Source organism: Triturus cristatus, chromosome 4_1 (assembly GCF_964204655.1).
Source record: "Triturus cristatus chromosome 4_1, aTriCri1.1, whole genome shotgun sequence".
In the NCBI taxonomy this organism is placed as follows: Eukaryota; Metazoa; Chordata; class Amphibia; order Caudata; family Salamandridae; genus Triturus; species Triturus cristatus.
In genome coordinates, this window is record NC_140585.1 from 129,470,485 (window position 1) to 129,611,759 (window position 141,275).

The following is a 141,275-nucleotide window of genomic DNA, read 5'->3' on the forward strand; positions in this document are numbered from 1 at the left end:
CTATAACTGGGGCAACTCCGGAGCAGGAAGGCAGTTGTATCCTGGAGTCGAGAGACACCGAGAGAACTCAGCCTTGACGGACTACTGGCGCTGCCGTAGCCCGCTCTTGTGAACCATCGTCCTGCCTGCTGGCGCTGCCGCGGCCTTCTACAACATCCATCCTCGTCGGGACCTGCTGGCGCTGCCGCGGCCCGTTGTAACGACCATCCTCACCGGGACCTGCTGGCGCTGCCGCGGACCGTACATCGACCATCTTTCCGGGACCTGCTGGCGCTGCCGCGGCCCGTTGTAACGGCCAACCTCACCGGGACCTGCTGGCGCTGCCGCGGACCGTACATCGACCATCGTTCCGGGACCTGCTGGCGCTGCCGCGGCCCGCACCAACTAAGCTCGAGGATTGTGAGCTAATCATCATCGCATCCAAACTACCTGACTGGTAGACAGACTGTCCCGCTACCCCTTACCCTGCTTTGAGAGACTTGAATCGAGGGGACCCCTGAGTCCAGACCTCCTTGTACCATTCAACCGTACCTTAAGAAGTGCTTATAAAGAACACTGAACCTTATCCGTGTGTGGTATCTGTCTGTGGGGGGGAAGTTACTTATCTGTACGATCGCTGGAGACGGCTCTCCCCGGAGACCTCTCCTCCTGACCCCGGCCGACCCTCCCGGTCCGTCTACCCTTTCTAACACTAAGGTTATCCTGATGTTGTCTGTGACCTCCAACAGGGCCGACTCCGTGCTGTATTTGGGCCTGATGCCAGATTGTGAGGGATCCAAACTGCCTGTGTTTTCGACATGGTTGGTCAGCTGATTTTTTTTCTTTTTTTTTTTTTTTCAGGATTGTTTTTTTTTTTTTTTAAAGATTTTATTGTGCACAAAAAGGGTTACAAACACGGGCCTACAACCACCAGGGCCGGCCGCTAGTAGTCGAAGTGTTCCAGCATATCAGAAAACAATGACTGGCCCACAGGGGCTCCGCACTATCACAGTAGATCAGACTGCACATAAGGGAAATCAGAATACACACTTTTAGTATAAATAACAACAAAAAAGAAAAATACAAAAATACAACAAACAAGGCGAAACGACTTATGAAGGGCGGCGAACACCAGCCGGGGGAGTCAACACCCAACCACCCGAGGGCGGTCAATAAAAGAAGACCTGAGAGGGAGGGGGGGGGCACGAGAGAACCAAATCTGTACTCTAAAGTACGAGATACACAAGGAACCCTCAAGGATCAGGGGGACGAGGCAACCCCGGACGTATCCACCAAAGGGGGAGCACAGATAAACCCACGATACGCGTTCCACTGCCCCCAAATTCTACCCCAAGCCCCCCGGTTTACCACGAGCCACATACACCGTTTTCTCCCTGAACATGCACCAGTCCATGTTCTCCTTCCAGACGGATACGGTGGGAGGCCGCTGGGAACCCCAAAGCTGTGCAATATCTCTCTTTGCAATCATGTTCCCCAAGGCCGCCCACCGAGCCTGAGCCGCATTGCAGTCATTGGGCTCCCATACATTCAGCACACAACGACGCACCTCCGGCAGCAGAGCGACCCCGGTGACTCGTCTCATAATATCATGCACCCGGCGCCAGTATTCCGCCACCTCGCGGCATTCCCATAGGATATGGAGAAAGGTAGCACTGAGCCCGCAGCCACGCTTACAGAGTCCGTCGTCTGAAAACCCCATCGAGACCAGGCGGGGGCCCGTCACATATACACGATGGAGAATCTTAAGCTGGACCAGGCGGAGACGGGCCGGGATGGCCACCTCCTTAGGGGATGACAGTGCAGTCTGCCAGTCCTCATCGTACAGCTCCACCCCATCTCCCGTCCATGCCTCCCGAAGACGCACCAAGAGGTCAGCCCGATTGTTTATCAGTTTTTTGTAAATCAGGGAGATAGTACTGTCGGGGACGTGACCATCGAGTATGTGGTCCTCGAGAGGCGAAGAAGAAGGGACCGTGGTCCCCTCCCCAAAGACCGAAAGCAGGGCGTGCCGAACCTGTGCATAACGGAAGAACTCTCTGTCACTAAGCTCATACTCGCGCTGAAGCGCCGCAAAGGATTTAACCGCACCTTTAACCCACAGGTCCCCCACTCTGCTGATGCCGATCGTATCCCAGCGCTCGAAGCCTTTCGTTGTCCAGAGGCTTCCCAAGCGGTCTGAGTCGAATAGAGGAGTGGCGCACGTTAAACGCTCACTCCAGCCCATCGCTACGTTAGCCGCCTTCCATACACGGACCGCATTCCTGGTAGGGCCCATAAGGGCCCTACCAGCAGACCGCGAGTAAAGTGCTCTGTTATAGTTACCGCCGGGGAGCAGGAACTTATCCATCTCATATGCCGGGTTCGAACCAGGAGCGTACGTAGCATGATTAATGGCAGACAGCTGGGAGGCCCAATAGTACCGTCTAATATCAGGAAGCGCGATGCCCCCATCATACCAGGAAAGAGTCAGCTTGGCCAAAGCGATACACGATCGCCCGTCCCAAACCAGTCTCCTCTGCAAACTCTCCACCTCCCTAAAGTAGGCCGCAGGAATGACATCGAAGGAGTTCTGGAGTGCATAAAGGAATCTGGGAAGGGACATCATTTTAAACAGCGCCGCGCGACCAAGCGGAGACAAGGGCAGCTTACACCACCGAGCCGTATCTGCCCTCAAACGCCGGAGTGGAGACAGGAGATTCTGCTCATAGCGGACCGCCGGATCCAACTAAACGTACACCCCCAGGTATTTAAAGCCGGACTGAGATATTTGGAGCGGAAGCCGAGGTGGCAAGAGAGGAAGACCACCAGAGATAGGATACACACAAGATTTGGACCAGTTAATTATCAGACCCGAGTTTTTCCCGAAGGAAGTAAGGACATCAAAGAGAACATTGAGCGACTTCCGCGGTGAGGTGAGATACAAGAGAATATCATCCGCGTACAATGAAACCCGATCCTCGAAGCCCGGGGCCCACCGGAGCCCTCTAATCGAGGGCTCCCAACGGAGCCAGGCAGCGAGCGGTTCCAGGGCGAGAGCAAAGAGCAGCGGGGACAACGGGCACCCCTGCCTAGTTCCCCTCCCGAGAGCGAAAGGCCGAGAAACCCGCCCATTGACAACCACCTGAGCCATTGGTCCAGCATAAAGGAGCTTCACCCAGCCAAGGAACCCCTCCCCAAAACCAAACTTCGCCAAGACGGCCCAAAGAAATGGCCATTTAATGGTATCAAAGGCCATCGTGGCGTCTAGGGAAACCAATATGGCCGGTTCAGCGAAGTACTCAGCCCTAGCGAGGACGCCGTGCAGACGCCGTAAATTGAGAGCGGTATTACGATGTGGGATAAAGCCACATTGATCCGGATGTATCAAGTCACATATAACGCTCAGCAGGCGATTGGCGAGGACCTTAGCAAGGATTTTGGGTTCGGCATTTAGCAGGGAAATAGGCCTATAGGAGGCACAGCGGTCACGTGGCTTACCCTCCTTGGGAATCACCACTATAGTAGCCAGACGCTGGTCGTCAGGAAGGGAACCCCTCTCGAGCGATTCCTGAAACATATGACGGAGGAAAGGCGCGATTTTATCCGGGCGCAACTTATATAGTTCAATCGGCAGACCGTTGGGGCCCATAGCCTTGCCCGAGCGGAGGGAGCGAATCGCAGTAGCTATCTCTTCGACAGACAAAGGGGCATCCATCAGCTCGCGGTCCTCGACGGATAAGCCGGGCAGGGCAATATCCCGAAGCAGAAGACGAGAGTCCTCCTCATCTCTATCAGACACCGGGGAGTACACTGCACGGAGGTGGTCAGCAAAACACTCAACAATCTCACCAGGCTCAGTCACACACACTCCATCCGACACCCGAAGCTCCGGGACCACACGATTCACTCTCTCCTTCTTGTCCAACCAGGCAATCAGCTTACCCGCCTTGTCTCCGGCGTCATACAACCTACCCTGCTGCTCCCTATACATAGTCTTGGCAGCATCAGTGACGAGAGACTTATATTCAAACTGCTTCAGGCTGAGGGCATGCAGCCCATCCGGGGTGACGCCCGCCTCCAAGGCTGCCTCCAGCCCCGATATTTCAGTCTCCAGCGTCACAACCGCCTCTCTCTTAACCCTCTTGGCCTCCACTATCTGGGACAGGGCATGCCCACGGAGCACTGCTTTGAAAGCTTCCCACAGGGACACCGAGGACAACACCGACCCCTCATTCTCAGAAAAATATTGATCAATCGACTTAATCAGGCTATCACGGATCTTGGGGTCTCGCAGGTACCAAGGGTTAATAGGAGCGATCCGCCCAGCGGACCGCGACCCGGTGTCAAAAAGCAACCACAGTGGGGAATGATCAGAAATACCCCTGGCCAGGTGTTTGACCTCTCGAATCCGAGTAGCCTGGGCCGCGGGCATAAGGAAATAATCCAGTCTGGAGAGACTCCCATGGGCCCCAGAGTGAAAGGTGTACTGACACTGTGTCGGATGCATTAACCTCCAACAGTCCACCAGACCGAAGGTCTCCAGGAGCCCGCCCAGCCACGCCTGGGCAGCAGGGAGGGCCCTGGGCGGATGACGGTCCAGGTCACCCGAGACAACCGAATTAAAGTCCCCACCCATAAGCAAAAGACTGTCAGGAAGCCCAAGCAACATACGACCCAAGTCTGAGAAGGTGGCGTTCTGGAGGCCCGGGGGAACATAGACCGAGATCAAGGAAAGGGACTGCCCCTCCCACCTCCCAGTCAGAGCCACATAGCGCCCTCTATCGTCTGGGACCACCCTGGTGATCTCCAACGGAAGTGAAGCTCGCAAGAGAATGCCCACCCCTCTCGAACCAGTGGTGAAACCAGAGTGGGCCACAAGTCGATATCCCCCCCTGTTCATAGCCCGACAAACATTGCCAACCAGATGCGTCTCCTGTAAGAACACCACATCAGGAGTCAGACGACGCAGATATTGCAGCACAACACCCCGTTTGATACGGTCCCCCAATCCATTGACGTTCCAAGACATCAATCTCAACCCGTCCCCCCCCATCCCCTCCAGTAGATCAAGGGCCCCCTAGCAAAGAGCTCAACACCCAAGGATGAACCATAGCCAATACTTCGCCTTGAAAACAAAAAACACAAATCCAAACAACCCCACCCACCCACCAACCCCCCCCCAACTCCAACACCCCCCACCCTGCACCCCTGCGGTCCAAAAAACCACCCCAACTTGCAGTGTGCCTGTCGCCCTACAAACCCCATTCTACGAAAAGACCCCGGAGGAGGGAAGGGACCCGTCCCCGCCCGCTCCCCACTCACAACATAGTGAAACAAAATGCACAAAAGAAGTAGAACCCAGCCGAACAGTACAACATGGCAGAGTCCGGGACCATAAGTCACTCCAAAGGAGACCCGCCACCCTCGGTACCGGCAGAGGGCCCAGTCCGGTCACCCCGGTCCGGCAGCGAATCCAGCCAGTCACTCACAGTCGCAGGAGAGTCAAAAAAGGTAGTCCGATCTTCATGTTCCACTCGGAGCCTTGCAGGATAAAGCATAGAGTACTTGAGACCGAGGTCCCGGAGACGCCGCTTCACCCCCAGGAAGCCCATCCGCTGTTTCTGGACAAGTTGGGTGAAGTCCGGGAAAAAGTTAATGGACGAGTTCTCATGTCGGACCGGGCCATGGACCCGTGAGGCCTGCAGAATCGCGTCTCGGTCTCTGTAATGGAAAAGTCTCGCAACGATAGGCCTCGGGGGGGCACCCGGTCGCGGCCGGCCACCTGGGACTCGATGGGCCCGCTCCACAGCGAAAAACTTACTCAGGCCAGCGGGAGCAAGATGTTCGAGGATGAGCTCCTCGACCAGGAGATCAACCGGGCGGTTATCGGAGGTCTCCGGAACGCCTATGACGCGGATGTTATTGCGGCGGGCCCGTCCCTCGAAGTCTTCCAGCCGCCGGGCCATCAGATCATTAGCCGACTTGAGATCGCCGAGAGTGGCCTGCAGGTCCGACACGTCCGTACCAAGGGAGGACGTCCGCACATCCAGCGATTGAACCCTCTCGTTAGTCTTAGAGAGATCCGCCCGGATTAGCGTAATGTCAATGGCCACCGTGTCGATTTTACGGGCCAAGGCCTCGTACTGCGTAGCGATGGTCTCTCTGATGCCCTTAATGGCGCCCATGATGTCCTGCAGGGACAGATCTGGAGAAACGGACGGGCCACCACTGGTGTCCTCCGGGGGGACATTGGCCTTCCCGGGGGATCCTTTACCCTGAGTGTAGCGGTCCATGTTGTTCGTCTGGACCGGTCCCCCACGTAGGGATGTTTTGGTCTTACGCCTCTCGGGGTCTCCCTTGCCTCCCATGAGAACCTCGATCGCCGAAGGAGACCACCGAGGAAGCGTCGAGGTGGCACAGGCCAGGCAGACGCGTGTCGCACCACAGGCCGCAATATGGCGGAGCGAAGGGACCCCCGTCAATGAGCACACTGGCAGCAGACGAAGCCACCGGCATCAAGCGAAGGCAAAATGAAAGCCCAGTCGCACCAAGCAAGTCCACAGTCCAGCCCCTCAAAGACCAAAAGTGAAACCGAAAGTGATGTGACGGCCACTGGCACAGCCCCGCTGCCGTTGTTGTTCAACTACGCCCCGGCTCCACAGATCACCCTCGCATCGGGCACAGCCGTCGGGTGGGCCTCAAAAGTTCAAACCACCATAACTCCGGATTGCCAGGTGCGATTTGATTTCCGAAAGGAGTTTAGTGTTCAGCCAGCATTCGTCTCCCAGATTCCATCAACCAAGTCAGGATAGAGTCAGGATAAATTCCGAGGAGCAGCGAGGGTCCGGGGAGCCCTGTGCTCACGCGACCATCTTGGATGCGCGCTAGGCTCCTCCTCCGGTCAGCTGATTATTGATGTATTTTTCCAATACTTTGCTCAAGTGAGGAAGAAGGGGGATGGGACGGAGATTGGAGAGCTCTTCCATAGTGGAGAGGTGTGGCTCACTGGTTAGAGGCGGCAGACCCGTAAGCAGAGAATTGGCCAGGGACCAGGGTTCAATTCCCGACGCGGCAGGGTTGTGGACCAGGGTCAAAATGGACTCGATAATTCTCGCCTCGGTACCTACTCTAACCAGGAACACACTCGGCAACTCTGGGCATTAAGCTTGCCTTATCTCTACAATGGCCCCCCACAGACCACCATAACTCCGGATTGCCAGGTCCGATTTGATTTCCGAAAGGAGTTTAGTGTTCAGCCAGCATTCGTCTCCCAGATTCCATCAACCAAGTCAGGATAGAGTCAGGATAAATTCCGAGGAGCAGCGAGGGTCCGGGGAGCCCTGTGCTCACGCGACCATCTTGGATGCGCGCTAGGCTCCCGCTCCGGTCAGCTGATTATTGATGTATTTTTCCAATACTTTGCTCAAGTGAGGAAGAAGGGGGATGGGACGGAGATTGGAGAGCTCTTCCATAGTGGAGAGGTGTGGCTCACTGGTTAGAGGCGGCAGACCCGTAAGCAGAGAATTGGCCAGGGACCAGGGTTCAATTCCCGACGCGGCAGGGTTGTGGACCAGGGTCAAAATGGACTCGATAATTCTCGCCTCGGTGCCTACTCTAACCAGGAACACACTCGGCAACTCTGGGCATTAAGCTTGCCTTATCTCTACAACGGCCCCCCACAGACGCTGGGGATGCCTGGTTTCACCTTGGAGATACCCAGAAAGGGACCATCTCACAGGGATAACCAGGACGGGTTCCCCAGCGGTCTATAGCGCCGGGACACCTCCTCGTGAGGTAGCTGTTCGCGCTCTACAAATATCAGTATTATTATTATTATTATTATAGGGACCTTGGAGGTTTTCCGAATGGGGATGATCTGTGCCGCTTTCCATTCTCGGGGAAGGTAGCCCTCTGTCATAGAGAGGTTGAAAATAGTGCTTAAGTGCGGGGCTAGATGTTTGGAGAAAGAGGTGACTACTTTAGCTGGGATGACGTCTAGGGGAGAGCCTGATTTTACTGAGTGTAATAAGGCTTCCACCTCATTGACAGATATTGGGAGAAAGTGCTCGAGTAGTTGCGCATTAGCAGATGCTGACCGATCAGGAGGTGTAACAACTGATTGCTGGCTCCCTGAGAGGGAGATTTTATGGTAGATGAGATCTATTTTCTGCGTGAAATACTGGGCAATATCGTCGCAGAGAGCTTGAGGAGGGGTGTCAGGATTATCGCATGCCGCGGGGTTTGTAAAAGATTTTAGTATCTGGAATAGAGTTTTGGGGGCGTTCTCTCCCTTTGCTAACTGTGAGGTGATAAAAACTTTCCGTGCTCCCTTAATGTTTTTATGATAGGCAAATAGGGCTCTCTTGAAAAAGTCTTTGTCCCTCGCCTCCTTGGACCTGCGCCAGCGCCTCTCCAGATGTTTGAACTGCCGTTTTTCTACGCGAAGCTCGGTGGAAAACCAGGCTGTTTGAGTGCTTCTGGCTGGGTTAGGTAATGATTTAAAGGGCGCAAGCAGATCAATGGCACATTCAACTGCCGAGTTGAACTGGGCTAGGCCCTTCACTGTATTAGAGGGTTCACTTACCGAGGGCGCCGGGAGGGCAGCCTGGAAAGAGTCTGGGAAGATCTTATGCCCTTGTCTACGGACCATGTGGGAGGTTAGGGGCCGAGCAGCAACCACCTCGGGCCTTGAATATTGAATTTGTGTGGTATGTTCTAAATCCATTTAATGTGGGTTGCTTCCGTGACTCACGTTTCCTGAAAACATGATATCTCGAATTTTGCTACAATTTTGCTACAAAAATTGTTTAATTTTGAGCATAAGCCAGAGATGTTCCAGGACATAATATTACAAAGGGCTGCGTCGTTATTAGTTACGGAGTAAGATATTAGTGCCTTACTATTCAATAAATCTTCGCTATTGGTACATGCCCGAACCAAACATATGTTCAGGGGAGTCGGGTAGGGCATCCAAAAACCGTTTAGTTATGCTTGGGCCCACTACCCCCTGCTCACTAAGAGTTGAGGGGACCGGTAATTTTCTCCCACTGAATGGGCTGTTCCGGGGTTAAATTCCTGTTCGTAGGTATACTCCCCCCGACCTCCATAACAGCTGGGCTTGTTGGTTGATGAAGCGAGTACCCCAGGTGTCAGTCAGTCTATTTCCTCTAATGATTTCAAAATATCAAAGCGGTTACTCACTGGGACCTTAAATCTAGACGGCCTACTCCCTGAAAATCTCTCCTCCTCAGGGGTGTACCATTGGGGTCTAGGAGGTTGGTAAAAGTAGCCAAGTGGTAGTATATTTATATCCTGTGCCATGACAGTCCAATTGCCCGCCCTGTCGAGTATTGACTGTACCAGACATGGGGATCTAAAAGTTAGAACTACACAATTCCCCCCTAAGGATTTTGCTTATTTGCCCACCCAGCCAATTCTTCGAGCCATTTTGAATTCGGAGAAAAGAGCATTAGTTATACCAGTCCTTGCAGTCAAAAATTGCAACAACTTGTTCCTTAATGTTGACCAGTGTTCAAAGCAGTACAAAAGGGGGTGGTGATGGACGGAGCATCAGAACCAATCAAACACTCACACCCAGTCAACAGATCTGGGTTTGATCCATCACCGTTCTTTAGCCCACTCTGCCACCCCAGTTCAGACATGGCCATATGCAAATCAGTCTGACCCTGTGCCTCATGGGAACAGTCCAGCCCGAACTGCCAAGCCATGCCTTCCCTGGACCGGAAACAAGCTTCCACCCCCTTTTGTACCGACCAGTGTTCAAAGGCATTTGATGGTAAGGATGGGACATTTGCCAGCACAACCGTATAAGGTGTAACTTCCGGTGGTAAGTGCAAATTCATAGTCAAGTTGGAAGTAGCTCCCTGATTGAGCCTCTGATGGCCGTGTGTATTTATGGATCGCCCTTCTTTACCTTGAGTGTTGGTCCCCATAACACTAGGTGCCCCATTTGGTAAATTAACAAGCTGTCCAAAATTAGTGTTCCTGTCATCTATGTGTTGTGGATGACCTTGGGTGTCTGGTGGGGGGCGTAATACTCTTGAAGACGAAATGCCAGGATGGGCCACAGGTCTAGCTGTGCTATTATTATTGGCTTTGGCAGAGGAGCTAGCAGTGCTAGAGTGACACACTTGTCCATTTGCGAAGTTGCTTCCAGACTGACTAGTCCCTATGCCCAACTTCCTATTTGACAGCGTATCAGGACCTCTACATGGACAAACGTCCGGATGAACCGAGGGGACACTGGTGACAAACTCATCCAGCTTGGTTAATCTATCTTCCACGTGAGATAATTTTTGTGACAATGGATCCAATAATGTTGATACCAGTGTTTCTAGTCTTCTCCAGAATTCAGTCTCTGTAACGTTCCCAGGAACTCCTCAGAATCCGGGCGATGCACAAAGGGGTCCACCTCTTGAGATCCCCAACTCTGATCTAGTAACACAGAGTATTGAGGCGATCAAGTGAGGGATGGGAATAGGGTAGGAACAGCGGGGAACGGGATACCTGCAGACAGAAAATACAAATTACTACAGGTTATATAAACACAGTCTCCTCTCAGTTAGTCTCACTTATATGACCAGTACCTGATAACAATATCCACCAAAGATACTGCTCTTATCACAACAACAAAACACAGGCCATTAGTATGTTCTCCCATCCTTCATACCAGTGACACTCATTTATCATACGTACCCTTCGTACATTCCCATCCCACAATAGAAAAGAAAGCAAGAAACAAGTAGAAAGACTCGTCTACTTAATAGATGAACTGAATGTCAATAATCCTTGGTTCAATGAAGTTCAGGATTGTATAACTCTTTTCAGGTATAAAACAGGCTTGTAACCTCGCTGAATCAATATGTAGGCTTGATTCCCGTTACTGTTGCAAGAACAAAGACTATCCCATAAGAATAGAAATAAGCAAAATAAAAGAAGTATTCACACAGAAAATTGTCAAATGGAGTCTTCAGATCTGAACCCAAAATTATACCTCATGTACTGTGTTTTCCGGAAAGGCAGAATCTCAAACTGTGCTCCTGAATATCTGTAACTGGAGCCCGAACCACAACAGGAAGCAAAGACACTGCGGGAAATCCCTTGCCATACAGAATACTGAACACGCTAACCCAGCGTGCACAGACAGCCACCTTCCGCTGCCTTGATATCCAGAATGGCTCTTACCACAGTGTCAGAATGACGCAGTGTGCCGAAACTCGCAATCCCCCACACCCAGTGCTTTAAATGGGCCGGTACTCACCAGTACTGAGTACAGGCACTTCCGAATTTTTTTGCCGGCAGCACCGGCACTTCTCTGTAGCCAGGGAGAGTACCGGTACCCTGATCCACGGCACGGCAGTCTCGGTTTCTCTGCTCCAGTGCAGGGCAGAGGCCGCTCTGACTCCGAGGAGCTTGTACTTAAGTTGGCTGAAGTATCCTTTTACAGAGTTGCTGGTGAAGATTCCAGCAGCGCCCATTTCATTGTCCACAAACTGCAGGGGGGTGAGAGTGTTTGTGTCCCGCTGTGATTAACAGGGCAGGGTCTCTAGACAGACCCTGCACTGTCAATCAGGTGCGCAGCGACCATTCGGGAGAAAGTGCCATCATGACTTTCCTTTTGTTATGAGTTAATCTGTGTTTTTTGACATAAACACATTTCTCATGTGTTTTAATATGTGCTACAACTGGTACAGAAGTCTCTATGTATGATGTTATTTTGGCCTTAGCGCCGCCCACTTGCCACACCTCTATTTTAAAGAGTACCTGCACTTATTTTTCCCCATTTAAAGCACTGCTCACACCAGCAAGACATCTCCGATAGATACGGACAGGAGGGATTCCACAGCAAACAAACAGAACGAAAATGTCCAAAGTTGCCGAACCATGCAGCCGCACAGTTCCCGGACTAGATCAGATCCTAGGATTACGCTCGCCGCTAACGTGCATCAACGGCCATAAATACTCCTCAGCCCCTCCCCTGTGAAGGACTTCTGGGAGTTGTAGTATGAACCCAGGAATACCCGTTTTGGCTCGTGATGCAGGCGCAGAAGATCAGTGCCTGACATCCTCATGTGCCCCTGCGTGTGCTACGTTTGTTACAGTAGGCAGTACTGTTGTGATGGGCCCCTGATTAACAGCTCTATCATTTGTTATAGTTTTAGTCTACCGCCCCAAAACCTTTAACCCAATTTGAGTTTGTTTCTGGTGGGCCCGGCCTTTCCTCTTCTTCAGTGGCGGTTCATCGCTAATGTCTTGGGTTATTTTGGCCTTCTGGCCTCTAGTGATTACCTTAAACTTCTCAGGTCTACATTCTAGTTCGGAGGATGTAATAGAGATAAGCTCTGTCTCTGCCCTTGGCCCGCGCTCAGTTTTAAAGCGCCTCCAGTCGCTAAACAATGACCCAAGCGGCTCCGGCCACAAAGACAGCTGGACTCTGTGGTGCCCCCAAACACACGGGCTGCAGAAGGCTGTAAGCGCGTCCCACGCTGCAGGAGCCCGCGCTCAGTTTTAAAGCGCCTCCGGGCGCTAAACGATGACCCAAGCGGCTCCGCCCACAAAGACAGCTGGACTCTGTGGTGCCCCCAAACACACGGGCTGCAGAAGGCTGTAAGCGCGTCCCGCGCCGCGGGAGCCCGCGCTCAGTTTTAAAGCGCCTCCGGGCGCTAAACGATGACCCAAGCGGCTCCGGCTGCAAAGACAGCTGGACTCTGTGGTGCCCCCAAACACATGGGCTGCAGAAGGCTGTAAGCGAGTGTTGAGCCTCCGTGTGGGAACTGTATTATCTGAGGGGCGAAAGCAAGACACCTGGACTCAGGTTCCGTTCTTTTGTGATGACACGTCTGCCCCACAAATGAGCTCCTAAGCTGCCTGCCAAGACCCTCTGCCTTTATAGTCTCAAAACACACTAGAAGGTTCAAGAGTCTTTCATTCCGCGCCAAGGAAACTTACTGGAATTGGCCACCTTCCATGCAACATTCCAAGGCAAAAGGAGTTCCCACATTCCCTCTACATTCTCACATATTCCAGCCTTTATCTTAACGAAGCTTATGAAAGCCTTCGAGGGTACATTCAACAATCTCTTCCAAAAACAAAGCAATCTTGAATGTGGATAAACAACTTGAGCAATCTGGGGACCTGCCTGTGCACGCAGAGCAAGACAGAGTCAAAATTCAAGATGACATGAGGCCTTGACAAAGCCAATAGTAAGAACTTCATAATACTTCCCAATGTACATCACAATGCACATTTGTGCACCACTGCCTATAGCATCACATACTTCATCTCTCAATGTATAACACAATGCACATTTGAGCCCCACTGCTCATAACACTTCACTTTGAAACCAAAAAGTACATTTCACACCTCTCTCTCTCTTTCATGCTTTCAAATACGCATCCCAAACGTTCTGTTTTTGGCAAGCTGTTCTACTGTTTGACAGCTACCACTTTAAGACTGCAAAAGTAAATCTTCAAGGGAAAAAGGCATATGCAGGATATACATTCAGGCTAGGGTAAAGTAAAACACCAAAGTCAATTAAAATTATGGTAGTCAAAGGTCATTAGGTGATGTCAAACGATAAGAGTGTTTCTAGCACTACACAGTCCAGGATAGCCTAGATCTTGGATTGTAAGGGTTGCACTTGGCTTCCACCAGCAAGGTAGCCCAAGTATACAACTGCGCCCTGCCCTATCTTGCATTTGGAAACTTTGATAGTCAGGCCTGCAGTTTGCAGGGCCGGCAAAACATTCCCCAGGTTGATCAGGTGATCCTGCCAAGTGAAGCTAAAGACAGCAATATCATCAAGATATGCTGCACTAAAGGTCTCCAATCCAGCAAGGACTTGATTCACCAACCTTTGGAATGTGGCAGGGTCATTCTTTAAACCAAGCTGAAAATACCCATCTGGTGTTGAGAATGCTGTTTTTTCTTTGGCTCCTAGGGCCATGCCAATCTGCTAGTATCATGTAGTTAAGTCAAAGGTACTAAGGAATTTGGCGGCACCCAATTTATTTATCAACTCATCCGCCCTGGTATGGCGTGAACATCTGTCTTGGTGACAGAGTTGAGACCTCTGTAGTCCACATAAAACCTAATTTATCTCTTTCCACCCTGTGGATAAGGTTTGGGGACTAGGACCACTGGGCTGGCCCAGGAACTCTCTGAGGGTTCAATAACCCCAAACTCCAGCATCTTTCTGACCTCAGCTTTGATGCTCTCCTTGACTTGATCAGACTGTCCATAGATTTAGTTTTTTACAGGTACACTGTGCCCAGTGTCCACATCATGGGTACACCAGTGTGTCTGACCAGGAGTCAAGTACAAGAGCTTAGTATACAGTCAGCCTGCTGTTGGGCAGAGAGGATGTCCTAATAGATAACTCCATCCACTGACCCATCTTTGGGGCTGTAATAGAGGAGGTCAGGGAGAGGTTCACTCTCTGTCTCCTGATCTTCATCAGAAACCATCAACATGGTTATGTCAGCCCTGTCATGGAAAAGCTTTAGGCGGTTTACATGGATTTCCCTTTTGTGAGAACTGCTTGTGCCCAGGTCCACCAAGTAGGTGACCTCATTTTTCTTTTCTAGGATGGGGTAAGGGACACTCCATTTGTCCTGGAGGGCCCTTGGTGCCACAGGCTCCAAAACCCACACATTTTGCCCTGGTTGGAATTCCACCAGTGCAGCCTTTTGGCCATGCCAGTGCTTCTGGAGCTCCTGGCAGACCTCCAGGTTCTTGGAAGCTTTTTCCATGTACTCTGTCATTCTGGACCTTGAGCCTAGTACATAGTCCACAATATCCTGTTTGTGTTATTGGAGAGGCTTCTCTCAACCCTCTTTAACAAGACAGACTGGTCCACTAACAGGATGGCCAAACAGAAGTTCAAAGGGGGAAAACCCTACTCCCTTCTGAGGCACCTCCCTGTAGAAGAAAAGCAAGCATTGCAACAGGACATCCCATCTCCTTTTGAGTTTTTCAGGAAGCCCCATGATCATGCCTTTCAATATCTCATTAAACCTTTCAACAAGACCATTGGTTTGTGGATTATAGGATGTAGTAAATTTGTACTATACTCCACACTCATTCCACATGTGTTTGAGATATGCAGACATGAAGTTTGAATCCCTGTCTGGCACCAACTCGTTAGGAAACCCTACCCTGGTGAATACACCAATGAGGGCCTTGGCTACTGCAGGAGCTCTGCTAGTCCTAAGCAGCAACAGCTGGCATGGCCCCTTGGGTTGGGGTGGGCAAGGAGGTGAGGGGGGCCACAAGGTTGGGGAGGGGGTTTGCGCAGGGTGTCATCATTGTGGGAGGGAGGGAGGGGACAAAATTTAATTTTAAAAAAATCACTTACCTTGCCGCCGCCCCGTCCCGCGTCGCTGCTCCTGCTCTCCTGCTTCCGATTTCAGGATAAGGAAGGAGCAGCCAGGCTCCTTCTCCTTCACCTAAGCCAATCACAATGCTGCAATTGCAGTGTTGTGCTTGGTCTGAAATCCGGGACACAGCACTCAGTCAGGGCCTGTAGGGGTGGCCCTGTTCTCCATTCAGGCTGTAATGCAGCCTGCATGGAGAAGTGGGAAAGTGCACAAGACTGGTTTGGGCGGCCTGAGAGGGCCGACCGAACAGTCACTGTGCACTTTTAGGAGTGGGCAAACCTCTCCTCCACTGCCATGCTCACAGAGCAGAGCAGCACTGCCCACCGCCCGTACGCCCGCGAAGCAGCCAAATATAAAATGATAATAACTGAGAGTTATAATCATTTTGTGTTTTGCTTCTGCACTGCTTGAAAGCAGTGGGAAACACTCCTCTGCCATAGCGGAGGAGCCGCCGCTGGTCCTAAGGGGAATAGCTTCAGGGTACCTGGTGGCATGTTTCACTGTCACCAGAATAAACTTGTTTCCTGAGTCTGTGGGAGGTTCAAGTGGACCCGCTATGTCCCCACCTACCCTTTCAAAGGGTACCCCAACCACTGGTAGTGGAATTAAGGGGGCCTTTGAGGGTCCACCTTTTTGCCCTGGCTTGGCAGGTGACACAGGAGATGACAAATTCCTATACTTTCTGGGACATCTGGGGCCAGGAGAAATGGCTGACAAGCTGTTCCCAAGTTTTGGTCTGGTCAAGATGCCCAGCTAGGGGGATATCAGGAGCCAATGCGAGTAAAATCTCTCTGTAAATCTGAGGCACTACCACTCTCCTTGTGGCACCAGGGTTGTGGTATCTGGCCTCAGTATACAGGCGTCCATCATCCCAATAGACTCTGTGGGTTCCGCACACATCTTCCTTTTCCTGTGCAGCAGCTTGCTGCCTCAGGCTTTCAAGAGTTGGATAGTCCTGCTGCCCAAGGCACAGCTGTTCCCTAGTGGGTCCCCCTGGGCCTAAGAGCTCAACCTGTTAAGGGTGAATTTCCATTGGCTCAGTTCCCTCTGGGGCTGACAAGTCCCCTCCACGAGGAGAGGGGTCCTGAATCATTTGCTGTCCAGAAGCTTGTTCCCCACTCTTCTTGCCTTTTCTCTTGGAAGGTTGGGCCTTCTTCCAGGCTCAAGCACTTCTTTTTTCTGTGCTCTAGTCTTGACACACACAATCTCAGGGATGTCCAGCATGGCTGCATGGGTTATTAATTCTACCTCAGCCCATGCTTAGATCTCCAGGTTGTTTGCAAGCAGGCAGGCAGCTGGACATTTTGGAGAGACCACTACCTGTTTCAGGCCAGTAACCACCCTCCAGTCTAATGTTAGCATAGCCATGGCATGGTTAGTAGTAACACTGTCAGCGTTGGTGACTGGATATGACTTTCCAATCAGGTATTGCTCAGGGGAAACCAGTGTGCCTCTCGCCATGGTGACACTGGCACCTGTATCCCTCAGGCCTTCTATCCTAGTCCCATTTATCCAGGGGTATTGCAAATACTTCTTTAAGTTGGGAGGCCACACAGCTAAAATGACAAACTCGAATTCACCCTCAGTGACTAGAACTGCTTCAGTGTGAACCCTGATTTGCTCTGGGCACCCTGTTGATCCCATCTGGAGAGTGGCTACACCAGTACTAACTGGAGGAGGACTAGGGGGCTTCTTGTCAGGACAAGTAGCATCTCCAGTTAAGTGTCTCAACTTCTTACAGTTGAAACACGAGGCCTTCTGGGGATCAGTTTTTCCCTTTGTACCTACCATTGGACTGGGAGGTGATTTAGGATCCATCCCTCTGAGCAGGTCTTTTGGGCCCTTTTGAAGACTCTAGTTTTTTCGTCTTTGGGATTCTCATCCCCTTACCCTTGGGAAGGTTTGATAACCCCTTTCATTTGGTCACACCCAGTGGCTGTTTTGGTTACCCTTGTCTTGACCCACTGGTCTGCCTTCTTTCCCAATTCATGGGAAGAAATTAGACCTGGGTCTACCAGATGTTAATGCAACCTTTCATTAGTGCAATTACTTAAAATATGTTCTTTCATAAAAAAATTGTAAAGCCAATTGAAATCATGTGCAGTATTTCCAGTTAACCATCCATCTAGTGTCTTAACTGAGTAGTCTACGAAGTCAATCCAAGACTGGTTTTGGGATTTGTGAGCCCCCTGAATCTAATTTTATATTCCTCAGTTGTGAGTCCAAATCCCTCAATCAGAGTGCTCTTCATGAGGTCATAAGACCCAGCATCTGCCCCTGTAAGGGCAGGAGTCTGTCCCTGCAGTTACCAGTGAACAGTTCCCAAAGGAGAGGCCCCAGTGTGGCTTCTTCACTTTTCTCATTTCACAGGCCCTCTCAAAGGCTGTGAACCATTTGGTGATGTCATCACCTTCCTCAAATGTGGGTCTATCCCTTTGGGTATTTCAGTATCATAAGATTGCTCTCTGTCCTTATTATTTAAGTTGCTCCCACCATTGATGGGTGCTAGACCCATCCCTGCTCTTTCTTTTTCAGGAGCCAGGAGTCTGGTCTCTAGATCCAATCTTTTGGCCAACCTTACTAAAAGGTTGTTATCCTCATTGAGGCTGTCCTCAATGGGCTCAGAAGTACCGGGACCATCTGTGTGGGATCTAGGTGCTGTGAGAAGTATTCTTGGATTCAGGGGCACAGGGACCCTGATTTCCCTAGGATGTGAGGGGGTTAGAAGTTATCCTCATCCCCTCCATCCTCTTCCCCATCTGAGAGGTCTTCACCTTGTTCAGAGGGGTAGTCCTTAGCATACCCTGCCAACAGCTCTTGGAGCTTTTGTTCGGAGGGCTGGGACCCCATAGCAATGTTCTTGAGTTTACATAGAGACCTTAGCTCCCTAAATTCTAGATGGAGGTAAGGGGTGATATTGGGCTCTTCAACCATGTTCTCTATGTCATTTGTTATGGTTTCACTAACAGCTGGGTTCTTGTTAAGAGACATTCTAGAAAAAAGAATCTAAACCCTCTTACCCCTAACTATGGTAAGGTTTTAAAAAATCTAAAGGGACTTAATCAAGGCCCTAACAAGACCTTTAGGAATTTGAAAAGAATTGCCAATTCAAAAAATTCTGAATTGTAAAGGCAATTTAGGAGTACTGTTGTGTGATCAGGTGTTGACCAAAGCAGAAACAACAGTTGATGGACAGAATGCAGAACAATGTCATACATTCATCCCAGTACAGAGATCTGGGCCTAAATCCGTCGTTTTTTTGCTCACCATGCCACCCCAGTTTAGACCTGTCCATATGCAAAACAGTCTTGACCCTGTGCCTCATGGGAACAGTCCAGCCCGAATTGCCAAGCCAGGTCCTCCCTGTACCGGAAACAAGCATCCTAGGACCGGGTTCGGGGTTTCACCCCTCTTCAGCCAGTATAGTTTGATTCCAGTTGCATGGAGAGCACGGGACTCACGTCTGAGCATACCCGTCCCGTTGACCAAAGCAGTCCAACAAATGCAGGGTTGTAGACCCCACAGCTGATCCACGAATGTAGGAAGCTGGTTCTGTGCACACTTTACCTTACTTTGGTATAGTATATACAGAGTCCAGTGGATCCCCAAAGGCTTATAGAGTTTAAAGTACATAATACCTTACTCTCTATTTGTGGTAGGGTGGGCAAACAGAAAGGCGTTATCAGAGGGTAGTGTTAAGCATTTATTGTACACACTCAGGCAAGAAATGATTTCACACACTTAAAGACTGAACTCTGACCATTTTGTTTTGTATAAACAATTTATTTAGTTGTATTTTATTTCTAGAGCCAAGCAGGACCTGATACAGGTAAGTGTAATAGTACTTTGCAAGAATAATGCAGTTGAATGCAGTTGAATGCAGTTGATTGCAATTGGTTTGTTTCAATTGTTCAGAAACAGTTGGAATTACTTTTCAGTTACTTTGCAATTAGTTTGTGATTACTTTTTAGATTATTTTTCAGATTACTTTTTCTACTCAGTGTAATATGCCCAGATATCACACTGGGACAATTCCTAGATAAAGGGTAAGTAAGTCAGTTTTTGTAAACACTAAGGGCCTGATTCACAGAACTAACTTAAGACAAAATCCTAAACTTACTACCATTTTGGTATTCACAGAAGGCACTTACTCATTTCGGTATTCACAGAAGGCACTTACTCATTTCGGTATTCACAGAAGTTAGGAGTCCTAACTTTAGGACTCCTAAATGCCTTCTGTGAATACCCAAAGTCTTAAAGTTAGGATTTTTCTCAGTTTAGGAGTAGTAAAGTTAGGATTCCTAACTTTAGGACTCCTTAACTGAGAAAAGTCCTAACTTTAAGACTTTCGGTATTCACAGAAGGCATTTAGGAGTCCTAAAGTTAGGACTCCTAACTTCTGTGAATACCGAAATGAGTAAGTGCCTTCTGTGAATACCAAAATGGTAGTAAGTTTAGGATTTTGTCTTAAGTTAGTTCTGTGAATCGGGCCCACAGTTTCTTAGGGTCTCATACACTTTTCCAACTAAACATTTAGAACTTTTTTCACAGAAAAGCAGTCAATGCAATCCTATGGAAGGAAATGAAGTTATCGGTTTAAAGGTAAGTACTTGGTTGTAGGAGTTTTGGTTTCAGGGGTTAGAATAAGGGTTCCCCAGGGGGGTTAAGGATGCACTCAAAAAGCACCCTCAGCAGCACTAGGGCGGCCGGGTGCAGAGTGCTGAGGCCCAAAGTTATCCAATGGGATATAGGGGACCTCTGGTTGGTGGCTCACAGGCACGCCACTTGGATATGGTAGCAAAGCTCCTAGGGTTTAGGTCAGGGCAGGGGGATCCAAGATAGCATACAAGGTGCACCCACAGCGGCACAGGGGCGGCCGGGTGCAGGGTGCTGGATCAATGTTGGGAGCCCTCTTAGTTTCAATAGGGAAGATCCCGTCAGAACAAACACTGCAGGCTCAGGTACGAAGATCTTCTGGAGGCGACAACCATTTGGAGAGGTAAGTTGGGGTGTTGTGGGATGCCAGGACACCGTTGGTTGGGCAACCCAAGGCTGTCGGGTGTCGGGTACAGGGGTTTCTTTTGGCGTCTGGTTTTCCTTACCGGCTCTGGTCACGGTCAGGGGATCCTCCAGATAGGGGCTGCAGGCTTCATCGGAAGACTTGAGGTAGGTCAGGGATTACCAGATTCCAGGTCAGGATCGCCTGGGAGACCTACGGGCCTTGGGGGTTGTGTGCAGAGTGGTGCAGAGTCACAGATTTGGCTGGAGCCAGAGTCTGTTGGTGAGCAAATCCGGTGCTCAGAGGAGACAAAGTCTTGTTAGGGAAGGCAGGGCAGGTCCTCCAGGTTCTGGAGGGCTGCTGGCTGCAGGACACACTGGGATTCCACTGAGGCAGGTCGAGGTTGGGACAGGCTGGTAGGGTTGGGGCTAAGTCAGTTGGTGTCCTCTGTTTCTTCCTTCAGCACGGCTCTTCGGTCCTTCTAATTTCTGCTTGTCTGAGGAGGCAAGGTTCGGGGTTGTCCCTTAATACAAGATTTAGGGGTGTTTCAGGTGGGTACAGATTGGGACCAATGGGTCCCTTCCTTGGGGGGGCACACTCCCTATTATGGTACCTTCCAGTGGGAGGGAGGCATAAGCCTCACTCTGGTGGGCTGGGTCCCTCCATCTTCAAGATGGAGGGGACTGAGAGTTGTGCTTCGCCTCGCCTCCAATGCCTGAGGGGTAGGGTTGGCAAAGCTCCCATCCTATCTTGGTTTTCCCGCCGATTCTCCTGCCCAAAGTGGGGGTCAGAACCGGTGGGGGCCAGTTGCTAGGAGCAGCAACTGGCTGGCTCAGCTTACAAATGTGGCAAGACTTTGAAGCTTCCCCTTCGTGGATCATGCCCATCTTGGGGGAGAGGCTTGGCACCTCTACCCAGGATGTGCTTTGTTTCAGGACCCTGAGAGCAGGAGGCTCTCGGCCCAGTGGCCCAGAAACATGTCTGGGGATGGCAGCTGGCGAGTAGCCAGTCAGCCAAGACACTAGTGTTAGGTCGTTTTTCAGGGGGCATCTCTAAGATGCCCTCTGAGTGCATTTTGCATTAAATCCCATACTGGCATCAGTGTGGGTTTAATGTGCTGAGAATTTTGATATCAAACTTCCCAGATTTCAGTAAAGCCATTATGGTGCTGGGGAGTTCGAATTGACAAACTCCCAGACCATATACTCTTTATGGCTGTTACTGCACTTACAATGTCTAAGAATGGACTTAGACACTGTAGGGGTAAAGGGTTCATGCACCTGTACCCTCACCAGTGGTATAGTGCACTTGCTAGAGGGGTGGCTTACCTATACCAGAGGCAGTGGCTGTAGGTATGGCACACAGGGATGTGTGGCATGTCGACTCTTCACTTTTCTCTGTACCAAAACACGTATCCTGCAATGGCAGTGTGTGTGTGTGTATTAGGGTACAGGGCCTCTGGGGGTGGCACAATAGATGCTGCAACCCTTAGAGGCCTTCTCTGGTCACAGGGCCCTTGGTACCCATGGTACCTGTTACAAGGGACTTACATGTGGCCAGAGAGTTGCCAATTTGAGTTTGTATAAGTACAGTTTTAGGGAAAGAACACTGGGCACACTTAGTCAAAGAGCATCAACATCAGGTGAATCGTGGGACCAACCATGCATTAAGAGGCACTTTCCTACATCAGGCTAAATAAAATGGAAACTGTACTTAAAATGGAGCTTGTCCTGCATCTCTTTATCCACCACAAATCTTCTAAAGCAAGGGATTAAAATAGAATCATGAAGGGAAACGGTCAGAGTATTTATGACAAACCTGTAATACCTTCTAAACTAAGCGATCACTGAATTTTTTTTCCATAAGCGTCATCACCATAGCTTCGTGACACATTTAGTGAACAGAAGAATATGCTAGAAATGGGCATTTGATGGAATCAGAGTTCATTACGTGTTTCATTTTCAATGACACATACCTCATACTGAAATAAAAGAGGTCTATGCAATTGAAGACAGAGGATAATGACAGGTACAATAAGGGGATTGTCATTTTATGGGGTGTGCATACTATGTCTAGTCTGAACCGCACCTTGTACAGGAGTAGGGGGCACAAGGAGGTGGTGTTGCCTCCTTAAGGGGAGTGCATGGTTTGATCCTCACCTTTTACAGGCGTGAATGGCACAATAAGAATATTGCCACCTTCGGTGGGCCAACGGTTTGATCCTCACCCTGTACCGGAGTCAAGGGCACAACAAATAGAACTGCCGCCTTTGGATGCGGGGGTGGATGCAATATGTATCAAGTCTGGTCCTCACCCTGTACTGGAGTCAAAAGCACAATGTCAATATTGTCACCTTTGGACAGGGAACGATGTATCTAATCTGAGCCTCACCCCATAAAGGGCACAATAAACCATATTCTAGCTTAGCGTGGGTGTACGGTGTGAGCCGCACGCCATACAGGAGCCAAGGGCACAAGATATTGTCACCTTTTGGAGCGGGTGGATGCACAATGTATCTAATATGGTCCTCACCCCATAGAGGAGTAAAGACACAATAAGGATATTGCCACCTTCGGTGGGCTCACAGTTCGATCCTCTCACCGTAAAGGAGCGAAGGCCACAATAAATAGTATTCCACATTAACGGGGGAGGGGGTTGGTGCAATTGTCATTCTGTACAGAGAGCACATTAAAGATAATGTATGATGTGTCTAGTCTGATCCTCATCCCATGGGGCTGTAAATGGCACAATACAGATATTGCCACCTTGGTGGTGCACCGTCTGTCTAGTTCTTTAAATCCTCATGAGGGCAATCTTACAATATGATGGGACGCTGCAAGATGGTGGAAGTGAAAGAACAACAAAGGCCAACCCTTGGTTGTGTCTGATTGGATCTGGTACCCAGAAGGACCAGTCTGCATGCTGTAAACTGAACGTTCTGTGTTGTGCATGTTATTTAGCACACCCAATCACGTACATCAATGTTCTATTGTTCTACGGTATCTGTCAGGGACCAGAGAAGTCTGCCATTGCTAACTGAGAAGACACTATGCCTTCCCCTTTGTTAAATAAAAATACAAAATATATATACATGAAAACTCTTCAATGAGTCGTTGTTGTGCTTGAACCAATCGGCCAATTCATCTCATGTGAGACTGCAGAGATACTGGAGAAGTATCCATGGGTGGCGCTGATGACACAGGCACAGATATAGTCTGTGGACTGTCAGGACTCCTAGGTGAAGTCTCACTTCTGGACATCTGGAGATGGTGAACGTCAAGGCAAATGCTTAACATGCAAAGAATCTCGCTAAATGGATTTTCCAGGACGGTGAGAAGTCACCATGTGTTCTTTAGCAGTCATGACTTGCATTGGGTCAGCATCAAATGGAGCATCCGACTTGTGTTTACATCTTTGCCTTACGATTACTAGATCTCCATTCTTGAAAGTAATGTCCTGAGCACTTTGGCGTCTCTCTCCATTATGTTTGTAACAGGAATCATCTTGTCAAAGGTTATTTTGTTTAATTTCTCTCTTGATGGTCCATTGTGGCAATATGGTTTGTACGGCTCTCCCCAAACATCAGGGTAGCAGGACTTTCACCTGTAGTTGAAAGGGGAGTCGACCTGTCTCTAGTCCAGCACACTGAACGGTCTTCTTGACAGTGCTCATAAAATGATCGACAACACCGTTTGCTTGTGGCCAGAGAGGGGTGCTTATCTGTTGCTTTATGCTTAGATGAGTAAGAAAATCTTTGAATTCGCCACTGTTGAATGGTGGACCATTGTTAGACTTCAGAATTTAAGGAACATGCCACGTAACAAAAAAGCAATTGACAAGAAGTCTCCCACTAAAGGAAAACAGGAACACTCATCAATGACAACCATTAGGAGGTGTCCATTGTTAAGAGGTCAAAAGAAGTCCACAGCTATACTCACCCACATCTGCTTTGGAAGATCAGATATATTTAATGGATTTTGAGTTGTTTTGGGAGATAAGGAATTACACAAATGACAGGCGTTCATTCTCACTAAACGCTTTCATCAAGATGAGGAAACCAAACTCGGTCCCGAAGAGTTTGTTCGGTGGCAACGATTCCATGATGTTCTTTGTGTGTCGCTTCAATGACTTGCAGTCTCCGACATTTCGGTATAACAGTTCTCGAACCTCGACAGACAATTCCTTCTTTAGTAACGGAAAGTTCATCTCTAACATTCTTAAACTTCTGATATTGACCGTCATTAGTAAGAGGTCCATCTCTCTCTCAACGCTTCTGTAGGAACCACTCAGGGGCTGTAGGTAGTTTCCATCTTGTAGTTTATTTCCTCTGGCTACACAGTTTAGGTGCACGGCTGCCCCCACAGTAAGGCTTCAACAGCTTCCGCCTATTCAATCACATTCCAACATCCTACATCAAAAGCATAACTAAGCATTCCAAAACTGAATGGAATTACCTAGAACAGTCATAGTAACACAAGTAGTAAATACCAAAATACCACAGCTTCTCCCCCCATCTCTCTATGCTTCCTCTCTCTCTCTGCTTCCACCATCCTCTCTCCCTTTCTCTCCTCCCTCTCTTCCTCCCTCCCTTAAAGCCCCCTCCCACCTCCCACCCCTGCTGCAGTTACCCTCTGGAAGCTGGGAAATGCCCAGTGGAATAAAAGGCAAGTCCAGGCCCTGCTTGCTACGCCATCCCCTCCCCCCCACAAGGAGAAGAAGAGGGGCCCCTCCTAAGTAATACAAGTGTTCACCAGGGAGGGGCAGCAGCAGCCTCACCAGGGAAGGATTGTGTTTTAGGATCTGTACAAAGAGTGAAGGAGGCCTGAGGGAGTCAGGGCGCCTCATATTAAACATGTATTATAATACAAGAAGAGCTGTACACAGTATAATACCCCCTGGAGGTACAGACATTAGTAGCGGGGTACAATCTCAGCTGCCAAAGACGCGATCACCACAGAAGTCGGAAATACCCCCGGAGATCTGCTTCCTCCAAGAGACGTCACTTCCTGGGTTAAAGGTCACTTTTTTTGGAGTGGGATAATTGAGGGGACTGCATCAAGGGAACCAGGTACCAGGCCTGAAAGATGCAAAATGGAGCAGGATATTTCTGTAATTTCCTTATTATGAGTGATTAAGACGTCTCTCGTGTAGTATCTGGTACTAAAGCGCTTTAGGGTCCGAGCCACTGTCCTGCTTCCGGCGCAGGTCCTGGAGAGCAGTGTCTCTCTTCCAGGCCTGTGCGTAGCGCCCCGAGGCTCAGTGCGGAGTCAGAAGCGCTGTATGGAGTGCAATGAACTCCTCTGTCCGTGAAACTCCTTCACCGAACGCTCCTGTGAGACGTCGCTGCAGCACACTGGAGAGCCCTGTCCAGGGGGTGCAGAGGAGGTGAGGCCTGTCCAGGTGGGTGCAAGAGAGGTGAGGCCTGTCCAGGTGGTTGCAGAGTAGGTGAGGCCTGTCGACGTGGGTGCAAGGGAGGTTAGTCCCCTCCAGCGGGGTGCAGAGGAAGAGAGGCCTGTCCAGGGGGTGTAGAGAAGGTGAGGCCTGTCCAGGTGGGTGTAGAGGAGGTGAGGCCTGTCCAGGGGGTACAGAGGACGTGAGGCCTGTCCAGGTGGGTACATAGGACTTGAGGCCTGTCCTGTGCTTGGTTGTTGCAGAGCAGGTGAGGTCTGCCCTGTGCTTGAGGGTGCAGAGGAGGCGAGGTCTGCCCAGGGGGTGGCGAGGAGGCAAGGCCTGTCCAAGGGGTGGTGGAGAGGAGGAGAGGCCAGTCCGGGGGTGCCGAGGAGGTGAGACCTGTCCAGACCAGTGCAGAGCAGGTGAGGCTGTCCAGAGCAGTGCAGAGGAGGTGAGTCCTGTCCAGAAGTGTGCAGAAGAGGTGAGGTCTGTCAAGAGGTGTGCAGAGGAAGTGACGCATGTCCAGGGGAGTGCAGAGGAGGTAAGGCCAGTCCATGGGGTCCAGAGGAGATTAGGCCTGTCCTAACCAGAGGAGGTGCAGAATAGTTGAGGCCTGTCCAGGTTGTTCAGAGGAGGTAGCCCTGTCCAGGGGGGTGTCGAGGAGGTGAGACATGTCCATGGGGGTGCAGAGGATGAGATTCCTCTCCAGATGCAGAGGAGGTGACGCCTGTCCTGTGCTGGTGGGTGGGTACAAGATGAGGCTTGTCCAGGGGGTGCAGAAGAGGTGATGCATGTCCCAGCCGGTGCAAAGGAGGTGAGGCCTGTCCAGGGGGTACAGAGGAGGCATGGAACCTGTCCAGGGGGTGCAGAAGAGGCATAGGACCAGGCCGAGGGGTGCAGAGGAGGCGAGGCCTCCCCAGAGTGCTACAGAGGAGGCGAGGCCTTTACAGAGGGGTTGCAGAGGAGGTGAGGCCTGGCTAGGGGGTGGAGAGGAGGTGAGGCCTGTCCAGGTGGTGTACAGAGGAGGTGGGGCCTGTCCAGGGAGTACAAAGGAGGTGAGGCCTTTCCAGGTGGGGTACAGAGGAGGTGAGGCCTGTCCCGGGGGTGCAGAGGAGGTGAGGCCTGTCCAGGGAGGTGTAGAGGAAGTGAGGCCTGTCCATATGCAGTGGAGAGAAGGTGAGGCTTGTAGGGGGGTGCAGAGGAGGTGAGGCCTGTCCAGGGGAGCAGAGGAGGCATGCAGCCATTCCATGCGGTGCAGCGGAGGTGAGGCCTGTCCATGCGGTGCAGCGGAGGTGAGGCCTGTCCAGAGTGTGCAGAGGAGGTAAGGCCTGTCCAGTGGGTGCAGAGGAGGCATGAAGCCTGTCCAGGGGTGAGGAGGAAGTGAGACATCCTCAGAGTGGTGCAGAGGAGGTGAGGCTTGTCTCGGGGAGTACTGAGGAGGTGAGGCCTGTCCATGGGGGGTGCAGAGGAGGTGAAGCCTGTTCAGTGCTGAGGGGTGCTGAAGGGGTGAAGCCTGTTCTGGAGGTGCAGAGGAGGTAAGGCCTGTCAGGGGGAAAGCTGAGGAGGTGAGGCCTGCCCAGGGGAGTGCAGAGAATGTAAAGCCTGTCCGGGGGGCTCAGAGGAGGTGAGGCCTGTCCAGGGGGGGTGGAGAGGAGGTGAGGCCTGTCCAGTTGGTGCAGAGGAGGTGAGACCTGTCACGTGCTGGGGGGGAGTCAGAGGAAGTGAGGCCCGTGAATGGAGGTGTATAGGAGGTCAAGCCTGTCTAGGGGAGTGGAGAGGAGGTGAGGCGGTCTAGAGCAGTGCAGACGATGTAAGGACTGTCCAGAATGTGCAGAGGAGGCAAGGCCTGTCCGGGGCTGCTGGGGCGGTGCAGAGGAAATGAGGCCTGTCCAGGGGGTGTGTGTAGGAGTGTGGTAAATAATTTAATTACCGGGACTTAATTTGATACGGAAACATAATAAAAATAGCTCAGTAAATAAGAGGCAGGATCCGTGGTATTAGAGGTTCTAAATGGGCTTTATTCCAATGGTCGATTATAATCGGTTGCTCCAGGTTCCATCACCACGAAGGTTCAGGAAGTGAAGTACATACGTTATTGACAATCAATTACTTTTATACAATAGGCATTACAGTGAGGCCAATACAAGAGGCGTAACAATTGATAGTGGTGATAATATATTCATACGTAGCAAAAATAGGCGTAACTGGGAGTGATGAAAGAACGTCATCAGATGTGATGTCATAAGAGGGTGGTTACATGAAAGAATTTCGTAATGTCAGCAGAAATATTTGGCAGATATGCGCGCGCAGCAGTATGACGTGTGATTGACGTGCAACTAGGGGGTGAAGGGGACTTGATATTTAGCTCTACATGTGGCGACAGAAGTCTGGAGGGTCAAGTCAACCTAATCCCAAATCATATCTAACATCCTATGTTTAAAGAACTATGTTATCCAAAAGAGAGGTCTCTTAGAGTAGAATCTTATTCTATACTGACTATACTGACGGTTAGTGCGTGTACAAGCGTCTAAGTGTCTACACTAGATGCGAGGGCGGAATCTTCCATAGTAACAGGGCTATGAATTACTTGTATGAAGACAGAGAAGTCGGGCCTTTGCTTGGTAGCTGGAAGAATGTTTACTTAAGCTACTAGACAGGAATGCATTGGGCAGGGAGCGGAGCAGATAATTTTCGAAGGTGAAATACAGTTCTTGGCAGGCAGCAAGCTGATGTCAGGCTTCGTGAGCCGCGCAGAGAATGAGACAAAGTTCATGGTCACAGATGCAGGCTCGGACTGGAGCTTCAAAGACAGAAAGCAAGAAGAGTTCGATGACAGAATCAGGGCCTACTTGCCTGGACTGTAAAAATGGCATAAGTGAACCATATAAAGGCAGTGGCCTTTCGTACTTAGGAATGGAATATCCGGCCCATTCATGGCGGATCAACAGAGGACATGTTAACGGTGGACGCACATGTATTTGCGTCTTCATAACTGGAACTGGAGGGAACATACATGTACTTGTAACATGCACATAGAACCGTTGGGGTCCAAGATAGGGGACATAACTGACCAGAAAAATCCATATTTCCACATTCACTCCTTGTCCCCTACTTGCCCGTCAAGAGATATCAATCTTCATTAATCCATTGATCTGTTCATATAGCATCATTTGTTCTTCTTTCTTCTTCCGGGATCTTGAATGAAAATCTTGATGTGGAATGCACGATGTGGCACACAGACCACAAATCGCTGGTCCACATTGCAGGCATAAGCAGCAACTGAATAATATGAGAAGGCCAATACCTAGGAAGGATAGAACTCTCCATCCCCAGGCTGATATCACGCTCCAAAACCAACCGGACCAAGTCCAGGTGCCTGGATTCTGGTGTATCTGGCTTACAATCTTATGAAGGCGGGTTATGGCCTTATATACAGATGGCGAATTTTCTGGTATGAATATGCAACAGCTTGATCCGATGACCCTACAAGCTCCGCCCCTATCGGCCAGGATGACGTCAAGGACAAGACGATTTTGAAGCACAACAATCCGCATAGCAGACTGCTCTTCTGTTAAATTGCCTAAGGCGGAAATAGTTTCGTTCACTACTGCTTCAAGGGTTCTAGTCAATCTACGTATCAGCTTACTATTAGTAACGGTACCTATATAGGGAAAGAGACCTTTATTGAAATCTGTGTATTTTTCCCATGCCGTTTCAGTGTAATCGACTATTGGGAGATCTCTCCTTTCTCTATTGTGTACTAAATGAGTATTTCTGTGATAATCAGGAGGAGCTAGGAAAACAGGTGGCAAAAGGAATCCAATGTAGCAGGTACCATCCCAATCTAGAGGCAAACGTACATATGCCGTCTGACCACATATAAAATAGGAATGGCGGGAAGCTCTAAATGTAGACTTGCCTTGATCACTAAATTCTACTACAGTGGTGCATCTACTATGGCCCATATGTATGGAACCATTCTTTCTTACACATAATTCACCTTTTACTGGAAATATTGACATAGCGGGCAAAATTGGAGTAGCTTCGGATTCGACATTTAGGATCATAAGATTAAGCGTAAAATTACCTAATCCATATACTTCATTTTCTAGATCAGTTCCTGTTCTTTTGGGAAGTCCCTCCTTGTTAGGATAGCAGACCTTAAGTAAAACTAAATTCAAATGTCCCCATACCCAGTTATCTTGATAAACTGCAGAATTCGAATCCAGAGAATTAATTAGGCTAAACCATGCTCCACAGGAGCCGTTGTGTGTGAACGGGTATGGAAAAAGAGGTAGAATTCCTTTATAGTTCTGATGGGGAGGGAGTCGGCCACATATCCAACAATTTGTAGCATTGCTAACCTGATGGGAATGATGTAACATACTAATAAAAGTGTTATTGCGCAGCGCATATCTGTATGACAATTCAAGCGGAGGTAATTCACTAAAAGAATGTTCAGCAGTAACATTGTAAACATGTCTAGAAATAGGATAATATATGTGCAACAATATACTTGCAGTAATTATTAAAAGACTTGAGAAAAACAAAATTAATAACGTCACTATGCAATGACTACGCAGTGATTTACAGTACGCCTGTCGTTTCAACATTTTTCGGGTGCTTTCTCTATTCAGGTCCAAGGGATACATGTCAGAGACAATTCAACCGCTTCACCTTGGAGAGGACTTAAACAATCAAATTGCTCGACTGATTGGGCCTGAGCTTTAATTTATAAAGTTCGGAGTCACTTTTTTCCACAAAAGGAAGTTTTGAGTCAATGGGTGAAGACACACAAGGTGTGCTATTCACATCTGATTTCAGTCCATGAAATTTCTTGATATGACTTGAATGAATCCATCCTTTTCTGCCTTCGATCTTCACGGCTGTTCTTGTTGTGAGCAACACCAGCTGAGGTGACCTCCACCTAGGTTCCAGCTGCGTCTTTCGATCAAAGTTCCTCACGAGGACTAAGTCTCCCGGAACCACGTCATGGGGTTTCACCTCAGTGTTGTCAGGAAAAGCTGCAGCTACCTGTGAACGACAAGATTGTAGTGCAGACATCAAGGAAGCCAAGTAATCTGTCAGCATGTTACAGTCAATATCAGTTATTTTGCGTGGTATAGGCGTCCCCCACATATTTGGTGGTCTGCCGAAGATCACTTCATACGGGGATAGCCCTGTTCGAGAGTGTGCTACCATTCTTGTGTAAAAGAGTGCAACTGGTAATGCTACTACCCAGTCGACACCTTTCTCTCTGCATATTTTGGATAATCTTATTTTCAGAGTCTGATTATGTCTTTCTACGAGACCTGCTGCTTCGGGGTGTCGGACACAGTGGAATTTCCACTGATAGCCTAACAAAAGTGAAACGTGTTTCATTAATTCGGATGAGAACGGCTGGCCGTTATCTGAGTGAACAACACGTGGTAAACCGTATCGTGGGAAGAATTCTCGAACCAACTGTTTGGCAGTAGTCGGGGCAGTGTAATCTGAAACCGGGTATGCCTCCGTCCAACGGGAAAGAGCACACACAACTACGAGAACATATTTGAATCCTCTGCATCGTTCCATCTGGATATAATCCATCTGGAGGACTTCAAAAGGGTGATCAGGAGGCTGAAATCCACCCTGTTCTACGGGAACGCTTTTTCCTGGGTTGAACTGGCAACAGATCAGACAGGTACGAACCTTTTGTTTGGCTGCAGCTCGTAAATGCTTGTTGAACCAAATATGTTGAATGCTGTCTAGCATAGCTTTCTCTCCTAGATGCGCTGGACTATGGATAGTGTTAATAATGACTTGGACCATTGAATCAGGAAGGAACCACACAGACTTTTCCTTCATCAACCATCCTTGATCCGTTTGGATCCCTCCTAATTCCGTCCATTTCTTTATTTCTTCTGGTGTAGCATGTGTCTGTATATCAATTACGTCAAGAGTAGGATCTTTAACCGTCATACAATGTGTTGGCGTCGGGACTATTGTCTTTGTCATATCGGATGTTTGAGTTTGAGCAGTCTGTTTAGCTGTTCTATCAGCTAGATCATTGCCTTGAGAAATGATATCAGTAACTTTCGTATGTGCTTTGCATTTCATAATCGATATTGCAATGGGTAAATGTATTGCATCTAATAAGGCATGAATGAGGGGTCCGTGCTGAATGTGGGCACCGTGAGAAGTTAAATAACCTCTCTCTCGCCACAGCACGCCGAAGTCATGTACGACTCCGAATGCATAACGTGAATCAGTGTATATGTTGACTTTTTTATTTGTGGCTCGAATACAGGCTTGTGTCAGAGCGACGAGCTCTGCTGCTTGAGCGGACAAGGTATTTATGCAATTTGTTTCAATGATTTCAGTATCTGTTGTGACTGCGTAAGCGGCCACTAACTCTCCTGTACTTGTTCTCATACATGAACCATCTACATACAACGTCAGGTCTGGGTCTGACAATGGGACATCTGTCAAGTCTTGTCTGGGTTTCGTTGTGATTGTAATAACATCAATACAGTCATGGGCTAGTGGGTCTGTTCCATTTACAGGTAAAAGTGTGGCAGGATTCAATGTGTTACAACGTCTGATTTCTATATGTGGCTGAAACAGTGTTAGTTCATACCCTGTAAGTCTTGCTATAGTCAAATGTTGTGTTTGCGTTCGATTCACAAGAACCTCCACTGCATGTGGTACTTGTACTGTCAATGGATGTCCTAACACTATGGCATCGCTTTGTCTGATTGCTAAAGCTGTCGCTGCCACTGATTTTAGGCACGCAGGCAGAGCCTGAGCTACGGGATCTAATGTACTAGAAAAATAAGCACATGGTTTGTGTGATCCTGCTTGTTCCTGTGTGAGTACTGACAAGGCAGTACCTTCGCGTTCTGTAATAAAGAGTGTAAACTGTTTACTGTAACATGGTGTTGCTAAAACAGGTGCTTGGCATAGAGCTTTCTTTAAGCTTTCAAAAACTTGTGTATGTTCCTGAGTCCAAGGGAGAACAGTCGATGTGGCTGCCTCCTGTGTTGTCAACTGAATGAGTGGTTTTGCTAGAAATGCATACTGAGGAGTCCACTGTCTACAATATGAAGTGAGGCCTATAAAAGCCCGCACCTCCTTTTGTGTCTTGGGTATTGGCATGTTAGCTATTAACTGAATGCGGTCTGGTGTAAGCTGCCTTCCCTCCTTGGACAGCGAGTGACCAAGGTAAATAACTCGCTGGACACAGAATTGCAGCTTAGAAGGGGACACCTTGTGCCCCTTTTCGGCTAGAAATTGTAAAACTGTCAGTGATGCTTTTTCACATTCAGGTTCGCTTCGGGCGGTGATCAGCAGATCATCGACATATTGAAGCAAGGCAGTGTTAACTGGCATGTGGATGCTGTCGAGTTCTCGTTTCAGTGCTTGGCTATAGATGCTGGGGCTTTCTGTAAATCCTTGAGGTGCGCGTGAGAATTTGAAGCTACGTCCATTTAAACTAAATCCGAACAAATATTGGCTTTCCGGATCTATTGGGACGCTGAAAAAGGCATTTTTGAGATCAATTACAGTAAAGAATGTTGCTTCGGAATCAATAGCTGTCAGTAATGATGAGATATCGGGGACCACAGGGAATTGTGGCACAATACACTTATTTAATTCGCGCAGATCAACAACCAATCGATATATTGGCGGGGCCTTCGGATCTGTTCGTTTGAGAATCGGAATTATCGGTGAATTACATATATTGGAGTCGGTTTCTACAACCACTCCTTGGGCAATGAGTTCGTCAATGATTTGCAGTAAAGCCACTACAGCATCTGGTGGTAACTTGTATTGTCGCATTCGTGGTAGTACCACTCCTGCCTTTAGTGTGACTCGATATGGTGTAATATTCATACAACCAACATCAGTAGGGCCTTGTGCCCATAAATGTGTAGGTAAAGTCTGCAATCGGGGATCCATGTCTCTAGACACATAATGACCTTTAAAATCACGTAAAAACAATCTTACTCCTTCCGGAGAACAACATATTATAGCTCCTAGAGCCTTCAGTGTTTTTATTCCTAACAGGTTTTCTGGACATGATTTAGTAAGCAATAAATCTGTAGTTCGGGTCAAAGGTCCTATCGTAAGTGGAAGAGGTTGTGACACTTCATTAACAATAGGTTTTCCTGAAAAACCAAGGGAAATATTCTGTGAGCCTGAGAGGGGTGCCCCTGGAACTTCACTACGTTTTATGGTTGTTCGACTTGCCCCTGTATCGAGTAAAAATTTCCTGTCTTGGCCTAATAATTCACTATGTACATAAGGTCCTTCTTGATCTACAGGGATCTCGATAAGGGGTAAGTCAACTTCCCTCTCTAGGCTGGTTCATGCATATCGTTGATAATCAGGATAGTCATACTGTGCGGTCTGGTACAGTTGTCGTGTCGTGGTTTGCGTGGCAGCAACAGGCAGCGCTGGTGCAGCTGGCACAAACTGTATAGTCTGTTGTGGAGCTGGCATGGACTGTGCATGCTGCAAGGCTCCTTGTTCATTCTGATCCTGTCTAAGTGGCCGTGGTCTTTCTTTTGTAATGCCCGTGGCGATATTACGCTTCAGGACTGGACAATCGTGTACATGATGACCTAGTTGTTTACAATAGTTGCATGTCCCTTTTACAGGTCCCGCTAAATCGCCAGAATGTGTCGTACCCTTTTTATGTCCTTCAACTGGAACTGTCTGGGAGACTAGCATTTTCATTTTCGTGTCTTTCATGCGTCTTTGTTCATGATCTTGTTCCTCTCTAATTCTATTGTGATGATACTGTAACATTTGTAACATTTGTGATGGAGTGTTACCTTGCCAGGTACTCTCGAATTTTAATACTCTGTTCTTCACTTGGGGCAAGGAATTTTCAACTAATTTTGTCACAAACAGATGTGGGTATGATTCGCTACTTGCTTTTATACCACTATTTATACCAAAACATTTTTCAAATCGTGCATAGAAATCACTAGTGTCTTCATCTTGCTTTTGTTTACAGGCTGAAATTGCACCCCAGTCTTCCTTTTTCGTGGTTAATAAACGTGGCAGTACCTGTACTAGTAGACCTGGTAGTGCTTTAGTTTTGTCCCCAAGCCCCGAACCTGGACCTCGGGCCTTTTCTTCTGCTTCTAATGCTGTCCAATCTATCTTTTGGTCTCCTACCTCCCACTCTTTTTCCTTGAGTTTTTCATAAATGCCAGCAGGCATCAATACCTTTAATATTGTCATAATGTCGGGATAGGTATACTCTCCCATGAGTAACATGTCTTTAATTTCTCGGTGGAAACCCGCTGGGTCTTTGTCATGACTGGGTACCACTTTCTTCATTTCCAACAATTCTATTTTCGATATGGGCGTATATACATATACACGTTTAAACTCATTGTCCTCGCCCTTTATTGGGTGCACTTCTCGTAAGGGATTCTGTCTGTCCATGTAATACGTGGTTCTTTCCTTGATGGGCAGTGAGACATGTTCTGGGCATATAAAAAGAATGTACTGCTTTCTTGATTCTAGTATTTCTTTAATTAGCTTAGTACCTGAACCTCTCCATCTATTCGTGAGTAATTCGGTCAATATATCAGGTAAGGGACCAGGATCTGAATGTTGGCTTTTATATAGTATAAGAAGTTGTTGAATCATATAAATCCCAGCTAAACGCTGTTCATCTGGGGTGAGATTCAAAAATGTGTGTGCTACTGTGTCATCACTATACTTCCCGGGACTGTCAACCCAATGGACAGCTGACCTGGCTAATTCTTGTTCATCCATAGAATCGAGAAAATGATAACCCCTTCGTTCTCGGAGTAATTTATCTGCTGCTTGGAATGAATGCTCGTTAGACCTTATATTTATTATTGGTGTTTGAAATTTCCTGTTATTTTCTAGACACATCGGACGTATCGGATCAGTAAGACATCTAGTACTATTACAAGATCTTCTTCTACCTACATAGGCTATAGTTTCTGACTGTCCTGTGGGCAGTCCTGATGCTTCTTCCTCGCTTTGTTCGAACTGGTCTACCGCTAATCTTTCTTCGTGTAGGCGTTCTATTTCTTTACGGATCTTTCGGCACATGGCTATTATACAGTTTTGCTTATCATGTCTCCCTTCTGATATATTCTGGCTCCATCTGGTAAGAATCTGCATTGCTTCCGGGTCTACCCCCGGTCGGTCTTGATTTCTGATCACACAATTTATGAGGAAACGCAACAGTTCCCCCTGTATTTCCACTTTCTGGTATTCCATAGCTCTGTTAATACATTCAGAATCTCGCCCGGTTTGGACAAAATGATATATATTATCTAGATGTGCAGTCATTCCTGGTAATTTCCCTAAATACACTGCGGCTCGTCTGATACGTAATGATGCTAGGGTCATTTCGTCCTCTTTTCCGGGCACAGGGTCATATCTACAATCTATAAGAAGTTCCTTAAGCGTACGGGCATTTATGAGTTTGGGGGTACGTGAATGTGCTGACTCTTGAAAAGTAAGTTTATTTATTCTAGGTGGCGTAGAAAAGATATTGGTAGCACCTCCGGTAGCCCCATCTGGGGTATCGGGTGTGAAAGGATTCGTTGAACGTGATACAGCAACTATAGGCGTGGATACAGCTATAGAAGTAGCTGTAGGAACAGATGCAGAAACAGATGTACTTGCCGGAACTTGTGTCAGAACTTGTTGCTGTAGCGATACGGGTACTGGATCTTGGCGTTGAACCTCCCTGGCAGGCGGTCTATGTGGGGCGGGATGAGCATACTCGGGAGCTGCGTCATCTAAATATGAGGAAAGAAAAACATCTTCTGCGGTTCTAGGATGCCCCTTAGGATGTACCTTTATTGGAAATAATAGGGTTGGCAAGTCTTTTGGTATCCCTGGGGTAGCCTTAGGTAATCCTTCGGCCAGAAGGGGATACATACCATTCATAAGGGCATTTCTTTGTCTGTCTACTTGTTCTGATTTCACTCGTGCACCTTCTGCAATTAATAGATTTTCTCGGACTTCATTGGAATTCTCTTTACTCTTCTCTTCCTGTCTACGTGCTTTTTCTGTACGTCTATATGATTCTTTACGCCATAATTCAATGGCGTCTTTCTGTGATTGTCTAGCTTTCTTTTTCCATAATTCTTCCTCTACTTTCACGATGCACTCTGCATCCCAGGTCCCCGCTGCGGGCCACCTCTGACTTTCTGGTAATTCCTTAGTGTAGTCTACCCATAGATCAAGAAATAATATGGCGTCTAGGCCATGTTTATGATACATGCAGTACCCTGGAGTGTCCCTAGGAGGAATAGGAACAGCTTCTTCGAGTACCCCTTTTCTAGTTGTGATCTGTCTTAATTTCGAAAAGAGTGGCATATTGAGAACTGATCTGATACTTGATCTTGAACAAACTTAATACAGTAATCAAAATAATGAACAGTCATTCATACCACAATATGCAGAACGTACTAAAAAACATTTAACATTTAACATTTAACTGAGCAACAATAATGATGACGATCTAAAGAAAACTTAATCACTAAACATAATACTCGACTTGAACTGAATTATTCTGAATTTATATACTTGATATACTAGATATACTGCTAAACAGTACAGATACACTGCTGAAACAGTGCAGACCGGGTTTGTGTACCCAAACCCGTCTGGACCGGCACAACTTATGTGCACGCCAGAACGCCTCCCCAGTAATGGTACTCACCGGGTAGCTCGGAAACGGAAGGCCTCGGAAACTGAACTGAACTGAACTTGAACCGGACTGGACTCGATTTGAACACTTCGGAAACCGGACTTGACTTGGGACTTCGGAAACTGGTGGGCCTCTGTATACCTCGGATCTTGCTCTTTCAGCTAGGCTCTGGTCGGGATACTTCGCACTTCTCACCGCCTCGTCTGGGTGTTGATCGCAGCCTCAGTCGCCCCCGCTTGACCGGAGGGAGACACAGGAAATCCTGCTGGTACGCGTTATTGTCCGTCCAGCTGTGGCAGGAGACCGGGCCTGCAACGCACCGCCGGCGCGTGAGATGAGAAAGTGTCCCTATTCGGGCGCCATTCATGTGGTAAATAATTTAATTACCGGGACTTAATTTGATACGGAAACATAATAAAAATAGCTCAGTAAATAAGAGGCAGGATCCGTGGTATTAGAGGTTCTAAATGGGCTTTATTCCAATGGTCGATTATAATCGGTTGCTCCAGGTTCCATCACCACGAAGGTTCAGGAAGTGAAGTACATACGTTATTGACAATCAATTACTTTTATACAATAGGCATTACAGTGAGGCCAATACAAGAGGCGTAACAATTGATAGTGGTGATAATATATTCATACGTAGCAAAAATAGGCGTAACTGGGAGTGATGAAAGAACGTCATCAGATGTGATGTCATAAGAGGGTGGTTACATGAAAGAATTTCGTAATGTCAGCAGAAATATTTGGCAGATATGCGCGCGCAGCAGTATGACGTGTGATTGACGTGCAACTAGGGGGTGAAGGGGACTTGATATTTAGCTCTACATGTGGCGACAGAAGTCTGGAGGGTCAAGTCAACCTAATCCCAAATCATATCTAACATCCTATGTTTAAAGAACTATGTTATCCAAAAGAGAGGTCTCTTAGAGTAGAATCTTATTCTATACTGACTATACTGACGGTTAGTGCGTGTACAAGCGTCTAAGTGTCTACACTAGATGCGAGGGCGGAATCTTCCATAGTAACAGGGCTATGAATTACTTGTATGAAGACAGAGAAGTCGGGCCTTTGCTTGGTAGCTGGAAGAATGTTTACTTAAGCTACTAGACAGGAATGCATTGGGCAGGGAGCGGAGCAGATAATTTTCGAAGGTGAAATACAGTTCTTGGCAGGCAGCAAGCTGATGTCAGGCTTCGTGAGCCGCGCAGAGAATGAGACAAAGTTCATGGTCACAGATGCAGGCTCGGACTGGAGCTTCAAAGACAGAAAGCAAGAAGAGTTCGATGACAGAATCAGGGCCTACTTGCCTGGACTGTAAAAATGGCATAAGTGAACCATATAAAGGCAGTGGCCTTTCGTACTTAGGAATGGAATATCCGGCCCATTCATGGCGGATCAACAGAGGACATGTTAACGGTGGACGCACATGTATTTGCGTCTTCATAACTGGAACTGGAGGGAACATACATGTACTTGTAACATGCACATAGAACCGTTGGGGTCCAAGATAGGGGACATAACTGACCAGAAAAATCCATATTTCCACATATGTCCAAGGCGTGCAGAGAAGTTGAGGCCTGTCCTCACCGGAGGGAGTGCAAAGAAGGTCAGGCCTGTCCAAGGTGTGCAGAGGAGGTGAGGCCTGTCCAGTCCATAGTGGTGCAGAGGAGGTGAGGCCTGTCCAGGGTGTGCAGAGGAGGTGAGGCCTGTCCTGTCCATAGTGGTGCAGAGAAGGTGAGGCCTGTTCAGGGGGGTGCAGAGGAGGCGAGGCCTGTTTTGCTAGAGTGCATTGAAGGTGAGACCTGTCCAGGAAAGTGCAAAGTAGGTGAGGCCTGTGCATCGCAGAAGAAATGAGGCATGTGCAGTGGGGGTGCAGAGAAGGTGAGGCCTGCGCGGGGAGGTGCAGAAGAAGTGAGGCATGTCCATGCGGTGCAGCAGAGTTGAGGCCTGTCCATGCGGTGCAGCGGAGAGGAGGCCTTTCGAGGAGGTGCAGAGGAGGCATGAAACCTGTCCAGGGGGTGAGTAGGAAGTGAGGCAATCTCAGAGTGGTGCAGAGGAAGTGAGTTTTGTCCAGGGGAGTACAGAGGAGGTGAGGCCTGTTTAGGGGGTGCAGAGGAGGTAAGACCTGTCCGGGGAAAGCAGAGGAGGTGAGGCCTGCCCGGGGGAGTGCAGAGAAGGTGAAGCTTTTCGAGTAGGGGTGCAGAGGAGGTGAGGCCTATGGAGGGGGGGTGTAGAGGAGGTGAGGCCTGTCCAGTGGGTGCAGAGGAGGTGATGCTGTCTAGAGCAGTGCAGAGGAGGTAAGGCCCCTCCAGGGTGTGCAGAGGAAATGAGGCCTGTCCAGGGGGGTGCATAGGAGGTTAAGCCTGTCCAAGGGGTGAAGAGGAGTTGAAGTCTGTCCTGGCCAGAGGGGGTACAAACGAGGTGATGCCTGTCCAGGGTGTGCAGAAGAGGTGATGCCTGTCCTGTCCTTGGGGTGCAGAGGAAGTGAGGCCTGTCCAGGGGAGCAGAAGAGGTGAGGCCTGTCCAGGGGTTGCAGAAGAGGTGAGGCCCGTCCAGGGAGTGCAGAGGAGGGCAGACCCGTCCAGGGGGTGCAAGGGGGTGCAGAGGAGGTGAGGCCTGTCCTGGGGTTGCAGAGGAAGTGAAGCCTGTCCAGGGGGAGCAAAATAGGTAAGGCTTGTCTAGGGGGTGCAGAGGAGGTGAGGCCTGTGCATCGCAGAGGAAATGATGCCTGTGCAGGGTGGTGCAGAGGAGGAGAGGCCTGTCTGTGCAGGGAGGGAGGTGCAAAAGAGGTGAGGCCTGTCAATGCGGTGCAACGGAGGTGATGCCTGTCCATGGGGTGCAGAGGAGGTGAGGCCTGTCCAGAGGGTGCAGAGGAGGCATGAAGCCTGTCCAGGGGGTGAAGAGGAAGTGAGGCATCCTCAAAGTGGTGCAGAGGAAGTGAGGCTTGTCCAGGGAGTACAGAGGAGTTGAGGCCTGTTCTGTGCTGGGGGGTGCAGAGGAGGTGAAGACTGTTCTGAGGGTGCAGAGGAGGTAAGGCCTGTCCGGGGGAAAGCAGAGGAGTTAAGACCTGCCTAGGGGAGTGCAGAGATGGTGAAGTCTGTCCAGGGGGGGTGCAGAGGAGGTGAGGCCTGTCAAGGGGGTGTGGAGAGGAGGTGAGGCCTGTCTAGGGGGTGCAGAGGAGGTGAGGTCTGTCCAGTGGGTGCAGAGGAGGTGAGGCTGTCTAAAGCAGTGCAGAAGAGGTGTTCTGTTCTGGGGGGTGCAGAGGAGGTGAAGCCTGTTCTAAGGGTGCAGAGGAGGTAAGGCCTGTCCGGGGGAAAGCAGAGGAGTTAAGACCTGCCTAGGGGAGCGCAGAGATGGTGAAGTCTGTCCAGGGTGTGCAGAGGAAGTGAGGCTCTCCAGTTGGGTGCATAGGAGGATAAGCCTGTCCAAGGGGTGCAGAGCGGTTGAGGGCTGTCCTGGCCATAGGGGGTGCAAAGGAGGTGAGGCCTGTCCAGGGTGTGCAGAAGAGGTGAGGCCTGTCCTATCCTAGGGGTGCAGAGGAAGTAAGGCCTGTCCAGGGGAATAGAAGAGGTGAGGCTTGTCCAGGGGGTGCAGAGGAGGTGAGTCCTGTTTTTGTGGGGTGCATTGAAGGTGAGACCTGCCCAGGGGGGTGCAGATGAGGTGAGGCCTGTGCGGGGGTGCAGAGGAGGTGAGGCCTCTCAAGGGGGTGCAAGGGAGGTGAGTCCTGTGCAGGGAGGTGCAGAGGAGGTGAGGCCTGTCCAGGAGAAAGCAGAGGAGTTAAGACCTGCCTAGGGGAGTGCAGAGATGGTGAAGTCTCTCCAGGGTGTGCAGAGGAAGTGAGGCTGTCCAATTGGGTGCATAGGAGGATAAGCCTGTCCAAGGGGTGCAGAGCGGTTGAGGGCTGTCCTGGCCATAGGGGGTGCAAAGGAGGTGAGGCATGTCCAGGGTGTGCAGAAGAGGTGAGGCCTGTCCTATCCTAGGGGTGCAGAGGAAGTAAGGCCTGTCCAGGGGAATAGAAGAGGTGAGGCTTGTCCAGGGGGTTCAGAGGAGGTGAGGCCTGTTTTTGTGGGGTGCATTGAAGGTGAGACCTGCCCAGGGGGGTGCAGAGGAGGTGAGGCCTGTGCGGGGGTGCAGAGGAGGTGAGGCCTCTCAAGGGGGTGCAAGGGAGGTGAGTCCTGTGCAGGGGGGTGCAGAGGAGGTGAGGCCTGTGCAGGGGGGTGCGGAGAAGGTGAGACCTGAGCAGGGGGGGGTGCAGAGGAGGTGAGGCCAATGCAGGGAGAGTGCAGAGGCGGTGAGGCCTGTCCAGGGGGGTGAAGAAGGGGTGAGGCCTGCCCATGGGGGTGCAGAGGATGTAAGGCCTGTCCTGTGCTGAGGAGAAAAACCTTTCCTCTGGGGGTGGGTGGTGAGGCCTGTCCAAGCCCCGTCTCAGATGCTGGTCCACACCAGGCCCTGACTCACATTATGGTCCATAAAAGGCCATGCAAGAAAGAAAGAACAAGCTATGCATCCTGGTCCATACCAGACCTTTCAAGGGAGTGGATGAGATATCTGCATAGCTGCACGTCGCTGTACGGCCGTCTCTTCCATGTTGTCGAAGGGATAGCACGCTCTGCAGCCTGGTCCTTGCCTGGCTCTGCAATGGAGAGTGAAAAGTCCTATAGTCCCTGTCATGGTTCTGGGTCTCAAAACCAATATCGCCCTGTTTAGCCTCCTCCGGTTTGTAGCGAAAGGGTGAATGTGGTGTGATTATGTGTGGGACCTACTAATATGGCCGTTTGTCTCCTTTCGGCCATTTGCTGGAAGGAAGCAGGTCGGCTCGCTGCACAGCGAGCAGTCTAGTCTTTGCCTCTTCCTGATGAGCACCAGCATACGGAAGGTTGGGTTGGACTCCCAGGTCTTTTGGTATTTAGACCCGGGTTAGTGAACCTGACGCTCCCTCATCTCCGTTCAGATGCGGGCACGAGGAAGCCTTGTTTCATGTTTTGGGAGGAAAGGAAAAGCTCCCTGTCTTGTGACTTCAGAGCAAACACTCTGTATTGAAGGATACTTCTCGGCACCAGTGCTCAAGCCGCATGTTGCCACGTCTCAACCTACCAAATGCGTTAAGTGAGCATAACTGCAAATCCCCTTCACCTGCTGTCCTGACAAGTACCACGCATCAGGCGTTAGACTAACGCATTTCAGTGTAGTGATCCACATCACCGCACTGTGAAATGCAAAGGCACGCATAATATCACCTAGTGCCTCCTCAGCTGTGAAGCCGGAGAGCTTTTAGCACCGCTGATAGAAATGTAGCTGGCGCCGTGCTACTTGCAAGCAGGCTTGGGGGTTCGCTCAGCTTGTTTCTTCTTAGGAAGTTCATTGCAAAAACAATGTAGCAACATTCTCACCTCCCGCAACATTCCCTGATGTCACAACTTGACTCAGTGATGAGTTTAACCAATAAATGGGCTGCACGCCGTGTGAGCAGATGGTAGACAGTGAAGTTAATAATAATGTGAGGACCTGCCGCGACCAGACCCGGACCAAGGCCGGAGTGGTGCTGTACTACAGACTAGCAGAGCCATGTGAATGACACAGACGGAGCGAGTGATCGAGTCCTGCACCGCGGACGCACCCAGGTGCCCATGCGGGGCAAGTCGTTATGGCATGCTGGCCCTTTACGCAGATGGCGCTGCTTGCTACAAAGTATTCGTGAGTGTCTGTGAGAAGGTGGGTTGGTATATGCTGTCCACTAATTGAAGTGGGCACCTTGCACCAGTCCACACGACCCTTATGATGTATGAGGTCAAAGATAACCTTTATTGAAAGCTATCCTAGTGGTAGCTATGGAGAGCAGCCTTCAGGCTTAATCTTGAAGGAATGTAAAGCAGCTTGTTTTACCAGAATATCACCTCCTAAATGACTAAATGAAAGGAGAACTACACAGTGTTTATATAAAAATATGTATTTATTAATATAACACTCTCTACTAGTCTCTATGTGAGACTAGGACACAAAGCACACAATACTGAATCAATAGAACATTTGTAAATAGCACATAACACAGCGGGCTCCAGAGGGCGAACGAACCATATACTAAAAAAATTGTATTACAACAACAACGTAACTAGACACAGTGCCTAGAGCACATAGAATCGCGGGGACACCAAGGAACCACCCAGAATAGTGTCACAGGGAGCCCACGGAGGACGGGTGCAGTGAGGAAACATAGACGCGTGCTCCGTACATCTCTATTGGAAAGTCGCGGTTGGAAAATTACAAGTTAAGGACACTTCTAAGAGGACTTCAAGCAAACCCTTTGGAACATAGGCGGTTCTAAGGCCAACCCACCAGTGAGTACTGAGGTACCCATGTTACCTATCCCAGAGGAGCCGGGTGCGTAGGTGTCAAGTGGTGTCGGAAAGCTTCGTCTTTTCAATGTAGAGCTGCAAAGAAGTACTGCTACCAGGAAGGCGAAGAGTGGCATTGGAATCCAAGCCTGGATTCAAGGTGAGAGGACCCTGAAAGCAAAGGGTACACAGTCTGGGTCACTTCTGGTGATCAGAGGCTCAGCAGTCGAATGCCCACCGATGTCGGGTGCTTCAGGTACCAAGAAGGATTGCTTGACTCTGCAGCCAAGGGGACCAGGAGATGTCTAGGACAACCAGAATCTGGAGGTGAGCTGTCCCACAAAGGATGTCGAAAGCTGATGGGTCGATGTCCGGCTGGAGCACCAACAAGCCTTGGCAACTGCAACCCATGCGGTCAGAGGAAACAGGTTACGGTGTGGACCAGCGAGGTCCAGGGGACTCTCCAAGCAATGGAGAGTCAGGGCACGTCTGGAGCAACCAGGTGAGCCCAAGAATTCACAAGGTGACCCTCGCTAGGACCCACAGGCCAACGGACCAGGGATCGCAAGGAGACCTCAAGCAAGTCTGCAAAGCACCATCCCACAGGACACTCGGAGAGTGGAGGCCGGAAATCTTCGGTGCCAATACTGCTTGGGGTCAGGACTACATGGAGTCCAAAGCACAGGCTCAGGATTCGTCACTAAGCATATGCAACTGCAAAAATACGCGGTGCATAGGGGTTCGGGTTGCACGGTCCCCACAAGGGCTACTGGTCTCAGAATTGCTGAGAGGGCAGATCGACCTCAGGGACTTTCAGGAATCCACCTCCTGTGTTGCTGAAATCTTCGGAGACCTCAGGAGCTCGGGAGAAGCAAACTGGGTAGATGTGTTTAGGTGCCTGCTTTTGCAGGGGAGTAACAACTTTCCCCCAAGGGAGATTCTTCAGTCGTGCAGCGTCGTGCAGGCAGTCGAAGTTCTTGGTTTCTTCTTAGCAGAATCTTGTCCAGGTAAAATCCCAAGTCCTGTTATCAGGTAACCCACTTTATACCCCTGGGAAGGGGTTGGATAGATTCTGTGGACCTTCCTATGGGAGGGGCAGGACAGAGCAGGAGCCAATGGATCCCAGAACTGGTATGAGCTGGACTATGCACAGGGACACCACATGTGCCTCCAGTGCAGACTTTCTGGCACTCAGAGAGTGCACCCACCCAGCCCCAATACACTAAATCCTGTCTGGGAGGTGGTTACACCTCCCTGTGACAGGATGCCTATTGTCATGCCTTCCTCTGCGCAAGCTTGGCTCAGCAGCAGGAGGGCAGACCTGTGACTGTGGCTGGCAGCATCCATTTTGTGCTGCCCTGGTCAAGAAAGCTGGTACCGGGTAGACCGGTGACCCACATATGTCCCTCTAGAAGGGTAGAATCATACCTCCCATACCAGTTACTGGTGTGGAGGTATGATTCCAAGGTGTTTGACCCAAACACGACATATTTTTAAGCAGCCGTTTTAAAGTTAGCATTTATCGCGAGGTTATAATGCACTTAAACATATATGTCTGGCTGCATCACAGACAACCCCGGAAAATGGTCTCCGAAGGCTGCAGAGGGGCTCTGCTCATGCAGGGGCACCCTCTCACGTAAAACCCAGCACCCTGCCTTCAGGATTGTTAAGGCCTGCCATAGGGGTGACTGATAGGTATTTAAGTGTAGTGACTTAGAGAGATATAGTGAAACTATATCTCAGTAAGTGGTGCAAGCACCATCTTACACAGTCTGCAGTAGCAGGCCTGTCGTGTCAATTTGGATGGCCTCTCATGGGTGGCATAATACATGCTGCAGCCCATGGGAGGCCTCTGGGGTACCTATGCCCTGGGTACATGGTGTACCATATATTATGGACTGATCAGGGTACCCCAGAATCCAATCTAGAGTGTACCTAAAGTACATGCATTGCAATTTAAGGGAGAAAGCAGATAGACTGGGTTCCTGGATAGCAGGATCCCAGACAGACTAAGCCAAAAACAGTGTGACATCAGCAAAATGTGGGGGTAACCATAAGAAGCAGATACTACTTTCCTACAGTGTCTCAATCTATCAATCAATCAATCAATCAATCAATCAATCAGGGGTTAATAAAGCAAGCTACTCACCCATAAGGGTCTCAAGGTGCTGGGGGAGGGGGGGCCAGCTCCGGATCAGTCGAAGAGCCACGTCTTGAGGTCTTTCCTGAACGAGTGCAGTGTCGGGGCGCATCTGATGTTCTCCGGGAGCTCGTTCCAGGTTTTGGCCACGATGTAGGAGAAGGCTCACCCCCCTGTTCTGTTCCTGCGGATGCGGGGGACCTCAGCCAGGGTGAGGTCGGCGGAACGGAGGTTCCCTACCTGGGTACGTGCAAGGATAGTTTCTCGTTGAGGTATTTGGGTTCGATGTTGTTGATGGATTTGTAGGGAGCCAGTCTGTGTCACTAGTACATTTCCAATCCTTCTCCAATTATTTTGAGTGCATCTGTCATAATGAGCAAAGTAAAGTTTCAGCTGAACCTGAGGCCTCGGAGCCTGTAGCTCTACTGTGACAGTCTGACCGTGATGGGCAGACTGTATTCAAGCTGCGGCTGGTACCGCGCTGACTGTGGGGCTGGGTCAGCGTCACAGCACCTGCATTGAAGATCGTTTGCACTAGTGACAACCCACTTCTTATTTAGAAGACACATTTGATGCCCTCTAATATCCCCTTTGCAGGGGGTAATTCATCATAAGGCATAATTGTAATCCAAGGCTGTGGCATGTTCTGCGGTGTGCTGACGGAGCAACCCATGTTTTGTGGTCTTGGGGCCTGTAGGTGGATGTGCTCCTGGGCTGGGCAGTGGACACAAGATGTTTTTTAAAAAGTGAAACCCATGTATCTGAACACCGTCGTCCAAGCCTAAGAGACGACCTTCCTCAGTCTGCATCCCTGTGATCTCCCAGTATGACCCCAGTTTGAAGATTATTACAGCTATCCCCTGGCCCCTGGCTCAGCCCGTCCTGGCCGTCATGTCTGGTCAGCATTGGTGTGCGCAGTATCTGAGTGTAAGGTGCAGGCAGAGTTCATTTTAAACTGCATATAAAATAACAGCGCATACACCTTAAAATGAAATACAAGTGCAATTTAAATAATCAGTAGGAAATAGATTTTTTACAGTATGAACCCTTGACATTTTTCATTACAAAATATTGTTTTTATCACTTCCACCATTCTACATAGAAGAATTAGAAGAAAATTAACATTATTTTCTATTTTGTTTTACATATGGAATATTATGTCATTCAGAATGTGTATTGTTAAATGAGCTACATACAGTCAAGTGCTAGCTGACTGGCTGCAGCGCAACCCTGTTTTTAGTGGTGTTTTTCTGTATTTTCAGTTAACGTTTTCAGAAAACACTCTGGTATTATTGCGAGCGTGGAAGATGAGACTTCCTACTAGTAACAAGTGGCCTGTTCGGGGACAGGACTCTCTATCTGTCATGTTGGTTAGTGCCCTTCCATTTCCGGTGCCTAGCAGCAGTTTTAAGATCTTCTTAGCATTTCTCGTTGCTCAAATGGGTGTAATTTCTGTTATTTATGTTTCCCTCATCTTCACTGCTTGATTTTCCTCACGAGAAAGTGTCACTCATAGTCATTGAAATGTCACTTATATTTGCACTGAAATTATGAAAATGTCACACGTAGCAATCTGAAACCTTGGCAGCTATGCGCCTGCACCCGTAAGAACTTGCACCTGTTCTGATACTTATATTGCCTATTTTGAAATGCGAAAGAAGCACTTTAACTATTATCTTGCTCACTAATGGGCTGGAAGCGATTCTAGTATGTTGTCCATCAACGCGCCTTCTGTGCTGTACCTCTTTTGCTCGAGATTCGTCTAGAGAGTTGGTTTCCCTGCTCTAACTCTTGTTCTAACTCTAAGGACGGGCCTGTCTCTCTGATCCTGATGTTCACCAAACTAACTGAGGCCACAGTGAACAAGCAGCTAACCAACTACCTTGAGTCTAACTTCTGCACTAAGACCAACCAAGGCCCCAAAATGGTCTTCCTCAGAGGCAGGGCGGGCTAAAGCCCAGCAGGATGTTAGAGACATTATATGTGGGGGCGCTGTGGAGGTGGGGCCTCTGATTTTATAAGATCTGTCTGCAGCCGACTTTGACACCATCTCCGACTCCACTTTACTACAGAGATTGGGGGAAACTTCTTGCTTGGTTCTTATCCTTTTTGAAAATCTGTTCCAAGCGTTGGCATTAGCTAACTTCAAGACGATCACTACATGAACCCCCTCTCCATGGCTGGTTTTGAACCACAATCTTTTCAGTCTTTACATGGCCCACTTGTCCAGCCTTTCAATATCATCTCTGCTCGATGATACACAAATCATTAGATTAGAAGAAAGGTAAAATAACCAGTAATTTCTGGTGCTAGCCCCAGGAAGTCGCGGACTGGACGAGCTCAAACTCTGGTGCTCAACAGTGAAAAAACTGAAATAGTGTTATTTGGGACTGGAACCTCACGAGCACAAGAGTGCTGGCCAGTGTCGTTAGGCGCTCGACCAATCCCATTCCATCTGGTCAGCAACCTGGGAGTTTGGGTGGACTCTCATCTGTCCTAAAAGAGAAGGTTAAAACCACTTGCGCTACAGGCTTCCGACTGCTGAAAGTTATTGGAAGAATACTTCCATTCATCCGTGCTTCATCTAGGAGGACCTGGCTCTGGCCCTGATCCTATTGAGAATGGATTCCTGCATCTCTTTATACGTAGGCATATCTAAATATCTCCTATGTAAGTTGCAGCTGCTACAGAACACAGCAGCCAGTCTGGTTCTGGGCTTAAAGAAATCAACATTGATCTCCAACAAACAGGCCATACTGGACTTGCTTCCTGTCCTGAAATTATGTCAATTTCAAGCACTTTATGTCATTGAAACCCTACAGGGGCCAGCATTCTTATATGCTTTTTGCCTGGTATTAGCCGGCCCGAGCTGGGAGATCCCGCCATGCATTCCCTAAAGTCAGGAAAACCAGAATAGATGGCTGCTCTCTGTCTGTAGTGACGGCAGATACCTGGAATGCCACCTACTTGACTTGTGCGCCCAAGAAAACTTGAGTTCTTTTAGGAAACAACTAAAAACATTTCTGTTTTTAAATAACATCTGGGTCTCCGCATTTGTGTCCAGGGGGTGTGATTTTGATACTTATGTTGCCATACTAGCTCCAGGACACTTCTTTCCTGGAGAAGCTGTGCAGTGCTACGTTAATTGGCTCTCATATCATATCACACTATAAGCCATCGATCTTTGGGGAGCAGATCTTTGCAGCTATAGACGCCCTCGTAGGAGGAAAGGCACTGGGATCTGAATGTCTGATGTACAGTTTTTCAAAGCTTTCAAACATATACCAACCCCATATCTGTTGGAGGTGTATGCCAGGGCATTGAATGGCGGTGTGTTGTTACCGTCTATATGTGAATCAATCAGATCAGTGCTCCCCAAGCCTCGGAAAGACTCGCCTAAGTGTACCTCTTATACCCCTCTGTCACTGCTTAACTGTGATAATAAATTCCTGCCTGAGGTGATGCGACTCGGCTATCTCTCCCACTGGAGATAATAGTCCCCCCAGTACAGTCAGGATTGATCCCGCATAGATTTACAGCTATTAATCTACAGACATTATTTGCAGTACTGGATCAGCTAACCCAGACATGAAGGTGGCTGATGACTCCCTGGAATAGCCTTTCTTGGTCGAGAGACTTTGGTGACCTTGGTATGTCAGGGAGTTTGAGATCATTTACAAAGCTGCTGCATGCCCAGCCTATTGGCTCAACTCAGACTCTATTCAGATCACCAGAGACACTGGGCTGGAATGCCATCTGTTGCCCTTCCTTTATACTAGGAACAGACCCTTAGGCCCGGCAACTCCAGGAGTGGCGTATAATACAGGGATGACACCTTTTAAACACTAAAACTAAGAAGAAAAACACATATTTATAAATAGATGGGTTTACTGTTTATAGCCACTGTGACCACGTCCGGAGGTGGCTAGAGAGTTGTGATGGTCGGGTGGCAGAACTTCAGAGTTCAGTCAAGAGACCTTTCAGTGCTAACTTTAATTTGGCATGTCACTGGATCGCTCTTATCTGAGTGGGGAGATTGTTCCAAACTAGAGATCTATGCATCGGAAAAAACTCAGTGCAATGAGTGGAGATTATCTTCTCGGAGAGGAGCGTGTGGTTCCATCAGGGCAGGTACACAACATGGGGTCAAGTCGCGAGTAGATTTGGACCTTGTAAGGATGAGTAATGTGTAATAGACCTGGAGTCTGGGTAGAGACCGCTTTCTTGTTGTCTGCGGGATGTGATACGTGAGTGATGGGCTGAAGGCAAGATTCATAGGATTCTAGAGGCAGAATTGATGCCTTTTTCTAGAAAGAAAAGACACCTTTAGGAAGCTGATTAGAAGCCTCTTACAATAATACAATGTGTTCATCGCCAGAGCTGAGGCTGAATGTGTCTGATGTTATGTAGTCAGAACCTCATGGTGGTGGTGATGTAAATAACTGCAGGGAAAAAAACAATAATCCTAGACGGGCACCCAAAGGAAAAGAAAGAACCCAGCTCTTCCCAGAAACCTCTCTTTCACTAGCGTTTGTCTCTGCAGACTCTCCGGATTCCCCACCATTAACCACACTGGAGAGCTCAATGAAGACCCCTCAGCAATCTTCTGCTGGAAAGGTCACATAGACTGTCTGAAAGGCAGCCATGACTGCATCCCGCCACACTTCTGTGTCCAGAGCCAGGCTCTGGCTTCCGTGCCAATGTTGGGCCTACACATGCAGTGTGCATGCAAGATCTTGTGTGTGCTGAGGCCAAAATCTAATCAGGATACCATATTCACTCACAGCTCCATCTCTCAAGGCAAGGGTACATGGGCCTTAGCCAAGGCGGGGGATAGGGCGAGCAAACAGGGCCCAAACAGTCTATATTTTTGCCTTAAGCTAAAATAATTGGCCTCTGATATTTACATTAATTTATTTTAGCCTTCATCTGTAAATTCATAATATACTGCAGTGGAACTTTGAGCGGATGAGGATGAGGGTCGTGTCAATGAGGTCCGAGTGTGGGTAATTTTAATATAATGTAAACACATGAAATGAACAGTGAATGCAAGTTCAACTATTCTGTATGAAATGGTCAGTTGGTTAATGTTATAATTTCTGATGCCTTTGTGCCAAACTGGAGGGTCGCTAATCTGAATCCTGGTTGGTGCACTAGGGATTAGTGACTTGTATATTTACACTGCTATGACGTTCCCTACCTGTTTGAGACAGCACTTTGAATAGGTAAGCCAATAGTTTAATCAAAGAATTATGAAAGGATAACATTTGTTACACTAAATATCACTTCAGTGGTATTTAAAAGGTTCGAGCCTATCTCCCAATCTCAGATGCTCGGCTCTTAGCTAAAGTTAAATCCGGCTCCCCTTTCAATCTCTGTCCTCCTCATTTCATTGCCACCTTATCTACTCTTCTTGTGCCTGCTATTCCATCACTGTGTAACCAGTCTCTGACCCTGGCCACCATTACATGATTATGGAAAGCAGCACATGTCACACCTCTTCTAAAAAATGCAATCGAGATCCCAAGGAAACAGCTAACTATCGCCCTTTTTCTCTCCTCCCTGTGTTGGACAATGTTCAGGAGTCCTACGTCAACAAACAGCTCTCCTCCTACATGGAGAATCGTTGTTTGCTGGATGCCTCCTAGTCGGGCTTCGGACCTCCCCACAGCACCGAAACTGCCCTACTAGCAGTAGTAGATAAAATCAGGTTATCGTGGGCACAGGAAATCCCACCATGCTAGTCCTGCTTGACATGTCGGTGGCATGTCAAACCATCTCAAACTCAATCTTGATTCAATGTATCTACCAGATAGGTATATAAGGGAACTGCCCTCGAATGGTCCAAAGATTTCCTCAAAGATAGGGTCCAAACAGTTTCATGGGCACATACCATTCCAAAAGTACAACAAAGAGGGACCCTGAAGCAATGAATGGGAGGGGAAGGTAGTCAGGGAATAATCAATAAAAAAAACAGGAACACGTTCCCCCCCCACTGACACAATATATATAGGCAATAAGTCCATAAATTAAACTGTGTCCACAGACCAAACAAAAACAATTTTTAAATTATTTTTTTCACATTTTCATTTATTTTTCTAAAATGATGCTATACATACTACTGTAACTGTGGTAGCAAAATTGCTACTGATGTTCAATTATTACATATACATCAAATACATTTTAAGATAAACTTTGACACAATGGATTTTATAGAAAGAAAACAATCATATGCACAAACCCAACTGTAATGAAAACAGCAAACAATATTTAAAGTTGATTCAAACATATCAAAGTAACAGCAAAAAGTAAAGAATTATTAAGAGAATACAATATAACCAAGACAGTAAAGCGCCGACGCGCGTTTCGGAGATCCCAAGCTTGTAAATGAGCTCCTTCTTCAGGGCGCATATACCTTTGACAGTCTCAGTAAGTTAAACCAAGTAATTTCTTTCAAAACTGAATAAAAATTTACATGTCGGGTATGAAGCACAAAGTATGTTGAAGGTCTGTGGAACACAAAACCAAAATTAGAATAATATAAAATACAAGAAAACTGCAGACACGGATGCAATCCCAAACTCAGGTAACCATTCCAAAACCAATCTCTTGGACTAGGGGGTCCCCGAGGGATCCTCCTTGAGCGCTTTTTTAACATGTATGCAACCCTCCTGACCCAGCAGTTAGTCAAGTCAGGTTGGAAATACTTTCTCAGGCATACGACACCCAGCTGGTCATCTCGTTTGGGCAAGAGAATAAGAACGTCAAACAGCAATTTGTCGCCTGCGTGAGGAAAATCGCCATCTGGATTTCCCTCTACTGTCTCCAATTAAATGGGGACAAAGCAGAAATTCTCCCGTTTGGCAGACCAGAGTTTCACTGAACGTACAACTCGTGGATGGCTGAGCTTGGCTATACTCATATATGATAAGCTATCTATGAAAGGCCAGTTTGCCTCCACCTGCTGCACTTTCTGTGGCATATTGCACCCTCTTAGGAGAATCTTTAGGTGGCTTCCTTTAGGCTCCTGGACACTCACCGAGGCATTAATCATCAGTTGCTAATCATCAGTTGAGACCTTTTCTTTTAGCCGTGGAGCAGTAGGTGCTTGTTGTAGGCGACTACTGTCCCCAGAACCAGTCCATGACACTACTAACGAAAGTAGACTGGTACACATTGGTGCAGATTGGGGTGTACAAATTCTCCCTACTTCCACGGACAGAGTAATTTCACAGATACACGCACATGCACTCATCATACACTAGGGCCCATTTCACTAACATATACTCAATTACTCTATCAACGCTGAACCTGTTGAGAGAAAACTCCTAATCACCCTATATCTACACTGAGGCCAATAGGATCAGTTTGATGTCATCCTGAGTCATGATCTAAACAATAATCTAAACAACAATAATAAAAATAGAGTACTTAATAATTGACAAGAAATAATCACCAACACTGTATTTTAAAATTATAATGCTTTATCTAAAATTAGTCAAAGAAAATCAATCAAAATAAATCATTATTCTCATAATTACCTATTCTAGCTAAATGTCAAAATGGGTCAGGACAGGTCTCTCAGTAGAAGTCTCCCGAGTCGCCGTCCTCACAGCATCGATCCTCACCAACGCAAGTTTGGGAAGAAGTGGCATAAGACCCTCTCTAGGCTAACAATATTTATAATAAATTTAACAAAAGAAGGCAACATAAAATGTTTTAAACATCCGCTGAACCGCTGAGCAGAGCGAGAAGGAAAGGATGTAACATCGCTACATTTGGAAAATCTCCGCTCAGAAAAATCACAAAAATAAAAAGACGGAAGAAGAGGACTCAAATTTGCAAATGTTTCTTTTTGAAATGTTCTTCCTTAGAATCATCCCGAAGCCACCGCTATAATCACAAAGTTCATTGTGGCTCCTTTGTCCTCCAAGGACACTTGGATGTCCGCCCAGAGCTGCCGTCCTCACGGAAAATTTTAAACCAGGCGAAGACTATGGTCAGATGACTCTCGACCATGTTCAGCAAGGCCTTCTCATCACAAATCAACTACCCAAATGCAGGCTTTAAACGGCAGCCATTTTTCACTAGGCCAAAACGTACCATCTTAATTAAAAGAGACAAAAACAACGTTACCACAGCATAGTGATTAAACAGTGTTAACCCCACTAATATCCTTATGTGTATGTAATTATCTAGCCTTTGCAACACAAGAAAAGCATTAGTACACGACATTTTAAAAGCGTTTTTGTGCTTCAAAATAAACAGCACTCAGCAACATTTATTTAATTAAACCCGCACATTATTATTTGAGCAACATTAATGCATTCCCACGTGTAGTTTTCTCATTAGTACGTATTGATTAATCAAAACATTTACACAAAACAAATAATTAGTAGTTATAAATTAATAATTTTAATTTCTTTCGACAATAGACAAACTAGAGCTTAAAAAACCCAATAGATTTTCAACAGAAAACTCTGCTCCGGCAATCCCCCCTTTGGTGATATTATCACCAAATAAACAACCCAAAAAAAAAAATTTAGTAAAATTTAGTCCCATTTTATGAGAAATTGGAAATGTCTTTTTCTCCTTACACAACACTACACACCAGACTCCCTTTCATCATCCCTCTTTGTTTCCAAATAAACACTCTCCCTCAATTCTTCTAATTCTATTTCTTGTGGTTCTCTTTTTCTTTTATTTCTCTTTTCAATATTTCTTTTAATTAATTTCTTTTTCCCTCCCCTGTTTTTACAACACAAACACACCAATCTTAGTATCAATAAAGCAACAATTACACAAGTCAAAGGAAACAATATCTTACCTATAATAGTACTACCTATTTTTGCAATAAAATTCTTAACAGCAACTATTTTATTAGCTATTTTAGTCCACATACTTTCAGCTTTCAGTGGTACTAATTCTTCATGCAAATCAGTAATATTTTTGATATAAACCTTCAGGTCTTTGCTTTCGTCTGGAATGTAAGTGCAACAATGTTGAACTTTCAGCATTCCACAGTCCCCACCCTCCTTGGCTAATAGAATATCAAGGGCAAGTCGATTTTGCATAGACATGGCACGTACGGCAATCAATTCCGTATTCACTAAAAGAAACCCTCCAGCGGTATTTGTCGATAAGCGATCCACCACTGTTGACAGTTTCCGAATTCCATAAGCATTCAAAGAAATTCCCACTGCTGGAATTAAAGCTCCAAAAATGTCACCCACTATTTCTGACCAAGTTTCTCTCTTGAAACGTGTTAGTAAATTAATATGTTCTACATCTTCTATTCTATCTATATGAAAGATCTTTGGAAAGACCAGGCCCACATAACACGTGCCATACCAATGGTCAGGCAACTTGTAATAAGCCTTGTTCCCACAAACATAATACACTCCTGGGAAAACTGGATCTTCTCCTCCTCTAAAACCCCATCCTGTTGCAATGAAGTATGTATCATGACACTCACTAGTCCCAACAAAATATATATCATATTGGGATTTCCTTCTTGTAATGCACAGCTTACCCTTCTGTGGTGCATCTAGAGCTAAAGTTGGACTAGCCCCATTTTTCAATTCTTTCCCCATCTCAATGTCCCAAATTGTCTCACTCACTTTGTATTTCCCTGCCTTTTCATGCATGCCTAATCTCCTTTCCTCTACCATATTTAGGAAAGCTTTCTCCTCTTCTTTCAAACTGCAAGTTAAATTATTCTTAAAAATATAATCTAATGTTAATTCTTCTTTCTCAATAAAAATCTCACCAAAAATGTTAGCTTCTTTAGCTGGATTCAGCTTTTTGTTCATAGGCAATTGCCCAAAAATACTATCTTTGTTAGACAGCACATAATCTATTTTTTCTAACAAATAAAAAACACTACTCAATACACTACATGAAATTCCATACGTAGCTGGTAAATGGTGATAAGTAACACCCTCTGAAACGGATGCAGGTAATTGCATACAAACGTAGCAATCCCTAACTTCCATTGTCTTCACATATTCATACAACAATTTCGAAAAAACATTACTAGAAAAATCATTAATTGACCTATCTTTATGTATGTAAGTATTACTAATTCTAGTTGGAACTACTTTTTGTGAATTTTTCCCTATATTAGACACATTCTCTGTATGCATCTCAAATGTACCTATTGTAACTCTATAAGTAACTAATACAACTAAAACACCCCATAGTAGCATTAATAATCCAGTACAGCAGCAGCACATTCTACACCATCTTTTCAAAAAGGCACATCTACTTTGATTATTCTCTATGTTAGCCATTTTACTACTTTGACCTTGTCTTTTGACTTAGCCTCTACTACTCCACTACTTGAGTCTCCCAAATTTTTTTTTTTTTTTTTTTTTTACTTCAAACAATCAATTTTCAGTTTTTTTCTTTTCACTCTCTCCAAGTGATTTCTTCTGTTCACTCAATCCAAGTGAATTCTTCTGTTCACTCAATTTGGATATTTGTCATTCTTCACTTCAACTTCTTCGACATCAAATTGTATTAGATCTCCAACATCATCCAGTATCCGACTTTTCTCCAATGTCAGTCAAGATTACTTTCAGGATTTCACCTGTACCTTCCTCAACCACTTCACGTATGGCCTCCTCTGGATTTCCCTGACTTTCTGCCTCTTCACCTTCAGACAGTGCCACGTACGTCCATTCCGGCGACCTATACTTCTGGTTAGGTTTTCTTATCCTTTTGATCTCCTCTGGTTCTTTTGACTCTTTTCGCTTTTCACCTTTTGCTGAATTCTGACTCGACACCTCATTCACTTGTTCAGCCTTCGAGGTATTTGCTCTTATCAGTCTGTATCTCAGCTTCTTTATTCTGTTGTTAGGCCAAAGATCTCCTCTGATAACCTTTTTCGGCCTTATTTCTTTATTATTTCTTTCTCCAATCCAAGTTCTCTTTCTCAGAACTCGACCCTCTGATTTCTCATTCTCACTTTCATCCGATTCTGTTTCAAATGCCTCTTGTTCTTCAGCAGTTTTCTTTCGCTCCACAGTCTTTTCCACCACTATTTGAGACTTTCCTATTTCTGTTCCTCCTCGAGTCTCCGACATGCAATCTTCTTGCTGTCTACTTGTCCCTTCACCTAGCTTATCAAGAATGTTCCCTACACCTCCTCGGGGATCTTCCGCAATCTGTCCCTCTCTATCTTCTTCTGACCCTGCTTCTTCAGGTATAATCTCAAGTGGTTCTTCAATCTCCTCTTCTGATTCAGAAGTAGTCTCTGTGGAATTGCTCTTTTCTCTTCTTTTTCCTCCACTGCTTTTTGGAACTTCAGGCTCTCTTACAGAATCTGATCTCCCTTCTGAGACTCTCAATGGTTCTCTTGAAGTCTTTTCTGCTTCTTTTTCTGAACTCCGATTTTTCCTCACTGGTTCTGTATCTTCATCATCACTGGAATCTGACTCTTCAATATACTCCTTGCCAGTCCCATCCTTTGGGTTTGGAACTCTCAGAGTATGACTCGCATGTACCCAGTTTTTCACACCAGCACACTTCACTGCAGTTGTCGTAGTCAGAATGACTTGTCTTGGCCTTCCCCACCTTGGAACCAAGCAATTTCTTCTTCTGTGTACTTTGATTCTCACCCAGTCCCCTGGACTCAGATCATGAGCTTGCTTCTTCTCAAGTGTAGTAGCGTCTTCTCCAACCTGGTGAAACACAGAATGAACTGCGTCAGCCAGGCCTTTACAGTAATCCAAAATCATGTCATCAGTTATTGTCATCAACTTATTGACAGGTACAAATGCATGACGCATTGCACGTCCCATCAAAATCTCGTGTGGACTCAAACCAGTAGTTCTATCTGGAGTAGATCTAATAGTCATTAGCACTAGAGGCAAGACATCAGGCCATTTCATTCCAGTGGCTAAACACATCTTACCAATTCTGTTCTTGATTGTGCCATTCATCTGCTCAACCACGCCAGAAGCCTCTGGCCTGTATGCACAATGTAGCTTCTGCTGTATGCCCAATGCTTCACAAATCAAACTCATGAGCTCATTATAGAAGTGTCCACCTCTATCAGACTCAATCGTTACTGGAAACCCGTACCTAGGAATCAACTCTCGTAACAGTAACTTCGCCACTGTTATTCCATCATTTCTCCTAGTCGGATAGGCCTCCACCCATCTTGAGAACAAGCAGACTACTACTAGAACATACCTCAATCTGTTCACTTGGGGCATTTCAATGAAATCAATCTGCATTCTCGTGAAAGGACCACCTTCTCTGCCTATCGTTCCCAGACTCACCACTGTCTTTTTCCCAGTGTTAAATTGCTGGCAAATCAAACATCTTTGACAGATGCTCTCTGCAATTGTCCTGAACTTTGCATTGTACCAAGTCTGCTTAAAAGACCTGATCATTGCGTCCCTTCCCAAATGTCCCTGGCCATGATACATCCTTGCCATTGTCGACAGCATAGAGTTAGGCATGACTGGTCTGCCATCTCTATAGACCCAAACATGATCTGTTTCCCTTGGGGCACAACCTGCCTTGATCCAGTCTTTCTTTTCTTCCTTTCCTGCCTCATCCTGCAACTGTTTCACTTCATCCCACATTTCTAGGACATTAGTAAACATCACAGAACAAAAAGACATTTCCCCTTCTCGTTCCTTATTAATCGAGTGATTATTCTTAGCACAATACTGTGCAATGTCGTTGGCAAATCTGTTTCCAACTGTCACAAAATCATCTCCTTGTCCATGAGCAGCACATTTCACAACTGCTAACTCTTTAGGCAGCTGTATCGCCTCAAGTAATTTCCCAATCACTTCAGCATTCTTTATTGGAGTCCCAGTCGACGTCAAGAAACCTCTCTGTAGCCAAAGCTGGCCAAAATCATGCACAACTCCAAATCCATACTGACTATCAGTCATCACAGTCACTCTCAGATCTTTCCCAATTTCACAAGCTTTCGTCAATGCCACCAATTCAGCAACTTGTGCAGATTTCACTCCTTTCAATGATGATGCTTCCATAACTTCTGAAACCTTGCACACTGCATATGCTGCACACAGCACTCCCTCATCATTCCTCAAACATGATCCATCCACAAACAGCACATGATCACTCTCAAGCAAGGGAAGATCCCTTATGTCTGGTCTTGGTTTTGTACAGTAATCCAGCACATCCAAACAATTGTGATCATCTTCTGTCTTCACACCCTCATTTTCAATATCCGGCAACAATGTCGCTGGATTCACATTCACACATCTCTCAAGAGTCACATTCGATGCTCCCAGAATGACTTTTTCATATTTAGTCAGCCGACTATGTGACATGTACTGGGTTCTGCTTCTTGTCAAAAGAATTGCCACATTATGAGGTACGAATACCCTTACAGGATATCCCATTATGATTCCTTCACTTTGTTCCAGGCTTCTACATGTTGCAGCTACAGATTTCAGACAACTTGGTAAACCCACAGCTACAGGGTCAAGTGTCGATGAGAAGTACGCAATAGGCCTTCTCAGTAGTCCATGCTTCTGGATTAACACTGAAAGTGCACAACCATTTCTCTCACTGCAGTACAACTCAAACTCTTTTTCATAGTCTGGCATACCCAAAGCAGGGGCTTCACACATTCTGCTCTTCAGCTCCTCAAATGCTGCCATTTGTTCTCCATCTAGTTCCAATGGATCTGTCATCTCATTTTTTGTCAGCTTAATCAATGGCTTTGCTATCAGGGAGAAATTAATTATCCACTGACGACAATAACCCACCATCCCCAGGAACATTCTCACTTCCCTCTGGGTCTTTGGGGCCTTCATTTCCCTGATGATTTTAATCCTGTCATCAGTCACCTTTCTCAGACCTTTTTCAATATTGTGTCCAAGATAATGCACCTCTTTCTTGCAAAATTGCAATTTGGCTGGAGATACCTTTAACCCTCCATCTGCCAAATGATTCAGTAAAGCTATGGTATCTACTTCACAAGCTTCACGTGTCTTTGATGCCACTAGTAAGTCATCAATATACTGCACTAGTACTGAATTTTCAGGCATGATCAAACTCTCCAATTACTTTTTCAATAACTGATTGAATATCGAAGGACTCTCTGTATACCCCTGTGGGATTCGACACCATGCCAAAATACGCTGGCCAAACCTAAATGCAAAAATCGGTTGGCTATCAAGATGCAATGGAATTGAAAAGAAAGCATGACACAAATCAATCACCGTGTACCACTCAGCATCATGTGGAATCTGATACAAAATCACTGACGGATTTGGCAAAATCGGACAACATGCCACCACAATTTTGTTAACTTTTCTCAAATCTTGTACAATCCTGAACTTCCCAATAGGCTTCTTTAGCCCCATTATCGGTGAGTTACACGGACTACTCAGTAGTTCTCTCAAAACTCCTTGCTGAATCATTTTCTCAATAATAGGAGTTATTCCTTCAATTATTTCTGGTGTCATTTTGTACTGAGGAATGTTAGGATAAGTAATTCCCTCTTTCACTGAAATTTTCACAGGATCTACATTATTCATCAATCCCACATCCTCTCCTGTAAAATCCCAAACTGTCCTTTTCACGGTGTCTCTCAGCTCTTGAGGCAAATCCTCCGGATCAAACACAGCATATGCACCAATTAACTCACTCTCTCTATTTTCTAGAGTCATTCGGTACAAAACATCCTCATCTGGTGTTTCAAAAGCTATTCCATCCGGTGTACAAAAAATTGTACAGTTCATTTTACAAAGCAGATCCCTACCTAACAAGTTCACTGGACTAGTGTCACAGACAATAAATCTGTGCATGTCTCAAAATTTCCCTATTTGTACTCTTACTGGTTCAGTAAGACGTGTCTTGATTTGTGTATTAGCTACACCAACTACTTGGATTGCTTCATCCGAGAGAGGAAGATTTCTAATATCTGCTGACCTGACAGTTGATCTTGTCGCACCTGTGTCTACTAAAAAAGTAACACCTTCTTCATTTATTTTCCCATCTACGAATGGTCCTGCCTGGTCTTTTTCTAGAGTTGCACCAAGTATGCACTCTTCCTCCTCTCTTCGGCACCGTCAATAATCACCCTCAGACTCACTCCCTTCATTCTTTAACAAGTACCGCTGTATCTGGTTAGAACGCCTTTGTTTGTTTACCTGCTCATCATTGTAGAATCCTGAATCCTGATTGTACTTTTGTGACCCTCTATTCTGCGGCAAGGGCGGTTTTGGCTCTTGACTCTGCTGTCTCACAACCTTCTGTTGTTGCTGCTGTTGATTATTCCCCTCGTTCTGCACCTGTTGATTTGATTGTTTACCCTCATTATTCGCTAATGGTGGATTGGTACACTCAGATCTCCAATGTCCCAGTTGGCCACAGTTGTGACAAGGGAATTTCTTTTTTGCTTCCTCTAGATTCCCCTTTCCTTTCCCTGCATACCTGGGCCTATTCCCTGCATTATTTCCTGTATTATTCGCCTGTTCCACCAACTGTGCTTCCTGTCTTTCCGCAACTTTCACTTGTGCCCACATTGCTTTTTCTTTCAGCTTTCTCTGTTTTGCTTCAATTTCATCACTGAAGTATTTTGCATGTCTCAGAATCTCATCTATTTTCTTACTCTGCCAATCCACTGTATGCTCACGAATTCTCTCACTAATCTCAGGTCTCAGGCCAATTACAAATCTGTTTACAAAATGACTCAAATCTTTGTCACCCAGGTGCTCATCTCCGCTGAATTGTTTAAAAGCCAGTATCATCCTCTCATAAAAAGCATGAACTGATTCTTTTGCTTCCTGATGTGTTCGATCTATTTTAACCCAGTCGGTCTCTTTTGGAGGTACTTTACTTTTCAGGTATACCAACACCTGATCATACTTTCTCATTACCTCTGGATCTGGTGCTCCTGTTCTCTGGTCTCTTGGGTATTCCTCAGTAGGCCAACTTACAACTATTTTACACTCAGCCCACAAGTCTGCTGGAACAATTATATCAAACAGACTATTCAGGTCAATCCACAGCACTTTTGACAATTTCACAAACCTATCTACCTGCCTATACCACTCGACGGGCTTTTCTCTCAGTCGAGGGAAATCATTCGTAAATGATAAAATATCCTGTCTGGTCCATGGAACATGTACATATCCTCCTCCAGGTATTTCTCTCATAGGATAAGCATCCACTGCTTTCTCTTTTTCTCTCACAGGAAATGCTGAATAAGTCCTGTCCACTGATTCTTCCCTTTTCTTGTACCACCTATCCTTCCACTTCTCAACATCACCCCATTTTCGCAATAAAGCGATCATCTCTTTAATCTGTCCTGTTCTACCAGCACCATTCAGATTTTCAATATCTTTATCCGTGAAATCCATCCTGTAAGACTTCTGCAGAGCTTTCACCTTATCAATGTCAACTCCCTGCTCATTCGCTACTGCTCTTAACCTGTCATGTGTATTTCTTGCTCTCCAGGTGATATTTTTGCACATAAACAACAGTTCACCATCATGATGATTTTTGAGAATTTCTGTAGGAACTGTCCCTGCAACAAGCTCTTCTAATTCTACGCGTAACCTGGCCACATCAATTGCCTGTGAATCTTTATCCCTCTTTTGAAGAACTTTCATCCATTCATTCAAATCTTCTGCTGTTATTTCAGTAGATTTCCTCACTGGAACCACTTTCTTCTGCGGTTCTTAAATCGGCATCCCTGAACAACTAGCTTCACTAGCATCCAATCTCGAATTAGACTGTACCTCTAATCCTTCACTACATGTGTCAAGTCTGGATTGTCTCAAATCATCATTTTCTGTCCTTTTTCCTGAATCTCCTGAGGGACCAGCCAAACTTGTCTATCTATTCCCAACATAGGGAATCACCAAACTATTTTCACCCGTCCTCTGCTTATCAAAAACAGGCATAACCGGACCTATGGTTACAGGCACCGTAACAGCTTCCAAATTCTTCGTCAGCTCTCTAATCTTTTCAGTCAGCTCTGATGTAGTTCTGGCTAATTCTCTCGTATTCTCGTCACCACATCGATTCTCTCTCTCCCTGAAAGGATTACCACTTCTTAACTCAGGTGTCACATTTTCTGTCTCAATAATACGCAATGTATCTCTTATCGGAGAAACAACTGGTGTGCTCTCTTCTGGTTCTGGTCTATATGGAGGTGGTCTCTTGTAAATCATGTCATTCAAGACCTCATCCTCATACTCACTAACTCCATATCTTTTCACTTCTGCCTCAGGAACCCTTTCTGTACCCTTCTCATCAACTGTTCTCATAGGATATAATCCTTCTGACATACTAGCATCTCGCCATCTCTTCATTCGATCATGATGAGTTTCACGATCATGTCTCCTTCCAAACATGTATCTGTAATTTCCTCCAGACCTCTGTTTTTCTCTCTCATGTACTTCCTCTTCCCATTCCACTAAAGCCTCAAACTGTGTCGGCCTTGGTCTTGGGTCAAGACACAACATCTTTTCCCGCAAATTTTTCAACACGGCCAAATTAAATGAACCATGTTCTGGGAATGCTAGGACACCATCTTCCCTAGTATACCTAACCCAATTCTCCAACCATATACAGGTATGATACCCATATCTCGCAGCCATAAAGGATGCAGGCGTTTTCGATGGAGGTAACAATTCACCTTCTCTTGTTTTAACATCCTTATCCTTGTCAAACCATTTTTTAATCTTTCCAAACAAAGTTTTTTTCTTTTTCTCTTCTTGGTAATACATTTTAACGTTTACCAAACCCTTCTAATCCCTTCCGTATTACAACTGAATAGTACGATGTTTTATCCAATAACAGCGCGACTCACACTAACGCACCAATCCTGGAGCGTCTACGTCACTCTGTACTCCTTCCAATCCTTGCGCGGCTCACACCAACGCACCAATCTCAGCGCGAGCACTGTTATGATCTACTATCCAATCAGAGCGCGGTCTGTTTGACGTCAGCAGTCGCTGCAGTCTCTCCTACTCCTGTCTCCTGTCACTCGTCTACCCCTCCTTTACAAAACCTCTCAGTAGACTTCGTGTCGGATTCTACAAAATCTATTAGTTACAACATATAAACATCTCCATTGTCTGCTTCGCTAACCATAGAATAGTAAAGAAAATCTATTTCACAAGAATCCTGTCTTTTCCCTGAAACAGCACTTACTCCTGCTCCACTACGGAATTAACACTCTCGTTGACACAGTAGCACATCCCTCTACTCTGCCCTTCTATCATGCATTCATTAACTGTTTCCTCTAGGACTGCTCCAAAGAGTCTTACAATCAAATAAATGCTCATACATTCACGCAGAATCCTGCCTTCCCGAGAACAGCGAACAGTCTGCCCTACTACAGAATTATAACATACGTTAACCAAGCAGCTTACCTCTGCCCAGTCCTTCAAACAAGCTCAGAGAATACCTATTACTTCTCCCGCGATAAGCTTTAACGGTGAACCTTACGGATCCCTGGGACTTAAGACCAGAGTTTCATAGATAACCTTCGCTACCATACACACTCCTTTTATACCAGAAATATTTTTCTAATAGTAACATACGACAATGTCACTGATTCCGAACTCAGACAATGTGACGCGCAACTTCAATTGTCACACGTTTTTCCTGCATACATACAGGACCAACAATCCCGTCTTTCCCGAGAGCAGTATATACTTCCCTCTGCCCTACTACGGAACTGCTACCAGCTCCCAAGTTCCAGAAGCACTACATAAAACTCAACACGACGACTCCAACATATAGTATTAGTACATATACCAACATCAATCAATAATCAATAAATCAAAAGCCAATGTACAAGCAATCTAATCAGATCAAGACAATCACCAAAACCATCCTCTGCTACCAGGAAATTGGTGCAGATTGGGGTGTACAAATTCTCCCTACTTCCACGGACAGAGTAATTTCACAGATACACGCACATGCACTCATCATACACTAGGGCCCATTTCACTAACATATACTCAATTACTCTATCAATGCTGAACCTGTGGAGAGAAAACTCCTAATCACCCTATATCTACACTGAGGCCAATAGGATCAGTTTGATGTCATCCTGAGTCATGATCTAAACAATAATCTAAACAACAATAATCAAAATAGAGTACTTAATAATTGACAAGAAATAATCACCAACACTGTATTTTAAAATTATAATGCTTTATCTAAAATTAGTCAAAGAAAATCAATCAAAATAAATCATTATTCTCATAATTACCTATTCTAGCTAAATGTCAAAATGGGTCAGGACAGGTCTCTCAGTAGAAGTCTCCCGAGTCGCCGTCCTCACAGCATCGATCCTCACCAACGCAAGTTTGGGAAGAAGTGGCATAAGACCCTCTCTAGGCTAACAATATTTATAATAAATTTAACAAAAGAAGGCAACATAAAATGTTTTAAACATCCGCTGAACCGCTGAGCAGAGCGAGAAGGAAAGGATGTAACATCGCTACATTTGGAAAATCTCCGCTCAGAAAAATCACAAAAATAAAAAGACGGAAGAAGAGGACTCAAATTTGCAAATGTTTCTTTTTGAAATGTTCTTCCTTAGAATCATCCCAAAGCCACCGCTATAATCACAAAGTTCATTGTGGCTCCTTTGTCCTCCAAGGACACTTGGATGTCCGCCCAGAGCTGCTGTCCTCACGGAAAATTTTAAACCAGGCGAAGACTATGGTCAGATGACTCTCGACCATGTTCAGCAAGGCCTTCTCATCACAAATCAACTACCCAAATGCAGGCTTTAAACGGCAGCCATTTTTCACTAGGCCAAAACGTACCATCTTAATTAAAAGAGACAAAAACAACGTTACCACAGCATAGTGATTAAACAGTGTTAACCCCACTAATACCCTTATGTGTATGTAATTATCTAGCCTTTGCAACACAAGAAAAGCATTAGTACACGACATTTTAAAAGCGTTTTTGTGCTTCAAAATAAACAGCACTCAGCAACATTTATTTAATTAAACCCGCACATTATTATTTGAGCAACATTAATGCATTCCCACGTGTAGTTTTCTCATTAGTACGTATTGATTAATCAAAACATTTACACAAAACAAATAATTAGTAGTTATAAATTAATAATTTTAATTTCTTTCGACAATAGACAAACTAGAGCTTAAAAAACCCACCACTTGGTACCTAATATCAGATACCTGGCCGAAAAAAGCAAAAGAACTTACTCTGCCTGATTTACTGTATTGTGATACTTCCTTGAAATGTTGTTCTTTTTGCACATCCTTCAGTCCATATGAAACCAGTGTTGGCTCCCACTCACTCAACCACCCACCACCTCCACCACACAGTTCCCCGTATCCTGCCAGCTATTACATGCTCACCTGTCAAGACAACTTACAGTCAGAATAGGACCTTCCCTGCTGGAGGATCACTGAACACTTCCTGTTAGTCACTTCATGGGGTGTAATCCCATCGATGCTGCGGCTGCACAAAAGCAATGAACTTCGGTGCATTCCTTGACCTCACCCGTCGGAATGCCAGGAGCCCCCTGATCATCAATCCCACATAACTGCCCTACAGTGCTCTAATCTACCCCATCAGGGTCTCATCCCCTTTCCTGAGGGGAACCCAACATGCAGTTCCCACATCAATGACATCACCCTCCAAACAAACTTCTCTCCTTCAAAAAAATGTTTAATCTCCATTGGTTTGGACAGGTTTGTCTCTGCCCCCTCATCAGGGGCTCCAAAGGATGAGAGGTGAGCAATCCACATTTGAACAACATCCCTGTATCCATCAGGACTGCCGCCCCAAAGCTGCTACAATTAGAACCCTATATCAGTGCATTACCCGTCCACAAACCAGTTACCGCTCCTATCACTCATTCACTTTATACTTGTCTTTGACCATGTATAGTGCTCCGCTGCCTTCTGGCTGGGTTTGTGCTGTAACAATAGCATGTACATACATACATTCATCCACATTGGCATGACTTGTGTGCCCTTGTTCAGCTTCCCTGTCCACTCATATACCTGCCTGGTCCTGTGCTGGGAATCCGTGCTGCCCTCCATTCACTGTTGCCGGCCATGGAATGGGGGCTCATCCATCATACAAGGCATTGCTTCACTCCTTGCCCTTCCGGGGCAGTGGTAGCTAATTGCACATTATCATCTTATCTGCGTTGTTTCACTTGCTCACGGATCACCTAGTTCCCATCGCAGTGGAGTGCCTACGGGTCCTGCCATTTGAATGTCCTTCATCTGACTTGCTGACTCCAACATCACCAACCAGCCATTTGAATGACATGTTATTGATGACGTGTCCCCTGCTGCTTCCACCTCTATTCAGTGTCCTTTGCAGTGATTGCCTCCCTTCCACTCCTAATTCACCTTAAGAACTGAGATTGGATTTCCATTGATGCCTTGTTGCTGCCCATTTATCAGCCTTCGTTTGCACGCTGCGTCAGCTTCAACTTGAATCGCTGCAGAGAGCATGGTTCCTGTTGCTCTAAGAGTGGTTGATTGATTCATGGAGGTTTGACTGAATTATGTACAAGGACTTTAACATGCTGTTTGTCAACAAGATTGTGTTAATTTGCATGTTTCATAGGCTCTCAATGGAAAGATGGGGCTATGAAGAAATGGGCTGGGCATTTAGGGTCTGCTGTTTAAGCCTGCAGAACTTTTTCAGCCTGTGGGTGTGCTGTATGTTCACTCAGACCTTGTTCAGCCTGTGTCTTCACTGTTGGTTCACTCAGATCTTGTTCATCCTGAAGGTGCTCAGGCTGTTCTTTCAGACCTTGTTCAGCCTGTGGGTGCGTTGTATGTTCACACAGACCTTGTTCAGCCTGTCGGTGCGCTGTTTGTTCATTCAGACCTTGTTCAGGCTGTGGGTGCGCTGTATGTTCACTCAGACCTTGTTCAACAGCGTTTCATAGTGTGTTCATTGTAGCGCAAGGTTTTGATTTAGAGGAAGATGTGTGTTGTGGGTTTCATCGTATGTACCAGTAGAATAAAAAGGTTTAAAAGAAACTATTTATTCATAGACCAAAGGTGCTTTACAGTAGTTACCAGAAAACAAAGTTCCTTTTGCTTTGTAAGTTAAGGATGGTTGTTTGGAAGATGGGAAGAAGTGTGATTCAGGTTTGATGCAAATAAGCTCTTGGTTAAAGCTTCTCTTTACTTGCTTTCAAGGTATTCTAGGATGTACTAGGTGGTGCGGCTGCCATCCACGGGGGAACAAACAAAATAACTGTCAGGTAAGGTTTTCCATTACCCTCTGTTTCATTTTCTCTTATTACTTCTCTAGTCTCTCTCTCTCTCTCGTCTGTTTCTTTTGTTTGTATCTCTTCAGCTTCTTAAATAAAATATAACAATACGTGACTTTAGTCCTCTTCTTTGATTGCTTGCTAGCTGCTTTGAGCGTGTTTTCTTACAAAAGCTAGTTATCGCCAGGATCAAGCTAATCAACTCCAGTTTAATAAATTGTGCAGAGCTTTCTTCTTTCTTCCTCTTGCTCTAGGGCTCTTACGAATACTAAGGGTTCTCTGGCAAAGCGCCTCACCATGCATGCAGTTGTAGTTGTGTCCGGCCTCCCAATGTTCCTGCTAACCTCCCCATTCAATTTTTGCATTCCCACTAATGTGTCCAACCAGCCGCGTACCCTGGTATCCACTAGATGGAGCCACATTTCTCTGGGTATGTGAATGTGGAGCGGCCTAGTGCAGGTCGGGTCTCTTTCTGGGTTGGGAGGCACTGGTCCTTGAGGACTTGCCTCGCATGTTGCCAGCAGTTCCTTGACTGTCGGTGCATTTGTCTCCTCCCTCGGACTGCTCCATCTGCGTCCTTGCTCTCTGGATCTGACTTCCACATTTCCTATTCATCACGTCCTCTCATCCTGCCCTGATCTGTCTTGTTTGCCATTTATGGGTCGTGCTGGGTCCCTGTTGTGAAAGTGGAAGATAGTCTTTTTTTCTCTAACCTGTGTTGTTTTGTATTTGTCTTTTCTTGTCCCGTTTTTGGTTTTCTTTGCTGTTGTGATGTTGTCTTCCCCTTTTTCAGGTGTTGCAGTGCTCGGGTCCTGTTGAAGGAGCTTGATGAGTTCCTGGCCACCAAGTAAGTCCTTGTCTTTCCCACAATTTGAAATGGTGAATTCCACTGAGCTAACTGGGCATGGCCTCACTCTATGGTGGCATTTAAAGCAGTGATTACAAGAAGGCCAATTAATTTATTCAATAAAATGTCCCTTTCTAAATCACTGGAAAAAGGAATAAATGAACACTCTAAGTGGGTAGGGGAGTAAACAGCATCTGATAATTGGTAACAAATATTACAGATATCTCACTTTGATGCCAGCCATTGCCACAGAAAGTGTAAATTAATGGTTTTGGCTGCTGAGAATCTGAGTCACAATATATGTGTAACTTGTGTTTCTTTCTTAAATATTCACTTCTTTTGCTCTCACAATCTCGAGTTTCAGTTGTCCCAAGCTCCCGATCTAGTGTCCAAGAGCTGTTTCACAACTATCAGAAATTCAACTCAAACCGATCACCTATCTTGTTTCTGTAAATGTTGCTTTCAGCAAAGCATAAGTTCATAAGTATTTTTCTTCATGTTCATTTACAATCTCTAACTCTATTTCTACAGGTCACTGAAACATGAACAGAAAAAAGAAGGTTTGAATTTAGTGAAACACAACAGAAATAATTATTTCAAGGAAAGTTAAAACATTCTGAAGCTCTAGGGGAGAAACACATTCTAAGTGCCAGGAATGGTGAGGAACTTGGAGCAGAAGAAACTGCTTAATGTAAAAGTTGTCAAAACCTGTAAAGGATGTTTACCAAGAGTCCGTTACTGATATTGAGTTGCCTCCGAAATATAAATGAAACGCAATGCAAATTGAAAGTCTGCATCTTCTAATTGTCAGAATATTTTCACTTAATGTAAACATTTCAAGATAGGTACAACAAAAAACATTGGCAACAATTGATGCCCACGCAGTGCACTTGAGAATAATCACTGTTGTAAATTCTGTCTGATGGTTTATAAGAAATTCCTTGGAGACCCAAATCACTCTCCAACAAATCAGTATCGGTACAAGTGATATGACTGAACTATCAGGAAGAATAATGACCTCCATTTAAAAGAGCAAACTTTTGTCTACATCGCCTGTGATTCAGAGGAGAGAAAACATTGTTTAAAAGAAATGCTCTCTCTCAGATGTCATTACCGCAAAGATGCAGTATTATCATTTCCAATATAGAAAGATTTTCCCCTCCAACTGTTTCTGTTGGGTTGATCCGAGTGGTTTCAAAGTGTCCTGGACCTCCAAAGTGACCTTATCAGTGTTTTAAAAAATCCTAAATCAAATGTGATAAACTGGAGTCACAAAATCACCCGGGCATAACTTGGAGAAAATAAATCAATGAGAGACATCTTAATAAATACAGGGGGCTCCTCAGGGAAAGTTTATAAGAAAAGTTAGATAGGCTGCCTTTAAAAGCAGGACATTGCTCGCCAGATAAAAGCTATAATTAGTTAAATACAAATGCTAGGAAGAACATCTACAATTTATTTTTGAAGTTAATGCTGAGTGTAATATAACCGAGTACAGACTCTGGAATCGGATTCAGTCTTAAGATGGCGTGTATCCAGGAACAAACACAACACGGAGATGCATACATCTCGAATAAGAGCAATGAATGTGAGAACGGATTTACTTATAAGTCCCACCTCACTAAACAAGAGAGAACTCACACTGGACAAAAACCTTATCAGTGCCCTAAGTGCCAGAAAGGTTTCAATTGCAAAACCTCTCTCACTCAACATGTGAGAATCCACACTGAAGGAAAGCCAAATCAGTGCCCCGAGTGCCAGAAAGGTTTCAGTAACAAATCATCTCTCATTAAACATGTAAGAAGCCACTCTGGAGAAAAACCATATCAGTGCTCCGAGTGTCAAAAAAGCTTCAGTTTGTGGAGCAGTCTCACCCAACACAAGAGAATTCACACTGGGCAAAAACCTTATCAGTGCCCTGAATGCCAGAAAAGCTTCAGTCAGAAAGGTCTCCTCATTCAACATGAGGGAACTCACACTGGACAACACCCTCATCAGTGCCCTGAATGCCAGAAAGGTTTCAGTCAAAAATCCTCTCTAATTCGACATGTGAGAATCCACACTGGTGAAAAACCATATCAATGCTCCGAGTGCCTAAAAAGCTTCGGTTTTTGGGACTGTCTCACTCGACACAAGAGAATTCACACTGGACAAAAACCATATCAGTGCTCTGAGTGCCAGAAAAGCTTCAGGTGTTGTGACAGTCTCACTCGACACACGAAAATCCACACTTGTGAAAAACCTTATGAGTGTTCTGAATGCCAGAAAAGCTTTATTCAGAAAAACCATCTCATTCGACATGAGAGAACTCACACTGGGCAAAAACCTCATCAGTGCTCTGAATGCTGGAAAAGCTTCAGTCAGAAATTTAACCTTACTCTGCATGAAAGAACCCACACTGGGCTTAAACCGTATCGGTGCTCGGAATGCCCAAAAAGTTTCAGTGATAAAAGCGGTTTAAATCAACATGAGAAAAACCATACTGGGCTCAAACCGTATCAGTGTTCTGAATGCCAGAACTGCTATTATGATAAAAGAAGTCTCACTTATCATGAGAGAACTCACACTGGGGAAAAACCTTTTCAATGCAATGAATGCCATAAAAGATTCAGTTTCAGATCCAGTTTAATTAAACATGAAAGCATCCATACTGGACATAAACCATATTAGTGCTCTGAATGCGAAAAAAAACTTAAATCAGAAATGAAACCTCATTAAACACTAGAGAGCTCACACTGGGGAAAGAGCTTATAGGTGCTCTCCATGCAAAAAAACAATTCTGTCAGCGATCCAGTTTAATTCAACATGAGAAAATCTATACTGGGCTCAAACCCTATCAATTCTCTGAATCCAGAAAAGCTTTAGTTGCAAAATAACTTTCAATAGACATAAGAGAACTCGCACTGATCAAAAACCTTAAGAGTGCTCTGAAAGCTAGGAACGCTTCAGTCTGAAAGCCCGTCTCATTCAACATGTGAAAATCCACAATGGGTAAAAACATTATCATTGTACTAAATACCAGAAAAACGTCAGTCAGAGATTCAGTTTGATTCAACGTAAGGGAACCCTCAACCATAAAAAAATATATCAGTGTTCTCAATGTGACAGAAACTTCAGTTGTAAATGTAACCTCTCTACATGGGAGTAACAATGTGGGAGAATAAAAAGTGCTTAATGTGAACCCTGGGGAGGAGGTTTCAGCATCACAAAACCTTACCATGAAGCAGCGTCAAAGACGTCAATCTATTGATGGTCTTACTGTCTACTGAGAAAAGCACACACTAAGAGATGAACATGCTTTAATTAGTCTAATTACTTAATAATTATTTGAGGTATATTTTAAGTCATTTTCTTGTCAAGCCTGACACATTCCATGAGGCTACCAATAATGGCGAAAATCTGCTGCTTTACAGGTCCGGGCTGGAAGTAGGACTGTCACTGGCAACTGGAGTGGTCGCGGAGATCAACTAACTATATTAAATAAAAAATAAATAAAAAAACGGTTTTGAAAAAAATGAAAATATTTGTATTTATGTACTATGTATATGAACTAAAACTGACAAAAAGTTAAGTACAGAATTAATTGAAATTGAATTTTTAAGAACAAATTAGTTGCAATTATTTTTAAATTAAAGGTTATTAACATATTTTACCATAAAATAATTATTGTAAACATATATACTGTTTTAATATTCTATTGTATTTATATGTATCTTTAAAAATTTGAAATAAATGACTATAATATTATTTCCTTGCCTCCATTATATTCTATGAGAGGATGTTGCAGTATGAGTGGTTGGCCATGTGTGTTGCTGGACTTATTACTGCTCCTTTTTGTTGGTAGTAACTTACATTCGTAAATTTGGCTTCACCTCGTTTCAAGGAGTGGAGTTATACAAATCTACACTTTTGAACAACTTTACACCTGTAAATGGTGAATAGCCAAAAGTAGCAAAGTTACTCTAAAGTGTATGAGTAATCTTGTATGTGTAAATTACTCATGGGTGTAAGTTACAGTTGCAAATAGCCTCCAAGGTATCCAACGTGACAGAAGTGGTAAATCTGAAGTGGATGCGGGTACTTGGATTGCTATTGGAGCAAATTGGAAGATCCTGCTAGAACACCAGAGGGCTTGTCCCAGACTTTTGTTTGACTGAGGAGCGGCAACGTATAACTTGAAGTAATATTTCTGTACTTGTTCATTATTGATCGACTCCTGTCACAACTATTTAATATTACAGTGCCACTGCCATTTCACCCAACACCTGCGGGTACTACACTGGCTCCCTGTCGAGAAGAGAATCCCCTTCAAGCTTCTCACCCACGCCCACAAAGCCATCCACAACACAGGTCCCGCCTACATCAACCACCGCGTCTTGTTCCACACACCCCAAAGATCTCCCGCTCAGCCCAGCTTTCCCGTGCCTTGGTACCACGCATCATAAAGACCAGAACAGGAGGTTGTTCCTTCTCCTCTTTTGCAGCCAAGACATGGAACACCCTCCCTCTCCACCTCTACCAGACACCAACTCTCTCCAAGTTTCTGAAGGAGCTCAAGACCTGGCTCTTCGAAGAATCACCATAATCATTCGGCACTCCACGTACCCTGATGGGCCATAGTAATCCTCTGAACCCCGTGGCCCTTGCTGATACTCCGCCAGTGCTAAGGAGCCGTGCCCCCGTCCCCCACCCCCCCTTGCCTCCAGCGCCTTGAGACCCTTCCGTGTGAGTAGCTGCGCTTAACAAATAAATTGATTGATTGATTGATTGATTGATTGATAGGTTCATTCATTTCATCCATGTACGTAACCCTATTTTCCCTTCTCCTTCGTTTACTTGATTTTGTTGTGTTTACCATCATGTAGGTGCTAAAGATACCTGCTCTTAACTGCTTCTGCTGTACTCTTATCCTTTGTGCGCATTTTAAACTATGAACAAATTTTATCCTCTTGTACGGAAACAATGTAAGCACAGAGAGCCCAAAACCTGAGATTCCTGCACCTTGATCTGCCTTTATTGTTATTCTATCTTTCCACTTGGATAACTGAGATATGGGTTCTAATCACTGATCGGTCTTTGAAGCTGCTGTGATACACCTTGACTGTTACCAGTTTCATATTCAAATAGTCAGCGTGAGCTGCAGTTGTTTTAACTGTCTGATGTTTCACACATTTCAATGGCTGTAGATTCAGTTTCGACTTGCTGGCCCAACTCCAGTTTGTGGGCATTTTGCACTTCAAGCCACTTCTGTGCAGCTCATCACCTTCTGAGACTGAGTCAGCCCAAAACATCACATCAAATGCCAGTGTTAATCATCACTGGAGACTAGACTACCAATGCCCCCTCGAGTATGGCTAGCGAGGACAACTACTATTTTGTATATGGCTTCAGAACTGATTCAGTGGATCCGCTGGTTTTTTCATTCACTCTTTTTTGTGGGGTTGAATACATGACTAACAGTGTCCTTTATGTTCTTCAGGAGAGTTATTTTTGCTAATTATTAATCCTTAGATCACAGACCTGCCTTTAGTTTTGCTCATTACTAAACAGTCTTGTTTATCTAAAGTTGATTTGAATCTTGGTCTCTTTTTACTACACTGTATTAACATTTGTGACTTCCACTGTTTTGCTTTACCTTCGAGCGTGGCCTTACTGCTCAAGCCACATTATCAAAAGTGAGCTAAGGACATTTTAGGGGAAGATACATTTACATTTGCTGACCGAAATATGAGAAAGTAAAGCAGGCTGATTTTAGGAAGCAGACGACCTAGCTGAAAAGCTTACTATCTTAGGTGGAATCTGCACCAAATATAGATGCAAAAAGTAACAAGCATTGGCATAGCCAATAGGTCTCGCTTTTGGGACCTTATAAGTATTTAGTTATGCAGCACAATATCCTTGGTGCACCAACATTAACTGTTGCATGGTTAAACACTTATAAGGTCCCAAAGGCGAGACCAATTGGCTATGCCAATGCTTGTTATTTGTAGTGATATAAACAAACTTGACCCAACAAAAATACCATAGTTTGATTAAAACACAGTAAAAATGAACCCTCTTAAGCAGTTTATAGATGGGTAGGACAGAGTATCTGGGCTGTACGCCCTTACCACCTTGGTGCTGTGTGCAGGTGTTCGTGTGCCCGTGCTGGCTGCACCTGGCGGTTCATTTATGTCCGCCAGTCATTGTTTGCAGGGTGCGGTGTGTTTTAATTCGTTAAATACCTGTCTGTAGTAAGCAAAAGTGTGTGCTGCGCATGTTATTTTGGAAAAGTAGGGAGTTCTCTGGGAGTTAGTAGCACAGTCGTTCACCCACAGCACACAGACTCTGAACAAACAATGTGGCAAGACTGTTAGGGACAGGGCAGTTAGAGGCGTGTTAGAAGCAGAGGTAGTGGTCTAACCAATCGTTTATCACAATACTTTATTTATATGCCTACATCACATCAGTTTTGGAGCACATCGGATTTGTTTCTATTTTTTAACTTTACTCGCTAAATGGTTCTTGGAAAATTGAAATAACCTTTCCAGATTTAAACCTCTTATCAGTGAGTGCTTAATTTACTGCCATGTGCACTATCGCTTTATGCATCGCCATTAAACCCTTATGTACTGCTTCTTGTGGGGTTCTGGAGATCAAATCTCTAAAAGAGAAATAAAACCAACACACGTGTTTTAAACCACAGTTTGTATTGGAGCACATGTAAACATCGAAACACCATTAGTGATTTGCTGTTTATTTCTGTAATAGGCGAGTAGGGAATAAATGGACCCCCAACACATGATTGAACGTTTGAAGTGAAAGTATGATGACAAAACTTTGAAGGAATTCTTTTAGTGCAACGGCACAAATAGTTGAGCAGTATCACCCATGGGCGCTACATAAGATAAGTTAGTGGTTTTAATTTGTGGGCCAAATTTTGTAAAGTGTGTGTATATATATATATATATATATATATCTATATGTGTATATATATAATATATTCACTGAAAAAACCATAGGTTTCACACACGTTATAGTTAGCTGGACATTTCTCTCATACAAAACCAATGAAATTCCCCCGTTATAGTTAGTTCAGCTAACTATAACTCGCGCACACGCAATGCACTGCTGATGACGTCACATATTACATCACTCATGACATGGTCAGTGACATCACTCATGACATCACTGATGACATCTCAAATGACATCACTGATGACATCACTGATGACATCATCCAGTGAATGTGTGTTTTTCTGAAAATTAAATATGTTTTATATATGTATATCTCAAGGTCGATGGAAGAATAAATGGGTATATAAGTGTCTAAATGGATGATTTGTTTTTGAAAAATTGATTGTGTAACTGACTGATTAAGTGTATCATAGTGAATACATGGCTTAGTGAGTAATGTTTAAATATGTAAATATCTGTATCAGTCTCTCACTTTGTGTATAAGAGGCTGCATGGGTTGCTGAGTAGCTACATGGGTGTCTATATAGGTTATTACCTCATCTTCAGAAAGAAACTTAAAACCATGTTGTTCCCTAACACTGACTAAAACGCTCGCTGTATATTGTTCAATCTTAGTGCCATGATATCCTTTGGGATGAATGTTAGCGCTTTAGAAATACCTTTACCATTACCATTACCATCACCATTATTAGTTGTTTTTTTGAGTATCAGTCTGAGTGTCTGCATGGTTCGGTGGGGGGTATTACGTAGTGCATAGGTGCATGAATGAGTGACTCACTGTTTGTATGTGTTGAAGACAGCATGTGTGCAGGACTGTATGGGTGGATGAGTGTGTGTATGGGTGTGTTAGTGAGTGAATGACTGTCTCAATAGTGTCTTTATGAGTAACTACATATGTTTTAAAATAGTATATGTGACTATTGTTGTATATAAGTGAGTATATGTGAGAGTGAGAGATTGAAAGAGTTCCTGTATGAATAAGTATGTGTTTCTATAAGTGATTGTTTAAAAGACTAAGTATGTGTAAGTTTCCATAGAAGTAAGTGTGGTGGTGTGTGTATAACTGTATATGAAAGTAAATGTATGTTTGATTCTTTATTAGCATGAGTGACTATGTGTGTGAGTAACTCTATGGATGAGTGGCATTGTGTAACAGGATGTATAGGTCTATGAGTACATATGATGAGTGAGTACATGTATGAGTGACTGTATAGGACTGTTGGTGAATGAGTGGATGTGTATGTGGATCTTAGAATTACTGAAGAGGTTGTTGTAACTGGTATTGGTATGTCGATTGTTTTGAAAATTTTAGTCTCTATTTTTGAATGTGTGTATCAAAGGTTATATTAGAGTGAGAGGAGGTCTGCCACTCTATCACAAGGATGATGTCATCAGTGATGTCATGAGTGATGTCATTTGAGATGTTATCAGTGATGTCATGAGTGATGTCACTGACCATGTCATGAGTGATGTAATATGTGACGTCATCAGCAGTGCATTGCGGGCGCGCGAGTTATAGTTAGCTGAACTAACTATAACGGGGGAATTTCATTGGTTTTGTATGAGAGAAATGTCCAGCTAACTATAACGTGTGTGAAACCTATGGTTTTTTCAGTGAATTTGCAAGGTTTTTTAAATGCTAATTCCTAACTATAACGTGTGTGAAACCTTTGGTTTTTTCAGTGAATTTGTACGGTTTTTTAAATGCTAATTTTTGAATTATTAAATTAAATATTTTTTTTTATTATAAAAATAAAATTCCTATGTATTAATTTATATATTATCTGTATCCTTTTATTTGTTTTTGCTCTTTTTTTTAAATTTCAATTAGGATAAAGTTGAACAGTTTATTTTATTTTTGCAATTAATTTTTCTCCATTTTTTTTTTTTATATAAATTCTTGGGGTGCGCGCTCTGAGCGCGCTCCTAGTACGTTTTCGTAAGTTTTTTATGAATACCGTCGTACGTTATTTCCGTACGCATACATACGTTATAGTGCGCGCTGGGAGCGCGCACCCAGTACGTATGCGTACGTACGTACGCATGCGTGCGTGCGTCGTAAGCGCTCCACGCGGTTCACTTCCGCATACGCTTAAATTACGCGCAATAACGTTCGCGTATACGCGTGTTCAACGTATGTGCGTTACGTACGCGCATATGACGTATGCACATGCGCTCCTACGTGTTCGCGCATGCGTAATCACAAGGTGCGCGCTCGTAGCTTGCGCAGTGCGCGCACCTCGGGTTATATGCTTAATAAAACAACACTTCTAATTGGTTATCATTACTTTCAGTTTCTGATTGTTTCAACACCACACCCAATCCCCTCATGGCAAGTCATGTGATCATGAATCATCACTTTTGATTGGTTTGAAGTACTTTCAGTTCCAGATTCTTCCCAAACCACACCTACTCCCCTCATTATTAGTTCTGATTCCTTTGGAGAAGGAGCTATTCTGTTGTTGAGAGACAGTGGCTGAACAGCAACCATCTTCAGACAGTGACCAGGACACTCTTGAGAGGCAGAGGAACAGGAAGCAGAAAGACAGCTTTATATGGCAGTTTTTCACTTTTCCAGAGGGACAAAAAAAGGTAAATGCACCTAAAGTTACTTGTGTACTTTGTCAAAAAGTCTTGTCACGTGGGAATCTTAACAAGAAGTATTCTTTTAGCATTCACACTATGTTGAGGCATGTTGACAAAATGCATCCAGTGACTTTTCGTCAAGCTTCTGGAGCAAACCCTCCACCTGCTCAACCGACGACATCTGCAGCAGCTCAGCCGAGCACATCTTCGGCAGCTCAGGCGAACACTTCTTCTGCAGTGGTGCCTTTGCCTTCTTCCACACCTCTTTTTGGACCACCTTGTTTTGCGAGGTTGTCCACACGCTGCACTGATTGCGGTCGACTTATTTCTGTGGGTGAGACCAGTCTTGATCTCATTCAGAGAAAATTTGATGCGCATGAGTGCAGTAGGCCATAGATGTTTTTTCTTTTTTTTCGTTTTTCTCTTCCTGTTTCCCTCCATTAACTCAAGGGCTCTTTTAAGAGCCACTTAAAAACTAAACCCCCCAAATTTTGGGGGGGATTTTTATTTATTTTTTTTTTTTTTTGGGTGCGCGCACCCAAGGATGTTTTTTAAAAAAAATTTTTTATTTTTTTTAAATTTAATGTACAAAAAGAGGTGAAGAAATGGAAGCATGAAAAGGGAGGATTGAGAAATACAAATATTTTTCACTTATTTTTTAAAAAAAATAACTTATTTTGAAAAAAAAAATTTTTAGTATTTTGCAAGGGAACAGAATTTCTTTTTTATTTTTTATTTCTAGTTCTGCAAAAAAAGAAAAAAAATATTAATATTCAGACATACATTACAAAAAGCATTACATGTTTTTACATATTTTACATAGCAATTTTTTGCCCTTTTTTTGCTGTTTTCAGAATTTTTTAATTTTCACTTAAAATAGTGAAAACAATTGTACTCATCATTTAACAGCGGGCAAAAAAAAAACAATCTGAAAGATTGTTTAAAAAAAGCCCAAAAACTATCCTCATATACCTTGTTAGAAATATTACATATATATTACAAGTACTTTTCTAGATGAATAAACATTTTCTAGATAAACCGTCTTCAAACCTTGTCGCAAAAGCACACATGCCAAAATAATTTCTGTCAAAGGAGTCCACAATTGTTTTTATTACTTTTCCTTTAGGCCAAATAGTAATTTCAAAATCCTTTTTAAGTGATATCTTCAATTATAATCCTTTAAAATTACAAAAAATGCTTTCTTCAGATGCAGTTTTTAGTTTTCAAAATTTAGGTTTCAGAAAAATTAAGTAAGAATTGGGTAAATCATAAGGCAAACGTTGCTTGAAAATCAATTGGGAATCATTACACAGTGTCCAGCCTTTTTCACATTTAAGATAAACTGTGTAATGTCCAGAAGTTACAGTAGGTCCTTCATGAAAAATTATTGCAACTGTAACAAAAGTTTTTCCAGAAATTGATAATTGTTGTCCTGTAAACTTCTTTATTAAAGTATCCAATTTTGAACCATCAGCTCTACAACGTTGCATCATTAAAATTAGATACTGACCATATTTCTGTAAAAATAACGTGGACAACATGTCAGATTTACATTCAGAACATTCCATGTTGTGATTGGCATCTTTAACTAATTTACTAAAAGTCACTGATTTACTTTGTGGTAATGGTAAAAATATGAACATTACTACTACATGTGTTCATACAGTTTTCACAGCAATGTTCCCATTTGTAAGAGACACCAAATAAGTTTTCTACTTCTACTCCTTCATCTTCAAGTACACTCAAAATATATATTAAGAATTCCTGTGCATCTTGCTGGACATTTTCTTTAAACTGTGTAGAACCACAACATACATCTAAAAGATTTCTAACATCAGTAGCACTTTCTATTTCAGTTTTATCAGTACTCAGCTTCTCATAAAGGAGACTCAGCAGAGAACACAATCTTTTTCAATGATTTACTATTATCTGTTCTAGCAACTTTTCAAGATAAAATACAACATTCAGCACTACATTTGCATAGCAGTTTACACCAGAGCTATTTTCAAAATGGCAACCAACAACCTCTTCAACACTGTCCTTTTTCTTTTTCCTTGCTATCACATCACTGTCCTTTTTTTTTTTGTTCTGTTCATCCACATTACAGATATTTTCAAATCTCCTTTTCCGAGAAACAACATGTTTTTCAATCACAGGATACTGTCCTAAATGAGGAGCATAGGTTCTTCTTAATCTATTATACTCCTTTACACAGTTTGTATCAGCACTAACTTTTGAGTCATCAAAGTCTATCATAAATAAACCAGATAATGTTTTTACTCGTGACAGAGCAACATATGCCATACCTTCTTTGAACACAGTAGAACCAATGTTTACAAAAGCACTATCTACAGTCAATCCTTGAGACTTGTAAATAGTTACAGCATATGCTAGAGAAAATGGAAACTGCTTTCTACGCACATATAAGTCTTTCACAAGCATGAAACGAACTGAACAACGACAAATGTCTTTAACTTCTTCTATCTGATCAAATTTTATTTTTAAACATTCAATTCCTTCTTTTTTCTGATAATTAATAAAACCCACAACTCTTCCCATAGCTCCATTCACTAAACCTTTTTCTACATCCAAATTTCTCCTTAAAATCACTCGACAATTCATGCAAACATAGATTTTTTTCTAATCCAGCTGTTTTGGAAATGTTCTTCTCTAGTGAATCCAATTTATTTTTCAGTTTGCCTGTTAATGTAAAAGTAATTCTTTCATGCTGAATTTTGTCCTCTGCTTCCATTTTCTTAATCTCTTCCTTTTCCAATTTCAAAAGTTCCTCATTGAATATTGAGCACTCACGTAGTGTAGGCATTAAGCAGATTACAGTATTTTTTTCAGCAATGTTCTTGTATATTTTCTCTGCAACTATTTCTTCATTTGGAAATAAATTATGTAGCATCCTACTCTGTAATGCCTTTTTGCCAACTTCTGTGAGTAGTCCAATTCTGATATCTTTCAGAATACTTGCATAATCTTCGTCGTTTGCTTGTCTCATATTGGTAGTGAGTTCTTTGTACTCAAAGAACGACCAAATATTCGCATTACCAATGCTTCCTAATGACTTCTTCGTGTCTTCATGTGTCACAGTATTAAACACTGGTTGTCCTTTAACTGGAGTGAGCTGTAAAAGATCTCCAAAAACTATGACGTGTTTACCTCCAAATAACATGTCATAGTCTCTCTTAAGAATTTGTTGCATTCTTAAATGCACAAAGGCAATCATTAAGTTTGAAACCATGCTCACCTCATCAATAATGAGAACTTGCATCTTCTTCAACACTCTTGAAACTTCGAAGCATGCTTCTCCAGTTAGCTTGTGGTATTCTATTTTGTTCTCATGCTCCACTGGTAACATTAGCAAGCGATGTAAGGTAATTCCTTTTATGTTATAGGCTGCTAACCCAGTTGGAGCAGTTACCACACAAGACAAATTTGAAGCTGTTTTTTGCTGTAGGTAGCTTCTGATGACTTTTATTAAGAAACTTATACCAGTTCCAGCTTGTCCACTCACATACATCCTGATTGGTTCAAATGATGTGCATGAGCACTGTTTTTTTTCATGTAGTAATCCATGATCAATTTTTTTGGTGACTTCTTCATAAATTTGTTTTTGTTCTTCATTCAGTTGTTGTTCCAGATTTAGTAAGTCGATTGAATCTTCCTGTGCTTGATTCATAGCCGTTTCTACTTCAGTCATGGCTACTGCAGCTTCATTTTCTATGATTGGTTGTCCTAGGGGATCTTGACTAAGTGTTCCTGAACTTTGGCTGTCTTGAGAACTGTCTCTAGCTACTTCAGCTGCAATTTTTGCTTCCTGTTCATTTTCTTCATTTAACATTTGGACATAAGTTGTGAAAGTACTGCATTCTATGCTGTCTTTGCAAGCATTAAAGGAATCTTCATAGCTTTGAAATTCTCCCAGTAGTTCGTCCTCTGAACGCCATGGTTTAAACAGCTGTAAAAGAGCCAAGTAGTAAAATTCCTTTTTGTCAGTAGTGTCGCAACTCAGCTTCCTGTGATTTATCAAACTTCCTTTTGTTTGCTTCACCAAACATCCTTCCTCACCAATGACTTTATATTTTCCATTGTTGATGTCTTCTGTGGCTTTCCGTGAAAAAATGTAGTTCTGCAGCACTTCATAGAGACACATGTTTTCAAGATGATGACTTATTTTTGGGTAATATGTGTCCAACATGTTTGTTTTCAAAATATCTGTACTTTCTGGGTCATTCTCGGCCAAATATTCAATTTCTCCAACAGATTTCAGTACCCGATTTCTCATTCCTGCAAGGCCTAAGCTTACCCAAATTATTCTTCTGGATTTCGAATAAAGACTTGCAGATGATAACCTATCTGAGCATTCGTAGGATCCAATTTCTCGATGCGATAACATTTTTAAACTGAAACTGTACAGCTTCTTACTGACAGTCTTCTCGTGAGAAATCTCTTCCCACATTTCCTTCAATTCTGTTTTCTCAGATTTAGTGATGTAAGATGTGACATACTGAGCAACAGCAATAGAATTGTCTGCCACATACTGAATATCCATGTTAGCATTCCACATGGATAAAATGACTGGGTTGAAGTCATTTATAAATTTTGACTCTTCTTTTCTTCTTAGGTTGTATGTATTTTTGGGAGATTTTCTGGTTATAGTATGTCGCACAGCTGACATAAAACTGTTGACTCTTCCTTTTGAAAGAACAGGTCTAGGAAATCCAAATCGACACTTTGTGTAGAATTTATCTTTGGTCTTGTACTTCCGTCGACAATATTTTCCACACCGATGACTTTGGAAACGTAAAACTTGTTCTTTTAACTTTTTCTCTTCTGTGCTATAAGGTATAGCACATGTTGCATATTCTTCAATGAAAGATAACACTGCTTCATCAGCATCTGTTCCAAATTTTGGGGCATCCTTGATCCACAACAGCATATGAATATGAGGAGCACCTCTTGCCTGGTACTCTTTTCTCCAAAAGAAATCCACTACTTCTCCAAGAGGTGGATTTTTTTTATTGCAGATGAAGGACATCATAGCCTCAAATCTATGATTGAAATATCTGCAAACATTAACCGGATCCAATGAGCACAGTTCTCCTGCTGTCTTGTATTCAATGTTTTTAATGTTTGAATTTCCCTCTCGTAGAAAATCCAATAAATCATCCCAAGCGTTGTGGTAAATATTTAAATTACCTGTACTATTTTTTATGCGGTAAAGTCTAGTAAGAATAACTCAGTCAAAATAAGAGGCAGAATCCGTGGTATTAGAGGTTCTGAAAAGGACTTTATTCCTTACAAAGGAATTATGGTTCGAACCAGGCAATCATATTCCATCACCACGAAGGTTCAGGAAGGGATAGGCAATACATTATTGACAAGTAAATATATATATATGAAAAGCATTGCATTAAGACAGATGCAGGAGGCGTAACAGCTGATAATACAGATAGGAATACACATACGTAATGAAAATAGGCGTAATAATAGGCGTATACTAGAAACGTCATTTAAAACGATGTCACAAGTGGGTGGATCCATAAGAGAATCCTGCAGTGCCAGCAGAAATATTTGGCAGAGATGCGCGCGCAGCCGCATGACGTGTGATTGACGTGCAACTAGAGGGTGAAGGGGAATTGACATTTAGCTCTACATGTGGAGACAGAAGTCTGGGGGTCAGGTCAACCTAATCCCAAATCGTATCTAATATCTTTGTTTAAGGAACTGTTTTATCAAAAAGGAAAGGTCTCTCGGACGGAATCTATTCTATACTGACTGTTAGTGCATGTACAAGCGTCTATGTGTCTACATGAGATGCGAGGGGGCAGGAATCTTCCATGGTAACAGGGGCTATGAATTACTTGCATAAAGACAGCGAGGCCGAGCCCTTTGCTCGGTAGGTGGAAGGATGTTTACCTAAACTACTAGACAGGAATGCATTGGATGAGGAGCGGAGCAGATAACTTGAAGGCTGAATACGTTTTTTTGGCAGGCAACAGGCCGCGTCAGGCACCGTTAGCCGCGCAGGGAGTAGGACAAAGTTCATGGATACGGATGCAGGTCCAGGCTGGAGCATTTCAGAGGCAGAAGCAGGAAAAGGCTTGATGACAGAATTCAGGGCCTACTCGCCTGAACTGTAAAACGTGAAAAGTGAACCATATAAAGTCGGTGGCCAATCATACTTAGGAATGGAATATTCGACCCATTCATGGCGAATCTGAAGGAGGACATGTTGACGTTGGACGCACATGTATTTGCGTCTTCATAGCTGGAACTAGAGGGAACATACATGTACTTGTAGCATGTACATGGAGCCGTTGGGGTCTAAGATAGGGGACACAATTGACCATAAAAATTCATATTTCCTCATTCCCTCCTTGTCCCCTATGGACCCTCATGAAATATCCATCTTCATCAATCCATCAATCTGTTCATATAGCATCATTTGTTCTTCTTTCTTCTTCCGGGATCTTGAATGAAAATTTGAAGGCGGGATACACGATGTGGCACACAGACCACAAATCGCTGGCCCACATTGTAGACATAAGCAGCAACTGAATAGTATGAGAAAGCCAATACCTAGGAAGGATAGGATCCTCCATCCCCAGGCTGACAACATGCTCCAGAACCAACCGGACCAAGTCCAGGTGCCTGGATTCTGGTGTATCTGGCTTACGATTTTATGAAGTCGAGTTATGGCTTTATATACTGACGGCGCGTTTTCTGGTATGAAAACACAGCAACTTGATCCGATGACCCTACAAGCTCCGCCCCTATCGGCCAGAATGACGTCAAGGACAAGACGATTTTGAAGAACAACAATCCGCATCGCAGACTGCTCCTCTGTTAAGTTGCCTAATGCGGAAGTAGTTTCATTCACTACTGCTTCAAGGGTTCTAGTTAATCTACGTATCAGCTTACTATTAGTGACTGTACCTATGTAGGGAAAGAAACCTTTATTGAAATCTGTGTATTTCTCCCATGCTGTTTCAGTGTAGTCGACAATCGGGAGATCTCTCTGCTGTCTACTGTGTACTAAATGGGTATTCCTATGATAATCAGGCGGGGCTAGGAAAACAGGTGGCAGAAGGAATGCAATGTAACAGGTACCATCCCAATCTAGGGGTAGGCGTATATATGCGGTGTGACCACAGATGAAGTAGGAGTGACGGGAAGCTCTAAATGTAGACTTGCCTTTATCACTGAATTCTATTACAGTGGTACATTTACTATGGCCCATGTGTATTGAACCATTCTTTCTTACACATAATTCGCCTCTAACTGGAAATACTGACATAGCAGGCAAGATTGGTGTAGCTTCGGATTCAACATTCAGGATCATGAGGTTAAGTGTAAAGTTACCTAATCCATATACCTCATTTTTTAGATCAGTCCCTGTTCTTTTAGGAAGTCCCTCCTTGTTAGGTTAGCAGACTTTAAGTAAAACTAGGTTCAGGTTTCCCCATACCCAGTTGTCTTGATAAACTACTGAATTTGAATCTAGGGAATTAATCAAACTAAACCATGCTCCACAGGAGCCATTGTGTGTGAATGGATACGGAAAGAGGGGCAGAACTCCCCTGTATTTCTGATAGGGAGGGAGTCGGCCACATATCCAACAATTTGTAGCATTGCTGGTCTGATGAGAATGATGTAACATACTAATGAATGTGTTGTTGCGCAGCGCAAATCTATAGGACAACTCATGCGGAGGTAATTCGCTAAAAGAATGTTCGGCAGTAGCATTGAAAGCACGCTTGGAAATAGGGTAATACATGTGTAAAAATATACTGGCAATAATAATCAGAAGACTTAGAAAAAACATAATTAATAATGTCACTATGCAGTGACTACGAAGTGATTTACAGTACGCATGTTTCTTGAGCTGTTTCTGTCTATTTCTCTCTCTATTTCGGTCTAGAGGATACATGTCAGAGACAAATTCAACCGATTCACCTTGGAGAGGACTTAAACAATCAAATTGTCTGACTTGCTAGACCTTAGTTTCAGTTTATAATTCTCTTTTTCTGGCTTATCAACCAGGGGGAGTTTTGAGTCAGTCTGTGAGGAAATGCAGGGCTGAAAGTTCGAGTCAGATGGTAGTCCATGAAATTTTTTGATATGGCTCGAGTGCAACCACCCTTTGCGTCCCTCAATCTTCACAGCTGTCCTTGTGGTCAATAAGACGAGCTTAGGCGACTGCCAGCGAGGCTCCAGCGGGTTCCTTCTGTCGAAGTTCCTTACAAGCACAAGGTCCCCCGGAACCACGTCATGGGGCTTCACCTCAGTGTTATCGGGAAAAGCTGCAGCTACCTGTGAACGACAAGATTGTAGTGCAGACATCAAGGAAGCCAGGTAATCTGTCAACATATTACAATCAACATCAGTGATTTTACGAGGTATAGGCGTCCCCCACATATTTGGTGGTCTACCGAAGATCACCTCATACGGGGATAGCCCTGTTCGAGAGTGTGCTACCATTCTCATGTAAAAGAGCGCAACTGGTAAAGCTACTATCCAGTCGACACCTTTTTCTCTACATACTTTGGACAGTCTAATTTTCAGAGTTTGATTATGTCGCTCCACGAGACCTGCTGCCTCGGGATGTCGGACACAGTGGATTTTCCATTGGTAGCCTAACAGAAGTGAAACATGTTTCATTAGCTCGGATGAGAATGGCTGGCCATTATCTGAGTACACGACACGAGGCAAACCATACCGTGGGAAGAATTCTCGAACTAACTGTTTGGCAGTAGTCGGGGCAGTGTAATCTGAGACGGGATACGCCTCTGTCCACCGGGAAAGAGCGCATACAACTACAAGGACATATTTGAATCCTCGACATCGTTCCATCTGGATATAATCCATCTGGAGGACTTCAAAAGGGTGATCGGGAGGTTGAAATCCACCCTGTTCTACAGGTACGCCTTTTCCTGGATTGAACTGACAACAAATCATGCAGGTACGTACTTTCTGTTTAGCTGCGGCTCGCAAGTGTTTATTGAACCAAATGTGTTGAATACTGTCTAGCATAGCTTTCTCTCCTAGGTGCGCTGGACTATGTATTGTGTTAATGATGACTTGAACCATGGAGTCAGGAAGAAACAATATAGATTTTCCCTTCGTCATCCATCCTTGATCCGTTTGGATCCCTCCTAATTCAGTCCATCTCTTTATTTCTTCTGGTGTAGCATGTGTCTGTATGTCAATTACATCAAGGGCAGGATCCTTAACTGTCATGCAATGTGTTGGCGTCGGAACTATTGTCTTTGTCGTATCAGTTGTATGAGTCTGATTCTGAGCAGTCTGTTTAGCTGTTCTGTCAGCTAGGTCGTTACCCTGAGAAATAGTGTCAGTCACTTTCGTATGGGCCTTGCATTTCATAATCGATATTGCAGTAGGCAGATGTATTGCATCTAACAGAACTTGAATAAGGGGACCGTGCTGGATGTGGGCACCGTGAGAAGTTAAATAACCTCTCTCTCGCCAAAGCACGCCGAAGTCATGGACGACTCCGAATGCATAACGTGAATCTGTGTATATGTTGACTTTCTTATTTTTGGCTTGAATACAGGCTTGTGTCAGAGCGATGAGCTCTGCTGCTTGGGCTGACAAGGTATCGATACAATTTGTTTCAATAACTTCAGTGTCTGTTGTGACTGCATAAGCGGCCACTAACTCTCCTGTATTTGTTCTCATGCATGAACCATCTACATACAATGTCAGGTCTGGATCTGATAATGGAATATCTGTCAAGTCTTGTCTGGGTTTCGTCGTAATAGTAATGACTTCAATACAATCATGTGCCAATGGGTCTGTTCCACTTAATGGCAAAAGTGTGGCAGGATTTAATGTACTACAACGTCTGATTTCTATGTGTGGCTGGAACAATGTCAATTCATAACCCGTCAGTCTTGCTATAGTCAAGTGTTGTGTTTGGGTCCGGTTCAAGAGAACCTCTACTGCGTGTGGTACTTGTACTGTCAATTGATGTCCTAACACTATGGCATCGCTTTGTCTGATTGCTAAAGCTGTTGCTGCGACTGATTTCAGGCACGCAGGAAGAGCCTGAGCTACGGGATCTAATGTACTAGAAAAATAAGCACATGGCTTGTGTGATCCTGCTTGTTCCTGTGTGAGTACTGACAAAGCAGTACCTTCACGTTCTGTGACAAAGAGTGTAAAACGTTTGCTGTAACATGGTGTTGCTAAAACAGGTGCTTGGCATAAAGCTTTCTTTAAGCTTTCAAAAGCTTGTGTATGTTCCTGAGTCCAAGGGAGGACAGTCGATGTCGCTGCCTCCTGTGTTGTCAACTGAATGAGTGGTTTTGCTAGAAATGCATATTGAGGGATCCACTGCCTACAGTACGAAGTGAGGCCTATGAATGCCCATACCTCCTTTTGTGTCTTGGGTGGCGGCATGTTAACAATTAACTGGATACGGTCGGGTCTAAGCTGTCTTCCCCCCTTGGACAGCAAGTGCCCAAGGTACACAACTTGCTGGACACAGAATTGCAACTTCGAAGGGGACACTTTGTGCCCCTTGTCGGCTAAGAAATGTAAAACCGTCAGTGATGCTTTTTCACATTCAGGTTCGCTTCGGGCGGTGATCAGCAGATCATCGACATATTGAAGCAGGGCAGTGTTAGCTGGCATGTGGATACTGTCAAGTTCTCTTTTCAGTGCTTGGCTATAGATGCTGGGGCTTTCTGTGAATCCTTGAGGTGCGCGTGTGAATTTAAAACTTCGTCCATTTAAACTGAATCCGAACAAATATTGGCTTTCCGGATCGATTGGGACGCTAAAGAAAGCGTTCTTGAGGTCAATTACAGTAAAGAACGTTGCTTCTGAATCTATGGCTGTTAGTAATGAAGAGATATCTGGGACCACGGGGTATTGTGGTACAATGCATTTATTTAATTCGCGCAGATCAATAACTAATCGATATACTGGCGGTGCTTTTGGATCAGTTCGTTTAAGAATCGGAATTATCGGGGAATTACATACATTGGAGTCGGTTTCCACGACCACTCCTTGTGCAATGAGCTCGTCAATGATTTGCAGCAAAGCCACTACAGCATCTGGTGGTAATTTGTATTGTCGCATTCGTGGTGGTACTACTCCTGTTTTGAGTGTGACTCGATATGGTGTAATGTGCATACAACCTACATCAGTGGGGCCTTGTGCCCATAAATGTGCAGGTAGATTCTGTAACCGGTGATCCATGTCTCTAGACACGTAGTGCCCTTTAAAGTCACGCAAAAATAGTCGTACTCCGTCCGGAGAACAACATATTATAGCTCCTAGAGCTTTCAATGTTTTTATACCTAACAGGTTTTCTGGACATGATTTCGTAAGTAATAGATCTGTAGTCCGTGTCAATGGACCAACTGTGAATGCAAGTGGTTGCGATACTTCGTTAATAGTGGGCTTTCCTGAAAAACCAAGGGAAATATTTTGTGAGCCTGAGAGGGGTGCCCCTGGGACTTCGCTGTGACTGATAGTGGTTCTGCTTGCCCCTGTATCGAGTAGAAACTTTCTGTCTTTCCCTAATACTTGACTCTGTACGTAAGGACCCTCTTGATCTACGGGAACCTCGATAAGGGGTAGGCCAACTTCCCTCTCTAGGCTATTTCATGTGTAGAGCTGATACTCTGGGTAGTCATTTTGTGCATACTGGTACATCTGTTGTGTCGTGTTTTGTGTTGCAGCAATAGGCTGTGGCTGTTGTTGTGGTTGTTGTTGTTGTTGTGGTGCGGTCTGTTGTACAGCTGGCATAGGCTGTATATTCTGAGGTACTTGTTGTTGGATCTGATCCTGTCTAGGCGGACGTGGTCTCTCCTTCGTTATACCCGTAGAGATATTATGTTTCAGAACTGCGCAATCGTGTATATAATGACCTGGCTGTTTACAATAGTTGCATGTCCCTCTAACAGGACCCGCTGAATCATTGGACTGCGTCGTACCCTTTTTATGACCGTCAGCTGGAACTGACTGAGCAACAAGCATTTTCATTTTCGTGTCTTTCATACGTCTTTGTTCATGTTCTTGTTCTTCTCTAATTCTATTGTGATGATATTGTAACATTTGTAACATCTGTGACGGTGTGTTACCTTGCCAAGTACTCTCGAATTTCAGTACTCTATTCTTAACTTGGGGCAGGGAATTTTCAACTAATTTTGTCACAAACAGATGTGGATACGACTCACTACTTGCTTTTATGCCACTATTAATACCAAAACATTTTTCAAATCGGGAATAGAAATCACTAGTGTCTTCATCTTGTTTTTGTTTACAGGCTGAAATTGCACCCCAGTCTTCCTTTTTCGTAGTCAATAAACGTGGTAGTACCTGCACTAATAATCCTGGTAATGCTGTAGTCTTTTCCCCAAGCCCTGAACCTGCAGCTCGGGCCTTTTCTTCGTTTTCTAATGCTGTCCAATCTATCTTTTGGTCTCCCACCTCCCATTCCTTTTCTTTGAGTTTCTCGTAAATACCGGCAGGTAATAAGACTTTTAATATTTTCATAATGTCAGGGTATGTATACTCTCCCATGAGTAACATGTCTTTTATCTCACGGTGGAAACCTGCTGGGTCTTTGTCATGGCTAGGTACTACTTTCTTCATTTCTAATAATTCAATTTTAGTTATGGGCGTGTACACAAACACGCGTTTAAAAGTATTGTCATCACCTCTGACTGGGTGCACTTCGCGTAAGGGATTCTGTCTGTCTATGTGATACGTTTTTCTTTCCTTGGGGGGAACTGAAACATGTTCTGAGCATACGAAGACAATGTACTGGTGTCGATATTCTAGAATTTCTTTAATTAAATCAGTACCTGAACCTCTCCATTTGTTCGTGAGTAATTCTATCAGTATATCAGGTAGGGGACCAGGATCGGAGTGTTGGCTTCTATATAATATAAGGAGGTGTTGTATCATGTATATACCAGCTAAACGCTGTTCGTCTGGGGTAAGATTCAAAAACGTGTGTGCTAGCGCATCATCACTGTATTTTTCAGAACTGTCAGCCCATTGTACTGCTGACCTGGCTAATTCTTGTTCATCCATAGAATCGAGTATATGATACCATCTTCGGTCTCGGAGTAATTTATCAGCAGCCTGGAATAAGTGTTCAGGGGACTTCGTATTTAGCATAGGGGCTTGAAAATGTCTGTTACATTCTGGACGTATCGGACGTATCGGATCAGTAAAGTATCTGGTGTTGTTACAAGGTCTTCCCCTACCTACATAAGCTATCGTTTCTAATTGTCCTGTGGGCATTTCTGATTCTTCCTCCTCCTCTCCCTCTGATTCAGTTTTGTCTGCCTCCATTCTGGCTTTATGTATTCGTTCTACTTCTTTGCGGATCTTTCGGCACATAGCTACTATACACGTCTGTTTATCATGTTTTCCCTCTGATATATTCTGACCCCATCTGGTAAGTACTTGCATTTCATCCTGATCTACCCCAGGCCTATCTTTGTCTCTGATCAAGCAGTTTATGAAGAAGCGTAACAGTAATCTCTGTATATCCACTTTCTGGTAATCCATGGCTTCGTCAATACTTTCAGGGCCTTGCCCTGTTTGGACAAAGCGATATATATTGTCTAAATGTTTAATCATTCCTGGTAGTGTCGTTAAATATATTGAAGCTCGTCGTATACGTAGTGATGATAGCAGCATTCTGTCATTTTTACCGGGCACTGGATCATATCTACAATCCACAAGATGTTCCTTAAACATGTCGGACGTTGCTATTTGGGGTGTACGTTGGTTTGCTAAATCTCTAAGAGACGATTTACTTCGAGACGGTGGCGTGGCAAAAATTGCTGTCGTACCTCCTGTCGCACCCTCTGAGGTGCTAGGCACGAAAGGATTTGTGGGATGTAAGGTAGAAACTGTGGATGCAGGAAAAGCGGTGGAAACAGATGGACCTACTGGAATGTGCGGAGGAGTTTGTTGTTGCGGAGATGGGGGCGGATGATCTCGGGGTTGAGCACCATCGACAGGTGGCGTGTGTGGTGGAACATTAACATATTCGGGAGCTACATCGTCTAAATAGGAGGAAAGGAAAATATCTTTTGCGGTCTTGGGATGTGCTTTAATCGGTAGTAATGGGGGTGGCAAATCTTTCGGTATTTCCGGGGTGGCCTTAGGTAAACCTTCGGCCAAAAGAGGATACATACCATTCATAAGAGTGTTTCGTTGTCGGTCTCCTTGTTCTGTTTTTACTCGGATACCTTCCTCAACTAATACATTTTCTTGGGCTTTATTTGAGTTCTCCCTACTTTTCTCTTCCTGTCTGAGCGCTTTCTCTGTGCGCCTATGCGATTCTTTACGCCATAACTCAATGGCATCTTTCTGTGACTGTCTGGCTTTCTTTTTCCATAATTCTTCTTCTACTCTCATGATGCAATCTGCATCCCATGTCCCAGCTGCGGGCCACCTCTGACTTTCTGCTAGATCCTTGATGTAGTCCACCCATAAATCAAGATATAATACGGCATCTAGGCCATGTTTATGGTACATAAAATACCCTGGAGTGTCCCTAGGTGGAATGGGAACAGCTTCTTCGAGTACTCCTTTTCTAGTTTTGATCTGTCTTAATTTTGAAAAGAACGGCATCTTTAAACCTTGCTACTTGATTCTTACTTGAACTGGACTTGAACACAATTAATACAATAAACACAATAAGGAACACTCATTCATACCACAATTTTAAAACCTATTAAAACATTTAACATTTAACATTTTAACGAACAATGATAATTAGAAGAAAACTAGTCACCGACATAATACTAATACTAGATAATACTGAATTATATACATGAACATACTAGATATACTGCTAAACAGTACAGATACACTGCTAAAACAGTGCAGACCGGATCTGTGTACCCAAACCCGTCATGACCGGCACAAATTAATGTGCACGTCTAAATGCCTCCCCAGCAACGGTACTCACCGGGTAGCACGGAACGGAAGGCCTCGGAACTGAACTGAACTGGACCGGACTGGACTCGACTTGACTCGGAACTTCGGAACCTGGTGGGCCTCTGTATACCTCGGATCTTGCTCTCTCAGCTAGGCTCTGGTCGGGATACTTCGCACTTCTCACCGCCTCGTCTGGGTGTTGATCGCAGCCTCAGTCACCCCCGCTTGGCCGGAGGGAGATACAGGAAATCCTGCGGGTACGCGTTTTTGTCCGTCCAGTTGTGGCAGGAGACCGGGCCTGCAACGCACCTCCGGCGCGTGAGATGAGAAAGTGTCCCTATTCGGGCGCCAATTTATGTGGTAAATATTTAAATTACCTGTACTATTTTTTATGCGGTAAAGTCTAGTAAGAATAACTCAGTCAAAATAAGAGGCAGAATCCGTGGTATTAGAGGTTCTGAAAAGGACTTTATTCCTTACAAAGGAATTATGGTTCGAACCAGGCAATCATATTCCATCACCACGAAGGTTCAGGAAGGGATAGGCAATACATTATTGACAAGTAAATATATATATATGAAAAGCATTGCATTAAGACAGATGCAGGAGGCGTAACAGCTGATAATACAGATAGGAATACACATACGTAATGAAAATAGGCGTAATAATAGGCGTATACTAGAAACGTCATTTAAAACGATGTCACAAGTGGGTGGATCCATAAGAGAATCCTGCAGTGTCAGCAGAAATATTTGGCAGAGATGCGCGCGCAGCCGCATGACGTGTGATTGACGTGCAACTAGAGGGTGAAGGGGAATTGACATTTAGCTCTACATGTGGAGACAGAAGTCTGGGGGTCAGGTCAACCTAATCCCAAATCGTATCTAATATCTTTGTTTAAGGAACTGTTTTATCAAAAAGGAAAGGTCTCTCGGACGGAATCTATTCTATACTGACTGTTAGTGCATGTACAAGCGTCTATGTGTCTACATGAGATGCGAGGGGGCAGGAATCTTCCATGGTGACAGGGGCTATGAATTACTTGCATAAAGACAGCGAGGCCGGGCCCTTTGCTCGGTAGGTGGAAGGATGTTTACCTAAACTACTAGACAGGAATGCATTGGATGAGGAGCGGAGCAGATAACTTGAAGGCTGAATACGGTTTTTTGGCAGGCAACAGGCCGCGTCAGGCACCGTTAGCCGCGCAGGGAGTAGGACAAAGTTCATGGATACGGATGCAGGTCCAGGCTGGAGCATTTCAGAGGCAGAAGCAGGAAAAGGCTTGATGACAGAATTCAGGGCCTACTCGCCTGAACTGTAAAACGTGAAAAGTGAACCATATAAAGTCGGTGGCCAATCATACTTAGGAATGGAATATTCGACCCATTCATGGCGAATCTGAAGGAGGACATGTTGACGTTGGACGCACATGTATTTGCGTCTTCATAGCTGGAACTAGAGGGAACATACATGTACTTGTAGCATGTACATGGAGCCGTTGGGGTCTAAGATAGGGGACACAATTGACCATAAAAATTCATATTTCCTCAGCGTACTCGGCACAGCTTAGGGTTACAAACCATGTAGGATTCCTAAATTCCGTAACATGCATTTTAATTCACCATGGCGTCGGTACCAATATTCATTCGTTCCACGCTGACAAGCCATCAGATAGATCAGTTGTGTTTCCAAATGATCATCTCGGTGCTGCACTTTCTCCATAAAATCCTTAGCAGACACATTATGTAGATGTACTCCACTTTTTAAAATGTGATTTACTGCATAAGATAATGCAGACAAGTCGCTTTCAAATAAAAGATGAAAAAAATAAGGAATACTTTGACGAAATCTTGAATCTTCAGCATATAGTCTTGTAGTCCGATACTCAGAAGCTGGAATCTGTTCTGGGCGTTCATCGTATCGTCCACCTTTTCCTGTAGGAAACAGCTGAGTAAAACATCGAGCTTCCAAGCTCTTCTCCCATACACTCACGGGAGTTCCTTTTGCTTTCTTCATCTGAAACAGATCAATAGTGTCTCCCATAACTTCTTTTGAATGAAGAGGATGTATGCTAAAATGTTCATAAATTTCTACTTCCTTTGACTTGTCCACTTTTTCAATTTGTCCAGTTGGTGTTTCTGTGTCTTCTTGTAAATCTTCTTCTTCTTCATCTATATAAATTGATTCATACCATTTATTATTCCTTTTCAAATATAAATTTGCTCTTTGTACTTTCCGTACATCTACCAGCTCCTGCCAAATCTTCTTATTCTTTGTAGGTACACCGTTAACCAGAATAACTAATGGTTCAGTTTCCAAAGTATCTGCATCAATAGTTTCCATATTTTTTTTCAAATCCAAGGGCAAATACACCACTCTTCCTTTTAAACCTCCCAGTAAATCTGAAGGAGGTAATTTACCAGTTTTGGGCTCCATACGTACTATGGTCTGGAACGGATGAACACATTGAATGAGTATAGACTCATATGTATTTAAATCAGAAAGTTCGGCAGGAATAGCATCCAATTCTAAATTATTATGTACAGCTCTGGTCGGCATTCTATTTTCTTCTAACTTGTTATAACAGTATTTACAAATACGCTGATCTTCACCCAATTCAAAACAATTTTCCAGAAATATCATGTTGCAAAATCCTTCCACTTATAATTATCTTCATTTTCACTTTTTTTATACAGATCAACATTCCTTGTTTGAATTTTATGATGGCTTCTGCGGCAACAAATACAAGTAATATTTGGTCTTTCATTAGAGATGATAGTAAATTTTGTCATTTCATCCTCAAAATCTTTAGTAATAATGAGTTCTACATTCTGTTCCTCATTTTCCTCATTAACTGTGTCCTTTTCTGCACTTTCTTGTTCTGGACCAAAGTAACAAAACTGAATCTCATCAGTAACCTTCACTACATCTGATACAGATCCACAGAACAGAGCATTATTCAACTCATTCAACTTTACTGCTGGACTTTTAGCAAAATACAATGTTCTCACAAACTTTCTCATTTCAGTATGATGAACAGCCAGCATCCTAAAATGATGAAAAACACTTTTACACACTTTTCTAGATAGACAAGCCAGAGAATGTCCTTGCAAACCAGTATTCTCTCTCACTCTGCATGGATCTAGTGTTTGAAGCACCTTCATCTTCTGTTTTACACTCTTTTTACTATATTCTCTTAGAAAGTCACGTAATTTATCAATAGATTCCTGACGCACAGTACAAATACTACTACAGTTCCAAGTGTACACTGGGGCTTTTGGACGTCTCCCCATAGCCTTAGCAGCCATTACTTCTTCCTCATTTCTTGGGACCATTTTCTCTTTTTCCATCACACAACCATCCTTAACTTCATATGTTCTACCATTGGTGTCAACTGCATGCAACAAACTATTACTTTGAAGATAACTCTCTTCATTAAAAAATGGTTCAGTACTTGAACTGTGTTTCCATTCTCCCAAGAACACTTTACAAAAGTTACTTTTTTTCACTTCTCTTTTCCTTTTGCTTTGTGACTTCATTGCATTGACTAATTTATCTAATCTACACATCCTATTCAAAATTAGAATAAAAAGTTTTCTTTTTATTTCCAAAGCCTTACTTACAATATTTTCTATAAAAAAAATTCTTAATAAATTTTGATTTTTTCTTATATTTTTTCACATCCTTTAGCAAATTTAACATCACTCTTCTCTGAAACATTTTTCGACGAATGTTTTTAAAATCTAATTTTCGTCTTAAATCAGTTTTACATACTTCTGATTGTACATTAGCTTTTGTTTTTTGCTGTTGACTCTGTTGTTGCTTTGTACATAAAACACTGTTTGCTTTACATTTATTTTTGCCATTTTCTTTTTTTTTAAAGAAAACTTTAGTTTTCTTACCAGTAGAGTTTTTCTTTTTCCCATCACATGCTTCTCCTCCTATTTTTTTTCCCAGTTTTGTCCAGATATACTTGTTGTTGCTTTTCTTTCCTCTTTCTTGTCCTTAAAGGCATTTTTTAATTTTTACACTGTTGCTCAGCAATACCTGCTAGAAACTTAAAAAAAAATCTTTTTTGTAATTATAATTCATTAAAATATTTTTTAAGCTTTTCATTAATTTCAAATGTTTTACCATTTGCCTCTCATTTGTAATTTACTAATTTGTGCAGAGTGCTAACCAACACAGTTGAAAAAAAACAAGCTGCCCCTTTCCTGCAACTGCAAGTCTTTCAGAACAACTGCAACAGACTTTAAATCTCTGCCCACAATTCCTGTGTGCACACAGCCTCAAGGTGTGATTCTAGGCAGAAAACAATATTTGATTGGCAATTTAAATGCATATTTACTACTGTGGTAGAGCAACTGATAATTGCTGTTACAGCCTGACACATTTTCCTTATAGTTTACAGAGACAGAAAAGAGCACATTTCCTAACAGCTACTTCATACCATAAGCATCTGCAACCTGGGTGAGTGATTAGAGTAGAGCAAAGAAAATGAGGCCTTGATGATGTTTTTATGTGTTTGCGTTATACACTGCTTTCTAAAACATCACACAGAGCTAAGTACTACGCATGGGAGTGTTGGAGAAGCTGCTGCATGTGTGCCAAGAGTGTGTTTCTGGAGACTATGTATTGTCAGCTGCAAGAGAGATGAGCAAGGAGACTTCCAGAACTGCATGAAGACTGCAGGGATGTATGTAACAGTGCATGTGTGCTAAGAGACTGCCCCTTTCCTTGGACTGCAATTCTTACTGAACAACAACTTCACAAATTTAATCTCTGCCCACAATTCCTGTGCGCACACAGACTCATGCCATCATTTTAGGAACATAACACAGGCTGCCCCTTTCCTGGGACTGCAATTCTTACTGAACAACAACTTCACAAATTAAATCTCTGCCCACAATTCCTGTGCGCACACAGACTCATGCCATCATTTTAGGAACATAACACAGGCTGCCCCTTTCCTGGGACTGCAATTCTTACTGAACAACAACTTCATAAATTAAATCTCTGCCCACAATTCCTGTGTGCACACAGACTCATATCGTCATTTTAGGCACATAACACAGGCTGCCCCTTTCCTGGGACTGCATTTCTTTCAGAACAACAACTTCACAAATTAAATCTCTACCCACAATTCCTGTATACACACAGACTCATGCTATGTTTTTTGGAACAAAACAGTGTTCCTGAATAGTACCAAGTTACTGTTACAGCCTGACACATTTTCCTTATCATTTACAGAGGCAGAAAACAGCACATGTCCTAACAGCTCCTTGAGACCATGACCATGTGTTACAAGGTGAGTGATTAGACTAGATCAATGAAAATGTGGCCTTGGTGACGTTGAATGTGTTTGCATTACACAGTGCTATCTGAAACATCACACAGAGCTGAGTACTACACATGAGAGTGTTGGAGAAGCTGCTGCGTGTGTGCCAAGAGTGTGTTTCTGGAGACTGTGTATTGTCTGGTGCAAGACAGATGAGCAAAGAGACTTCAAAACCGCATGAAGACTGCTGGGATGTATGTAACAGTGCATGTGTGCGAAAGGTTAGTTTCAGTTTTGAACATATGGCAACTACCTGTGCCTTTGCTATTTAGAAAGAGAAATCTACCCTTTTGGTTTCAAATGTTTTAGCTTTTGCCTCTCATTTGCGATTAAGTGATTTCTGCTGAGTGCCAACCACCACATTTGAAGAAAACAAGCTGTCCCTTTCCTGCAAGTGCATGTTTTACAGAACAACTGCAACACAAATTACATCTCTGGCCACAATTCCTAAATGCACACAGCCTCATAGTGTGCTTCTAAGCAGAAAACAGAATTTGATTTGCAATTTCATAGCACATTTACTACTATGGTAGAGCAAGTGATAATTAGTGTTACAGCCTGACACATTTTCCTTGTAGATCACAGAGGCAGAAAAGAGCACATGTCCTAACAGCTCCTTGAGACCATGAGCATGTGCATTCTGGGTGAGTGACTACACTAGAGCAAAGGAAATGAGCCTTGTTGACGTTGAATGTGTTTGCGTTACACAGTGCTATCTGAAACACCACAGAGACCTGAGTACTACACATGGGAGTGTGGGAGAAGCTGCTGCGTGTGTGCCAAGAGTGTGTTTCTGGAGACTGTGTATTGTCTGGTGCAAGACAGATGAGCAAAGAGACTTCCAAAACTGCATGAAGACTGCTGGGATGTATGTAACAGTGCATGTGTGCTAAGGGTTATTTTCAGTTTTGAACATATGGCAACTACCTGTGCCTTTGCTATTTTGAAAGGGAAATCTACCCTGTTGGTTTCAAATGTTTTAGCTTTTGCCTCTCATTTGCGATTAAGTGATTTCTGCTGAGTGCTAACCACCACATTTGAAGAAAACAAGCTGTCCCTTTCCTGCAAGTGCATGTTTTACAGAACAACTGCAACACAAAATACATCTCTGGCCACAATTCCTGTGCGCACACAGCCTCATAGTGTGCTTCTAAGCAGAAAACAGAATTTGATTTGCAATTTCAAAGCACATTTACTACTGTGGTAGAGCAAGTGATAATTACTGTTACAGCCTGACACATTTTCCTTCTAGATCACAGAGGCATAAAAGACCACATGTCCTAACAGCTACATCAAACCATGAGCATGTGCAATCTGGGTGAGTGACTACACTAGAGCAAAGGAAATGTGCCTTGATGACGTTGAATGTGTTTGCGTTACACAGTGCTATCTGAAACACCACACAGACCTGAGTACTACACATAGGAGTGTGGGAGAAGCTGCTGCGTGTGTGCCAAGAGTGTGTTTCTGGAGACTGTGTATTGTCTGGTGCAAGACAGATGAGCAAAGAGACTTCCAAAACTGCATGAAGACTGCTGGGATGTATGTAACAGTGCATGTGTGCTAAGGGTTATTTTCAGTTTTGAACATATGACAACTACCTGTGCCTTTGCTATTTTGAAAGGGAAATCTACCCTGTTGGTTTCAAATGTTTTAGCTTTTGCCTCTCATTTGCGATTAAGTGATTTCTGCTGACTGCTAACCACCACATTTGAAGAAAACAAGCTGTCCCTTTCCTGCAAGTGCATGTTTTACAGAACAACTGCAACACAAAATACATCTCTGGCCACAATTCCTATATTCACACAGACTCATGCTGTGTTGGTAAGCACAAAACACAGGCTGCCCCTTTCCTGGGTCTGCAATCCTTACAGAACAACAACTTCACAAATTAAATCTCAGACAACAATTCCTATATGCACACAGACTCATGCTGTGTTGGTAGGCACAAAACACAGGCTGCCCCTTTCCTGGGTCACTAATTCTTACAGAACTAATGCTAATTTCAAATGTGCTGCCATTTTCCTCTCTTTTCTTTCAAAGTGATTTCTGCTAAATCCTAACCATCACAATTAAAAACAAGCTGTCCTTTCCTTTCAACTGCAAGTCTTACTTTTCAACAGCAACGCAAATAAAATCTCTGTCAACAATTCTTCTCTGCACACAGACTCATGGTTTAATGGTAGGCACAAAACAGTATTCCTCATTCTTACCAGTACACATAAACTTATTGTGAAAACATACTCCATAATATCTTACAAGTTCAAAACAGTTAAATATCTCGCAAACCTCAAAATGTAAAACATAACTTTTGAAGAAGATTCACAATTCTAATATTTATCTCAAAAATCACCACATACATCCCCTCTCAAACTCATAACTCACCTTTTAAAATAGTTAGTTGGGAAAGAAATGTGCCACTCAAACAGCAGACTATCAGAGTCAGAATATCAGAGCTCCACACCTCTCTCCTCTCTCCAGAACCAGTAAATGGCAATGTTTCCCTCTCTTTTTTCACACATATACATGCTAATTTCAAATCTCAGTGCTTCCCACTTTTTTTCAAATGAAATCACACATTTCTATTGGTTGAAAACTTCAACCCCTTTCCAAATGTACCCTTCCCCCAACTTGTCTCCTGTCTGCTACCATAGCAACAGGTCATGGAACACTGCTGTGAGGAGAGAGGTCAGAAGTTCAGCAGACAATGTTTCATATCCAAAGAGCAAGAGTGCTTGACTTTTCAAACCTAACAGCAAATCCATAGTAATGTTCTTTGGTAACACATTTTTCTGAACCAATACAAAACATGCTTTTTAAAATTTAAACATACAGCCTAGTTTTTAGTGTAGAATGGTTTGAAACAGCCAATGAGTTCTTTTTATAAAAAAAACTATGTGTGCCTCCATTTTTCAACTGTCTTTCATTTCATATTGCCTTTCTACTGAAAGACACCTCCTGAGTGCATCCAGATCTCCTTGGAAGATGTTCACAGTGTGGATTGTAGGTCACAGCTATGTCTTCTGGAGTGAAAAATTTGCAGAAAAAAGAGGTATGGTGAGAGACCTTGCTTTGCCAAATGTAGACATTAAATGGATTGGTCAGAGAGGGTTAAAGTGGCACCAATTAATGCCTTTGGTGAAAACCTTTCTACATCTCCCACAGCCTAACCTTATTATTGTGCACTGTGGTGGTAATGACCTAGGCACTTTAACTGGGGTAGGTCTGGAAATGCTTATTAAGGACACCTTTGTACAATTGATGTCGCTTTTTCCACAAACTGCCTTTGTATATTCTAACATATGCCAAAGGCAAAAGTGGAACTGGTCCAACCAATTTTGTCCGCAGATTGACAAAGCAAGGAAGCACGTCAACAAATCTATTTCTGCTTTCCTCAGAGACTATGGTATGGGTTCTATATACCACAACAACTTGCGTTACAACATGCAAGACATTTATAGAGGAGATGGTGTACACTTCACTGATGAAGGCAACAGAGTCTTCCTCTTGAACTTTAGACTCTGCATCGGTACTTACTTGTAGGTACCAAAAAACACACAATAAACACAAGGGCTCTTTTTAGAGCCACCTTATATCTTTTCACTTAATTGCGAATTTTTATTATTTTTTTGTTTTTAAAATTTTTTCGGGTGCGCGCTGGGTGCGCGCACTCGGCGATATTTTTTTTCAAAATATAAATCTTTTTTTTTGCCCTACAAGGTCCTACTGTGACCCCCTTACAATGCCTAGTGGGTCAATATCTCCCCACTCTGCCCCCTTTTCACGTTCTCCCCCTTTGTTTATCACCCCCTCTTTATGGGAGAGACAAAATGGCGGCCGACGCTTCCTGATTTCCACCGATTCGAATGTTTATTGACATCTAACAACCAATCAGAAGTGCGCTCGCGCACGGTAGGGTGCGCGCACAGGACTTGCTCAGTGCGCACACGCTGCGCGCGTACAGATATATATATTGATTTAAATGCTAATTTCTCAGGAAATAATGAACAGATTTACACCAAACCTGCAAAAGGCACTTCATGGACCTTATGGCTACCTCTCTGCCAAATTTCACATAATTCTGTTCAGCCGTTCGGGCTGTAGCTGCGACTAAAGTCCCTATGGAAAAATAAATGCATGGGAAAAACGCTTTTTGCGACCCCCCTTTTTTCTCGGCCCCTGCTTGACGAATCACCCCGAAACTTTCAGGGTAGGAGCTGAGCGGAGCGCCCCATTAGTTTTGAAAATTTCGCGAGGATTGTCAACCGGCGCCAAAGTTATTCAAAATAGAATTTTGAGATTTCCTATGGAAACACGGTCCTAACTATAACTACCTACTGGCGACCGCCAGTAGGTAATACAGAGAGACATATAAATATATATATATATATATATATATATATATATTCACTGAAAAAACCATAGGTTTCAGGCACGTTATGGTTAGAAATCAGCATTTAAAAAACCTTTGAAATTCACTGAAAAAACCATAGGTTTCAGGCACGTTATAGTTAGAAATTAGCATTTAAAAAACCTTAGAAATTCACTGAAAAAACCATAGGTTTGAGGGGCGTTATAGTTAGTTGGACATTTGACTCGTACAAAACCCGTGAAATTCTCCCGTTATAGTTAGTTCAGCTAACTATAACTCGCGCCCCCGCAATGCACTGCTGATGAAGTCACATATTACATCACTCATGACATGGTCAGTGACATCACTGATGATATCACTGACGACATCCCAAATGACATCACTGATGACATCATCCAGTGACTGTGTGTTTCTGTAAAGTTTAAATATGTTTAATATATATAGGGAAAGGCGTATTGAAGAATGAGTGGGTGTATAAGTGTCTCAATGGATGATTTAGTAGGTTCGTGTGACTCTATAAGTGAGTGATTAAACGTATCTTACTGAATGCATGGGTTAGTGACTAAACTGTGTGAATGTCTGTATCCGTCTGTTGGTGTGAAAGCGGCTGCATCGGTTTGTCAATAACTACATGAGTGTATATATCAGTTATTGATTTGTTGTCTGAGTATGTGTATGGGTGCCTGAGTGTTTGTGTGGGTGGGGTGTGTGTGACTCTGTGCATAGATGTGTGAGTGGGTGATTCACTGGGTGCATGGTTTCAAGACTGCATCTGTGATGAACTGTATGGTTAGGTGAGTGTGTTTATGGGTGTGTTAGTGAGTGAATGTATATCTCAGTGGTACATGTGTGAGTAACTACATATGTGAAATGTAGTATGTATGTGTGTTAGAGTATTTAAATGGCTATAAGTGAGAGTCTGTGATTGTGAGAGTGGCATATGGATGAGCGTGTGCTTGTATCAGTGATTGTATAAGAGCGTTAGAATGTGCTAGTATTTGTATGAGTAAGTGAGCTGGTGTGTGTATAACTGTGTGGGTGAGTAAATGGGAGTGTGATTAATTATGTGCATGATTGACTAGGTGTGTGAGTACCTCTATCGATGAGTGGTGGTGTGTGAGTGTCTATATAGGTGTATGAGTGCATATGATAGTCCTGTACTGAGTGACCGTAAGTATGAGTGACTATACAGGTGAGTGAGTGGATGTGTGTGTAGACCTAAGAATCAGTGAGCGGGTATGTAGTTATTGATGTTGGAGTGTCTATGGTTTTGAGAATGGCAGTCTGTAATTTAGAGTGGGTGTATCAAAAGTTATATTAGGGTGTGATAAGAATTATCACATGGATGATGTCATCATTGATGTCATTTGAGATGTCATCATGTCATCAGTGATGTCACTGACCATGTCATTAGTGATGTAATATGTGACACTCACACAAAGTAATGGTACGCTGATTCAAACACAACCAAAATATATCCTTAAATCAAGGGGAAAAAATGAGAGGGGGAGTCTTTCTCTTAAAGACGAAAACCCTCACTCACCCAAGGGTGACATGCTTCATCATTGGGTCCCCTCTTGCACACTGCAACCGCAAGGTATACAGTGTGGGCTACGACTCTCTCAATGGAGAGGAGTGTGAGGTGTTTTGTAAGGTTATCAATTTAGGCAATGGGAGTGAGGGGCAGAGTGCAAATAAAGAACAAAATGTGTATTAAAACTAGCTCCTGGGTGACAAAACTACATTTAATACATGTCCTCATGGACTAGGATTAAAAAGATAGTGATATTCAGGACTGAAAAAATGTCCTATTCGTCAACGGTCAACATGTTTCTGCCAGATGACTAAAAGTTTGCGGCATTCATCAGGACCTCAAACGTTGTCACTCTGCTAAAGATTAGTGAAAAATAATAATATATTTAAAAACTATACTTCATGTTATGGTAGTTACGACAAAGGTACCAGCTGCAGTCCGGTCCAATGTCTAGGCGGTAATTTGAATTTACCTCCACCTTATGGGAGTTTTTTACCTCAGGATTCAAGGGGACTTAATCTCCCAACTTAAAACGGCCATAGGGCGTGTTTGCACCCATGTCACCTCAGGCCCCCCCTCCCTTCACTACTGTGCAAACGCGCCCGTTTTAAGAGGTAGTTTTAATCCCCCTGTACTATTATGTACTGGGGACTTACAGAAGAGGTCATGCTAATCACAGGGGTACCCCAACGCATAGTGTTCCCTAGTGTTTGTAGGTGTTTTCACTGTATTCTAAGTGTCTTATAGCATAGCACTGGCTCTAGGCCTGGTTAGTCAGAGTCAGTTACCACCAGTGCCCGTCTGAAAAAGTTGTGGGCACAGGATGATTTTGCAACAAGGCCTCTTTCTGCTCCTCTGTTGGTTCTTTCTGCACATGTCTTGCTGCTTCCTGCATTTTTCTTCGTCTTTGTGGACTTCTGTTGTTTCTTTCTACATTTCTTTTGCTTCTTTCTGTGTGTTTTTTCTTCTTTCTTCATATGTCATACTTCTGTAGGCATTGTTAGATATTAGCATTTAAAAAACCTTTGAAATTCACTGAAAAACCATAGGTTTCAGGCACGTTATAGTTAGAAATTAGGATTTAAAAAACCTTACAAAGTCACTGAAAAAAACATAGGTTTCAGGGGCGTTATAGTTAGTTGGACATTTCACTCGTAAAAAACCCGTGAAATTTCCCCGTTATAGTTAGTTCAGCTAACTATAACTCGCCCCCCTGCAATGCACTGCTGATGACGTCACATATTACATCACTCATGACATGGTCAGTGACATCTTTATATTTAATTAAAAAAAAATTGTTAAGACATATAGCATTGCACAATTTTAGCACTTTGCACAAAATGGTTGCACAGGACCCACTAAGACATGGATTATGTAAAAATGCAATGACAATACATTTTACATCCATTTTTAGCAAGTTTTCTGGTATGCTTTAAGTTTTATACGATGACTGTTGTTAGATTGGATGTATTAACAACAAACAGTAACATATCTTTGGTTTATTAGTATACATTGATAAACAAGCAACTTGAATCAATAGGCACTTGCCTTGAATTTAAGAAATATCAGCTGGGACACACACTATTTAAGATGTGCATTAATGGGCTTTAGCAGTATTATTCCTTTTGTGACTTTATTGTTTACAGTTGGATGATTGTAATTTAGTACACATTCTTATCGGTGTGGTTTTTAAAAAATATATATATGGTAACTAAATAAGATGAATATGTTCACAATTTATAACAGTCCTTGTGTTTAGGAGTTGCCAGTAATGACATTTCCCTATAGAATGAATTGGTTTGTCATTGAGTCTTATTAATGCATGGTATATTTAAATTTAAATTTGACTTATCCATAATAAGCTGTCTATAGAAGCACTAGACAAACAAAACAGGACTTACTGATTGAATATGAGAATTGTATAAGTTGATCTGTTTATTATTTCCAGTCTATGAGGGTGTGTGTATTCTTTTAAAATACACGTTGGCTTAATCACATTCACGCATTCATTGGTTGTATTTTATTTAAAAATGATAATCCGTCACCGGCGCGACAGGTGATCAAGATCGCTCATGCGATCGAAACGCGTCCGGGGCGGACACTTGTCTGCATTTACTTCGGTGATGAAATAAAATCGACATTATGAAGTAACCCCCATCTCTTGGATTGATTTACTTCTTTTGAAGAATTCCGTGGTCCGTACCTGTTTTGAAAAACCAGCAACTCAGGCACAAATGCCATATATATGCTATATATATATATAAAGAGGCCATGTAGTGTTTGGCTCAATGGTAAAGGTGGGAACGGGCCGAGGGGATGGAAAATCGTTTATTGTCGGACATCAAATTCTGCGTGTAGCGGCTGCAATTGAGTCACTTTTTAGTGAGTCGCTTCGAGTTAGAATCTTTTGGTTCAATCAATGCATAATTCATGCAACGTTAAAAAGATAAAATGATCTAGTACAAGACGGACAACATAAAAAGGCATCCACTTAAGAAACAAGTCACTCTGGACCAACATTGATCAAAAATAGTACTTGTAAGACACTTGAGAAAAGTGTAATCAATTGCAAACTAAAAGTATCCTACTATAATACTTTACAAAGGGGATGTTTAGTTTTGTATTACACTTAAAACTATGTAAATATATATTTTTCAATAATTTTGAAGAGTGACACGTACTCTTTCTTATGCTTGTTGCAATAAGGAGAAAGAAACCAGTAGCAAAACAAGGCAGATAAGTTTGCAGTGAAAGAAAAGCACATTGGGATGCCGGTGGGACCGCCACTGACTGGCCTTCAGTGGCGGTCCCACCGACAGACAGCCCTTTGGGACGACCACCACATTACGATGTAGGGAGTCGGTCCCTTCCCTGTCAGTGGACGGTCCGTTGCCTCTGACAGGATCCACTGACAGTGGCGGCTGATGACATTTGAAAGTGGTGTGGCGTAACATTATTGTCGTATGCACTGCGGCGAGCGAGCGTAGCGAGCGAGCGAGCTCGAACAACCTATGGAGGGTTTGGGGGGCTTACACCCACCAAGAAAATTTTGAAAAAAGAGTGGACAAACGGTGCATTTTTAAGCAAATTTGAGGAAGCAGGAAGGTTAATAAAGCAATTAGTGCTGGGCCTAATAAACAGATCGGTCACTGCACTTCCCCTCCCCTCACTTCACACAGCTTTGCTCTTGTACCTTCACCCAGCTCCACAGAGACCCATGCTCACTATATGTGTACACACACCTTTCTACTGGGGATTGCGAAGTAGACAGACAAATGCACAACTAACAAGCAGACACATCTCAGTCTTGAAACTGTAAAGCAGAGACACCCAAACGGATCTTATAATAGGAATTATAATGCAGACAAATAGTCAGACACTAAGCCCCCTCCCCCTTCCATCTCAAATGTTCAAGCTTGTACCTCTGAAACACCACGCTGCTTTCTAAAAGCCGGGAAGTAGTTAGGGGTATGAGGCATTAAAATATGTTTAAATAAATACAACCATTACTTTTCCATTAACATATTGCATGTTTTATAAAATGGTGCACTGTTAAACAGTCAATACAGGTACAACCCCTTAAGTCTGCCTATTTCCTGCCCATTCTCTGCTACAGGGTTATACCAAATCACTCCACAAACACTGGCAAATATGAAACATTATGCGATGCGATTGTATCAGGATCACACCTCGCATCAATGGGGACTGAGATGGTGTTGATGTACAAAGAGGAGAAAAGGGAAAGCAAAGCACTGTGTCCCTTACTCCCATATGCTACGTGAGCCTCCGTGCTTCTGCTGTGACACAAGCACTGCAATTTTGGAGCAGCTGCAATGCCCACAGATGACTGCTTCTATCTTTTCTCTGTATACTCCCCCGTCCCTTCGATCAGAGGCATGGGCTCAGGGGTTTAGATCCTTTTACCTCATGCACTTTTGGAAGACAGATTATGCTGTCGTGTTTTTGGGACATCGCTCAGGAGCCTTATTAGCATGGTTCGTGCGCACAGGTCTCTGTGGTGGGGAAGAGACGTCCACGTGGCACAAAGCACAAGACTCCTACCAGGAGGAGAGGTCTCGGCGCCGCTGCCCCATGAACACATTCTGGGCTGGATGGAGACGCCAGGTGCTCCTGCCAGAGAAAGGCGAGAGTGCTAACCGGTGCTGCATGTCTCACACATTAATAACTGATAGAAGCAAGGCGTGTCATGTAACTCTAGTCTGCACCGGAATTCATGCTTTACATGCACGCAGACCTTTCACCTAGTGGCACAGATACAAGCATGCTATGGTGGTGTTTTCACATATGGATTTTCGTAAATATCCCATAAAACCACAGATTATTAAATAAAAACTAATGTGAGGCCTACTTACAAATGAGGGGCATTTCAACATGACACTGAAATCGTTTACACTCAGGGGGAAAGTCACTGTCTGACACAACGGGCAGGTTTACAACAAAAGACTGGGTTCTTAAACTGTCGTGGTACAGTGCTGCTAATGCCGTTGAAATAGCACAACTGATGATACCAATTCGCTCAATGACGGAAGAACAGCGTGTGTGAGTACAGGGAACAAAACTGGGAGCAGAAACAGCAACAACGCCTTCAACTTGGTTAAAGGGACTTTGTCTTCACCTGGTCCAACAGTCACTCTCCTGGGAGCATGCAAGAAGAAATAAAGTGCTATAAGGCTATGCTACCAGGTTCAGCAACCTGCTGCCAGTAAAGCAGCCCAATAAAAGTCCTGCTAACTAACCCTGCACCTCACCACAGCAAGAGCCCGGCCACCAGAAGCAGTGACCACTGTGCGAGATGCTCTCTGAGCCAGCACCCCAGAGAGAGGCATGAAAGCCCTGATACAGACACTAACAGTCCGTTGTGTGGCCCACGACCAAAGCTATCAGTCAACAAGTGACAAGATACTGGGTAAAGCACCCCAACGATTCGCCTGCTCCTATGTCAACAGCAAAAGGCCTTAAAGCCATTGTGACCACTGCTACTGGGATTAGCCACAGAGGAGCAAACCCTGCTATCAAACCATCAGCAAGGGGTAGCTATAAAAGGGAACCAACCGCTCAGAGCCGGGATTAGAAGCACAGGAGTCCGGATTAAATTACCAGCAAACTATCGGGAATCCTGTTACCGTGACCAGCAGCTCCCAGGACGCAGGAAGCTCTGCTACCGGAACCGACTGCCTATATAAACAAACACCAGGTTACAGTGACAAACTGTGCTCTACTTACACTAAACGTGTTAAATCAATCTCACATATGTTGCTGGCAGCTGTCTTTAGAACCGACAGGTTACATGCACAGCACCCCATGCAGCCTGCGCACGAACCCACGCAGCTACTGTTTCACGATCCCAACCCGTAAAGTGCAGTAAAAGACACAGAAGCGCGAACACACATGTCTCTCCTGTTAAGATTGTGCTCTGGGTGACCCCCGCAAGATGCACACAGCCCTCAGCAGCTAGTGCACGAACCCACCGAGCTATTTTTCAAAGCTGTACCTTGTCCTGTACACAGAGAGACGATGGTATCGTCACACCGACCCCCGGCTCTCTTCCACAGGTTCAAACTCCTGCCCTGCAGGATGCGGACACAGTTCTCCACAGCCCATTCTGCTGTCTGTCATACAAGCACAGCACACAGACCTATAATAACTGCAGGTTACACATGGGTCCCTCCAGCAGGCACACTAACCGGCCCTGCTACTTACCAGGCTCGCCCACCCCCAACTAAAGACACGGATCTTTACACTCTGCAAACCTATCTTAAACCGGGTCGAACACGTACCCTGCACTGCACGTGCGCGCACGCACGCACACACACCTCTGCAGCTGGAGCAAGAACCCCCTGAGCTGCTTGTCGTCCACATACCTTGCCCAGCACTGCAGTTTGCCCCTCCGGTAGAGTTTTCCGCTGCCCGGGTCCCGTCCCGGACATAGTCCATGGGGGGCACGGGTGGGCTCCTCACTGCAGGCCCACAGGGGGCCCCCAGGCAGACCCCGTGTACAGACTCAGCATGGCAGACCCTGTCAGCACCTCGCACTGCTGGTTAGCAAGAGAGCTGTACTATCGGAGGAGGGTGAGGGGGGGTTGGGGGCCAGGGACGTTTAAAAATAAAATATAAGAAAAGAAAACTTACCGGTCTGCTTGACTGCTCCTCCTCGGCCGGGGTCCCGCGCGCGCTCTTCAAAGAACAGGAACAGCCGCGACATCACTGCCAAAGAGGAGGTCGCCGGGGGTGGGGGATTACAATTTAAAAAAGAAAGCTAAGCTTACCAGACCAGGTGCGTGCGGCGCCTCTCTGCTTCTCGGCCGGGTCCCGTTGGCGCCTCTTCTAAGGAACAGCACTGGTTGGCAACCCCTCTAAGCCAATACTGACGCTGCTCCAGCAGCGCCAGCATTGGCTTAGAGCAGGGTGACTCACCGCCCGCCTGCCCATTAGGAGAGCGAGGTTTGCGCCTTTGCTCAACCCTCGCTCTCCTAATGGGCATGCGCCAGCCACAGCAGACAGTAGTGCGCATGACTGGGCACGGAGCGAAAATTCGCCTCCTTCACCCAGCATGCGCACTGCTGCCTGCTGTGCGCTCTGCGCCACCCCTGGTCTGCTGCATGTCAGTCACTCAGCAGCATGACGTCGGACCGCCCTCCCCCTTCAGAATCTGAAGGGGGTGGGCAGTCCGAGTTCATGCTGACTGTGACTGACATGATTGCGACGCCGAGGGAGCTGCCGGTGCGGGCGGCTTGTGAGGCAACGCCCCAGCGCCCTTAATGGACGCACCGCCACTGTCCACTGATCCTGACAGGATGGCAGTCAGATTTGTGATCCTGAATGGAGGCGGTGCCTGCTCAGGCACCAGCATCAGGATCACGATACCCCTTTCCGACTGCCATTTCATAGCGGTCTAACCGCCATGAAAAGGTAGCCGAAAATGGACTTTTGGGGCCCCAAGCAGGTCTCCCGTACCCTGTGGGCCATTGTAATGTAGCTCCCTGGGGGCACATGTAGTGCCCCAACGCACATTCTTGCACTGTGTGCCAGACACCACATGGTGCCTACCACACGGTGCATGAATGTGTACACAGTGCTCAATAACACTGAGGCTTGTGCTGCAGCCCTGGAAAGGGCCACAGCACAAGCCACAGTGTTATTGAGCACATTTAAGCCCACTAGCCTGGCGGTCGCATTGTAATTGGGCGGGGGGACCGCCGACGTCTTGTCTGCCATCTTAATGTCCCCTATTGTGTTTGTTCAGGAACAAACATTGCTCTGGTGCCATTCAGTGCAGCCTGGGTCTTGGAGGAGTCTCGCTGCACGCTTCTTCTTCATTTAAGGTGAAAACTGCCATCTTGATCTGCGCTCTGGGGGAAGTTTCTCTCTCAATCAATGGTGAATTCCTGGGGTTTATATAGGTTGTATACCACTGATTATTATTTTATGTTTTCAGACCCAAACAGGGATTTTATGACACTAGATCTAATCGGACTAAACTAGTTGGGTGCAAAATACGATACCTATGTAAAAAGGCCACGAGCATTTGCACCGTCTTTAGCTCATGTTTACTTTAAAAGTGTCTACCTCCAAATCCTTGGGATGTAGATACCGAGAGGATGTACTAGACTTGTGGCACCTGATAGTCTGAAAATTAAGGCTAAAGGGTGTTTCGACACGGTTACCGCTTTCACAAGTTCTGCGAAAGATGTCAAGATGCTGACTGTGAACTATAGTGCAGCAGGCTAAGAAAAATGGAAACTGTAGTTAAGATGGAACCTGTCCTGCATGTCTTTATGAACCTCAAATCGTCTAAAGCAAGTTATAAAATAATAGAATTATGAAAGGGAACGGTCAGAGTATTTATGACATGGCTGTTATAAATTCTAAACTAAGCAACCACTGAATGTGTTTTTGCATAAGCGTCATCACCATAGCTTCGTGACACATTTAATGAACAGAAGAATATGCTAGAAATGTGCATTTGATGGAATCAGAGTTCATTACGTTTTGCATGTTCAATGACACATACCTCATACTGAATTAAAAGGGGTCTATGTATTTGAAGACAGAGGATCATGACAGGTATGATAAGAGTATTACGAAAAAACCTAAGACACTCAGAGAAGTATACTTCTCGCGTGTCACAAGGGCAGAGAGGTGGGAATGCGTCCTCCCGTAATAAACTCCGAATCACAAGAAGTACCCACAGTTTGAGATAACAGTAAAAACCCCTGGTTAGGTATGGGAAGGTGATTACTGAAGCGTCCTAATTATTGCCCACTGGGTTGTGGGAAAGGAAACAATTCCTTTTTTTTAAATTACCCTCACACACCCTAGTGGTGTCATGCTTCATCATCGGGTCAGGGAGCTCTTGGTAGATGTGGCCAGGGACTCCTAAAGATAAAAATCCTAAGAACCATCTGTGGATGCTTCAGTAATCACCTTCCCATATCTAACCAGGGTTTATTTACCGTTATCTCAAACTGTGGGGTACTTCTTGTGATTCACACGATAAGGGTATTGTCACCGTATGCATGGTGTGTCTAGTCTGAATCTCACCTCGTACAAGATTAAGGGGCACAAGAAAGTAGTGTTGCCTCCCTAAGGGGAGTGCATGGTTTGATCCTCACCTTTCACAGGAACCAATGGCACAATAAGAATATTGAATCCGAGAATGTGACTCGCAGAACGCGAGTCAGCCGAGTTGCACAGCCTCATGTACATGGGTATTCTAATTAATCCACCTCAACCAAAGTGTATCCAATTTCATCCAAATTTTATTTCACTTAATGTTATCCAAGTCTTAGTGTCACGTCAAAGGTTACAAAATTCGACATTCTTGTGCTTGTTAATGTCTTCAGGATTGCCCGTGCTCCAGGTCCCTAACTCTTACAATAAGAATATTGCCACCTTCGGTGGGCCCACAGTTTGATCCTCACCCTGTACTGGGTTCAAAGGCACAATATCGATATTGTCACCTGTAGGCAGTGAACGATGTATCTAATCTGAGCCTCACCCCGTAAAGGGGTAAAGGGCACAATAAACCCTATTCCAACTTAACAGGAGTGTATGTGTGAGCCTCGCTCCGTACAGGAGCAAAGGGCACAAGATATTGTCACCATTTGGAGCGGGATGGATGCGCAATGCATCTAGGCTGGTCCTCACCCCATAGAGGAGTAAAGACACAATGAGATTATTGCCACCTACAGTGGGGTCACAGTTTGATCCTCACCCTATAAATGAGTGAAAGGCACAATAAATAGTATTCCACCTCAACGGGGGCGCACAGTGCAATTGTCATCCTGTACAGAACCAGAGGGAACATTAAAGATATTGAGAAAAGAATCACCCCAGGGGTAACGTCCCCTGGATGCACAAGTTATTTGGTTTGGAGGAGCACACCTATTTATTTTAGTAAGGTCAATAATCTGTTTCCTCAATCATTATTGCTAATGGTGCAACAGTGCTGCACTTGCTGTCAATCCAAGTGTTGAAATAAGAGACCGTTATCACAGGTACTGTAACCTGAGTGCACTGTGCACTGTTCACAGAGTCCCTATTTGAACTCTAAACAATATGACGCAATAAACAAATGTAATCAAACTTGATTGTCATTTATCAGACTGTCATTTTCATATGATCATGACATTGTAAATAGTTACAAACATAAATCAGAAATGAAATACAAAATGTAATACATTGCCATTTCATGTATTTTAACATGACTACTGATAACATAGTCATTAAAAACAGTATTCATGTGACTTTCAAATGAGTACCCGATGCATTTCGGGACGTTGCAGTCCCTTCTCATGACCTAATATTCAATGAATCTATCCAACCCTATTCACACAACGATGCAAAGTAATAATTGCCACTCTTGGTCTTGGGCCGACTAACACCCCCTCTGGTGATAATAGTGTGAATATCGTGTTGTTGAGAATCACGTCAGTTCCATAAGATGAAATAAAGACAAAATAAAGACACCCAGTGCACCCGTGTTGAATATTGGGTAATGAGACTGTTGTGGCATCAACTGTTAACAATGATGACTTATATAGTACATAATTTTCCTTTTGTAGATTGGCCCTTGAGGAAGGGTCTGCAACGTCCCGAAATACATCGGGCACTCATTTGAAAGTCACATGAGGACTGTTTTTAATGACTGTGTTATCAGTAGTTATGTTAAAATTCTATCTCATAACAACGCAAAAACGTGGGTAAATGTACACTATTTACATTCTTCTTGTTTGGTTTTGTGTTTTATCATCAGCGTTGTTTCCCCATTCCAAGATGGCACTCGCCTTTTACTTACGCTTCCCTCGCCCACTTAGTCCGTTTTCTGATTTCCCTCAGTTCATTTCTAAACCGTCACCGATGCTCATTCCAGCCTTCCACAATCACAATGTCACTGGGCATGTTGAAAGCTTTCACTTTTTGGAATCGCTTTCATCTTTTTGAACCATCTGCACATGAACTTTAGCTATTAATTCACTGGCTTTACACATCTAAGCGCCACCGGTCACGTTTTTTCCTATGTTTCTTTATTTGCTTAATCCACATCACCATTTCTTCTTTTTACCGCATCATGAGAATTTGGTTTCCTAGGCCTTTTTAACTCCATCACTTCGTCCTCAGCGTTACACTTGGCTTATCAAGTTTACATTATCAGAATTGATTGATTGACCAGCTTGCTTTTCCGCTTCTTTATTTTCAGATGCAATCTCCCCTGATGAAGGGCTTTGCCCGAAATTGATTGGGTCTGCGCAAGCATAATTTTCCCAAGTTTTTGCATTGTTATGAATAACCCTGGGCATAGTCCTACGCTTCGCTCAGGTAGCATGTGTCGTTTTAATTTACCCAAGTTTTTGCATTGTTATGAGTAACCCTGGGCATAGTACTACGCTTCGCTCACTGAGCATGCGTAGTTTGCACTACTCCACACTACACAAAATGCACATAGCACAGTGCAAAAACTGTGCTATAACACGTAGCGTAGCAGCAATATCAACAATACCCACAAATGCTAAAAAGCATATAACCAATTCACAAAAGTGAACCATGAATGAAAATATTAGGCAATGAGAGAGGTGATGATTTTGGGGTCTCCCCTAACCTAGCGTGAGGACCAAGCAGATGCCTTGAACACAAAGAGCATATCATGCTGGTGAACGATTCAGTGGTGGTCCCTTCCTCCTAGGACCACCCCAAGCACAGTTATGGGCAAAAATACAATCCCAACCAAAGGCCCTGCAAAGCATTATGGGACGAGATTAGCAGTGGGCAGTGAATATTATAGTGTCCAATATCAAAATAATTCTACAAAGAGCTGCAGTAAAACTAGTCGTTTCGAGATGTCCCTCATGAGTCAAATGCAAAAGCATTGAAATTATTATTACATCAAGCTGCAGTTCCACTAGTCGTTACTAGATGTCCCTCATGAGTCAAATGCCAAAGCATTGAAACCCTTTCATGAAGCTTTTGCAATTGTTCAAGAAGATGTGCTTTTTAGGTCTCGCCTGAGACAGCGCTTTAGCGTAGCTCTGGCGAGACTTATAGTAAGCGAGTTTTGGAAGTGCAAACAGTGCTTTTCAGGCCTCCAAATACAGTGCATGTGCGCCGGCCGCGCGCACCATTTGGCAGCCTGAAAAGCACTGCCTGATCACTTTGCGGCCCCTTTGATGTCCTCAGTGAGCCGCGCGGCCACTGAAGACATCAAAGTGCACACCATTTGCACTGTGCCCGCCCCCACTCCCCCCTCCCACTCCCTCCTCGTCAACTTCAGTACGCGCTTGTTTTAATTGGCACCGCTCAACAAACTCTGTTGGGCATTCTGCATGCCTCGCCTCACAGCTGCAGCCTGAAGGTTTCACCCGATGCCAGCGCTCACAGAACACAGTCCGCACAGGAGACGGCACTCACAAAACATCCGAGAAAGGGTCTTTTGTTATTACCTTATATTTTGCACATCTTCTCTCCTCGGTCGACTTCTGTTGCCTCCTATGACTCTTGTTTTCCTCGCACCCCCTTCTCCCTCCCACAGCTCCTCTTCTCCCACTCGGCGCACAGCCTAATTGTTGTAAATTTGAACATGCCTCAGGCTGTAAGCGCACTATTACACACACACTGTACTTTGCCTACTATAAAACATTTCTTTTAATGTTTCTTCCTTTTTTAATGTACGTCTTACTGCACCTTAACATACTTATACGCTTCTACAAATGTTCAAGTGTCCAGCTACGAATATTTGTTGTGCCATTCTAGTCCCGAGATGTAATTCACTCGAATATGCGTTCGCCATATAACAGTGTTTAATCAAGTTATAGTGCGTACCGGCTCTTTAATGTTATCCCTGTTGAACCAAATGTCACTTACATTTTTTAAGGAACATCGTCCTCCGATTACTGCATTTACAGAATTCTAATTTCTATCTAGTGTTACCAGCGCAACATCAATACACTCCACCAGCTACAAATCACTGACCATAATGAATTTCTTTTCATACTTTTATTCTTCGAAAATGTAATGCATTTTAATTGTGCAGCTGCAAACTTCCCAGAGTCAGCGCGTCAGCTCTGCAGCAGGTACGGGCCCAAGGAGAAGCCGTCTGCGGCCACCCCCAGGACACCCATGACTGTTGCTCTTTCACACTCAGGATTGCCATCCACGTTCACAGGCGCTGCCCCTCTCCCAGAACATATCCCCACCCTACGGCAGTATATTTCAGAAGCAATACGGTGCTTCCTGCAGCTTTTGGTGTCCGCATCAAGTACCAATGTCGCCCCTCCATTCCCGCCCCACCCGGCAGAAAGTCACCCCGCCTCCCCGTCTCACCCTGCAGAAGGCGTTGATTTGCCACACAGGCTCAAAACAAATTGCGCTCTGTTGTCTCCGGCTCCAGAATCAATTACACCCCCTGGCCGGCCCGTGTGGGTCTCCCTCCTGCGGATTTCCGAGGCACTGCTCATCTCCACATCAAGCGTCGAACAGGCCCGGTGTCAAATCAAAGCAATATGAAGAGATGGTCTCTCGTCCGTCCGCGGGGCATAAATCAGGCCAACCCTTCAGGGCAGTGATGCACGCAGCTTTATCTTCCTTTGCCTGGGCACACTTGTGTGTTCTTTACTGCCCTTCTGTTGACACTGTCTGTCTCAGGTTGTCACAAACTGTTTACTCTGTCCATGACCCATTAAACAATTTCCCAGACTTTTAATCTCTGCACTGGTTTAAACCAGAAAATATGCGGCATGCGGTGTGTGTTATTATGCCAACATATGGAACGCTCTCTAAAACAGACCCCATAAAGCTAATTTTAGAAAGCAAATAATTCATTCACCCGTCAATCCTAACAGTTTCACTATAGTGCCACTAATATTTATATATATTCTTCCTTCAATGTCTTACATTGAAAAGAATGCTTTCTGCCCTAAACACTCTACAGTGAGCGCAACTATCAACGACAAACGTTCTGCACTCAAACATCGCATTTTTACATGTAGAATCCATATTTAGACAATCCATTTTCCTCAAAATATAAGGTATTGTCTACGAGCCCCAGCTCGTGGACAATACTTTCACTTTTGCAAAAGGCCAGTTCACCTCTGCTCACTACCCCGACCCCAGCTGCGCTCACACATCTGCTCCTCGTCTCTTTTTTTTTATGGATATGTTGCCACAACTCTTTGTGCACGGATTAGTTCAGTGATGAACCACACCTGATTGGAAGTGGGGCCACTTCTGCTGAGGCCCACTGTTCAATCTGCATACGTTAATGGGCGAGCTCAGTGAGAGCGCAGGAATTACCCCTCTCCCCCCCCCCCCCTCTTCGCCCCCCCAATAGAAACCCATCTGCCTGGGAAAGGCCGCCCAGCCCCCCACTGGGCCAGTGGCGGCATCTGAGACAGCCCAAATCGGCCACCACTCTGGCCAAAAGGCAACTTAGGGCTGCATCTCCGATACACGCCCATTGCCCGAGTGCCCGCCTTGACAATCGCTCCTGTTTTGCAAGTGAGCTGTGGGCCAATTTTTTTCTTTTTTTTTTACAACCGGTGGTGCTTTTTGACCAAAATGGCAATAAAGAAATGTAAACAAAGTATGTGCTTTACAAGGCATTGGAGAAGGCATCGTGCAGGCAATGTTGGTTGTAAGATTCGGGGAATCCACAGTAAAACCCGGCCCACTCGCCCACAAACAGTCAGACAAGCATTTACAATGCAATAAGTTTCGCATTTATACGAGTTTGAGCTATTGGCATTGTAAATGACAATGCTTTTTATTTAAGTTTGTTTTTTTTAAAAGATAAATAAAAGGCACTGTCATTTACAATGCCAATAGCTCAAACTCGTATAAATGCGAGACCTATTGCATTGCAAATGCTTGTTGCTTTCAAGGCATCTGCTTGGTTCTCTCCCTTGGTTAGTGAGGATCCCAAAATCATCACCTCTCTCACTGCTTGCTAATGTATCATTTTCACTTTTGTGAAATGACTATATGCATTTTAGCATATAACAGAAATTCTTATTTTATCATAACTTGCACTGTGCAAGATGCTGTTTGCAATTATTGCTCAGATCAGACAAGCACGCAGGGCTATCAGCTACGCACTACGCAGTTTGAGGAGTAGCTGAGCGTAGTTCAAAGTGTACTTCGCGTAGCTACGTGTAGTGCTACAACGCAAACTACGCCCAGGATTAGTTATGAGATAGAATGTGATGATCTCCAGAATTTGATGATTAATTAAACATGATGATTGAATAAATTCAAATTGGTAATCGACCAACGGTTTAATTTTTGATCTACATTGGATTACTCCACTATTGGACTATTGGACATCTGTCTGTGCATTCAGGGGACGTTACCCCTGGGGTGACGCTTTTCTCTATTTCCATTATGCTTGTGGACCAGTAAGCGATACCCTGTTTGCACGCACAAAGTTAACACTTCTAATCAATTTTCTAAATTGTCTAATCAATTCTCGGAGTGCGCGTGCCACCCCTTTTTCACATTAAAGATATTGCCACCGTTGAGGCGTATGATGTGTCTAGGCTGAGTCTCCTCCCGTAGGCGTGTAAAGGGCACAATACGGATATTGCCACTTTGGTGGTGCACAGTGTGTCTAGTTCTTTATATCCTCATGAGGGAAATCTTACAACATGATGGGATGCTGTAAGATGGTGGAAGAAAGAGAACAACAAAGGCCAACTCTCTGTTGTGGCCGACTGGATCTGGCTCCCATGGCACCCAGAAGGACAGGCCTTGCCCCCAGTAAATATTAAGAATCCACAAATGTTTAAAAGTGAAAGGCTGTGAGAATCTGCACATTCTATCCTGGAAGTTTGGGGGCAGTTACAACACCCACAGCACAGGGAAACCAGAGGAATTATTACTCAAGGATGAAATGTGGCTCAAAAGAAACCGCACGTTTGCATGCAGTGCCAATCCTGCAATACACAAATATCTTCATTCCTAAAAGTATGCTAATGAACAGGTGCAGAGTTACTATTTGGTGCTTGCAAACTTTGACTCTAGCAGTCCTAGAAAGTTGTGCTGGTCTCCAGACGTACCACTGGGGATGTCATGTGACATCACCGGCAGGCTGCTTTTCTCTTTACGCAGAAATCTACATAGCAGACATTTAAGACCCAGGGGGACAAAGAAGCTGTGGAAATCCACATTTATTTTCAATCATCCACATGGCGAAAGCCCTTTTCTATGCCCATTGAATCTAGGGGATCCATTCCCCTTCCCATCCTTAAAGACGACTTCTCCAGCCCCAGACTGGGGTATATTTCCCACCAGTTCTAGGGTCGGACGTGATCAGAAACATACAAGCTTCTGGGTATTCACAAACCTACAAAGTGTAATATGCCTTGTATTGCCCACCCCTGCTATACAGGAGATCTTTATCTCACTGCACCAATAATTTAGACTGGAAATGTAACATCTAAAGCGGCCACTCCTCAAGAACTGGAAGTCTTCATTGGGGTTAAGTTGTTAAAAAACATAACATTTCATATTACTTCTATGTCACGGTTTGAGGGATGGAAAGGAGAACGATCTGTGAAAGAACAGTGCTAATTGGCCTCTGCTCTCTGTTGCAATTTATGGGATTAGCAAGGTATTCTTTATATTCTGCATTAGAATGAAAGAATTAATCATTAATATAGCACACACTGCTAGCAAAGGTCTCTTGGCGCTAGTCTAATTTGTAGCTCAAAGTAGCAAAAGTAGTGCATCTTAAGTACTGATTAAACACTGCAGATGAAGGCAAAAGTCACCAGTGGACAATTGTGGCACAAAAGGGACCTTTAATTGGAAAAGTGGGCATTAAGTATAAGATTGCATATAACCGCAAAGAAGAACCCCCTCACTGTGAGGCAAGGTTGAGACAATGTCCCTCAAAAATCACATTAACAGGTCAGTTTGAGAGCGCGGGGTTGGGGGAGAGGGCAGTTGGGCCAATCTGACGATATTTGTGCAAAGGCAGACCGTAAACAGTTGTAGATGTTTGCAAATGACTTCCATAATGACTAAGAGAACCCTATGGACCTAAGATTACAAACGAGGAGTGCGTTCGACTTGTCTCAGCTCTTTTGGTAAGTAATTTAAAGGTGGAGTTTACTCTTAAATGATAACAAGACAAGATATGAAAGTTTTTACAACTCAATTGGATAAGAAACTATTGGTTTGCGGCTGGGTGGTAGGCCAGGGGCAGAGCGACCGCCAGTTTATGATGCCGGCCCTGCTTATTGGGCTGACAGATTGTGGCTTCTTTATAGATGAACATTCTTCCTGAATCTTGGAAAGGGGTTGGTTCACCCCACCATATACTGAAAAATGGTAATCTGGCGCAACCTGCGAACCATCAACTTATCGCATCGCTAAATGCAAAGGCTAAAACTGTGCAAACCTTCTAATAAAAGAAGCAGAAGGGAGGAGAATGGAAGCCAGCTGGCCACCTTCATACAAACCAGCTCCAGACCAAACAGGGACATATATCTTCTGATAATAACCTCGCCTCGCCAATGCCCACTCAACTGTCTTAAAGTGACCTGTCTGCTTCCTGTTAGGGCAATGCCTAGTGACGTTGATGGGGGGACTAGACGGGTTGATGAAAACTCTGCAGAGTCTATGGAGTGGGGTCTTGGTGTGGCTTACATTAGACTGGAACAGGGCCCATATGTCACAAGACACTCTCTAGTCCTGGTCTGAAGTAGGGGTGTCTTTGGCGAGAAACATATTGCCAAAACACAATAGTATATGGAGGTGTGTGCCTCGATAGGGTTGACACCTTGCGATATTTGTGCCTTTGACATAGGAAGTGCAAGGGACGCAAATGCCACTATTTGTTTTTTTTTTAATGTTTTTTTTTCATTCAACCAGGGATTGTATTCACACCAGGTGTTATGGGTAAACGGAATTGTGCTGTTTTGTCATGATATGCCTACCTAGTACAGGGTTTGGTTTCTCTGTAATTTTTGTATACCTTAAGGAATGCTTGCCAGTATTTCCCAGTATGTCCCATAAATGTTGTGATTCCACATAATTGTTCTGAATCATATCCTGAATATGTATTATCAGTATCTGGGTTATAATATGGACAAAACTGTTGAAGTATGTACACACTTGGTTTTGCCAATGTTTGCTTTCTTGCATTGGCCAGTGCTTGTTAGGTTTAATACTGCAGGGTGTGCCTGGTTACATTGAAAGACAAGCGCACGTGTCAACAGCTCCCCAGTGCACAGGTGTCTTCTAGAACTTTGTAAGCACCAGGCTATTTAAGGAAGCACTTGTGTCTAATTAACGCTTCGCTTCCTGGCATTGGCAATGCATCCAGACAGCTGCTTACCGGACTCCGGTCCTGCGCATCCTGACGAAGCTGTTCTCAGAAAACTTCCTGCTTTTGCTGCTTCCTGTCCCTTCTTGATTCCAGTCCCTCGGCTCCCTTCCTACAAAGGGAAGGAAAGGCAAGGTTATTCCGGTTGCTTTTCAGGCCCAACAGAGAAAGTATTGAAAGACTTGCGGTAAGCTTTTGCATTTATGTTTCTTCATAAACAAAACGTGGACAATCACCAGGGAAGAGGAAATAAATGCCTGGTTAGTGTATAAATAAGCGGCTGGCTTATTTAAGGTATTTAGAGCACGTAAAGACTGATTTGGTATGTTTGAGTGAAAGGACACTCGATCTGCTGCAACTTAAAAGAACTTCATTTTACAAAACAAAGGACATTGCAAAAGACTTTCAAGGATTACGCCTTATAGTGCAACACTGATTGTATGAACCTTCAATTCACTTTATGTTAATCGGAGCTGCCAATTTACAATATTGCTCTGTGCTGTGTCTATGTTACTATTTATCTCTCAGTTGAAGAACCCTTTACAACAAGCACGAGCTAATGCAAGGTATGTGCATGACAAAGATTTTCTTGTTTAAATCTAGTGAAATAGAAACTTTGCAAATAATGAATGGATCATAAAGTAAAAGTTATTCTTTGTTTTACGTTTTGAAAGGTAAATTCGGTGTTCACATCCACATATATAAGAAGTTACACTGTGGACGCTTCTGAGTAGAAGAGGCTTATGTTAGGCACTATATTAACATGGTAGGTTTACATACATAATTGTGAGAGTTCCTTCAAATGCTTGTATAGTATTTCAGTAGTAAGTGTGCATTGTATGTGTTCCCTAGATACATGCACCAAAAAATCCACGGATATCCAGAACATCCTTAACCCTGAGAGACAGTCTAGTGGCATCGTCAACAAGAGTGAACAGCAGAATCCAGTCTATTGTTTTTTCCTTGTCTCTCACTCCCATTCCCCCTTCCCCCAGGGAACTGTCAGGACGGGAAGTGTTTGTCTTCCTTGCCGTGCTGGTAGTTTCCGGAGGGAGTCGGGAACAGTCAGCACCCTGGGAGGAACAAACCGGAGTACAGGTGGGTGAAAACTGTGACACCAGGAGGTTCATATCGCCTGGCATAATTAATTACAGGCATTACATTACATACAATACAGTTCAAGTGACATATATATCAGCGTAAAATAGATGATACGGATCACAATACACCAAAGCTTTACAATTATCAACATTTTCTGCCCGTCTGCCACCACTAGTTCAATCCCCATCGGGGTTTGCCTGAGGTTCAACGTTGGTTCTAATGTTTGTCAGAGCCTGTACCATTGCTTACAGACCTCCAGAACCCCATCTGAAGGCTGTAAATATTACAAAACCAGTTACACCACTCCCTAGCAGTTTTTTTTTTCCCGACCACTTCCGAGCTATATGTATCCTTTCCAAGACCATTGCCGCCATTGCTAACCAGTGTTATATAGATAAGAAGTCTGCACATACCTGAGTACAATAACGTCAGGAGTTGGTTGAATATCCATTACAATAACTTTACTAATTTCCTGGAAAAGCTGTTTCCTGTGGTTCTGAATTGATTAACCAGGAGATATTGCGATATTTGTGACAGTTTGATATGCTGATAATGAGATCACCTCTCGTAATCAGCCTAGAACCCTCCCCTAGTCAGCAGACCATCGAGCGGCCAAAATCTGATATACACAGCGGATGAAGTCCTTCTGAACAGTGCATGAAAATACACCTAGAAGCATAAGAGGTGAGATAGACAGCCCTCATTTTCAGATTTCCTGAAAGAGACATTCCCGAACCAGAATTAGGCAAGGAAAACTGAGCTCAGTTTGTGGAAAATGGCTTAAGTATGTAACTGCCCAATACTTTGACGATGAGAACGAGACATTGCTTCACATGTAAATCATGCGAAAAAGAAGGTGAGATGATGTTATGACAAAATGGGGTGTACATGGTAAACTTAGGGATGTGAAACGTCTTTGAATATTTCCACAAGTATGTGTATTGTACTGTATTTAAAGTTAGAACTGATCATCGTCCTTTGGTAGACTTATTTACAACTAAATGGTGTGGGAAAGCGATGCCTAGAATTGCCAGATGGCAATACAAGTTACAAGAATTTCACTTTAAGGTAGAATATATTACCGGGGTAAAGAATGTACTTGCAGTCTGTTTGTCAAGATTGCCTGTGAAAGATGATAGTGTCATTATAGACGATGGTGAATGTGAAACTATTGTATCCACATGTGAAGTGTCGAATGGGTGCATAAAAGAAGATCAGTGGAGAACGGCTTGCAATAATGATGAGGATATTAGCAAAGTGATGTCTTTTATGAGATCTTCCTGGCCCAAGAAAGCTGATTTGCCTCAAAGTCTTTTACCTGTTCATCAGGTCGCACCAGAATTGTCCATTCGAGATGACATTTTGATGAGGGGTTCACAGTTGGTTGTGCCTAATGATTTCATACAAATTGTCTCAGATATGGCACACGAAGGAAAGGACATCCTGGTATGACCAGTATGAAGAGGAGGATTAAGAGTGAATTTTGGTGGCCTACTGGTGATAGGTGCATTGAAAGAAAGGTTAGATCTTGTATTGAATGCAGTATTAGTGACAAATCACAAAAAAAACCTTGTTTATCATCACTCACCTGTTTCTAGACCCATGGAAGTGGGGGAGTGTGTGTCACTTGACATAGCTGGACCAATGTGTTTGGGTCATAATCCTTTGTATGCCATTGTTTTAATTGATCAACTTTCACAGTGACCTGAAGTCAAATCGGTTCCACAGATTACCTCCAAAGTTGTTATTCAGTTTTTAAATGAAGTATTTGAAAAGGAAGGTTTTCCCGAATCGTTACTAACTGACAACGGGGTGCAATTAACTTCTGTTTAAATTAAGCCATTTCTTGAGAGTCATGGTATTACACATAAGCGTTCTTCAGTTTACTTTCCCCAAAGCAATGGAATTGTAGAAAGATGGATAAGAGTATTGAAAGAAGAATTGCATCTTGCTAGAAATGAGGGGGGTGTATCTCCCTTTGAAAAAAAATGAGAGGTAGAAAGAGTCTATGCAATTTGAGTCAGAGATGGATGAGGGACCTAGTGTACAAAGGAGATGTAATTACGAAACCTGTTATAGATCATTCCAGTGTTATGGACAAGGTTTCCGACAATGTTTCCTCTTTTCCTGTACGAGTCAATGATTGGGTGTGTGTGAAAAAAGGGAAAATTGTGAGGACAGGTGAGTCTCGGTTTTCTGCTCCCATGAAGGTTGTCAGGGTTGGAAGACAAGTAGTGGAGTTGACCGATTGAAATGTTTGGAGTTTTTCCAAAGTTGTGAAAGTTCCAAGTTGTCTTTCTCCGAATTATGCTAACTCTGGGTTCCAGCCTGTGCGTGACCATAAGGCATTGCGTGAAAATATGAACTGGCGGAAAGGTATTCAACCACGTCCCAGCTATGGGAAAAGTCATGCTAATGTGAGACAGAGACAGGCACCCATATGGTTCAAAGATTATCATATGAGTGGATACGTTTTTAGTTGTTAACCTTTTATCCAGTTAAACAATTTTATTCACGCCGTACTATAGTACAGCATTGTCACCCCTAATCTGTCGGCTATCTTTCTCCAGGATTTGATAGTGTTTGCAACCGTTGTGGGGTCGCGACCCCTTTCTCCACACTCAGCGTACAAGAACCCAGAAAGCCCTCCTCGACCGCCAGATGGGGCATGAAGGGTGGAGGGTGCAGCCAATATACAGCAAAGTGAGCTTGTGCACTGTGGTAGTATACTTCAAAGTCAGGGAGTTCAAAACCGCCTTGAGAGAAAGGGAGAGACAAAGTATTCAGACCCAGCCGCGCTTGTTTGCCTTCCCATACCAGGCGAATTATCTGCGACTTGAGTGCGGTAAAGAAGTGTGTGCCGGGATTGTAAGGTACATTAGTAAACAAATATAGCAGTTTAGGCAATAGGATCATTTTAACCAAGGATATCCTAGCTGCCATTGAGAGGGGAAGGGACAGCCATTTCTTTATGGAGTCAGTGATTTCGTCAATAGTAGTTCTGTAACTGGCGCGTATAAGCTCCTCACTGCGTCTAGTGACTCTGATGCCTAAATATTTGATTTCTTCCGACCGCCATGTCAAGGGAAAGTCCATTGGGAATTGTGGCGTCATGTCAGTGAGTGGGAAAGCCGCTGATTTGGACCAGTTGACATTGATACCCGAAACGGCACCGAACTTAACAACCTCTCGCAATACTGGATTAAGGTTGTCTTGAGGGTCAGCCGTGAAGAGAGTGATGTCGTCTGCATATGAAGAAATGATAAGCTGCCTAGAAGGGTAGATCAGGGCTCATTCTTTATGATGTTGTCTAATCTTCGCAGCTAGGGGTTCTATAGCAAGCGCGAACAGTATGGGGGAGAGGGGGCACCCCTGGCACTTGCCTCTGGTAATAGTAAAGCTGGACGACCTTACGCCGTTCAGGAGAACAGTAGCCGTGGGTTGTTGGTATAGTAATTCTTTCCACCCCAGAAAGGCAGGCGGCATTCCCATATAAGGCAAGGTGCCAATAAGGTAATCCCATTCGACCGAGTCAAAAGCCTTAGTAGCATCGAGAAATAAAGCGACAGCGTTACTATCCGGGTCGATGTCATGTTGTTCTGTAAGAAGGGTGCGGAGGTTATGGGACATCTCCCGGTTGGGGATGAATCCTGACTGGTCTGGGAGGACCAGTCTTTCAATAAGTAAATTTAATCTGTTAGAGAGGACTTTAGCCAATATATTTGTGTCGCAATTAATTAGGGACAAAGGGCGGTATGATTCGCATTGATTTGGGGGTTTGTCGGGTTTTAATAGGGAAGTGATCAGGGCTTCTCTCAGTGAACGGAAGACGTCCTTCATCTCTGGCCTCGTAGAAGACCACCTTAAGTATGTCGGCTAGCTGTGTCAGGTAGGTTTTATAAAATTCAATTGGTAACCTGTCTGAACCAGGCGCGGGCCCTGACCTCATCTGCATGATCGCGGTGGTGATTTTGTCGAGCTCCAGGTCAGCGCTCAGGAACTCCCGCTGCGTGTCACCTAGCCAGGCTAAGGCAGTGTCTTCAAAATAAGCAAGGAGATCAAGGGGTTGTTCTCTATGAGTTGTGTACAGAGACTTATAATATTGCGTAAATGTGTGGAGTTGCTCTGGGAGATTTCGATGTATCTTGCCCTCTGAGTCATATATTTCAGACACGTGATTAGAAAAGCGCGGTCATCTCACTAAGCCCGCCAAAACTTTGCCCGGGCGATCGCCCTCATCGTATTGGCGAGCAGTATGATATTTGCTGCGGAATTTACATTTGCGATCAGCTGTATCCGCATACTCCGTCAGTTTCTCGCGCAAGTGAGCTTTGTCTGCTTCGTTCCCCCCCAGCAGTACCCAGTCTTTGCTCCAGTTGCTTAATATCCTGTTCTAACCAGTTCAAGGTGCGGCAAATGTGCTTCAGTACTCCCTCTCCTTTGGAGATACAGGAGCCCCTGAGTGTTACTTTAAAGGCCTCCTAAACAGTGGCCAGGCTGGGTACAGAGTCAATATTGCGGTCGAAATAGTCCTGAATTTCCTGTTCGATCTCAGTTCTAAAAACCGCATCAAGAAGGTGTAAGGGATTGAACCGCCAATTAATGTAGGGAGAGAGTACAGTAGGGGGTAGGAGTACTAGCAGTACTGAGGAATGATCAGCCGTATGTGTAGTCTTTTCTATCCATTCGGCCATACCAACTGACATGAACCAGTAATCCAAGCGAGACCTAGTGGAGTGTACAGCCGAGAGATGTGTGCCCTCCCTGGTCATAGAGTGGGTGTATCTCCAAGCGTCAAGGAGGAAGTTATATAGATAATATCTGTTAGTTGTTTCTGCATGTGGGAGTAGTGTAGGGCAGTGGGATGAGGTCTGTCCATTTCGGGATGCACAATGGTGTTGAAGTCGCCCCCCCCAGAGTAGATATGTGGAGCCCACAGATAAGATTTCCCCCCATTAAGTAGCGAGAAAGGTAGGGTTGTCTACATTGGACCCATAACAGTTGGCAATAGTTACATCGTGTGAAGCCAACCGCCCCCACATTAGGCAGTAACAGCCCTGTGTGTCTGTAATGGTACCACCGAGGATGAAGGGTACGGTACGCTTGATAAGGATGGCGACTCCCCTAGAATAGGTGGAATAAGAAGAGAAGCAGCGATGCGAGGCCCATTTAGTGGCAAAGGTAGGGGCCACAGACGGGTCCAGGTGAGTCTCCTGGAGCAGGGCGACACCAACACTATGCTTATCCAGGTACCCCAAGATATGTCTCTTTTTGCGAGGGTTATTTAACCCACGAATGTTCCATGTCATACAGGTTATGTTAGATTGCGATTGAGTGGCAGCGAATAATAGGAAAATCAAAATGCGGCGGACAAATGGAACCAGTCCACAGTTCTAAGTATCTGGCTTGTTCACTATTTGAAACATACATAAACACAGGGCATACAATACCGCCCCCCTCCCACACCAACTTCCCAAACTTGTCGGGCATACATTCCCTCCCAATTACTGCAAAGAAAGGAAGAAGAAACCAAGCGAAACTTAGGTACAGGGGGTACTCCCTTTTGGGTAAAGCTAGGGGCCCACGACTTGCCATTGCCCTCCCGGTGTTCCATCCGTCTGTCGCCTCACGTCAGTAAGGCTGGAAACAGTGACGGGCGGAGGGCAAAGTGCTGGGCGAACCATATTCATGAGACAGAAACAATGAAGGCAATAACGGCGGAAGCATGAGGAAAGTTCCTTAACGAGCCGTATAGGTCAAGTAGGATTCAGGGACCTTGGGGTGGTCAGGCTCAGTCTTGTGAAGATAATGGGGACTGTGAACGGGCTGCACCTCGGTTGATGATCCGGTTGGTGATGACCCCCGGTGACTTTTGAGGTAGTCCTCGACTTGTTGTGGGTTTTGGAATACCCGTTGTTTCCCCAGGTGCGAGATGCGAAGGCGCGCCGGATACAACATAGCGTGGTGGATTTTTTGGGCTTGTAGTTTTTTCTTGACCTGAGCGAATTTCCTCCTGGTATATTGCACTGATTGTGTAAAATCTGGGTAGAAAGATAAGGTCGTGTTTTCATACTCCACTTTCTTCCACTTGCGTGCCAGGCGGAGCACCGTGTCCCGTTCTCGATAGTTTAGAAATCTGACTATGACAGGGCGTGGAGGTAGCCCAGGCGCTGGCCGCATGGTCAGGGATCTATGTGCTCTTTCCACGGTGAGGTGAGCAGAGAATGCCTCGGCCCTTAACAGTTTAATGATGAGAGTTTCTATGAAGTCCTCCATGCGGCCTGTAATTGTCGACTCAGCCAGGCCTAGGATGCGGATATTGTTTCTCCTCGAGCGGGCCTCCAGGTCTTTGTTCTTCTCTGTGATTATTTTGAGGAGTCTGTCCATTTGTGAGAGGTGTTGTCTGCTGTTTGTGGCTCCATCCTCTAGTTCGGAGATTCTGTTTTCGGTTTCATCCAGCCAGTGCCCATGTTGTTCCAGCTTGTGCACCACAGAGTCCATATGGGAATTCATCGCATCTATTTTAGTGTCTATCAATGTTAGACTGTTTTGCATCGTCAGTAGGAGTGCTTTGAGGTCTTCCTCCTGTCCCTCGCCATGTTCAGATGTAGGCTGGTCACAAGACTGAGACCGATGTTTTGTGGGCTTCGAAGGGTATTTTTGTTTGCTTCAAATCCGTCTTGCCCATGTTTGGATCTGTGTAGTAGGCCTGGAGCTGCATCAAAGATGTGTGGTGGTCTGGCTGCCCTATGAGTGTACACGCAGAGCAGACCGAGGGGTTCAGGGGTGCTCTGACTGGTAAGACTGGTAAGTGGCTCGGGCGATCGGTGGCACCTGCTCAGGTGAGGAGAGGAATGGTTCTGCTACTGTAAGTAGGGCCGCCGCCGCAGAGCTGGGAAGAAGTGTCGCCCATAGAGTTCACTTGATCCGCGTGTAGGCATAGATATGGGCCAGTTCAAGCTCACCCTCAGACAAGCCCGCAACGTTCAGGGAAGCGGGATTTAGCCAGCCGCGCTCCCAAAGTCAGTACGGTCAGTCGCGTCATACGTAGACGAGCCCAGGCGGGAATATGCAACTCTATCAGGCAGGCAGGAGAGCAGCAATGTGGCGTAGCAGTAATTCGGGGTAGCAAAAAGCAGAGGGGCCCCTGGCAGCGACGACCCCAATAAGGTAGGGTATATTGTATGTGGGCTGATGTTGTGTGCGTGGCGTCCAGCTGCTATTCCAAAGGCGCGCTTCCCCCGCTGTAGTCACCCAGGAATGTGACGAGTCGCAGCCGAAAATGGCACCCAGAGGATCGTCGAGGGGCCCAGTGCCGCACACTGCAGCGGCAGTTTTGAAGAGAAGGCAGTCCACCCGGGGCAGGAGGAAGTCAATTAGGGGGTGCAGGACTAAGCGCACAGGCCGCGCCGCAACTCCACCGTGTATTCCCACTGAGAGCGGAGCTGCGGTGCGCGTGTGTAAGCGGCCGTCGCCGCGAAGCAAGCCTCTCCATCACAGCAGGCTCCCAGAGGTGTGGATAGACGGATCGTTTACCTTACAGCTGGAGCGAGGATCCAATGTCGATCCGGGCAGAGATGAGGCCAATATGAGATGCACAAGCCTAAGCAGCAGCAGCTAGCCGCTGGTTCCCGTGGAAAATGGCGCCGAGCAGTCGTTCCAGGCACTCTGAAGCAGGACACCCACTCCAATCAGGAAGGATATATCTCCGGACAGCGGCAACTCTGGCAGGTATGCAACAGCTGCGAGGGGTCCCCAGGGCACAGGTATCTTGATTCCACCACTCTTTCAATGCAAAAATGACTCAGGAAGTAATTGATGTTTATAAAGGCACCCGACTGGCAAGAGCCCCACTGGTGTGCGGCCATCTTGGTCGCGCGCCACCTAGCACCCCCCAAAGCTATGCATTTTTTAAGATGAGAAAATTCATCAGTACATTTAAGATCCCATACAAACATTTGGTGATTTTTCATTAGATTCCTCATGTGCACTGTTTTGTCTGCAAACGTAGGAATACATTTAGCATAGTACTCAGCCAGACCTAGAAAATACCTCAACTGATCCTTATTTTGAGGTTCAGGAGCTTCTTCAATAGCTTTAACTAAAATTCGTTTGGGAGAAATACTATTCTTACTGATGGAATTACCCAAATAATCAACGGAGTCCACCACAAATTTGCATTTCTCCTTAGCTAAAGTTAAACCATTGCCTTGGAGAATAGACAAAACTTTGTGTAGTGTCTGAGTGTGTTCTTGAGCATTTTTTCCAAAAACAAGAACATCGTTTTGAAAATACAAAACATTATTAATATCCTTAAACAATTTATGCATTACCCTCTGAAATACGGAGGAAGCTGAAATTAGCCAAAAAGGCATCCTCTTGTATCTAAAGGCACCTTCAGATTAGATGAAAGAAGTATACTGTTTGCTATCTTCATGTAATGCTATCTGATGATACGGTTTTGATAAATCTGGAGTAGAAAATATTGTGGCCTCTTTGAGTTTAACAAACATCTCACCAATATTTGGTAGAGGATGTCTGTCTACCCATACATTAGCATTCAGATCTCATAAGTCCACACATAACCTAACTTTTCCGTTAGGTTTGTGCACAGCAACAACAGGTGAAAGCCACTCAGAAGTTTCAATTTCTTCTATGAAATCTAGTTGACACAATCTTTCTAATTCTTTCTTAACAGCATCTCTCAACAGTAACGGAATATTCCTGACTTTATGAACTTTGGGAATAGTATTGTGTTATAAAATGATCTTGTGCACAAACTTTTTCAGTAATCCCAACTGAGGTGAAAATACCTTGGGAAACATTTTTTCCCATTCACTGGTGGAACAGTTACCAACTTGAAGGATCAAATCAGAATAACCCAACACTTGATAAGGATGATTGGGATCTAAAGTGATCATTAAGTCTCGCGGCTGTGGCCAACCCATAAGACAAGATCCCTCTTTAGCCACATAAACTTTAGCAGATATGGTTTTACCTTTAAAACTAAGATCAGAAGTGAAAAACCCCAAAACATCAATTGGTTTTTTGCCATATCCCACTAATTTGATGTCAGGAGGAAGCAAGCGTACATCAGGAAACTCTTTTAACCCTCATCACCAATCAAAGTGTGCCTTGCACCCAAATCAGCCATGACATTTACTTCCTTATTACCTATTAATATTGTACAGAATGGTGCATCTTTGCCATTATCATTAATTTCATACACAGCTAATAGATTTTCAGATTCATCAATGTCACTATTAACTTCTTTAACAATTTCCGATCTAGAATTCTTGACTTCCACGTTTTTGTTTCTAAATTTGTTCCTGTTTCTACACATTCTGGCATAATCTCCTTTAGACTTGCTATATCTGCATAATTAACTTATTGCAGGACATCTTTTGTCTGTGGCTAAATGTCCCGGAATTCCACATTTGAAACAAATATATTCTTTTTTTTCTAGATTGTAGCTAGGAGAAGTTGGTTTGCATAGAGGTTTATTGTTGGTGTTTTCATCAACGGTTTTCTTCTTAACTATATGCACTTCAGCTGTGCTATTTTTCTTATCTGATAATTCTTTCATGCCTAACTTCATAGCTTCAAAGCAATGAGCAATGTCAAGAGCATTGGAAAGAGGTAAGTCATCCGCCGAAGTGCATATAGTTAAGAAGAAATCCGTTGATGAAAACACCAACAATAAACCTCCATGCAAACCAACTTCTCCTACACACAATTGGAGGATGGAGTCCCTGACCCACACCCCTGTTGCCAGGTGCAGAATCCGGACCCCTCGTTTCAACATTAGGCTAAGTAAGGTCAACATCTGAGATAGCCCTGCTCGTGCCAAGCTACTAAGGGGGTGAGCAGGGTTATCTCAGACTGTGTCCTTACTTAGCCTAACTTTGAAACGAGGGGTCCGGATTCCGCACCTGGCAACAGCGGTGTGGGTCAGGGACTCCCTCCTCCTGCATTTGGTGGGGGCGGTGAGTGCCTAGGACCCCCACTTTCAACATTTGGCGATGATCTGGAAAGAATCTACATCTGCAATATACTACTGAAACTTGAAATCTGAAGTAACTCCAAGATAATGAACTGCATAATTTATAACTACGGATTTATAAGCCTACTGGCACCCTGAGCCCCACCAGTGACTTCGGTCGCCCTACCAACTTTAACATGCCAGTTCCTGCTCTTTTAATTTTGCTGTGTGCCTTCAGCTGTGCGCTAGTTCCTGCATTACTAGTCACCTGCGTTCTTACAGTTGTGTACCTGTTCCTGCTCCTTTATGGCAGCTTTCTGCCTGCCTGCCTGCCTATATTCAACTTTACGTGTCAGCTTCCCTTGAACACTGATTTTATCCTTCCTGCTGCCTTAGAAGTGTTTTTCTCCAGCTTCAACTCTATTGTGCTGTTTCCTTCTTCAACTGTTTAAGAACTGCAATGTACATTCAGCCTGGTTTTGGTTTTATCAATCGTCTCTGCCTCTCGTTGCTGCCTGTTTCCATCCTGACCCCCTGCCTTTACTGTCTTGCCGGCTCTGCTTTCCCCGCAGTGACATACCAACTTCTCAAGGAAAATTTAGTTTTGGCACTCTTAGCCAGTGTTTTTGTACATTTTACAGTGATTACTTTGCGCATTTCATCTTTTGGTCTTTGCCATGGCAGTTGAACCGCCACTGCCTTTCATTTTAAAACTGGCACGAGTGGTGCATTACGCGCGCTCTCTCAGTCTGCGTGCCTTCTCCGTCCTGTGGATCCTCTGTGACGTTGATTTTCCCTCAAGGATCTTTGCTGTTGTGGTGGTCTTGATGCACGGTGATGCCGGGAGCCATCTGGCGCAGCGTCACCAGTGCGTGCTGCCATCTTACGTTTGGCATCTTCCTGAGCTTATGGGCAGCCCTTAACGTGATACATGCTTTGCCAATCAAGTTTTTTATTTCTCTGTTACCGGACAATAAAGTTAATTTTATGGCAAGACCGGAGGCTCCTATTATGCTTTCTTATCTTGCTTTTTTATTCAATAGCAGCCAAGATAAGTAACAGAAACTACAGTTCCCAGGGGCTCAGGGAGAAACGCTGACCAATGGGGACGTAGCAAACAGAAACACCTAAGACCAATCATGGTAACCATTACAATAAACGTCATAACTGACTGCGCAGCTTCCTCTTTTCTTGCTGCTCGCAGTCAGATAAGTGCCCTTTTCTTTGCTCGCTTAAGTATTTACTGTGAAATCGTGGGTTATTTGCATATTGTGTTTATAGCGTGTTTGCATTTTGCCTCAAGGTATTTCCTCACGCTCGCTTTCGCTCTCGTGCCGCTTTGGCTTCATACGCGCCTTCGCGCTCACTTTCCCCCCCCCCCTCCGGGGTCTCCGGTGGTGCTGCCCATCACGCGCTCACCTGTTTCCAACGCGCGCTCTCCCCATACTATCTTTTCGCCTCACAGAGCGTTTCCTGGCTCACCGCTTCAGCGTCCAACTCTACGGAGGTCCTTTTCTGCTCCTTTCTTCTTGCTCTTTCCAACGCGAGTGCTCCGGTCTCGCCTCGCTTCCTGTACACGCCCCTAGGAGGTTGCTTCTGCTTGTCTCCTCCCCCTTGGCTCCACGTTAACCCTTCAATACCTTTTGCTGGCAAATATGAGCTCCGACAGCTCTCCTGCAAGAGACCAGGCTTCTCAGGAAGGCGAAGCCTTTAAGCATGATTTAAATAAATGTATAAATTCCTCGGTAGAAAATGCTGTGGAGTCCTCAATGAAACGCGTGTCCAAGGGCATGCAAAATACGATGCTAAGTCTGTTGTCCAAAGCCCTGGCCCAGTCTGCGGGGGATAGCAGACATAAAAAGGTGGTTGCCTCTGTTTCAAATACTGCGTCATCACTGACTAGCGAGGTCCCCTCGCATCTGATTGAGGACAAAGTGCCTCCCAGGCCTCCTTGCAAGGAGGGGTTTATAGGTACCCAAGGTAAACGTAAGCATAAGTCCAAACATGCAGAGGCTCCTAAAAAACTAGTCATATCCACCATTTTGGACACTGATACAGACTTGGATGACGCAGATGATTTATTTGATGTGTTTGACGTCTCTGATTCCCCCCCTTCCAAAAAGTTCAAATCGGATTCCTTTGCTTCTGAGCCAGTTTTCGACTCCGACGGAGTCCCTATGTTTGACCCTTCCTCTATTAGGCATCCCAATTCTACCGAATGGACTCCTGCCTTTCATGTGGGGGAGTATATTTCTGCCCGATTGCGCCTCCCTCTGGACTCTACTGTCAGATCCCGTCTAAAGTCGGAATGCCCTAAACCTTCCTTACCAGAGAAGGTTACTATGGTTCCTGCTATAGATCAGCCCCTGCTAACGTTCTTCTCAAAATTCGGCAAGGATCCCCGAAAAGGAGTGGACAAAGCTTGGTCCACATGCCAGGACAAACTCCTTGACGTAGTGGGTCCCCTGGCACGCATCTTTGACCTGGCGGAATCCTCCCGCTTAGACGGCTCTGAATTATCTGCCGAAGATATCTCCCTCTGGGTTCAACGCGCCTTTTGTCTCCTGGGCAATGCTAATGCCGCCATCACACATGAGCGGCGCAAAGGCCTGCTAATAAAATTGGACCCCAAATTGGCCAATCTTGCCCCTCATGATCCAGGTTCCAAGGCGAACGGCCTTCTCTTCGGGGACACTCTGGTTAAGGACCTCAGTAGATTCGTGTCCACTTTCGCGTCTCTGGACAAGGCGCAACAATCCATAAAAAAGGTTTTTTCCCCCCGGGTTTTTGGACGGGCCGGCAGAGGCAGGGGTCGCTCTTCCGGCCGGTCCTTCCACAACCAAGGCTCCAGAGGTGCTTCCTCCTCACAAGAATTCAAACCACATTTCTACCCGCAACGCGGCAGAGGCTTCAGGGGTCGCGGACAAAAGAACTTCCGCAACAACAGTAACTTCAATCAACAGGGTAAGTCCTCCCCCTGTGGGAGGTCGTCTAAAACTGTTTCTTTCCAAGTGGCAAACAATCAGTGCAGATCCTTGGGTTCTAGATACGGTTCAAGGTTATCTTATAGAGCTTTACTCGCCGCCTTTTCAACCCATTCTGCCGCGTCCCTTAGTTTTCTCCCTCACCACACAAGCTCTCATAGATTCGGAAATTCTTTCTCTTCTTCAAAAACAAGCCATCTCCATCGCCCCCTTCGATCCTTCGGGTTTTCTCAGCTCCATCTTTCTGGTTCAGAAGAAAAACAAAAAGTTACGTCCAGTGATCAATCTCAGATTGTTCAACCAGTTTGTGGTTTATCGTCATTTCAAAATGGAGACCATTCTTCATCTACGAGACACTCTTCGACCAAACGACTGGATGGTCCGACTGGACCTTCAAGACGCCTACCTCACTGTGCCCATTCATCCTTCACACACCAAGTTTCTTCAGTTTCAGTGGTCAAACGTCACTTACCGCTTCACCTCTCTGCCTTTCGGTCTCTCTTCAGCCCCCTGGTGCTTCACAAAACTCTTAAAACCGGTGGTGGCTTTTCTGACATCCCTCGGGATCAGACTTATCATCTACTTGGACGACATCCTTCTCATGAGCTCGGACAAACAGCACCTTCTCTCACATCTTCGCACTACACAGTCCCTCCTTTTGGATCTGGGTTTTCTTCTCAACTTCGAGAAATCTATGCTCATTCCTTCCCAGTCCATAGAATTCCTGGGTTTTCAAGTGGACTCCTCCACAGCATGTCTCCTTCTCCCTCAGTCAAAGGTCTCCATGATCAAGTCGGAGATTCGGTCTGTTCTTCGGTCCTCCGTCCTCTCCCTTCGATCTCTGGCACGGATAGTCGGTCTACTATCCGCGTCCATTCAGGCCATCTTCCCGGGGCCTCTTCATTACCGCGCTCTTCAGCGTTTAAAAATCAAACATCTTCGTCAGGGCTTGGCTTACTCCGATCTCATCTCTCTAGACCACGAAGCTCGAGACAAACTCCGTTGGTGGATAGACCATTTAGATGCGTGGAACGGCCGCGCTATCTTCACTACGGCCCCAGATCTTGTATTAGAATCAGATGCAAGCCTGTCGGGTTGGGGCGCCCGTTGTGGACAAATCTCGACTGGAGGTACATGGTCTCGAGAGGAGTCCAGATTGCATATCAATTGTTTAGAGATGCTTGCAGGCTCCTTTGCAATCCAAAGCCTTACCAAAAACAAAGTTCGATGTTCCATCCTTCTTCGCATGGACAATGTTTCCGCGGTCCGCTACATAAACCACCTCGGGGGGACAAAGTCCAAGCCTCTGGCAGAACTGGCAAAAAGTTTATGGGAATACTGTCTGATGCATCAACTTTCCCTGACGGCGGAATATCTGCCGGGGGACCTCAACGCGGTGGCAGACTGGCACTCTCGCCATCTTCGCGACTCCAGCGACTGGAAGCTCTTGCCATCCGTTTTTCTATCCCTTTCTCACAAATGGGGCCCTTTCTCGATAGACCTTTTCGCTTCACGCCTCAATTCTCAGTTACCCCGTTTTTTCAGCTGGCGCCCAGACCCTTCTGCTCTAGCGACGGACGCCTTTCTTCAAGACTGGTCCCTTCATCTCAATTACGCTTTTCCTCCTTTTCCCATGATCAGTCGTGTGCTTTCTCAGGTACGTCGGCAGTCGACGTCCTTAATCCTGGTGGTCCCGTTTTGGCAGTCTCAGATTTGGTTCCCGTCTCTGTTGGAAATGGCGGTGGACTTTCCTGTCTTCCTTCCGGAACGAGAGGACCTTCTACTCAATCCCTTGGGCTGCCCCCACAACCTCATCCTGAACAACTCTCTGGTCCTGTCTGCTTGGAAGGTGTCCGGTCTTCCACTGTTGACGTCCTCCTTTCGCAGGAAGCTTCTCTCTTCATCAGCAAAGCCTGGGCCCCTGGAACCTCAAAAGCGTACAAATCCGCTTGGTCTCTTTGGGCAAGCTGGTGTCTGGAACGGCATATCGATCCCCTTTCAGCCCCTTTGAACTTTGTGGTTAATTTCCTGGCCTCGGAAGCCAGCGCGGGCAAGTCCTATAGGACCGTGAATCTGTATCGATCAGCCATTTCTCTTAACCATTCCCCTCTTGATGGCAAGCCTATTGGCTATCATCCTCTCGTCTGCCGTCTACTGAAAGGAGTCCGCTGTTCCAAACCTCCGTTGGCTAAGTATTCTACCTTATGGGATGTTTCAGTTGTCCTTAAGTTGTTTTCTGATTGGCCGGATAATGCTTCCCTTTCCCTGAAAATGTTGTCTGCAAAACTTACTATGCTGTTATGTCTTGTTTCCATCAAACGTGTTTCTGATGTTAAGGCCTTGGATATTTCCGGCCGTCAATTTTCTCCCACGGGGGTTACGTTCCAGATTCACAGACGAACCAAAACTAATTTGAATTCTGTTTTTTACCCTTATTTTCCCTCCCATCCTAAACTTTGTGTCGGTCAATGTTTAAAGGCCTATGAACAATCTACGGCTAATCTCAGAACGCCCTCTAATTCCCAGCTTCTCATTTCCTTCCACAAGCCCCATCTCCCTGTTTCCTCTGCTACCCTTGCCCGTTGGGTGCGCTGGGTTATGTCCCTGGCAGGCATTGACGTCTCCGTTTTCGGAGCTCATTCCACCCGGGGAGCCATGGCCTCTAAGGCCTTTTGGGCAGGCTCCCGCCTCGAGGACATTCTGAGATCAGCTGATTGGTCTAATGATAATGTTTTCCGAATGTTTTATTGTAAACCTATTGATACTGTGGCTTCTTTGGTGGTAATTATGCTTTGAACAAGCATAATAGGAGCCTCCGGTCTTGCCATAAAATGTAGATTTTCCTAGTTTTTATGACGGAAAGTCTTAATTTTATTAAAGACACGGAGGCGAGTATTATCCCGCCACTACACTACTAACGTGTGTTTCTCCCTCCCTTCAGCGAATCCAGCTCTGCCCCCGGCATCTTCGTGATTATCCAGTCAAGCATCGGCAGTGGTCTTCTCCCTCTCAGAGTTTCTCTGCCTCCACGCCTGTGGCATCGTCGCCGACGTCTACATCTATCCACTCCTGGTCTGCGTGGGCTCAAGAAGTTTGTTCATGGACCTTGGCTTTTTCCTTGGTGTTGGCTATTGTTCCGCTATTTTCTGACATTATCTGACCCGCTCGTCAGCGAAAAGAGGAAGCTGCGCAGTCAGTTATGACGTTTATTGTAATGGTTACCATGATTGGTCTTAGGTGTTTCTGTTTGCTACGTCCCCATTGGTCAGCGTTTCTCCCTGAGCCCCTGGGAACTGTAGTTTCTGTTACTTATCTTGGCTGCTATTGAATAAAAAAGCAAGATAAGAAAGCATAATACTCGCCTCCGTGTCTTTAATAAAATTAAGACTTTCCGTCATAAAAACTAGGAAAATCTACATTTTACCGTCGTGAACTGGTGTTCTCTTTGGAATACGGTGTCAACATGCTGTGGTGTGAGGCGCTGTTTTTTCATCAGGCACTGAGGGGTGAGTCATGCATGTGCAACTTAATCTATAAAATAGACTCGAGCGCATTTAATTTTGAAGAAGAGGAAACATAAGTTTTCACTTTCCGGTGTGGAAGCAAGTTGTTATCTGTCCACACTCTGCTTTCCGACGTGGGAGCAAGTTGTTATTTGCCACAATCTGCCTACGTGGGATCAGCTTTCCTTTGGCAAAGATGTGTTGTACTATTTCTTTTACAGGCATTCATGTTTGGATACTGTTTTAAAGTACATTTGCCTTGACAGCTGGGCGCAGTATAAGAAGCATGCACGATTCTTCCTTCTTTGTCATCTGGTTTTTCAATAGCTCTACGATCAGCTGGATTTTCAAAAACTCAGTGTATTTTGGTCAATATGAAACATAAGACCACATTCATGGGTTTTCAGTGCGTTTTCGGGTGAGAGGTCGCTCACCGGAGAGAAGTATCATCTCTTTAAAACAGTTTTTTTACTAATGTGCTATACTTTACTCTTTACTGCACAATGCTTTACTGTACTGTTGCTTTTCACTTTTACTGGTCAACATACTTTCTTATTTTTCTTAATACTTAGCCATTATGTGACTTTCCACCTTTTGCACAGATTTTGTGCGTGGATTTGTCACTTAATGCATGATAATTTAAGTGTCAGTAACTTATTAATAAGGTACGTTTGAGAATTCTTCTCTTTGAGGTTTTATGATGATAGTCTTTTGGCTATGTGACTTACCATGTCACTTACTGTTACCTGCATGATATTTACATAACTGTACTTTGTTACAAGTTTAATTAAGGGAATTTTTCCTGTTTGAGGTATGCTTTATTATAGCCTTTGGCTATGTGACTTTTGCATATTGCTTTTGTGGACGTGTTACCTACATGATGCTTGTTTTAAATTTTACATTTCGTTTTTGCTAGTAAGTTTTATGTAAGGGGTCCCTTTTCTTTGTTGGAGGTTTGTGATTATGCCTTTGCTATGTGACATTGCACCTGTGCAATTTATTGTTTGTGCATTAGTCACCTATATTTCCTGCATGATTACTATCTTTACAGTTCGTTTATTTCAAGTTTCCATTGTTGGGAATTTTCCTCTGGTTGAGGT

The 141,275-nt window shown here is 44.7% G+C and overlaps 1 protein-coding gene across 6 annotated transcripts; it reads left to right on the forward strand.

Moving 5' to 3' along the window:
• The first annotated feature begins 25,415 nt into the window (after positions 1 to 25,415).
• Positions 25,416 to 72,775, forward strand: LOC146847635 (uncharacterized). Of its 6 annotated transcripts, none has more exons than XR_014981140.1 (5): positions 25,425 to 25,776; positions 68,110 to 68,174; positions 68,977 to 69,030; positions 69,562 to 69,688; positions 72,444 to 72,775. XR_014981140.1 is itself a non-coding variant. In XM_085651770.1 (4 exons), the coding sequence occupies exon 4, from the start codon at positions 70,555 to 70,557 to the stop codon at positions 71,698 to 71,700; it is 1,146 nt and encodes a 381-aa protein (XP_085507896.1). In that variant the 5' UTR covers positions 25,416 to 25,776; positions 68,110 to 68,174; positions 68,977 to 69,030; positions 69,562 to 70,554; the 3' UTR covers positions 71,701 to 72,775. The 6 variants fall into 6 exon arrangements, 4 of the variants coding, with proteins under 4 accessions (XP_085507896.1, XP_085507898.1, XP_085507897.1 ...); XR_014981141.1 differs by having other exon boundaries at positions 69,562 to 69,590; XM_085651770.1 differs by having other exon boundaries at positions 25,416 to 25,776; positions 69,562 to 72,775.
• Positions 72,776 to 141,275: the final 68,500 nt, after the last annotated feature.

Excerpts from the sequence above, each read along its gene's own strand:
- LOC146847635 (XM_085651770.1), top strand. The coding sequence starts at position 70,555 with ATGGCGTGTATCCAGGAACAAACACAACACGGAGATGCATACATCTCG.